Source organism: Conger conger, chromosome 9, assembly GCF_963514075.1.
Source record: "Conger conger chromosome 9, fConCon1.1, whole genome shotgun sequence".
Lineage (NCBI taxonomy): Eukaryota > Metazoa > Chordata > Actinopteri > Anguilliformes > Congridae > Conger > Conger conger.
In genome coordinates, this window is record NC_083768.1 from 49,584,157 (window position 1) to 49,728,335 (window position 144,179).

General features: G+C 41.7%; 5 protein-coding genes across 16 annotated transcripts; 3 read left to right on the plus strand and 2 right to left on the minus strand.

Annotated features, from left to right (window-relative positions):
- Nucleotides 1-1,906: 1,906 nt before the first annotated feature.
- spire1a (spire-type actin nucleation factor 1a) lies at nt 1,907-52,211 on the plus strand. 6 transcript variants are annotated; one of them, XM_061255683.1, is made up of 18 exons: nt 1,907-2,499; nt 8,906-8,937; nt 26,885-27,130; nt 30,638-30,763; nt 36,832-36,906; nt 37,012-37,176; nt 39,104-39,190; nt 39,454-39,583; nt 40,776-40,817; nt 43,070-43,239; nt 43,383-43,473; nt 43,607-43,749; nt 44,944-44,970; nt 46,343-46,480; nt 47,021-47,091; nt 47,240-47,267; nt 47,791-47,933; nt 48,213-52,211. In XM_061255683.1, exons 1-18 carry the CDS (start codon nt 2,154-2,156, stop codon nt 48,451-48,453), a joined length of 2,301 nt encoding a protein of 766 aa, XP_061111667.1. In that variant the 5' UTR covers nt 1,907-2,153; the 3' UTR covers nt 48,454-52,211. The 6 variants fall into 6 exon arrangements, with proteins under 6 accessions (XP_061111667.1, XP_061111668.1, XP_061111671.1 ...); XM_061255684.1 differs by having other exon boundaries at nt 43,073-43,239; XM_061255687.1 differs by lacking the exon at nt 40,776-40,817 and having other exon boundaries at nt 1,908-2,499; nt 43,073-43,239.
- Nucleotides 52,212-52,596: 385 nt separating this feature from the next.
- LOC133137006 (F-box only protein 32-like) lies at nt 52,597-61,505 on the minus strand. 7 transcript variants are annotated; one of them, XR_009709581.1, is made up of 10 exons: nt 61,275-61,505; nt 60,153-60,265; nt 60,016-60,065; nt 59,839-59,931; nt 57,726-57,819; nt 57,108-57,292; nt 56,224-56,406; nt 55,662-55,805; nt 54,692-54,874; nt 52,597-52,756 (listed from the first exon to the last, which is right to left on the minus strand). XR_009709581.1 is itself a non-coding variant. In XM_061254953.1 (9 exons), the coding sequence occupies exons 1-9, from the start codon at nt 61,385-61,387 to the stop codon at nt 54,755-54,757; spliced, it is 1,095 nt and encodes a 364-aa protein (XP_061110937.1). In that variant the 5' UTR covers nt 61,388-61,505; the 3' UTR covers nt 54,098-54,754. The 7 variants fall into 7 exon arrangements, 4 of the variants coding, with proteins under 4 accessions (XP_061110937.1, XP_061110938.1, XP_061110939.1 ...); XR_009709582.1 differs by lacking the exon at nt 52,597-52,756 and having other exon boundaries at nt 54,098-54,874; nt 55,662-55,776; XM_061254953.1 differs by lacking the exon at nt 52,597-52,756 and having other exon boundaries at nt 54,098-54,874.
- Nucleotides 61,506-65,670: 4,165 nt separating this feature from the next.
- On the minus strand, nt 65,671-71,914 carry klhl38a (kelch-like family member 38a). Its single transcript, XM_061253594.1, has 4 exons — nt 71,561-71,914; nt 68,922-70,272; nt 68,736-68,841; nt 65,671-68,396 (listed from the first exon to the last, which is right to left on the minus strand). The coding sequence occupies exons 1-4, from the start codon at nt 71,578-71,580 to the stop codon at nt 68,107-68,109; spliced, it is 1,767 nt and encodes a 588-aa protein (XP_061109578.1). The 5' UTR covers nt 71,581-71,914; the 3' UTR covers nt 65,671-68,106.
- Nucleotides 71,915-75,942: 4,028 nt separating this feature from the next.
- Nucleotides 75,943-102,619, plus strand: fam91a1 (family with sequence similarity 91 member A1). The gene is made up of 24 exons (XM_061256135.1): nt 75,943-76,230; nt 76,806-76,890; nt 78,069-78,220; nt 81,865-81,922; nt 83,554-83,621; nt 83,999-84,112; nt 84,838-84,928; nt 87,468-87,530; nt 87,943-88,049; nt 88,187-88,225; nt 90,152-90,264; nt 91,147-91,256; nt 92,269-92,378; nt 92,771-92,857; nt 93,194-93,317; nt 93,662-93,810; nt 95,498-95,632; nt 95,753-95,866; nt 96,587-96,659; nt 96,829-96,975; nt 99,634-99,741; nt 99,987-100,110; nt 100,289-100,358; nt 100,818-102,619. Exons 1-24 carry the CDS (start codon nt 76,159-76,161, stop codon nt 101,007-101,009), a joined length of 2,505 nt encoding a protein of 834 aa, XP_061112119.1. The 5' UTR covers nt 75,943-76,158; the 3' UTR covers nt 101,010-102,619.
- A 4,015-nt stretch (nt 102,620-106,634) lies between these two features.
- On the plus strand, nt 106,635-108,537 carry lratd2a (LRAT domain containing 2a). Its single transcript, XM_061255186.1, has 2 exons — nt 106,635-106,781; nt 107,102-108,537. The coding sequence occupies exons 1-2, from the start codon at nt 106,778-106,780 to the stop codon at nt 107,947-107,949; spliced, it is 852 nt and encodes a 283-aa protein (XP_061111170.1). The 5' UTR covers nt 106,635-106,777; the 3' UTR covers nt 107,950-108,537.
- The last annotated feature ends 35,642 nt before the right edge of the window (nt 108,538-144,179 follow it).

Sequence of the window (144,179 nt, forward strand, 5' to 3'; positions counted from 1 at the left end):
AGTGCTGCCTATTGACCAAATTAAGTAAAACTGTGCATGCTTCCTTGGTTTTCCATGCCGAAGCCATGTCTCAATTTTCTGCATGATCCTGCATTTCTAGGAGAAGAAGCATTTTTAGTGTTTTTCAAAAAGATTACCAGAAAATCTACCCAGACTGGTAGAGGCTTTTTTTCTGGAACAAATAATATTCCATCTCTACCAAACGGTACAGAAGTTATTGACCAAAATGCATTTTGGCTTGGTACAGCACCACCATCTGGCCAATCTCTGTAATTTATCTTAAGAATATTCGTGGAAGTGGGAACCTACCTGCAAAATTACGTTGCTCTACGATGCACAGTTTTTACTTTGCAAACACTTTTAAGGCTGAAAAAATCCAAACAAAAGCAATAGGGTTCCGGGAGCTTCACTGCTTGGACTCCTAAAAAAAAACTATCCAGATAATGTAATTTTACTTTCCAACAGATGGCGCCAGCACAAGACACTGTCGTAATGTCAAATTTCCCATTGGGATTTATCACATAAAGGTATATGGTTATTTAATCTCATTAGGCCTGATCTCGACTTTAGATCTAGGACTTTGTATAACATTTTCTGAAAAGGAAATTCTCAACCTGTGGATGGAGTTTGGGAGGTAACTGTGCTAAACTTCAGAGCTGCCCCTAATACGATCGTCATTTTGGCGGGGGCACCCATTTCAGAAATGTTGTGCTATATTAATTCTTGAATTGAATTTTTCAGGGAGTTCTTGTGGACCACTGAAGGTCTGTGGGTAATTGTGTGAAATACCTACTTTTGGGTTCCAATTTTGTGCGTTAACAATGTAGGTTTTTCCTAATCTGCTACTCATGTACATTCTGTAAGAATATAACCATTAAAGGTGGTCTTTCTATATTATTTCCTATAGCATGATCAATACAAAGTCATCCTTTCCAATATGCCCTAAGTATATACTGGAAAGGATGAGTGTGTATTGTCTAGGTCAGTGACTTTCAAACTCGGTCCTCGGGCCCCCCTGGTTTTTGTTCCAACCATAATTACAACCCCCGATTTTTAACAAACTGTTAATATTTTTTAGGTACTTGTCATGATTTGTGGGATGATATACCCTCTTAGGCCACAATAGGCTATGTATGCAAATGATGAATAAAAGGTCCACATTCATATTGTGCGTATTGTGCTATATTGCAAACAATTACATAAAATGTGGTAACATATTTGTTTAACTGATCAAATTAAAGACTGATGTGAATAGATAAGCTCCTAATTAGGTTGCTGAACGCAGGTATTTAAGTTCTTTCATAATTTTGTCCCGTCAACTTATTGACATAATGAAGGTTTGGCATTTTCTTAGTACTTGAACACTTCCTATATGATCTACCAAATGGTTAGTTTTAATGACCAGGTGTCTGCACTTCCATCCTGTTGATTCACCTGGGGTCTTTCATTTGTTCAGTTGTGTTCCTTATGTAATTGCTTGCAATATAGCACAATGTGAGTAAGGGACTTTTATTCTTCATTACATGCATACATATTTCAGATTTAAGAGGGTAAATAATCCCTCTAAACATGACAAGTACCTGATTTAGAAAAATTACCATTTTAAATTATGGGATTGTGATTGTGGTTGGAATGAAAACCAGCATACACAGGGACTGAATTTGGGAACCACTGGTCTAGCTCAGTGTTTCTCAGCTCCAGTCCACACTTGGCAAAAGGTTTTTGCTGTGACCAGGAATTCACACGCCTGATTTAATGACTGAACCAACCATCTACAATACCCATGATTAGTGAAATCAGGTGTGTGAGTTCCTGGTTACAACAAAAACCTTCTGGCAAGTGGGTCCCGAGGACTGGAGTTGAGAAACACTGGTCTAGGTGATGTAGACCTAAAATAAGAAAACAATTTACGCACACCAAGATCGACTAATTCGACGCTTCAAAGTTGCAACCAACTGGCTTTAAGACCATGCAAATCCATCATATGACTGAAACGCATAAGAAACCGCTGGAAGGCGGAGAAGCCGTCAGTGACTGGAGTAGCTACATGCCGGGGTAGGGAGCAGCACTCCTCTTAATGACTTAAACTAGTGATCTTGGCTAGTGAAACTTCTTTTTGTCAACGGCAACTCTCATGTCGTTATAATGAGAGGATGGCTAAGAGGCGTGACGCGGACGAAGGAAAGCTGATCGCCCCCGTGGTTCAGCTTGACCATATTGTTGATCCGATTCCCGAAGGCGTAGACATGGATTGTGGTGATGGAGAAAATGAACTGTGTTTGGAGGAGATTCTAAAACTATATGGACAGCCGATTAACGAGGAACAGGCGTGGGCAGTTTGTTACCAGTGTTGCCGGTCCTTGGCGAAGGGGCACCAGCGAAGACGCACCAAATCTGCCAAGGCACCAGTGGTGGATTATGCGGGAAGAATCGAGGGACCAGGGGATGTCCGAATTCGCAAGGACGGAACGGTTAGACTACAATATCAGGGTGATCAAGGTAAAGTCGGAAGTTCGACGTTAATTATTTTTTTTTACCATGTGCTGTCACCTCCCATGGACCATTTCAAAGAGCGTATCTATGCTACATATTTTGCTTCATGGACAGCAAGGCTGGATATCGCTACGTTTCAGTGTTGTAAGATTGTTATAAACTAGGAACAACTGTGCGGAGATTTTGCTTCTTTGCTTCAATTTTTGAAAAGACGAGCCAAATGGATTTAATATGGCCTATGCGATTAGCAATATACCATACCGCACGGTACAGAGCGTAGTTAAAATATTTCCATAAATTAATTTGCCACGCACAACCGTCAGTCCGTCCATTTGGGTATCTGAATCGTTTTAGTGGCCATATTTGCCATGTTGTACGCAAAAAAGGTGCTGGATTTGTTGATTCTGTCCCTGAACCTATTTATAGCAAGCTGTTAGACTGCTAGTTACAGCCTCATCCAAGGGATTCTGTATCTGGGCTAAACCGTCAAAAATAATTAACCTAAATAATTATGTAACAACTGTGATGCGGGGGTTTGCGAACCATTTAAGCTGTAGCCTACGCGAGATCAATGAATGCGTTTAATTCATCAAATGTTTTACGAATTGTAAATCGTAACAAAATGTAGCCAACATAACGTATGTATGAAGAACATATGCTAATAGATTAGCATATTCGTCATATGTTAGCTCACTTGCCAGTTCTTTGAAATGGTTGGTGTAAAGGTGTTGCGGCCGTCACTGTAAACAATGCAACCATGTGATTGATTCCATCAGAAACACCTTGTCCGCTGGAACAAAAGGATGCCGAATTCATCTATATCGACAGTACAATAATTGTTGAAACACATTCGTGTATTCATAGAGCATCAGTTGGACCTAAAAGCATACGGGGTTATGTTTTGAATTGGGATGGTTTTGGTGATTTGTTTCAGCATTTGGCGTGACGATCGTTATAGGTAGCTTGCAATGCATAATGCAACAAAACACGTTTCGCTGTTTTACTGATTAGGCCACGCGTAATTAAACATTCAGCCCTGTTTAACCTTACTTAAAATAATAACAAAGATAATACCAGTTACGTATTTCATTACGTTATATTCACACAGTGCTTTCCTTTGATAGGGTTAGCAGATCTAATATTTGTGTTCACATCCATGGGACAAATTGCTGCACATTTTCTCGTATGTAGTTGTAATACTTATTGCTTTAATACTGGTATTCGATATATTTTATATTTACTCAATAGGCCGAGAATGAAACTAAAATACACTGCAATAACAATGAATGAAAGCATGAATAAAGCAACTGAAATTGGATTTTAAAATCATGTAAGATCGATTAGATGATTTTGCAGGTGCTCAACCGAATAGCTGCAATAACACTTTTTTAGGTAACAATTACCTAACCCTTTTCCATGTTTTGCACATGCATTTCTCTTGGCTTTTGTTGGTGTGGAGAAGTAGTGTGTGGATGAACACTTTCCTTCATTCCTTTCAAAATGTTTGGTTCCTGGTCTTTTTCTCTGGCCATTTGACATCGTCCTCCCCCTTTATGTGTAAAAATTGCCCCACCCCCCCTCCAAAAGTCATGTAGGCCTGAGCTTGGCCATCTTCCTTCCTGATAAGGGGCTTTCAGCCAATAAATGGTGATTGTGCCTGGGATGAGGCAGTGGCACTGTGGGCTGAATGGGGGTCTTACTGTAGCTGCTACAGCGGTGCTGTGTAAATGGGATGGTTTGTTAAATAATGGTACTAGTTAGTGGATGCCATAGTTGGATGTGTCCATTTTTGTGACCGTATTATTAAAGTGAAAGCTTGAATTACGGTACCTACTGAAATGTAGTTAAGTGGTCAAGTTGAAGATCTTCACAGGAAAAGCTTTACCAGGTCTCTAAACCCCTGTGTGTCTGGTTCAGGGGTACATTGCAGTGTCTCTGTGCTGCTCTGGATCTGCACCTTCTCCTCCTCCCTGTGTCACTGTGTAGCCGTCCTCAGACCAAGCTGCTCTACCACTCCCAACATAGAACAAGCAAGTTTGCCGAGAGCAGGCCTGTTGCTGGTGCACTTTAGATTCCTCCTGTTTAGATGTCTTCTGATTTCATTACACACTGGAGGAGCCCACGGCGAGGGATGAAGGTCTCCTTTGAGGGTTGATGCATAAACAGAAACAACAGTCAGCCCGGAGTGTGGTAGAGCACATTACAAAATGGCAGTCAGGAGAAATCCATGATTCACAGTCAAAGTGACATGTGCTCTCATTCTGTTTGGATGTTTCTGTGGCAGGAGAGTTGAGCAGTTAGCATTTTCATTACTCAGATGAAGAAGATGTGAAGATTGTTATTCAAATTGTTCAGGGTTTTTAAGAGGTAGGCTAATTGCCTGGGATATGCAAGAGGCTGTGTATCACTATACTCCTGTTCCGTTTATTTACTTAAACCTGAAAAAATCTCGTCTAAGTATTAGTAACTCTACATCAAAATAAGAACATAAATTCTGCTCTCTCACCATAAATATTTTTGGACAGCATTTCTTAGAAAAATTATCAGAGTTCTCCTTGGAATTGTTCTACTTATAATAGTCTGACCATTTTATGATGCCAAAGAAACAATGTAGGTCTACATATTCTTTGTAATATAATGTTACACTAGAAGAAGCTTTACTATTTTGGCTGTATGGGGCAAGAACATTTGACAGCTGTGCCAAAATGGGCCTTAAGAATTCAGTGATGTAATGCATGACCACACTGAATCTATCAGCGCAGCTGGGCTTCTCTCCAGACCATTTAGGTTCATTTGAATTAAGGCTTGAAATTGATTTAAAAAAAGGCTCAGTTTAACTGTACACAAACTTGGCTGGTCCTGTGTGAACGGCACCAAGGGTATGACATCACAGTTGATGAGGTATGGCCTTTTGTCCCTCAGTGCTGTGCGAGTGTATAGTTCTGTTGACTGGAGCCAGACTGATGGCATTTTGCAGCCAGACATAGCTGTGGTGATGTCCTGTGCTAGTCCAAGAATGTGGCCCGCGATTTGAAGCAAGAGGAGCAATTCTCCACACAGCTTTATTTCACTCTTGGCCTGAGTCAAAACAGCGAGGCTGGGCGCAGGAAATGAGAGAACGGTTTCGGCACAAAGCCTTCAAAGAAAGCTTGCCTGATGTTTACGGCGAGGACAAAGCCCTGGACAAAAGCCCAGAGATGACTTTGCACTATGACCTTAAGGCGACCACAAAAAGCTATGCCGAGACGTTATGAGCCAAAGGAAATGGTTCTGTTACGGTTGTGGCTTAAAGCATCCTCCAAAGTCAGAAGTGTGAGGGGAAATAATTGCTTCGAAGAGTTCACAGGAATAAGAAACGCCTTCTTAGTTCAGGTGCACAGTGTGATGAGCTCAGTACAGTGATATGTCATGCCATGCCATGGCTAAGTTGAGTACAGGAATGTTTGTAATGCTGTAAATAAGACACACCTCATAAAGACTGTAAAATCTTTGCATGTGTTTTGTTGGATTGTTTGCTTGTCATATTATATAATTATAATATGCCACCGGAATTATTTGAAACATGTTGCTTGTATTCCTGTGTTTTTGTTTGCAACAGATTAGGCACAGCTAGTGGCATTTGAAAGGTTAGTTATGGCAGATTTTTATTCTGTTGATGGAAGGTATTTTTATTACAGTACAGAGACTATAATTATTGTTGCGTGACCAGCTTTTGTTTGAGAAACATGACCGTCTGATTCTGTCTGAGGGAGAAAGGCTCCCTTCCCCACATTGTTTGTGTTGCAGGAATGTCAGCTATCATGTCCAACCTCCGACCAGCAGAGAGAGGAAATAAGTCGGGTGGCAACAGAGACCAGAGGCCAGTGGAATATTGGGACATGCTACTTGCATTCTCTTCTCCATCCATGAATGTTGTTTTTGAGTAAAGCAAGGCAGGGACTATTTAAAAGCAACATATCATTTTGGGCGGTATCGGGGGCATTTTCTCTAGTGTATACCTGTCCTAGTTGTGGGCTGCGTCCCTGCATTCATGTTCTTTTAATACCTGAACAAGCAGATATGTCAAATGTCTTATTGATTGAACCTGATGCTAAGTGCAACTAAAAATGTAAATATCTATAAAAAAGCAACATATCTTTTCAGCAATAATGGTGCTGTGAATTGCACATAGCCTTCTAAAATTGTCCTATCCATGAAGATTTAAGGTCCGTGGTTACCTCAGTTGTGGAATGTTAGCAGGTCAGGTCTTCAGTTCAGAAGGCTGAAATGTGACTCTGTCCCACACTCCATTACTCTCATGTCGATTTAGCCACCGCCGTGCTTTGACCCCAACTGAGGGACAAATGGACCATTTTGCCTGGAAACAAGGGGAACACTGTATTGGCTGCAGTAGAGGCATATGTTTGTCTTGTCTATTTTCTGATGGTAAATATTACATTGGGGCAAATTGGGTGCATTTTAAACTGCACTATTTTGAATGTCCATTTTAACCGAAAAGTATCCATTTTAAATGATTCATCTGCTTTACTTTTTATTGTGTCTTTTATTATATACGAAAAAGGCACACTAAATGGTTTTCCCAGGTTTAACTGTTTAAAAACAAAAAAGAAATCTGGCACAACCGTACACTTCTTTGCTCCTGAATTAGTGCTGTGTATTGTGATTCCAGTTTCACAATAATGGGCAGTTGTAAGTGTTATTTGAAGACCATGTTGTATTGTGCTGCAGGTCTTCTGTAAGGTACAGTGTGTAATGTGGGATGCATACACAGTCCTTTATGGATTGAGCTCGTTCTGCAAAATTATTATTTTTAATTTTTAATTTTTAATTTTTTGCTTTATGGATGGTTAGTACTTCTTGAAAAATGGTTAATAAAGGGGTATCGGAAGGCATATACAATATTTATTTATTTTCAAAAATGCTAATTTTATAAAAAGAGCATGAAATTATCTTGTCCGAAAGGTACCTATGTACCATAACCCTTGATGAAACTGTTTTTTAATTTGTAGACTGTAGCACTGATCTAAATCTAAAGGATCTGCATTATATTTAAAATGTCATAAAAGCTATAAGGCAATTTGCAGATGGGGGTGAAGCTTTCAGGAGCTTAACGACTTCAGCCTGGTGTGGTGCTTGCCTGGTTTGCGACCTTTTTACTACCCCCGAAATGTCATCTGAGCTGGTAGAGCGTTCCTATAGCAACCGTAGGCACCGCGTGAGGGATCAACGTGGGGATGCCAAGACCTCAACATCTCCACCACACCGTCTGTTCTGAAGTGCAGATGGAACTGAAGAACTGCCAACGGAAGAGAGCCAGCTCCGCTAACGTTCTGCGCTGTGCCAACACGCTCGGAGAAATGCGCTTAAATGCGGTTTAAGGAGGCCTTTAGCCTGTTTTATTAGCCGTGCTAGATTCTCCCTTCTGCTGTAACTCCAAAGCTGTGTGGGCGTGATCATTAATTTGGTGTGAAAAACATGCTAATCAATGTGTGGTTACATTTACATATTGTAGACTTATTCCGAAATATATAACTGTATGTGGCCTTTCCTTTAGATGCCCTGAAGACTTCCACTGACTCAAAATGCAAGTGGTTTGAATACTGGATAAGCCACCCCTGTCTGCCTCTGTAAATTTGATATCAATATTTAATAGTCATTGAAGTCAAGCCCAGGGGTCCTCCTCTGTGTGTGGAGGATGCAGATGGGGCCTCGCTGTTGGGTTTCTGTCCTCATTTATTCTTGTCAAACTAAGCTGTGGTGTGCGGTGTGAAAAGGGCCTGTCTGCGGATGAGTGGGAGATGGAGGGAGAGACTAGCAGACAGTGCTCTAAGCTAACATTAGCACACATCAGTTTTCCGGAGCAAATGCTCCTAAAATGGAAGCAATGTAGAACTGTAGCACCTGGCAAAAAAGAATCAAAATGGCCAAAGGTCTCTGATGGGTTTCTGCGGGTTTTGAATAGATGCTTTAATAAGTAGACGACTGCAAGAGAAGGTCTTCTGTCCATGTGTGCATTTCATTTTCAGTGCTTTCTTGCGAATATAAGAGGGATGAACAGAGCCAGAGGTGTTTGAAAGCTTGCATCGCTGTAACGGCTCAATGATTTTTCAAAACCGTAAAGAGAATGTATATAGGATCTCATTTGAGGTTCATTGTCGTATAGAGGTACATGACGAGGTGAAATGGGCATATTTAATAAGATCAGTGTAAGATATTTAGCATAAGTTATGCTGCATGTATTAACAAACTCCACATCTCTGACCATTACTGCATGCAGCCTACATATTTTTAGGATAAAGTCTGCTACATTTTATGTAGTGATAAGCTCAACTATTATTTCTCTCTGCATTTTAATTAAAAATTGTGCTTTTTGTTTTAATATTCTAATTAGATTTTTCTTTTTTCTCTGCAGATAAATACAGATCGTCATGCACACCGGTGGAGGTGAGTGACTTGACGTAATGAATCTTTTGAATGGCCTATTTCCATACAGTGACTCACCATGGTTCTGTAACGGCTATGTACAGTGCTGTAAAGACGCTGTGGCTGTTGGGACTGTGAGGGAATCGAGCTGCACCAGGTGGATGTGAGGTGTGAATTCAGTCTCTCCTCTTATACGCAGAGACGTCGGTCTCTTCTACAGGCAGGTGATGGAGCGATAATGAGTCACACAAACAAGTAAAAATCCTACCGGTCTTGGTTTGTACTGAAGCAGACTAAAAATAAAATGATCACCTCTGGTACGAGGAGTTTAGCTGCTTGAAATTGATTTTTGCCTGTGCCTGGACGAGGCCAATTAATGGTTTGTTTTGAAGAGGGCGTTGTCAAAGATGACACAGTGGTGATTGACTGGTCTTGTCCACGTTTCTGTTGTAAGTAACTTCCCTGGGTGATGTGGCTAATGCAGGGAACACAGGCCTGGGGCAGGAGGGAGGCGTTCCCAGGTGTCATGATTCATTGAAGCGTGACAATCCCAAAAATGCAACTCAGCCAGACTTTTTTTCTTTTTTAAATCCACACGTGCTCCATTACTGAAGGCGCATCTCTACTGTAGTATGAACACAGTACATGTTTACAGTACAGGTGTAAGTACAGGATCATTTTTGTAGTGGTTCTCTTCTTTCGGCTCTTTAATCCAACACATTGGATTTAAAGTTAAACCATAAATGTGGGCCAGACCTTTAATTTGAGGCTATTTACATCCATATTGGGTGATGCGTGTAGGAATTGCATCCTTTTTTTTGACATGGTCCCAACTATCCCACACATGTGCACACACACACACATGCACGCACACACACAGCATTTATCGTGGGTCTAAGCACATGGCTAAATATGTACAACAGACAAGTTTTTGGTCTGGCCTGCCATAGAGCTGCCAGTGAATAACAGGTCGGTCAGGGTGCCTGAAGTGCTGTTATGAGGAGGGGAAGCCCAGCTCATACTACACTCTTTCCCAGTAGACCCAAACTGTTCTCACCGTTCAGTGAGCTTTGCATACTTGCGGAACAGTCTGGAAGGTCACATGCGCTGTGTAGGGAAAGCAATGAAGCAGAACAAGCAGTTTCCATAATCCGGCTCCTTTGATATTTCTGTGAGTGCTGGGACTTTTTGTGACATCACAGCTGCTCTTCCATTTGATTGGCTGGTATTTGTAAGCACCTCTCACTCCAACATGATTGAAAGGTTTCCGTTCCAACTCCACATTCAGGGGCCCATGGGCTTTTTTTTCAGTGTATAATGCTGACTGACTTTTCCAGCACACAGTTATTGACTTGTCTGCATCAGAATGATTTATTAACGGAAGCTTTTTCAAAGGTCTTTGGTTTCACTCGCGTTTTGCCTTGAATACTTACTCCATTGTGGGAGGTTTAACTGCAGTACGAAGCCTGCGGTGCTTACGAGATGGGTAATGGGTAATGGCCCATGGGGGACGTTGTGTTGGCTGCTGCCTGGGATTTTCCCTAACTGCAGTGCATGCTGGTCAGAGTGGGCTTCCTGTTGTAGAAATCCATTTCCTATGCTGGGATTTTACTGTAGCATGCTAAGCTTTGTGGTTTATGCAGTCATCCAGTTTTTCCATAATGTTGAAAGCCAATTTAGTGTGAGCATGTTTTTTTAAAAATTTTTATATGTACGGAAGCTTTACATTTACATTATATTCTAGTCATTTAGTGATGCAGGAAGCCACAGAAATGAGTGTAAAAATGTGTACAGTAATTAAGAAAAAAGCAATGCTTGTTAAATTTGATAGTCAAAACGTTTAGGTTATGCTGCAATCTGGGATGGTTTCATCCTGGCCCCACAAATCCAGCCGAAATTGCTCCTCCTCTTCAGTCCACCATATCCTACACACTGTCCCTTCCCTGTCATCACTGAGGGATATGGAGGATTAACTCGGAATTCCCAGCCGTGGAATTAAAGTGGGATTATGACGCATGGGGGTCTGCTGAGGGTTTTCCTGTCAACCATATGCTTAGTTGTAGTTAAGGGTGTGGCCATTGAGAGGCCAAATTATAATGACCACATGCATTATGTAAAGATAATAATGTACTTACAGTTTGTCTCAAATTCAGTGTATGGTTGTTCTATAAATGCATGGATGTTTTGTAGACTGTGTGTAACATTTTATCCTGTTGTCTACGTGGCTCTTATTATTTGAATCAGATACTTGCCATTCTATCTGTCACATCCTTCTGTCTGACTCTGAAAATAAAGCATCAGTTCTACGTACTTCCTGGTTTGTCGGTTTGCCAGCCTGACACTATCATGATTTCTTTGGAAAGGGAAGAATTGGTGTTCTGTTTTGGATCAAACCCTGTCTGTGCCAGGTCCATTTGTGGCCAGCAGCTGTCTGAGGCTTAAGCAGCTGGAGTGTCCCCCCATGGAGCTGCCGTTTCAGGGTCAGACAATATCATCGTACAGTTATGACGCCTCTGGTTAATCGGACACCTTCAATCTGTCAGTTCTTGTTTCTTCTTGTTTTGGGTATGGACTTGTTGGTCTAGGCTCTCCCAAACCGACAGAGAAGAAGCCATTTGTGGAATGTTGCTGTGAGACATTTCAAATTTTTGTGTATAAAAACCTTTAAAAGCGACTGGCTCCATATGAACCAGCAACTGATGAAGAGGGTGTATTTTCTAGGAACACTGCCTACCATTTATCTGCTTCTGCTATTGCCATAGCAACACTGGATGGACGTAACTAGATTTGTCAAAATGTGTGGGCTGGGGGTAAGAGAAATGGTAAGTGTGTAAAACATTCACAACACTTTTTTTCTTGCAAAATTAAGTTAATGGTGGTAGTCACAAATATTAGTCTTTTGTAATACTAACATTTCTACAGCAAACTGTTTATATAATTAAGCTTCTGTGAATGTAGGCCTCATTTTCTTTGCTTCTGAAGAGTTTGTTTGAGGCTCCTGTATATATTTGGCTTTCTCTCCAAATGGAGTGCTGTACAAATACAAATGGCAGTCATTTCCCATGGAGGTTCAGCTCTGACTCTCTGGTTATATAAAAGCAGGGATTTTTTGCATACTGCTGCTGACATTTGCTTCTGCTGGTAACAATAGAGAGTTTGGTGCATGTGGGCGTATGGAGAGCCACTTGTGCATCTTACGGATGCAGTCTGTGGTCTGAAAGAGCAGCAGGTCCACTGTGTTCCGAGGACTGGGCCTGACGCTGGGGTTCTATTACCTGCCCACATCATGGGTCAGTTCAGTTTATACGGCTACCATTGGCTGCTGATGATAATACAGCTCCTCGCATTTTTAACAAGATTCAGGAGAACAGTTTGCAGGAATGGGTCATGGTTTTACAGCTGCAATAACTAAAGTACTGCATTAGCCCAAATGTATTGCAAAGCTCAGCTGGATGTAATGAAAATTAGTTTCATTTGGCGGTACCTTTGGCTGGTACCTCCTCTCTGAAGTTGGAGTGGAAAGCCGGTGCTTCTCATCAGAGCAGGACTTGTCAGTTGATGCATGGAGTGTGCTTTCTAAGGTGGGAGTATTCTCTGTGTTAATGAAGTTGACATTTCCCTACTTCTGAGATCGCGATGGTCTTGACATGAAGGATCATGTTAACGGGGATAATGATTGTGCATTAGAAGTGGCTCCAGCCTCAATTTTTCCTTTGAAGCGCTGTGTGCATGTGCATGAGGGGAACTAATGGCAGATTTGGCGAGCAGCCTGTCAGCTGAAGACTGAAGTAGAAATGAACTTTGGTTGAGTTTGAATCTCCTGATTAAGTGGTAAAGTGTCTGGTGCAATCTGTAGGGCAGCTAATTGGCAAGCAATATACAAATCCTCCCATGTTGTTGGGGGCTTAATCCCCTGCCAAAGTGCTTCACGCCGGTTACGCTCTCTATCTGTGTTTTTTCAGAAAATTCAAAAGTGCCCACACATGCTGGACAATGACCAGTGTTTCATATAAAGAAAGAGGGTGAACAAAGTCAAGCGGTCTGCGTGACCACAGATGGGGTCATTAAAATGGAATATTGGGGAAAGAAATGCACAAATGCTGCAGTGAGACCTTGATTACCGCTTGTTTATTCTAGGTTATTCACGGTTACTAATTCTAGTACTAATGCTTAAACTAACTGCAAAATGAGAGAACCCCATTTAAAAATACTTTAAGTATGACTATATTTGTTCAACAGTTTTTTCAACAAATGGGTGTTTTTTTTGTTTTTGTTTTTTTTTACATCATTTTCTTAATAAACATTTCGAAACAACTTTGACACCATGGGGGTTCAGATGAACTATTGTGTGGCCTTCAAAGATCAAGACATTCTGTTGTTGTCAAAGTCAACTTAGTTCAATGATCACATTTCACATCCTTTTGAGAAAGTTCCCAAGGACGGGAGTATCAGGAACTTATCTAACTCGTTTTGTTTCCGAAAGTGCCCTGTGGGGCTGTCTGGTTGATTGCCTTTGCTTGGGTGATGGTCCTATCAAATGTCTTGAAGGGCATTTTGATCCTGTTTGCCAAGTGCAGTGGATTTTGGTTGTTATGGTGACATGTTGCTATGGAAGACCTCCTTACCCCTTCCCTTTACAATGCTGAGAAGCGGTGCCAATGTCCCACTGATGAGTCCAGACAACAGTGAAAGCACCGGAAAGGCTTAAGACATTGGTGCACAACTTGTTCCAACCAGTTATCTTAGTTATGCTGGTTCACTCCTGTACTTGAACACAGCAATGTCTTTCGGACACATTTTCCGTCTGTGGCTGTAGCTGGTGCTTATGCAGGTGTCAGACCAAGATATGATTGAACTAATTAAAAAATGTGGAGCTGAAGTTGACACAAAATCCTGAAAGGGATTGGCCCTTGTTGTGCACCCCTGGCTTAACCACCAGTTTAATTCACTCTGAGCTGTAAATGACCTGACTCTGATCACAGAGACTGCTGTGGTTATCAGGTCCAGGGCCATGTGTCTATGTCCACCACTTCAAGAAAATTACTCTTGATATAGCTACATCCTACTGAGAACATTGAGATATTGAGAGCCGTTTCATGAGGAAAGTTCTCCAGAAGTAGGAGAGAGACCGGCATTCTGTGGAACAGGAAATCTATGTACAGCAACGCTGATGGGCAGATCTGGTTGTCTTCAGGTAGTGCTTGACTGCACACACAATAGCCATTGTTTGCTCCTGTCAGTTTGAAGTGCTATCCATCCATTAGTATCACGCCAAGCACCATATAACAATAAGTAGACAAACTCTTTCACCCCACACAGGTGTCTTGGCTCTTTTCTTTACAGTGTTTGCCATGGTGCTGTCTTGTCAGGCAGCCCACACCTTCTCCACTGCTTTGTGCTTTCCCTTCAGGATGGGGCAAGTGCTAACACGCATGCCCTTTGAAACGCATGATGTCGGTCATCATCAGAGGCGTAGCTGTCGAGCGTTGAGGGCCCAATTTGGCGGTGGCACGGTCTGGATTCAGTTGCATCGCAGTCTGGATTCAGTTGCATCGCACACGTGCCTAAATGGGTAATGCCACTCGGGAGTATATTGAGAAAGTATTTAGAGGTTGGATTGAAGCCTTGGGCACATCTGCACTGTGACTCATCTGTTGAAATGCCTATTGCAATATTTACTCCTGTGTGAAACGCAATTTTACTCCTGGCAAACACAAAATTGACAAGGGTCCGTATCACAGCAGGCCCTGGTCTTTTCTCGGCCCTCTCCCGGTGCTGTGTCCCCCTTCAGCTGGCCAGGCTGCTCTCCTCTGAGGTAGAGTGCTGAGGCCTACTTCATTTCGGACACAGACACTGAACAGTTAGTGTTCTGTCGGACCAGCTGGTGGAGGTGTAGGTGGGCAGGAGGTATGAAGCTCTGGCTCTGGGTACTGTGTTATATAATGGTAGCAGATGCGGGGGAATGCTAGTTTCGTGCACTGCCCGTTTTCTTCAGAAGCGCAGCCTACGTCTCTTCACAATTGTCCCTCTATGACTACTGATGCTGTAGCCGAGTGAACTACAGGGGGTGAAGATCTGTTTCTCGGGTGCTGCCTCCCAGTTCAGCATGAGTCCCATAGCAGGGGCTGTTCTCACTGGGGAATAGTCAGTGGCTTGAGTCCTGACTCCTTTGGAAAGATCCCCAAATGTGACACAGCATTAATGCCTCCATTTCATCTGAGTCACTCACGGTCAAACAGGCCTTTCCAGAACAAAACGGCATTATGTTGCACACATTCATTTGCATTATTTAGCTGAAATTACTTCCACAGATTAATCTTGAATTATCGATTAAATTACCCCTTAAAACCATTTAATTCTTATAGCTTTGTCTTTGAGACAAATATTGGTGTGCTATGTTGAGTAATGTAGGCTACTGTGAAAAGGAAGTATCAGTCATATTTATAAAAATTCTTTCATAGATGGTCACATAAGCTTACTGCCATGCAGGTATGCTGTCTGCAATGCATGGAACGTTGTGATGGGCCTATTGGATCATGCTATTACCTTGCCTGTGCAGTTGTTTTGCTGTGAACATAGTCTAGGGCTGCGCAATATAGCTATCGCGGTACATCACATAGTTCTTATTGCGCTAAAAAAATATCTTTTTTCCCCCAGAAGCATTTCACTTTGGCTCAGAAACGTGGAGGTGTGCTACCGCATTAAATACCATTTCAATAATAAAAAAACTGTGAAAGAAATCTCACACCGCATGCTGGAGATAGTTGTTACTGTGCATACAAAAAAAAATGTTGTATCTCGATGGCTACATCGCCCAGCCTTAATATAGTCGAAATGTGGGTGCTGAATTGATATTACCTAAATATTCAACATCGAGGGGCACAGAACTTGCATAAGGATAACCTTACAAAATTGATTTACTCTCCCATAGATAGAGCCATGTGTGCAATTACAAATTACGCATATAAATGCCCCAAAAAATGGAACAGTGCCCTAAAAGGTTCTTTTTTTTATGAGTAATGTTTCATGAGTAATTGTTCAAATCTCAATGAGGCCAGCATCAAGCTTGTCACACATCGCATAATTTTGAAATCAATTCAGCATCTGTAAAGGAATCAAGTGGATGAATGTCATCCCTCCAAAGGTTGATCCTCTTTGTATAAGCAAGGCAGGTTTGCAGTAAATTGAAGTTGAAAATTTGGTGAAACGAATGTAAAGTTTAAATTCTATGCAAGTAGAAGTACAGTAGTCAAGTATGTCCTTGGTGGAATAGAGAAAATATGGATTCTATCCACTTTCCATAATCTCTAGTCTAAATCTGCCCCTCCTGTGCCATTACTGAGGCACGTAATCATTTCTCTCCTCGGTAGACCGACGATTAACAACAGACTGGCATTTAATCTCTTGTCACTTACACCGCTTTGCTTGAGTCATTGTCTGCATGTTTCAAAAATGGGTTCGCTTTTAATCTGTTTCAAGGTAATCTGTATGCTAATTGGCGATTGGCCTTGCTGTTTCTTTGTCTACATTGATTAACGATATCTCCAGTCATAAGCCAACAGTTGATTTTCCTGGTCTTGTGAATTGAACAGACCATGGAAGTGCTATCTGAGATGTCTTTGAGATTATTTATTAAATGGAGGTTCTGGCTGCCTGCTAGTTGGCAGGCTGCTGCTTGTTGGCTTGGAGTCATTATTTGGTCTTGAGGCCCAGGTTAAGAGATTGCCAGATTTTGTTTGCAGTTTTGTGCAAAGCTACCTTTCCCAAGCAATGACTGTGTAAAAAGCAAGTATTATCTGCCTACATGGCCCTTGGCAATTCTCACAGTTTGTGTATTAGTCTTTTGGTCACAAGTGAGAGACTTATTTTAGAAGACATTTGATTCTCTTCTCAAGTATTTATGTGGGTATGTGTAGAGCTAACCTAATTGTCTAATCAGAGCAGCTAGCATGAAGAGAGGTAGCCTTTCCGTTGCCTCTCACAGTTGGCCTTTCTCTTTGGCTGAGGCGGTGTGTTGAAAATGCTGAACTTGCTGATCTAATTTTTTCTCAAGAGAAAGTAGGGGTGTGCTTTTGTCAACATTTGCCCTTAAATTTGACTAGCTGTTAAAAGCAATATTTTATTTTTCTTCAAACAGTTTGAGTTCAGCGATCACTTTACGACATGCAGGTTAGGATACTTAGGTGTTGCTGTAAAGGAGCATGCATTCTCTGCCAACCGACCCTGTATAAATAATGGTTAATTTTAGAATTACTTCCAAGTCATTGATCAGGACATATGCCGATTGAACACAGGCTTCAATCTCACAAAGTATAGGCCTATTACAATAAATACAACAGATTGTATCTGCATGAAGGACAAAAGCTCCTTTCACTTTCACCACCCGCAGCCCTGTTTATTTGTTTTTGTGTTTTGTATGGTTGGAGGTATAAAGAAAAGAAGGACTTTTAACAAGTTGATCCCGCCCTTTGCCCATCAGATCTGACAGCAGATGGAAACAAAATACATGTAAATATTTAATTGTGTTGAACAATTAGTGCACTGTGTTTCTGCTGATAGACCGTGGGGAGCAGTTTCAGGTATTCAATTGGTTTCCTGTGTGAAAGTAATTACATGGTCTAAGGTGATTGTATGCCACAGTGGGACTGAGAGAGAGTGTGAAAGCAGCTCCATTAGAACACCTGTACCTTCGCTGCACATCGGTTTGCCAAGCTTGCAGAATAAATTTGCAGCGTTCTCTTTACTTGTGGAGTGGCTATAATTCAATGACAGGCTGAGAAAACAGCAGCTGAGTCAGCAGGGGTGGGGCCAGACTTGGTCACCATGGTGACTAGCTCATTGGTAGATGGGGGATAGACATATTCTGTGTTCTTCATCAGGTGGCACTGGTTGGTCGTCTGTACTGTGTACAGATTAACACACATCTGCCTGACACATTGTTCCATTGGATACAGTGCATCGATGCATAAGGCAATCGATGCATATGCCACTACATAAATGTCTCAGATCTCCTTCTCCTTTAAGTAGAGACTGATTTATGTTGCTTGGATATTTTGTTACGGGGCAGATATCAAGTGACCCCTGAAGAATGTTTGGTTGGGTGTGGGGTAAGACTGTCTGTCTGCATTTCTCAGTGGAAGAAGAGCCTCTATTGTGCAGACGATAGGAAGTTACTTTGGTTCTGATGGAGCTCAGAGGGCAGCATCTGGGTATTACTGATTTATCATTACTTTTTACTCCTGTTCAGTTTTTTTTTTTTTTACCAGCGGTGTGATTGCTTGACATCTGCTTAGGCCTCCCATTACTGAGCGGTAGAAGTACTGGATTCTGTTGAAATGATGCTTTTATTAGATGTAAACAGCTGACCAGGGAGATTCAATGTAGACTGCCTGGTCTGCGACCCAAAGTAGCTACAGAAATATCTATCAACACGCATGCACATGCATCTTTTCAAGTTTTAGAATGGATGCTAAGCTTTTTGTCTTTGAATTAAATTTACCATTTAATACTACAGTTGAAATTGAATATTTCCTTAGAATGGATGTGTCATTTTTTCAGCAAAGGGAAATGTCAAAACCACAGTTTTGAAAGGTATACAGTGGTGTGAAAGTGTTTGCCCCCTTCCTGATTGCTTATTTTTTTGCATGTTTGTCACACTTAAATGTTTTAGATCAAACAAATTTAAATATTAGTCAAAGACAACACAAGTAAACACGAAATGCAGTTTTGAAATGAAGGTTTTTATTATTAAGGGAGAAAAAAAATCCAAACCTACATGGCCCTGTGTGAAAAAGTGATTGCCCCCTAAACGTAATAACTGGTTGGGCCACCCTTAGCAGCAACAACTGCAATGAAGCGTTTCGACAACTTGCAATGAGTCTCTTACAGGGCTGTGGAGGAATTTTGGCCCACTCATCTTTGCAGAATTGTTGTAATTCAGCCACATTGGAGGGTTTTCGTGCATGAACCGCCTTTTTAGGGTCATGCCACAGCATCTCAGTAGGATTCAGGTCAGGACTTTGACTAGGCCACTCCAAAGTCTTCATTTTGTTTTTCTTCAGCCATTCAGAGGTGGACTTGCTGGTGTGTTTTGGATCATTGTCCTGCTGCAGAACCCAAGTTCGTTTCAGCTTGAGGTCACGAACAGATGGCCGGACATTCTCCTTCAGGATTTTTTGGTAGAATTCATGGTTCCATTTATCACAGGAAGTCTTCCAGGTCCTGAAGCAGCAGAACAGCCCCAGAGCATTACACTACCGCCACCATATTTTACTGTTGGTATGATGTTCTTTTTCTGAAATGCGGTGTTACTTTTACACCAGATGTAATGGGACACACACCTTCCAAAAACATTTGTCTCGTCAGACCACAGAGTATTTTCCCATTTTCAACATCATCAAGATGTTTTCTGGCAAAATTGAGACGAGCCTTAATGTTCTTTTTGCTCAGCAGTGGTTTTCGTCTTGGAACTCTGCCATGCAGGCCATTTTTGCCCAGTCTCTTTCTTATGGTGGAGTCATGAACACTGACCTTAACTGAGGCAAGTGAGGCCTGCAGTTCTTTGGATGTTGTTGTGGGGTCTTTTATGACCTCTTGGATGAGTCGTCGCTGCGCTCTTGGGGTAATTTTGGTCGGCCGGCCACTCCTGGGAAGGTTCACCACTGTTCCATGTTTTCGCCATTTGTGGATAATGGCTCTCACTGTGTGAGAGTCCCAAAGCTTTAGAAATGGCTTTATAACCTTTTCCAGACTGATAGATCTCAATTACTTTCTTTCTCATTTGTTCCTGAATTTTTTTAGCTCTCAGCATGATGTCTAGTTTTTGAGGATGATTTGGTCTACTTTGTCAGGCAGGTCTTATTTAAGTGATTTCTTGATTGAGAACAGGTGTGTCAGTAATCAGTAGAGAAATTGAACTCAGGTTTGATAAACCACAGTTAAGCTATGTTTTAACAGGGGGGGGGCAATCACTTTTTGACACAGGGCCATGTAGGTTTGGATTTTTTTTCTCGCTTAATAATAAAAACCTTCATTTAAAAACTGCATTTTGTGTTTACTTGTGTTGTCTTTGACTAATATTTAAATTTGTTTGATGATCTGAAACATTTAAGTGTGACACATGCAAAAAAATAAGAAATCAGGAAGGGGGCAAACACTTTTTCACACCACTGTATTTATGTATTTTACTGGAAGGAAGGTGGAACAGAAAGGTGAATTCTAGATAAAATATTGTGATTCATCCCTGGGCTCCAGAAACTGTTCTTGTGCAGGGCCGCGTACGCAACATCTACGATTACGTAACCACGGCAACGGGGAGGTGTGTCTTCTGACAGGGAACATATGTACAGTACTTGTGGGAATGAGGCTTGGTTAAAATTACAAGACGATCTTGTGTAAACCTTGGAATGAGGTGTTGCATATTGCTCCAGTTAAAAATGTCCCATGATTCTACAGAATTCGTGTGTAAGATGTGAGTTAGAGTTGGGTGATATGGATCACAATATTTATGGTCCCCAAAGGGTAATGACAATATGTAGCAAGATGTTTTATTGTGAATTGGTTGTTATATTATCTACTTAAATTGCTTTTTCAAGTTGACAATGCCAATCACTGGTGTTAGTAGTGACTTGGTTATCAAAGCGTTTACTGTACCTTCTCTCTAATACTAATGAAAACACTCATGATTTCCATGTTGTGAGTAGGTGTGATAAGAGCATTTATGCGGCAATAATGTAATGTAATATAATTTTTCCTCATGTAACATTACATCAAATGACATGACTGACATTTAAAGGGATCAATAAAATGAATTGCATAAACACCACAACTGCTACAGTAAATGAAATTGGCCATCACTGATCAGAATAGCACTGGGTGAAGAGGAACATGACAAGTTCCAACATTCATTCTACCTGCATTTTAGATGTCCTAAGCTATATATTGTAACTGTGCACTGTGAAACTGCTACACTGAGCAAATACAAACAATATTTGCAGACCTCTAGCTAGAACCTTGTTGAGGGGCTAGGATGATTTAGCTGGGTATGCCAGTACTGGAGTTAAAGCTGCAGAATGCAGTTGCAGCACTTCTGCTGCTGGCCGAGTGAGATTGATAGTTAGTCTCCCTCCATTTTGCTCTTTTTCAGCATGACTGAGGTCATATCCCCTCCCACCCATTACCACAAGCCTGTAAAGTTTTTGCGATGTATAATTGGGGTTGTGGGGTCGGTGGGGGTAATGTTTTTGGCAGCTTTCCCTCAGTCGGTGGGGTAACGGTTGTGTTTGTTAGGTCAGCCCAGCCCAGCCAAGCACACCTATGAACTAGCAGCAGTAGTCAAGAGTGAGGACTGCGGAGAGTGGTCTGTTAGACAGTGTTCAAAATGGCTGTCTGTGTGAGGGGATATTTCTGCTTTCTGCTCTGTACCTAGTGCTATCACTAGGCCATACAAACAGTCACCTTATGAAGGAAAAAAAGGCCAAAAGGCAATGTACAATGTTAAAGTAAATCTGTTCTGATGCAAACGATGACTGTGTATGCAGCAGGCTGTGCTATACCACAACGGCAATGGCAAAGTTGGTCAGTGGTACCTCGGTTGGTGTGTGGTACCTTTTATCTCTGTTGCTGTAGTTTAATGTCTTCTTTTCCTTTTTTTAAGGATAAGCCCAAGATAACCAGAAACATTATCATTATTGCTGAACACAGTGATGTTATATAAAATGGTAACTTGATTTGTGAAGCATAATGCTATAGATATCACACACTTGAAATGTGTAACAATTATATGTGAAGTCACTTTCCCCCCTAATCTATCTTTTTTTCAACCTCTGGTTAATGTTGTACAGATTATTTTTTAAGTGGACTCTAACCTGGTCCAGCTGAAGCTGTGATCCTTTTGCTTTCTGTTTCCTGTTCCTGTTTTCTAATTGGAAATGTAGGCTATTGAGTAGAAAACTACATGTTTCTGGGGTCTAGACATTTGGTCTAGACACTGTCAAGCATAGTAAATATATCAGAGTGCTCAGTTTGTTGTGTCACTCTGGCTAGTGTTGCAATGAGATACAGAGGTGGATTATATTACATACTGTGGAGACCCCATACAGTATCTTTATTTACTCTGTGGAGTAGCTTCTACAGAGCGAATAACTGCAATTTCCTGTCCTACTGAGAAAGGTCATATCAGCTCTACTCTTGGAATCACAATGTGATTCTGAAGTGGAGACTTTCAGCTTTAATTTCAGGGTTCTAACATCCATATTAGGTGAACTGTGTAGGGATTGCAGGCCTTTATATATACATAGCCCCCCCCCCCATTTTTAGGGGAACAGAAGTAATTGGACAAACTGAAAAATCATTCTCAATTGGTTTGCAGTCAGGTGATTGACTTGCACAGTCAAGAGCATTCAACTTTTTGGCCTAAAAAAACTTTGGATGTACACTATGTTTTGGATCGAATCAGTTTTGCTTAATTTGCTTGGATCTGAGCAGACAATATGTGTTTGTATACTTTGGCATTCATCTTGCTGATGCCATCAACACCAGTGAACACAAGTGAGCCAGTTCCAGTGGCAGCCATGCATGCCCCAGCCGTAACGGTACATCCACCATGTTTCACAGTTGACGGGGGTTCTTTTGATCCTGAGCTCTTTTTTTTTTATTTATTTTTTTTATTTTTTATTTTTTTTATTTCTTGAGGCTTGCCTGGCGTTTGCATCTTGTGGTGAACCCTCTGAGGTTATGCTGGCGTAGTCTTCTCCTGATGGTCGTCTTTGACATCTAGGCCTACATCCTGAAGAGTGTTTTTGGTCTGTTGAACAATTTCTTCACCATTCAAAGGATTCTTCTGTCATCCACTTCTCTGGTCTTCCATTTTCTACCAGATTGTTTGCTATTGCTGAGCTCACCAGTGTGTTCTTCCGTTTTAATAATGTACCAAACAGCTGATTTTGAAACCCCTAAATATTTGGCAATGAAAAAATTTTCTCTGCCTAATGACATTTGGGGCGAGTCCTCTGTGATGTTCACCTGGTCACACCCTAACAACTGACTAACAGGACGGGTGGGTCAGGGCAGAGCAGAAAATGGAATGACTGGTGTCGAGTTTTTTTGGTTTCACTAATATTGTAACCTTTTTCTTTTTTTTTTCTCTTTTTTTTTACCTTACATAGCCATCTGTTTTGTACAGATATTATTTTATATAAACTGGCAAGTCATGCATCTCATACAAATGGCAAATGTTTACCTCTGGCTAGAAGACTGCTAATTGGTTATATACTGTAGCTGAAGCCCTATCTGAGATCTAAGCAGGAAGAACAGTGGAGGAAATAAGGAATCCTGTTGGCTTAGTTGCTCATTTTGTAGGGCCACATGTCCTCCATGTCATGTAGCCGCTACTCAACCAGACTTCGTCTGGCTGCCCCTCATTCTTTAAACAAAGATGGTCACAGATTAAGATTCTTGAAGCCTGAGGGATATTTGTTCAACTGTCGAAGCACAGAAGAGTATTTTCTTAGATTTCTACTCTAATGCCATCTCCAGCATGTAGGCCTTTACTTTTCCTCTATATGCAAGGGATCTTGAACAGCAGGGCTGTTCTGCTGGGAACACTGACAGCATTGTAATGTGTGGCAGAACACCCAAAGCCAAGTTTGCAGAGTACAGCTAATTTTTGTTGCTTTTTATGGTTATTAAATTATATGGTTCTACTCCTTTTTGCAAAAAATACATATTTACATGGACTTAAATATGTCCTGTAATGTCATGTCTTATGTGAAGTTTTATGTATTTCTGTATGAATAACCATATGAACGGTCTGTGGATACTGAAGTCAAGCTGCTGTAGCACCACTTTCTGTAGAGAGGCAGTTGCACAACTGTAATGCGGTCTGTTTGGAGCCATTTTGATGTCACGTATAATGAGGAACAAGCAGGTTTTGTGCACACGTCTCTGTTTATTAGTTTTGTCTCTGGCTGTGGTCCAGCTCTTTGGCAGGGATTTGAAACATCTCTGTTTGGTCTGATGTCGTCTGTGAGGGCTTTTTCACAGTCACGTTTTTCAGGCATCCAAAGGGAGTGCTGGGTACAGTCTGTGCAGATGCTGCTGTGGCCTATTTAGCGTTTGCTCACTGGAGCTGAAAATCAGAAATCAAAGCAGTGTGAGCGATATTATTCCGGAACCCTCTCCCGGGGCTGGGATTCGACAGGGCTGCTCTTGGGTTGAGTGACGGCTGCTGTGCCTTCTCCTGTGACTCAACCCTACCAGGAGCGGATGAATCCCATATCGCTGTGGGAGTTAGGACTATTGGGGTGTGTGGGTGTGTGCTCTCTTCCACCTGGCCTGGTGCCGGTGTTCTGTCATACTCTGGGCCACTGTCATGTCAGAACACTCCCTTTAATAGAACAAGCGTCTCTCTTAAGAATATAAGACGCTAATTATTTGCCATACATTGAGTCAAGTAAGGGTACATTGTGTACACCCAAGTCAGTATACTCATTAGATATGCCTGTTGGCTGTGAATTACCACCATATCTTATGTTGCTTCATCTATATCTTATGTTTCTGGCCATATTTTATGTTGTGACTTTTACAATGTAAGCTACAGTTGCGCGGAAAATTTCAACCATTTCCCGCTGCTGCATGAAATCTGTTGGTTAATGTATTTTAACTGAATTTGAAACACTCCTCTGCCTTTTTTCCATTTTTTTTTTTCATTTCTATCAGCTTTGACTGTGCTTGCTCCATGCCTAGGTGATATTTTCTGTGACAAACAGCATTAATTATTGTGTCTCTGCTTAATCTGTACCGTTTGATTATTTCTTGCCCGGTGTTATTCTTGTTGCAATGATTCTCTCAGTGCATCTTCTTGACCAACAGTATACCTGTGTCTCAGTCTCTCAGTCCTTGTTTTAAAAAAAAACATTTTTATGCCTTTAGAGGCGGAGAAATCTCACCCAAAAATCGACCGTCATTGCGTCAAATTTAATGGAATGCATAACCAGCCACACTTCTATCGCCACCCATTATTTGCTCATTAAGGTGAGAAACGCACCTTGTGATGACTCGTATCCTGTGCTTCCAGTCTGGCATGCCAGTTTGATACATATGACATCATATCTGTGCCTGAAAATAGTCACAAAAGGCTTAGTAAATCTGCCCCCATGTCATTAAACCGTATTGAATAACAATGCATCTGTAACACGGACTAAGACATTCACTTTGCACTGGCCTGATCAGCAAATGTTTTATATAAAGAAATCAAATTCTGTGTGGATGTGAGAGTGTGTTTTATTGTTATTCTCACTTTAAGACAAGCCGAAAACTAAATTAACTTTTTTCTCAATTTAGTAAATTATTCATAACCATACAAATATGTTTTAAAGTATATATTCCCAGAAATTTCACACCAAAGTAAATGTATTGCATGCCTGTGTGAATGCACAGCTCTGCCTGCGTGTGCGCGCGTGTGTGCGCGTGCGCGCGCGTGGCGTGTGTGACGTCCCCTCTGCAGGTAGGCGGATCGGCGAGGGGGGTGATGCAGTTCAGGGGAACAGCCATCTGTCTCCAGATCTGGCCTCTCTGTGTCTGCTGCAGTGTGGAGCTGCCTGTTCGCAGACAGGAATAACCTGCCATAATCCTGCTTTCCACCATTTCTCTCACTCTCCCTCAAGCCCCTCGGAGGATTTGTGCAGCTCAGAAAAATCGTGCTCCGGGCATTGTGGGGTTTTTATGATTGATGGAAGCAGACAGCGAAGGCCTTTTTCCCCCGTATAGAGCACAAGGCCCTTGGTCATGTATTTCCTTAGATGAACTTCCAATGCAAAATGAATTGCGTGGCGTCTGTACCCTCTCTGTCCAGGTCTTAAAACAAATAAAATAGTTTTGATCAAAAAATACATTTCCGGATGTGAACAGAGCCAGTATTATGAAGAACAGAGGCAAAGCAGTATTTTGAAGATGTTTTATATGTTTTATGATGGCATGTATCATTCTTATTTTTGGAGTTCAGCCTCAGACATATTACAGTTGTACTGTCCTACCTATAACTGTGTGGGTGTGAGTGTGTTTGGGGGTAGGGACTTAACTTCTATTTGATTATTCGCTGTTTGCTTTCATCTGATTTGTTAGATTGCATCTTGGTGGATATTATGTCTTACTTTTCTGGTAGTAATGATTCTCATTCAGATGAAAGGTGGGGGATATTTGTATGAAAGGCTGTTAATTTCATGCAGATGTGTACAAAGTACCAGCCTTTGTATTCAAACTACTGATCAGCAGTACATATGATGGGTGTCTGTCTTGAGTTTTTCAGTTAAGATTGGGGAGTCAATCATTTGTCTTTCTAGCTTCAATTCTCAAAACGAGTCTCTAGATTTGTGTGCGTCTGTGTGCGCGTTAGTGTGTTAACAGCAAGTAGGCTGTGATAATGTCCTGCATTCTTAACATTTGGGCACAGATGCAAATGTGTGCATTTGTTTTGATTGAAGTGTTTGATGGGTATCTGCACCCTGTGTTTACCCTGTGCTCTGTATGTAGTGTGTGCTCTGTATGTAGTGTGTCCTGTGTTCATAATGTGCCCTGGGTGTAGTGCGTGTGTTTTGTGTTTAGTGTGCACTCTGTCTGTAGTGTGTGCCCTGTCTTTCGCCCTGTGTTTATAACATGCCCTGTGTGTAGAGTGTGCCCTGCGTTTATAATGTGCATTGTGTGTAGTGTGTGCTCTGTGTTTTTATAATGTGCTGTGTGTGTAGTGTGTGCCCTGTGTTTATAACATGCTTTGTGTGTAGTGTGTGCTCTGTGTTTTTATAATGTGCTGTGTGTGTAGTGTGTGCCCTGTGTTTATAACATGCTTTGTGTGTAGTGTGTGCTCTGTGTTTTTATAATGTGCTGTGTGTGTAGTGTGTCCCCTGTGTTTATACCGTGCCCTGTGTGTAGTGTGTGCCCTGTGTTCATACTGTGCCCTGTGTTTCCCCTGCAGGTGGTGGAGTCTCTGGGCATCATGATCTACAAGGCGCTGGACTACGGCCTGAAGGAGAACGAGGAGCGGGAGCTCAGCCCGCCCCTGGAGCAGCTCATCGACATCATGACCAACATGGGTGTGGCAGAGAGCGACGCCTGTCCCGACGAGGGCTACGAGGCCACCGAGGAGGAGGACGAGGGTGACGAGGGTGACGAAGATCCTGCCGGGGTGTGCAACGTCCACGGCTACCGGGATGTCCTCAAGGTAAGGCATGGGACAGGATTTTACAGACACCTGTGCTGAAGTGGAGTGGTGTTCTTTTAAAGGTCCCCTTTCAGGAAGCGGGCAAATACCCAGGGCAATGTATATAAAAGAAATTCAGAAATGTGCTCTTGTTTCATTTGTCTGTAACCATGTTCAGTTCTGTGCAACATTACTGTTCTTAATTTAAAAAAAATTGTGGAATCAAATCATCCTTAAATGAGAGAAATGAGGCCCTTTATAAATCAAGTTTATTACCGGAATGGCTTTGATCCTATTGCAGATGCACAATTGTCTCTTCATTGGGCTGGTTATATAAGGTCATTTGTATCAACCTTTAAGACCCTGTCTGTTTAGCTGAGAGTGGTCATGTTGGAATTTATATTTTTTGAGATTTTTAGATTTAAAAAAAAAATATTTTGGGCTGAAATTAGCACAACTCCTTCCTCCTTCAGATTATAAAGTCAGAAGGTAGAAGGTTTGTGGTGGTAACTACACATCCATGTGGCAAGTCCCAGTTAGCTACTGTATGTACAGTATATGCTATGAGCTCCTGTACAAACCATTGAGGTGATTAGCTATGAGCTGTTGGTATAGCATGCATCAGAAGTGACTCCTTGAGGAGATCAGCTATGAGCTCCTGTTGCAGTCTTTAATTTAGGCTCCTGGGGAGAGCTCGGATGTTAATCTGCTTAACCGTTATGATACCTGTTTCGTCTGAGAACTCGAGCAAAGCCCAAGAGACCATTGTCAATAATGCATTTCCTTCATGACCCTTAGGATTAATGCATTTTTATCTATTGCATTTAAGATTTCATTGTACCGCCCACATTTTATAGGTAATCTTCAGTAACTGATTGTTCAGGTTTATTCAGATGAAGTTATTTTGTGATGAACTCCATCAGTTGTGAGGTCTACATTTGCCTATGTCTATAAGTGAAAGAGTACAGGGCTACTATGTAGCTTAGCTTGCCATGTTAAAATAATGTTCCAGTATCTGGGCACCCCACTGTCCTTGCCTGCAGCACCACAGGATCAATTCAGATTTGTTGAATGTCTGTGTTGAACCATTTATAGACTTTATTTTCATGTTGGCAATGGCACCTTTTTTTAGAAAGTCCTAAGGATTACATTTAAATTTCTATGAAAAAGGTCGCTTGTTGATTCCTTTATTCCCTGCTGCAATCTCACACATTCATCATTGCAGCAAAAACTAATTAAGAGAAACTAGCCTGGAATTCCCATGACAGAGAGCAAGCAAGTACCTCATAGGCAAATGGTAGCAAGACAGATTAGAAATGAGCCAGTTTTCCATGGCAATATAGCAACTACAGACATGGAGAATCTAAAATGCAAGAAACCTGTGCAGCCATAATGAGTTCGCAAAACAAGATGTATGGATATTAAATGCCTGACTGTATTGCTCATTAAGAGAGCAGTTTGTGTGGTTTCTCTTTGGATTTTTGTATATTATGAGTGGATCCAATTTTATTTATTTTTCTGTATGCCATTACATTATGAAAGTTATAAGTCTAAACATCCTTGACATAACATTCCTGTATTTGCGAGCCCTTGACAGCTGCTAATGGAAATGATTTAATTGGATTTCGCAATGTGTTATTCAGTAGATTTATACTGTTCTAAAAATATTTTATGGGCTGTAGTTATTGTTATTTGAAGTGCTGAGAATACGTGTCATTTTATTTCAGGAATTGTGTTTTTGAAATTGGTCCTTATCACAGTTTACATTTGTGGGAAACTGGCTTTTTCAGATGGTTCTCAGAAGAGGAAGTAGAAGGTGTAAATGCATTCATGTATCAGTATATGCTGCTGTTTCATATGATTATATACTTTATCGAAGAATCTAAGGCATTGGAGGGAAGGCAAAATCCCTGCGCTAGCCTAACTATGAGGTGCTCTCCAGTGTAGGTTTTTCTAGCGGTAGTTCCTTGTGTTTGCGTTTATACCTCTCACAAAAAACTTCCCACCAAGAATAAGCTACAAGAAATATTTAAGCTGCTTTGGGGAAGGTATCATTCATAATAGCAATTCAATGTGGCAAATGTACAAGGGAAAAGAGGCTTAGGGAGCTAGCCCCTGTGCTAGGAAATATTGGGAGTGTAAAATGTAATGAGTTTGAGGATAAGTTGCATGTGTTCTGGAGGCCCTGGCTCGATTGGCATTACAGACTGCAGTCAATGCAACAGGCTCTTCAATGAAGACCACTGACCAATCCTTGCAATACTATGTTACTCCCTGACCTCACGGGGAGGAATCTACAAAGAAGACTGTACAAATGTAGACTAATTGAATAAAGTAGTGTCACATGGCGTATAAGTGAGGTTCACCATAGCTCAAGATTTATGTTTTTATACTGACAACTACTGAGCAGATTGGGGAAAATCTTTTTTAATGGTTTTGGCTGGAGTTACTTTTGTATTTCTAATGACAAGCAAGCTAATGAGCTTTCCAGAAGACTTTACTACAAAGTAGTATGTCTCCGCCTGGTTGCACAAGACGTGAACTTAGCCTGGCCTTTTAAATACTCCATTAACTGTGGATTCACCAATCGTGTGCTGCACAGAGAAAAATCTTAACAAGGAGGTAGCCAGGTCTCTAAAGATACACATCGCCGTGTTCGCTGTAACCGTATAATTTAATTAGCTACTACACAGGGGCTTGATTGTATGCCTGAGAGAATGAGTCCTCTGCTTGGCCTCTGCAGTCGGATGAAGGTGGACCCACTCTGTATGGAAGGCGTCAGTCAGACCCTGCACGTGACGTAGCGTTACTGTTGACGTAGCGTTACTTGAACCAAATTTGAGTTCAATAGGGTGCACTCTCTGGCTGCCTGACTAAAGGTGAAAATGCAACATTTTTGGCTGCTGTAGCACTTAAGATACCAATCTGCATACCAAGCAAGAGCACATGGAAATAAACTGATGCATTGTTTGAATGAGGATTCCGCACTCAGACTCAGACAGTTATCAGCCTTGGCTTGGCTTTTGTTTTTCTTTGAAAATATCAGACACATAGGCTGTGGGAAAAAAATAATTTTGAGGGCAGGGTAAGGATGAAAGTGTAAAAATGCCACCCAGCCAGTTTTGAGACATTGCTCATGTGGGTTGTTCAGTCGTGGAACAATGAGGAAAGAGCGTGTGGTTGTCTCTGCCAGGTTATTGCTCCTGCTACTGCCACACCCATGTTTACAAGGACATGTTCCTGTCTTGTTGCCCCCAAATTCTGATACTCTAAGAACAGATGTTGTACAACCATTTTTTCATTCAGTTTTGCTTAATTCACCTTAGTGACATTCTTAGCAAATTTATTCCATCAAAGGACACTGCAATATTTCCCCACTCCGCAGAATTGGGTGGTATCATGCTATTTTTAGCAGTAATAATGTGTGATGTGCTGTAATTATCTATTATATATGATTATTCATGTTGATGTATGTACCCTTTTCATGTCATTAACGTGTGCATCTATAATTTTCTTATTTTCGGACAGCTCTGCACCTCCCACCTCCCCAGCTCCTCAGATGCCTCCAGCCACTACCAGGCCGTGTGCCGGGCCCTGTACACTGAGACCAAGGAGCTCCACACCTTTCTGGAGAAGATCAAGAGTGCCAAAGAGGTGAGCCTGGGCTATGCCTGTCTTTGGGATTGACTTTAAACCGAGGTCCTGACTCACTGTGGCCATTAAAGATCCCATGATACTCTTCACTATGAGTAGGGGGTTCCCCAGTGTCCTGGCTAAATTCCCAACCTGGCTCTCTCAACCTGCCACCTAATCATCCCCCGATTCAATTGGCTAAGTATTGTTCACTCCCTCTCCACCTCTGCTGATGTGTGGTGGTGCAAAATGGCTGCCGTTGCATCACCCAGATGGGTGCTGCACATTGGTGGTGGTTGAGGTGAGTTTTCCCCCTCATCACTGTTGTGTGCTTTGAGTCTTTGCTATCTTAATGCATCTCTCTCTCGCATCTCTATCTATCTTGATCTCTATCAATCTATATTTATCTATTTATCATTGCCTCTACAAACAAAGCCTGGTATCATTCATTATAACTACCCAGTAAAATGCCAGTTAGGTTCAAGCTCAATATAATTTGCCTTTTAAATTATGCACAGAAAGGACATTGATATTCATAGATCCTGTTCCATCTAAAAACAAAATTCGATAGAATCATCTATTCCTGGCAGATTCAATTTGTCAAGCACGATTCAGGGACAGATGTAAACTCGGCACACACAGAAGAGGGAAACCTGCTATACCTGGACTCCATAAAACATGATTTTTTAAAGATTTATGTACAGATTTTATATGATGCATAACATATTATAGCAGTTGCTCTAGTAATAAGGCCATGTGTAGAGATTGTGAATTAATACAATAAAATAAAAACTTGGGCTAGAAAGGACACTACACAGGGCTTCCTGCAGCATATGCACAGCACTCCTCTGTTCTGTCTGGTGCAGTATGGTCTGCAGGCAATAACTGAGCTCTCAATTAGGTTTGAACTTGACTGAAGACTGAACTATTTTTGTCTCTGCATTTAATCTTGCATTAAATGTGTGGTGAGGGAAATATCCTGTTTTGATGGCTGAAAATACTCTTTCATGAACTCCATGAACTCAAACGTGTTACAACATGTAACCGCTCCCTCAGATCTAGTTTAGAGCTGGAACTAAAACACATGGTCAGTGACATTTCTATTGTGGATGAATATTTGATGGGTCATGTTATCTAGGCATGGTAGGTTCAAACCAGCAGTGTCATCTGTAATTGTTCTGCAGCGGGATATCATTTGTCTTGCCAGCTCTGTCCTGCCAGTGGTACCATTAAAAAAATATATATATCTGTCCTTTGTGTACCACTGCACTAATTTACCTATGGTGCTCACAAGACATTTACGTTACTTTACAGTTGTCTGTGAGCGTTGGGCTCATGGCTATATGTACAGCACTGAGTAGGACAAGGATCTCTATATCCTCTTATCCTGGAGTGTAACGGTGTCTGCAAGTGTTTCTTTTAGTCAACAGGCAGTTTAGGCCCCGGGAAGGGGGTGTGCCGACCTTTTCCAACCAGTGACTTAAATTAGGTGGCTTGACGGCTAACGCACCCCGGAAACAAGCTCAAACTGCAGCTGTTTGGGGGTTGAGTTGTATATCTCTGGACTTATTTAGGTCTTCTACACTAGGGAGAAAAAGGGGGAAATCTATTAGGGGGAAAAAATGATTTGCCTGAACATCTGCACAGAGGTCAGTGGAACTGATTTTTCAGGAGAGTAGACACATCGATTGACTTAAAAACATTTATTGACTTAAAAAAGGCCTTTGATACTATAAATCATGATATATTATTAGATAAATTGGAAAGGTATGGTATTAGAGGGGTAGCGCTGAACTGGATAAGAAGCTATTTGTTGGGCAGGCAGCAATTTGTAAAGTTGGGTGAGTATAAGTCAACACTTATGGACATCAAGTGTGGGGTTCCTCAGGGTTCCATTTTAGGACCCAAACTGTTTATTATTTATATAAATGACATCTGCAAAGTTTCAGACATTCTTAAATTTGTTTTATTTGCTGACGATACAAATATTTTCTGTTCTGGGGACAATTTGCAGCAGCTTTTGAAGGTGATCACTTCAGAAATGAATAAACTAAAACGGTGGTTTGACAGGAACAAACTGTCATTAAATTTGAATAAAACAAAGATAATGTTTTTTGGTAATCGTAAAATTGAAACAGAGGCAACAGTAATGATAGATAATATAAAAATAGAAAGAGTATATCAAATTAAATTTCTAGGTGTGATTCTAGACCACAAAATCAGCTGGAAACACCATATTTCATATATAAGAGCTAAACTGGCAAGAAATGTTGCTATACTGGGGAAAACAAGACACATTCTAAATCAAAGGGCTTTGTATATACTCTATTGTTCAATGGTATTGCCATATCTAAGTTATTGTGTGGAGATTTGGGGTAACACATATAAAAGTATCTTACAACCACTGGTCATACTGCCAAAGAGAGCAATAAGGATTGTGAACAATGTTGGTTTCCAGGATCACACAAACTCTCTTTTTGTACAGCTAAATACATTGAAGTTTATGGATTTGGTCAGTTTCAAAACAGCTCAAATCATATTTAAAGCAAGAAATAATTTACTTCCGGGGAATATACAGAAGATGTTTTTTGAGAGAGAGGGGGGTTATAATTTAAGAGGGGATTTTAAGTTAAAGCAACTTCTTATACATACCACTATGAGAAGTCAGTGGATTACAATCGGTGGGGTCAACCTATGGAATGGTTTGGATTTGGAACTCCAAAAGAGCACTAATATTGTACAATTTAAGAGGTTGTATAAAAACATCATTCTCAATGGTTATAGTGTGGAGGAAAGAGGATTGTATTTAATTTAGTATTATATCTTTTTTTGTGAACAATACAGTGATCAGAGAGTCTTTACGCTTGTAACATACACCAACGTGGATGCGGGTTATATGTATGTGTATGTAAATATGTATGTACAGTATATGTATGTATATGTGATGTATGTATGTATGCATGAATGTATGTTTGCATGTGTGTATGTATGTATGTATGTATGTATGTATATATAAATATATGAGATTATTCAAATAGGTGTGTATATGTAGGTATAAATAAATTATATATAGCGATCATAATATATAGTAAGTATACAGCGCATTTGGAATTGATTATTGAAATTATGATTAATGAAAAAAGGGAGTAGGAGTAAATAAGTCTTTACTTCTTCCTACTCCTTTCACCCCTACTGGACACAGGGGATGAGAAATGATCGCACTTTTTTATTTATTTTTTTATTTTTTTAAATTAAATATAGTTTGTGGCCTTCATTATGTTTTATTTTATTTTTATATGTAAGTTCAAAATAAAGATTATCAAATCAAATCGACCTTGTAATTGACACACATATTAGACACGCTCCAAAGAGAAAATCTACAGAGCAATTGGTCAATTGGCAGTATGGCTCTCCTGCTTGCTGGAAAATAGACCAAATATCAACAGTATGTCTTCTTGCTTGCTGTAAAAGAGACCAAATATCAATAGCATGGTTGTCCTGCCTGTCAGAAAAAAGGGCTAAACGGCCCTGATGTGTTTTGGGCGAAGCCTGGCAGTACCGGGAAGATGGATTACTTTTCCTTGTTCACTGTGACATACAGACATCGATCTTGTCAGAAGAAATGGTCTCTGATGTCTACTTAAGGAACGAGTGAGTTTTTCTTGTGTGCTCCAGTCACCCCAGATTGTTGGGCCTTATAGCTCTGCGTGGTATTTCTGACCCCCCAGTGTGAATGGAAGCAGTACTACAGTAATGCTCTCCTAAACAATGGAGATTATTCTGCACAACACACAGGATCCTTATTTTTAGGAACACTATAGTGTTTATGCAGGTTATGGTCTCATTCATAGAATTTGTGCCCAAAACATGAATACACTTGGTGACCACGTTTTTAGGTAGACCTCTACACCAGCATGTTAATGCAAATATCTAATCAGCCAATCATGAGTCAGCAATTCGGTGCATAAAAGCATGCAGATGTGGTCAAGAGGTTCAGTTCAGTTCAAACATCAGAATGGAGAGGAAAAGTGACTTTGTACGTGGAATGATTGTTGGTGCTAGACAAGGTGGTTTGAGTTTTTCATAAACTGCTGATTTCCTGGGATCTTCACGCACAACAGTCTCTTGTGGGCAAAAATGCCTTGTTAATGAGAGAGGTCTGAAGAGAATGGTCTGGTTCAAGCTGACAAGAAAGTGACAGTAACTCAAATAATCATGTGTTGCAACAGTCAGTGTTATGCAGAAGAGCATCTCTGAACATGCAACATGTCAAACCTTGAGGTGGATGGACTTCAGCAGCTTCCTGGTGTAACCACTTCGGAGTGCACCGGCTTGGAGTAGTAATTCAGTGAGCTAATGGAGAGTAAGCGTTCATGCGTGTTGGGTGTATAAATGGATATGGCTTAGTGCTAAGGGTCAATCCTCACTGCTGTTTTTGACCTTTCTGCATGGCCTCAGTATTAGCCTGGCTCTGGTCTTCATTCTTCTAGCTAGTTAGCTGCAGCACCGGTCAGTCTGCATTGATATTGTTAAAATAAGTGACAGCTCTGCCAATAAACTTTTTAACCACTTTAATGGTTGTTTTTTTTGCAGTCGATTGTGCTTACATAATTATTACAAAATAGTCCACAGAATGCTTTCACCTTCTAATGGGTTTGGTGAGTCCTGCCATAGAAATGAAGTCTGTATTAAATAGAAAGTATCATTAATTTATATTGTGTGAAATTATTTGAATATGCAAGCTTTTTACCAACCATGGAATTCTGTATCTTCCTGCAAGCCTTCCTGTGAATCCGTATGGAGAGCCGGTCTGTCTCATGATATCCCTCCACACTATGTCCCACTCAGCCAAGGATTAGCCCATATTAGATTATGCAATTCGCAGTCGCGGAATCCAGTAGGTCCTTTTAACAAGGAGAGTATAAGGAGATTATGCTGAGGGGGGAACCTGTTAAGCCCCATGTGGTATAGAACACTTCAGTACAATTGGTAATGTATCGTCAAACTGCATATGTTGCTCAGGGAGGCACTTCAAAGCTTGGCTCCTTCCTAATATGGTGGCTAATCTGTGGTTAATCTCTCTGTCTCTCTTTACTCTTGCTCTGTTTGTTTTCTGTTTGAAGTCCAGGACATTGGACTGTGTTGGATCCACTGAGAGTCCTGAGTTTGATTTCACTGTTTGGGACATAGAGCAGTAGATATAGGGACATAGGTTCAGTAGAGCATAAATAAGTGCAGAAACCGTCCAACTGGCCATACTTTTTTGAGGAACAAAATTCGGCACATTAACAGAAAGTCAATAAGATTAACAGTTTTTAAAATTTCTCACAAAAAAGGAAAAGGTTATCCATGTACAGTACATCAATACTGTAATTGTTTGGTTTACTGTGTGTCGAACTGAAGAAAAGGGCTTTACTAAAGTGAATGGTGCAGCTTCTATGATTAGACATGCGTTGCTGCTCGAAGCTACGATCTTCATTAGAGAGTGGCGCAAGTGAGAATGTATATGTATATTTTTGCATTTGTTTCCTTTTTTCATATGCTTTTTGTTGAACTGCAAAAACAACAAACAAATAAATGTTCACATTGTCTTCTGCCAACATTTCTTAAAACCCCTGGTTTTCTCCCTAACAATGTATGCAAAGATTTCCTCAAATGGGTCCAATGCATAAAAAAACAAAGACATACTGTACTTATGATTTACAGTGTACAGTATGTCTTTGGTATGATCAAAAATATTGTTCACATTTCAACTGAAAGCACAAAACAAATTAATGGTTTATGTGTGGTCTATGCTCCTGATTCATTCACATGTTAACGTATGGCAATGATTTGCTAAAGGTTGGCGTTTGTTGAAAATATATTATTGAACAGTGCTTGGGAACATCTGCTGCTCATTCGTTACCACTTCTGTTGGGTGTCTGGAGGAGTGAGGCTGGTCTCTAACACGCACCTAGCAGAGGGTTGGTTGTTAAGGTCATATGATGAGGGTAGTGGTCGGTGGAGGTCATTTGACGTTCTCAGTGTTGCTGGAGTGTACGGGGGTCAGAGCCGTGACCCTAATGGTGGCTCTTTGCTCTGATTGGCAGAACCTACGAAAGATGGAGGGGCAATCTACAGAAGAGCCAACACGAGACCTGAACGAGCTGCAGAATGCTGATTGGGTAAGAGAATAGAGAAATGACGTGTCCCGCAATATTGTTTGTGATTGTGTACAAAGCGAGAAGCTGATTTTGCCCTGACGGTGTGTTTATGTTGCGCTGCGTTAGGCTCGGTTCTGGGTGCAGGTGATGAGGGACCTGCGGACCGGGGTGAAGCTGCAGAAAGTGCAAGCGCGGCAGTACGACCCCCTGCCCTTCGAGTACCAGCTCACGCCCTACGAAATGCTGATGGACGACATCCGCTCCAAGCGCTACAAACTGCGCAAGGTCATGGTGAGTGCTAAGAGCAGGGTCTCATTGAAGGGACTCAAACACAAATAATGCCACTTGCAAATAATACCCCCCGCCTCCACCCACACTGGCATGCACTGACAACTGGGCTCAACCACTACAGCATATAGCATACAGTATACACATGCACATTGCACAAATGAGTAAGCAGGGTAGATCTCAATACAACATGACTTATTCCTGTGGCATGCCAAAGCATTATGGTGGTCGTGGCCCATCTTTGGATCGTAGGAAACCTCAAATTCTGGGCTTCTAGTTTTTCCATAATTTGCTGACTCACAGGCTGATGATAATACAAAAAAAAAAAATCATGGGAGCGATTTCTGTTTGAAGCTACTCATGATGAGCAAGCTGGATGCAGTGACAAATCATTTTAGACTTTTCATTCAGATTAGGTGCTTTCTCTTTGAATCTCACAATTCTGCAAATGTTAATATCAACAACGCAGATGTCAGACACCAAAAGACAATTTGCTCAAACAGAAACAGGGGTGATATTTTGTGTGTTTTGTTGTGGTCTGGGTCATACCCTTATACTGAAATCTTAAAAAATGACCAAGTGCCAAAAATGGCTGAGGTTATACACCACATATTTCAACTTCCTTTTCGTATTATATGCTATGTAATACATTTTTTAGGTAAACAAAATGCCCCCCATTTTTTTCAAAAGGACACGATGATGTTTGTATATTATATTGTATATTGTTTGTCTGCTGCAAAAAAAATCAATAACTGCACAATAGTATGGCTGTCTGCACTGAAGACCAAATCAAAATGTAGGTTGTCACAAGAAAGTAATGCTCATTTCATCTTTCTTTAGGGTCAACAAATGGTCAAAAATAGGGTTAACGGGCAAACGGATGTTTACCTTGTTTATCCTCTCCAAATTGCAATGGCCAACGGTGCCCAGTCATGTTCTATGGCAGTGAATGGACACAGTAAATGGCAACGTGCCGGCAAAGCAAATGGAGTGTATGAATAGTCCGAAGTCTTAAAACTCTAAACCGATGACAGTCTGCAAGCACTCCGGAAGTGGCATGACTAATGACAAAGGCAAGGTGATGCCTGGGGCTATTCCTGGATTCATCGATTTGTTCTTTAGATATCTTGGATATCTTAGGTGCATGACTATGAAAATACCATACGTGGGTGCATTTCTCACACAGCCATCTGCTTCCTGTTCCTTCCTACATCCCTGATTTGTGTAATCGGGCGTTGTGCAAGGTGGGAAGGCGCACACTGTCCCAAAATCTGAGAGAACTGAATAGAAATGGCTATCTATGTCTAGATATGGTATCTAGTATCAATCTGTTTTGAAAAGGAACAAGAAAGGTTTTATTGGTTTTATTAAAAAAGCTATCATATCGAGTCTTTCATTTTCACATATCATACTTTGAACATAAAGGCCTCAATGACCTTAATGAATTGCTTATACCCATTATTTCCAGAGGAAAGGTGATGGGTAAACAAAGCAAGGTGTGTGCTGTTTTATGTTGTGCTCTTGTTCCTAATTTCTGTGTGACGGACTAGCTGCATTCTCGGAATACCGGAGTTAAGCATGCGGTTGTTTTGTGTTTGTGCCAAATTATCAATGAAAATGATTATGATAATGATCAGAACCCACATTTACCACATTTGATTTGTTTTATTTATTTATTTTAACCATGTTGTATTTCATTCAGATAATCACCCATGAAATGAAACCATTAAATTTAATCTCTCTGTTCCTTGAGGTCTCTGCTGCGTGGTGCTTAGGATCTAGAATAACCAGTGTGCGCATTGCCTGTCGGGTGCGGCTTGTTGCCATGGTGAACAAGCTCTGTTTCGCAACAGGACGCTGGGTGAAGCGAGATTGGGCGTTGCGTCTGACCCCGTATTCTAACCCCCTTTTCCCGACTGCTCTTCTCCAGGTGAACGGAGACATCCCGCCCAGGTTAAAGAAGAGTGCCCATGAAGTCATCCTGGAGTTCATTCGTTCCAGACCTCCTCTCAACCCTGTGAGTGGCCAGTGTCACCCCCTGCCCCTCCCCAAACACTGCTCTCTCTAAGCAGAATAGCTGATTATGACCGCCCCCTCCTCCTACATCCTGTTCAAGTGACTATCGAACAGCTGCTATGTGTTCAGTGATAAGCGCTTCCAATCACCCTCAGAATTCTGTCTTTACTGTGGCTGTGCTGGTGTTTTGAGAGTTGTTGTGGTGAAGCCTAGACTGTCGGTAACGGACACGGAGAAGAGCTGACTGTGTCTGCACTCTCTCAGGTCGCTGCCCGCAAACTGAAGCCCCACCCTCCCAGGCTGCCCTGTCTGCACGAGCGAATCCTGGCGGGGATCAAAGCGGAGAGAAAACTGAGGCCTGTGTCTCCTGAAGAGATACGCAGGAGCCGGCTTGGTGAGGAAGAACAATACCTACAATACCTACATACATCGTACTGCATATACAGCACACACTAATGTACACAATGCAGACGTACGCGCACAGCCTTCCTGAAGTTAGTTATGGCTATAATATTTATGTCTGTTACCAGGGTTCTGGAATTAACTAAAGATACAGCACATCGCAAAATGTTTGCATTTCACTGCTTTGGGAGGCCACTGTGTGCTGATTTCACCTGCAAGTTTCTAAAAAAAAAAAAAAAAAGATTTTCTAGCATAAACAATGCAGTCAACTTCCCTTAGCTCTGAGGGACATGTCATTTCATGTTGTTCAGAAACAGAATGGCAAAATGCATATAACTAGATTCACAGAAATGTCCGATTGCAATCTTCAATAGACATGCTGTAAAAAATGCCATGTCAATTACACGGGAGGAGCCCAATTTCATGGGAAGAAGCTGGTTTGGTTTCATGGTCCCTGACACGATTGTCATGGACATGAATTTGGTAGGGCTGCACATGTACAGTAACATAGTCATCAGGTCTGTGCCATTCTCTTATACCTGGCTGGTCTGCCATTCTCATCATGAACACAGCATTCCGAGATGCTGCTTCAGATCTGGATAGCATCCAGATCCGCCTGTATCCATTTTACAACTTTCATTCATGATTCCTGTTTACTTTGTGATTTTCTGATTGTAATGTTATTTTCAAATTGGTAATCTATAAATGTAGGTTTGGAGCTCTGGGCAATGATAGTGCTAATGAACAACATAAAAATGCATGCATTTGCAGAAATATGCAATAGAAACGAGAAGAAAAATATCAAATATGTGAGCTATGATTCTGCATAATCATCACAGAATAAGAGTGCTGTAATTCATCTCTGGTCACTAAAGCCATGAAGCCCCACTGCTTGGGCCTAATTAAGAGCCCAAGGTCGATTTTATAGCGCTATTTGTGGTGCAATTTTCCAGAGGTATTGAACTGAATAGTAATAGGATCTGCAATTAAATTCCTCATTTGCAATTTCTTGCCTAATCCCCTTCTTGCTTTTGGTGTTCATGATAATGGGGATATAATGGAAATGTCCGGACGATTTCAAAGGGAGATTCCCGTGGGCTGTGAAAAAAAGGAAAGGTCCCTACTTTTCCCTGTTTTAACTCTACTTTTCCTCTCTCTCTTTAACCCCACGGTTTCTCTTGCAGTAATTCGACCGCTTAGCATGTCTCAAAGCTTTGACTTGTCAGGTAAAGTTTTTCTCTGGCTGTTGTTATCGCTCCTGTGATACGCGCTTCCTCTCATTTCACGCCTATTTGGTTTGGAGGACGGCTGTGTCACGCCAGCGTCGCCCTGCGGCTGTGGCACGGAGTCCGACACCAGTCAGGAGGGAGGGAGAGCGGTCAGGGGGCCCAGGCATGAACAATGAAATCCTTGAAGGTTTCAAAGTTAATGTCAATTAATAATTGTTCTAGCCTTGTAAACGTTACATGCACAAGCAGATGAGGCAAGGTCTTTAGTGTCAATCGTAAAAATTTCTCAAGTGCTGTGCAGAATACATTTAGCCCAAATGTCATCTGATGAATGAAAGTTTTTCCTGACTAATGCAGAGGAATAAGACTGGCATTAATTGAGACAACAATCAAAAAGAAAGAAAAATACCTTAATATTGTGAACTGTTATTTATTTTCTTTTATAAATTCAGATTTTAAATGCGAAAACCTGACCTATGCAGTTTGTCTAAGCATCTGCTCCAAGCCTGTAGGTCATATACCCTCTTCTTAGAGCCACTCAACCTCCTACAGGAAGTCTTCTGCAGAGTCCTCTTCCCCCTCTGCTCCAGACTTCTGTCCCTCTGGTACTGGTGTGTGCAGATCTCCCATCATGCCGTTCACTGGCTGGTCCTCATCAGCGGCTTATTTGTTGTGTGGCCCATGTTAAACAGACACGCTTGCCTGGAAACACACTCTCTGACCCCGATAACTTAGTGCGCTACATTCAGGACCATAACAGAGTAGAGAGCCCTGATGGCTGCAGTCCACTGTAAGAAGGCAACCAGGATGATTATAATCTCATATTCAAGGAAGTATTTTGTTTTAGGGTCTGGCAAAAGCATCAGCACTCCTCAGGATTTGATGTATGGGGCAGGTAAAGTATCATAGAGCTGTCCCTGTATTCTAACGCTTTCCTGTGGTCAGGCTACCATTTGCGCAATGCATTTTAATGCCTTGTGTGTTTATTATGTGCCTTGTGTGTATTATGTGTTTGGCATGCATGTGTGTCTCTTGTGTGCGTTTGTCTCTGCATGTATCCTGTTTTTGGTGCGTGTGTGTTTTGAGTATTTTTTACACACATGCTCTTTTGTGTGTCTCACGTGTGTGTGTGTCATTTGTTGCTCATACAGTATGATGATTGGTGTCTGTCTGTGTGTTTTGTCTGTCTCTTACATGTATCCTGTTCTTAGCAGATGGTTCATCTGTTAAAATTATAGAGGTGTAATTGTACATTTTCACACTTACATTTTAGTCATTTGGCAGACACTTTTAATCCAGAGCGATTTACAAGTGCATAGGTTCTTCTGCAAGTTAAAGCATCACATCCATAATTGTAGAATTGTAGGTACTGGAGAGGAAGTGGGTTTTGGTAATGGTACTTTATCCAGTCTGTTTACATTTACTGACCATTTGACCTCTAATTGTTTTGTCTGGTCAAAAGCAAAACATAAATTGGTGACCTTTTTATCCAGGCAGGGACTTGGACTCTATAAGGCACAGTGGTAAAGATGCTATCAGATTCTATTGGTCGTCACAGTATGAAAGAAATGTGAGATGTTTTGTACTTGCTGGGGTGGCTTTGTTAGAGCTTGGTTAAGGGATATATGGTGTGTGTGTGTGTGTGTGTGTGTGTGTGTGAAGGCATGTTCTTTACCTGATTAGAAATATGGTACAGAGAAATCTGGAATGACATCTGCGTCACTCCCTGCATGTTTGCTGTCTTTTTTAAATAAATAGTCTCCACTGCAGAAAAATCCACATTGCATTCTCTATCATGTAGGACATAAATGACACGGAAGTTTGTGATTAAGTACTGAAAGTATTGTTTAAGCAACAGGTTCTGGAAAGTATGAATGTATGAATGTATAAAGGACTTTTACATTATTACATTATTGGCATTTATCAGACGCTCTTATCCAGAGCGACGTACAGTTGATTAGGCTAAGCAGGACAATCCTCTCCTGGAGCAGTGGAGGGTTAAGGGCCTTGCTCAAGGGCCCAACGGCTGTGCAGATTTTATTGTGGCTACACCGGGATTAGAACCACCGACCTTGCGTGTCCAAGTCATTTACCTTAACCACAATCTACAATGTAGATCCTCATGTGCTGTCAACAGGGAGAACAGTAGTACACTCATTGCATGTAGTACACTCATTTTGACCTAGCCTCCCTTGCCATGACTTGCCTGCCTTCTTGTGTTTAACAGTATATTGGTGCTTTGTTCCCAGCAGTGTACACTCCCGAAACCACGAAGAGGAGACCGGTCAGCACTCTGGCTCTGGCCAATGGGACCTCTCAGGGCCAGCAGAGTATGGTGGACGGGCCCCCTGCACTCGCCCAGAGGAAGAGGCTACTGAAGGCCCCTGCCTTGTCTGAGCTGAACAGCTCTGACTCCGAGGTAAGCATGTGTTTGTATACGGATGGCTATGTGTGTGTATTTTCAGCACCCTAGGGAGTCTGTGGTGTTGTTTTGATTGGCTTCTGCGTGCGTGTGCATAGCTCTATAGAGCAGTATGCCGGTAACAGTGTACTACTTTACAGGACGAGTCCCCATGCAGGTCAGCCAGTAGTTCCAGCATGTCTACCTCGCTGATGGACGACACCTCGCCAGAGTCCGTAGTGGGCAAAAAGAGTAAGCCTTCTCCTGCCCACGGAAGTGTCAATCAAACTGGGGAAACGGTCCTACCCTCTCCAATTGTTTTGTGTAATTTTCACTCACCTTGCTATCTTTTTCTGACACTGCCTTTCTCTGTCTCTCTCTGAAGCTCCACCTATGTTCCTGCCAATCTCCTCCACGCCGCAACCGGAGAAGCGCCTGTCGTTCCAGAGGAGACACTCCATCGAGAAGGAGACCCCCACGAATGTTCGGCACTTTATGCCCCCTTCCCGGCAGAGCTCCAAATCTCTGGTACGTACAGTCGGCTACCCCACAGGGGGAACGCCACTCCATGATCGAACATGACTTTTGCCTGGTGCAAAAAAAAAGAATAAATAAATAATAAAAATAAGCAAATGAATAATTTCAATGTAACAAAGACATTCAACCAATAAATAATAACACTACTGTACTATGAATAATTATCTTTGGAAATGATGCACTCTGCTGATGCACTCGGTGTGAAACTCTGGTTTCTATCACACATTCTAGTGTGATAGGGAAGAAAATGTAAATGTGTTGTGTCATAAAACCTGTTCTCCGACAAAGGCATGCAGTATAATTTCCTACCTCAGTCTATTCCATGGACTTTAAATATCTCTCCTGCCCATTCCCAGACACATATCCTAGCCAAACAACCCCCCCCCCACCCCCCCCGAACCGGTCATCTCTCAGATGGCTGGGCGTGTTGGCTCAGGCTGTTCTCATACAGATACAGTGGCTTAATTGAATCTGTGGGAACAAGAGTGCCTCTTTGACTGGGGGGAATTATGAGTTATGTAACGGTCTTTCGTTGACTGTGACCTGGCCCATACCCCTAATCCAATTTAGCCCTGTCCTGTCTCTATTTTTGTGTAGTGGTGGCTTCTCTGTTTTGCTCAAAGTGTGGGCCCTACTTGTGCACTCGACCACTAGCCAGGGACTATTTAACACCTTTCAGGCCAGCCAGTCCTAGAAGAGTTCGCTCTTATTGGAGGAGAGAGCCATTGGGAGGCGCTAATGTAGACACTCAAAATGTTGGAACAGGCTTATAAATATGGTTGGGTGCTCAAAATTTGGAGAACATATGGGATAATAATTTGTTGGAAAATCTTTCAAATGTTCACTGTGTTGGTGCAACCTTGTGGCTTCATTATCTGCTGGTTTTTGGTGTGTTTCAGCAGTTAATTAAACAAGGTGTGTGGACTCTGGCTTGCAAATGAATTGAATTACAGTATAACGGGGAACCTCAAAATCCACAGACACTGCAGCATTTGACAACTCCCTGGTGTAATCGTTTAGAATTAATAGTATTCCAGTGTTAATGGTGGGTGTTGTTTGACTTTGGGATGCAGTGTGCCCCCTACCGTCAGAGCAGAAAGCAGTGAATCTGCTGGTGGGTTTTGGGAAAGTGTTCAGGGTCCGTGACTACACACACCTCACCCATTTTTTTCCTTCAATAATCAGGTTTCCATGGACTCCAGCCCCAAGTCGGTAGGTTCTGTATGACCATGCATCCATTTAGATGCTAACCATGGTTGAAGGTTACTCCTGGAACACTGGGCCTACCTTGCAATCTAGTTCTGGCCGATTGAGAACATATTTGCCAATGCACACCACACGTAGTGCTGGGAATTTGTGAATTGGTCACCCCAATGTCATGTATCCATCTGCAGTAATTTGATTTAATTGGCACCCCTGCAAATGGGGAATATTGGCAATTATGTCTTTGGGAGACACATTGGCGATTTAAAGGACTGTACAGCCCATGTTTTATGCTTTTTCTTTGCTAAATGTTTTATATTTTGAATGTGAATTCACCACTTTTGAAAAACCTGACCTTGTTTAAGAATATTGCTCAGTTTCATAGTGGATGTAAAGCAGGGATCATCAAATCTGGCCCTCAAATCCAAATCCAGCCCTGGATTTCTTTTCTCCCCGGTAATAAACTATTAAGGCTACTGATTGGCCTGACTGTCTTCACTTCTGACTCCCAGGTAAAGGGAGTGTGGAAAACCAGCAGGGTTCAGCCTCTGAGGACCAAGATTTGATAATCACTGATGTTAACTTTCAGTACAGATGCATGCATGTTCCTTGGCTCTTCATAAAATAGCCATGTCCGTTGTGATTGGAGCTGGTCTTGTCGTCGGGCGGATCTGACTTTGAATCCCTATGGGAGACTGTTCTATTACACTTCACAAAGACCCATGACATTTTGAAGTGCATGTAATGGTATTATGTGTGCAGTATGTTGATGAAATCCTCTGTAGAAGAATCCGAGCAATATTTGGCTCATGAAACATGGATCAGTGTTGAACACACATGGTACTGTACAGTGTGTAGTGTCTGTCAGTGTGTCTCTGTGTCTTTCAGTGTGTGGTCGTGTGTTGTGTTGTGCTTGTTAAAGTTCTTATAAATGTGTTGCATTGTGAAACAGGACCTTTTCATTGTGTTGTGTTGTCTGCGTAGTGGTAGATTGCTACCCTTAGACCTGCGAGGAAGAATGCTAAACAGATTTGCCTGAAGTCACATCTGGGAGCCTCCAGAGGTGCTGCGGACCAATCTCTCCAACCTGTAATCATATGCATTAAGCGACACAAATGGGTTGTGTCTTACAACAAAAGAAAATTCCTTTGGTTTCCTGTAATGCAATAAAAAACATTGAGGAAAAACATAATTGAGGGACCAACTGCTCTGTAATCCCTTTTATTAACTGTCTGTCCTCTGTAATGGACACATTGAGCATGCTCAGTAGCTGGATTTGGAGAGATTGCTTCTGCATCATTGTGGGGCTCTGTGATAGGTGGTGTGTTAATGGGTGGTGGTGTGCTAAGCACGTATGGTAACGGGGCAGGTGTTTTTGCAGGAGGAGTTCTGCTACCCGGTGGAGTGTCTGGCTCTGACAGTGGAAGAGGTGATGCACATCAGACAAGTGCTGGTCAAAGCCGAGCTGGAGAAGTTCCAGCAGTATAAAGATGTGTACAGCGCGCTCAAGAAAGGAAAGGTATCCTGCGAGACCAACTCTACTGGCTGTAATATGCATCACTGAAATGCTCTTAATTACTACAGTATACACTCAGGGAGCAACTTATTAGGTAGACCTGTACACCTGCTTATTAATGCAAATAGCCAATCATGTGGTAGTCTCTTGAGTTTACAAGAGTGCAAAAAAACAAAAACATCCAGTGAGCAGCAGTTCTGCAGGTGAAAACATGTTGTTAATGAGAGAGGTCAGAGGAGAAGGGCCAGACTGGTTGAAGCTTACAGGAAGGTGACAGTAATGCAAATAAGCACTTATTATAACAGTGGTGCAGAAGAGCATCTCTGAACACACAATGTATCAAACCTCTTAAGTGGATAGACTACAGCAGCAGAAGAAAGTCTAAATGCCTAATAAAGGGTTCGCTGAGTGTGTGTCTACTGTACTATTAATGCCAGTCAGACTTAAATATGTCATGATACTAAGTAGTGCATTAAGTTTATGGAGCTGCAGTGACTAGAGTAAATGGATACTGTTTGACTCCACTCTCTCTTTCCCTCTAAGCTGTGCTTCTGCTGTCGTACGAAGAGGTTCTCCTTTTTCACCTGGTCCTACACCTGCCAGTTTTGTAAAAGGTAAAGAACATGTGTGCGCGCACACACACTGTGTACAGCATTTGTAGTTGTTTTTATCACCACCAGCAGTGCTTTATTTGGTAGTGTAGTTGTGAATGAACAATGTGCCGTGTTTGACTGTGTTCCTTATTTTCTCCTCTGTGTATAGATATGTATGCTCACAGTGTTGTAAAAAGGTGAGTAACACAACCCGACTACACAAACACTGACACTGTTATTTAATTTGCATTGTATTAGTTGAGTTTTCTTTATATTATTTCTTTTTTTATTAATATATGTTTTTGATTGGTCCAGGTAATGTTCTACATAGAGTTTAGTTCTATGAAGTTTGGCTGTAACATGGCTGGTATAGGGGCATTTGGGGGTATAAAGTGAGCTTATACAGTGACTTTAGGCCCCCAGAGACCATTTCACGAAAGACAACGAGTACTGGCACGATATAGAAGCTTAGATTTATGTTTACAGTTGTGAATAAATGCTATAAGCTCTATTCATATGGGCAGATCATCAAAAACAAAACGAAAATGTACATTAAACGGTAATTATCCATTTAATGCTGATTTACTTAACTTGCCCTGTACATGCCTGCAAAGTTGAACTGTATTCCCACACAACGATTCCCATCGCTTATCATATGCATTGAGGCCAGTCTGGTTAAGGCAAGTCCATTTTCTTACCTGCTGGACCACATTGTTGCAGATGAGGCTGCCCACCATGCCCCTTGCAAGCCTACCCATCTACTCCCTGGGGTCTGGCTCCCTGTCCAGAGAGGAGGCCCCAGCCCTGCCCGAGAATGCTTCCTGCAGCCCCCAACGGCAGGGCCTGCAGCGCACTGGCTCCAGGTACAGGCCCTGTATGACCCGGTCACCCTGGAGCATTGAGTGAACATGCAACTGCAGTTCAGACACACGCACCAATATTGTGAATCTAGACTATTATCTGGGAACTGTTTAGTCTGCGAATATTGTTTGTTGTGTGTTTTGTATACAAGTTTTGTTTGTTGTATATTTTTTGTTCTGTGAAATATCTAACTTTTTTGCATGTAATTGAGACTTCCTCGGTAACAGTTTAAAAATTGAATGAGTAACATTGTTTTGGTTATGTCTGGATTTCCTCGGCAGGCTGTCGAGGCTCGGGGAGAGGTCATCCCGGGACGAGTTCCCCCTGGAGCTGGCGGGGGACTGGAGCACCATGGAGGTGTGCGTGGACTGCAAGAAGTTCATCACTGAGATCATCTCCTCCAGCAAGCGCAGCATGGCCACCAAGCGCAAGCGGCTGATGCGCAAGACCCAGTCCTTCCGCACCCCCTCCCCCAAAACCACCGACTACCGGCCGTCCGAGCACACCATCAAAGAGGCGTGAGGCTTGAGGCTCGCCCTTTCTCTCGCCCCTCTCTCGCATGCCGGCACCTGCCCCGATTCCCCCCCACGCATCCCGCACAGCCGACTCTGGGTCCCCTGAGGAGATGCGGTGCTGACGATGTTTTCCGCTGTCGTTTGGCTTTGACTGCGTTTGTGATGTCACGGGGGCCCGTGGTTGTGCTGTGATCGTCAGCCATGTTGAGTGAGGCAGCTGTAAAGGCCAGTTTCTAGTCCGGCGACAGTGTCGCTGTGACGGTGATGTGCAATGCATGTCGCCTGTTGCAGCTACATTTGGTTTATACTCTGGGCGACTGGAGTGCGTTTATATATTTATGCTACGGACAACGGCCACAGTCTATGTCGGGCGACAAAACTTACACGAATGTTCTGCAAATTTCAGTCGAGTGACACTGTCACTGGACAATAAACTGGCCTTAAGACTGAAAGTGGCCATAAAGGTAGAATGTTCAGTGTGTTTGTGCTAGTTGTTGCTGGGCACCTCTTCTTCTTCCGGACAAAAGAATGGTAATACATTGTGTTGTAAATATTGTATATAGGACATTCCCGTCACTGCACAACCACACCCCCTAGTATACAGTTCCAGGCTGAGTAAAACCTTGTGCATGGTACAGCCTGCACCCCTTTCTCAGGAAATGTAGTTTGGTCCAGCTTTTGGCCCAAGGCGCTTTCTCCTCACTGCCCGCCAACAGTATGACGAATGAATGCATTCCAATGAAGCAGTATCAACTTAATTTACTACCCCGATTTCTTTATCCCTGCTAAATCGATAAGGAACGGCAAGAAACTAAGGAATTTAATGCAACGCTTTAATAAGGTTAGCATGCTGAATTGCTAAAGCTACCAAAAAAATACTGTTCTCCACCAATCCTGAAATTGTAGATTTAGTATGGTAAAATGTTCAGTGCATAGTTATATAGCAACTGAGGAATCGGCCAAAATTTGAGCTGAGAATAAGTGACTAGCTTCCATTACCAGCCCACTCTCAGGGAGTTCTTGGGAATTATACCTTGAGACATGTACTTCTGTTCAAACCTTTTAGACCTGTTGGAGTCGAGGTGCAGACCAGGTTGTGACCACATTTTAAAAATAAATAATGGCCGCACCCCATCACCTTTGATCTTGTGATGGTTTTGAAATTGAAGAATAGAAGCATGATCTCTTATTTTTCTGTTACAGTTCAATGCACTGGACACTTTGTGTTATTGTAGTGTCTTACTTATTTTTCACCATATTTTTCATCTATGGGCCATCTGCAGGCTTTATTTTGACTCGTCTGTCATGCAGTAAGTACAGTTTTCCTAGTGCCAAAATCTTTATTTTGTATTTTTTCTTCTCTGTTTTAATGGTGTATAGTTCCAACCTGGTGTAAATACGGTTATATTTGTAATGAAGTTTCTTACGATCCCAAAGGGGGAATCTTGACTGGATCCGTGACTGGAGACATTTATAAAGTACATTTGTGTACATGCTGTATATCTAAATGGTATTTGCCCACAGTTCTGATGTATCAAGATTTATTTAAAAATAACCTTGTATAAAAATGATTCTTATTATTTTAGCAGTTTTTCTGTAATAACCACATGCTGTTGTTATAAGTTATATTAACCATCTTGGACAGACAAGCACTGGAATAGCACTTTGTTTATGTTTAACTTTATTTTGTGGTTTTGTTGCCCTTCAAAAATGACAATGTGACCTTGGTTTTGAGGTTTGCTGATGGTACACATTAGGGGAGTTCATATATTAGGTATTCAGAGATTTCTTTCTTTTTGTGAAAGTTCTAATTCAGGCCAAAAGGTGATAAATAATTAAAGCAAAACACAAAAACATGTGCTTGGAACAGAATGCTTTGTTTCCAGTCCCTTTCAAATTCAGCTCAAACAAAAAAAACCACAATCTCGAATCTTGTGCACAGACAGGGTTATTCTTTATTTATGGCTTGAAGACTCATTTTAACTGTTACATACTACTGTTCCCATACTTATACAGTCTTTCATGAAGTAGAAATGAAGGCAAACCAATCGATTACAGTTTTACACCTTTAACATGAAATTACTTTGCTCCTGAATATAATATATGTATATCATATAATGCAATTATTTATTTTCGGTCAATACCATATCTGAATTTCCGGCTGTAAAAACGTGTTTAGTCAATTAATTTGGGTTTCATTGGCACAGGAAGCGGAATCTTGGTTCGCAATCACTTAGTTTCCCCCTCAAATGAATGTCGGCCATTTTGGGTTGATCAGCCTGTTATACATTGGCATCGTTAATCCTGCATCAGGATTTGGAAGAATATGTAGGGAACTGTTTTATGTATGCATTACAGTGCAGTGAATAGTTTTTAATGTGGGCTTTTTGTATATTACTTGTTGGGCAATGGCAGCATAAGAATGGTACAGCCAAATTTTGAAAGTGACTCTGCAATTTAAAGATTTGTAAATACAGATTGAGGAGTGCTCTTCAGTTTTACGTTTTTTTCAACCCGTAGATGTTTTTTTTTTTTTTTTTGTTTTTTTTTTCTTCCTTTCTGAAAATATATATTTTTCTTCATATTTTAAAATCTCTCATATTGCCTGTGCAGATGAATGCAATCTTTTGGTTTTGTATAGCAAGGCTGCTTCAGTATTTTTTTCCTTTGCTCTATGACCACAATGTGGCTGCTTTGGCTCTTGGGTTGCTTCTGAGACAGAACAGCATGATCATGTGGTCAGAAAACAAAACAAACAAAAAAAAAAAAAAAACTGTGGAGTGCTTACATGCTGTCCAATTTGGCCAATGAAGTCAAGCCTCTGGTTGAAAAATGCCTTTTTAACGTGTACATTAGTTCAGTGGTTACTCGTTGCCTTGGTTATCTGGGTGCGCATGCGTAAAAGCCCATCGCTCGACACATTAGGGGGTGGGGTGTATTTGCTTGGGGTGTCTTCACAGTACCAGTTTGAGTGCTGTTCCCATAACAGTCACGGACAACTCATCCTTCTGCTGTTCCTGAAGTGTTCCTCTTCGTAATTCAAAGCTGTTTAAAAAGTAACTGCCAAGTCCATTTCACAAAGCTGCTCATTTTGCCTTAATGTCAGTGTCTGCCTGGGTTCTTTGGCAGATTGCATTACTTACAGTATGTGTCAATATTGGTGAGTTGCCGTTAGTTTATTTGAAATGCATTGGTGTCTCAGTTCATAAGAGGTTTCTGGCATAACAATATTGTTTCATCAATCCCCATATATTGCTGCCCATTCCTAAGGCATTGAGTATTCCAGGAATTCAATACCCAGGGATTTTCCTAATAAAAAGCCATTGCTGAGGAGATCTGGGAACAGCAGGATCGATGATTTGAGAATCTGCAAAAGCTATCTTCAATTTCCCATACATTTTTTGAATTAGTGTAGACTTATGCTGGCTTCTAGAAAATTCCTAAGAAACCTTGCAAGCTTGTTTAAAAAGCCGTTTTGTACAGTACGCTTTAGCAAGGCAGTGATTTGCTTCACCATCTGTTATGCTTTCATAAGGTGGATGTATTAGTCACTTATGCTGTACAGTACATGGACAAAATGTGTCAGTTACTGGGAAAATAAGGGTCAGAGGCACAATGATTTCCTCTCCTTACCCCCACCCCCACTCGCCCTTGTGTGGCTGCATTGTGCATGGACCACTGTGTGGCTTGTAACTTTAAACCATAGAGCTATTCATAAAGAAATGTCAATAAAATCAATAAAAATGTGATGCAACATGCTCAAAATGTCTTGAGTGTTTCTCTATCACAAATCCGAACTGGGTCATCACTTTGACCCTCCTTCTGTGCTTGGTTTACTTTACCTTCGTACATGCCCAGGTCAAAATGAGTGCACATGAAATGCATAAGTTGGCTTGCTACAATGTACTATTTAAACAAAGGGGTAAAAATGTTTTCACAAAATGTGTAATTGATCCACTTTTTGAATATATATATATATATATAAATATCATTATCATTATGTATTTATTTTAAAATATATTTTTACTGTGGAAGTTGACATACAGTATTGTATAAGCTCGTCCAGTTGTTACTCTTGTTGCTGTTCGGACCAGGTAACTATAATTTCTGGCACAACTTATGAAGTGTGCAAAGACATAACTATTATGACATGGCTGTAGGTATTATGCATGGTTAAACATCACACCTTAAAATGGAGGTTCTGTAACGTCAACAGTCGCTGTCATCACTCCTGTGGCTCTAGTGATCAGCTGAGCGGAATTGATGCGTCATTGCGTCAGAGTTCATTCTGAGCAGTGTACCAGCGACATCTAGTGGTTTAAATAAAAACAAGCCGACAGTATTTAGTGACTATACTGGGTACATAAGGTGTATGACTCAAGCTCTTCTTTTAAATTCCTTTCTCTTTTGTTTTGTTTTGACATTCCCTTTGAGTGATTCACTTTGCCTTATCTATGAATGCACTAATTGGGGATGCAGGATAATATTGGGTCATATCTGTAGTGGCTGCTAACAACTTAAAATAACTTAGAAACTAATATTATGGGCAATATGATGATTCAGCGTGTGTGCACCAGAGAGGTGATGCATTGTGTGTGCCTCTGTAAATTAAATGAAACCTCATTCACAAATCCCTTATTTGTTTAAATGTATCATTGTTACCAGCCAAACTCACAAACCCAAACTATATTATTATAGTTATAGATTCCATGCACTGGTTGCCATGACAAAGAATCTTGAATCTTAATCATTGAACCTCCAGGACCCATGTTCTGCACCCTTAGCCTCTGCTTTATCGACTTTTGGGTTATAATGCCAAAAACCTTAAATTGATCAACAATCGTAGAGCAATGGAGACTGGCAGGAAAGGCTGCTGTCGCTAATTTAGTAAAATTCATTATTTGGGTTGGTCTACCACCACTTTTCTGGCTGACCCTATTGCACTCACTGGTTACCATTAAATTGCATGCAGACAATTTTGGAAAAGGACATTAATATAAAGAAATCCTAATTAAGTCTCAATACTTTCAGAAATGCAGTTGTTGTTAGCGCAGTTTAAAAGAGAAATACAGCCTGGCGCTAGGTTTAATCTGGGTCTGAGGAACTGCCACTTAATATTTGTGAGTCATCGAGGGACTCATTTAGAGCTATTTTAATCCCCTCTTAAAAATGCTTTCCATTTTCTGTCACTGGTGCGATTACATGTGCAGCACATTTTCTCCAGTAGGCGGCGCTGACACCATTTACAATCCCTCGTGTAGGTTTTGGTGCGGGGAAGACGCGAATTTAATGCGAATATCATTCAGCCTTGCGTAGGATATTGAGTTTCTAATCAGATTAATTTCTGTGAAAATTTCCATTGTTATTTCAGAAATTAAAAGGAATTCTGCCATTAATGGTTTCCTGTTATTTTCTGTATTACAGTATCTGTTAACAGTGTGTTTCCTTTTTAACCACACTTAATGTGCTCTCTTCTTTAATTAGTCTAAATTTGCTATGGAACAGTTTTATGCTAGTCACACAGTGTGTGTCTAAACCTGTTTCAGTCTACAGAAAAGCTCTGTATGGCACTGTATGGAAAAAAAGATATTGCTTCAATATTTAATGAAACCATGTGTTCTCTTCTGGCACTTCAAAGGCTTCAATTCACTTTGACAATAACCTTTATTACAGCGGTCAGAAATAGAGAAGATACTATGAAGAAAAAAAATGTTTACAAAGCTGTTGGATAAAATAACAAATGTATATATTTGAATATAAAATTACATTGCAAGAGTTTTACATATTCATCATTGCCACTCATATTGATGACCACCCTTGATTCTTATGAATACAAAATAATTCATCAGAAAAGGATATTTTAACCAGGACCAACAAATCTACAGATAGTCATGGTCGGATGGTGGGGACAATTGATTAAATGTTTCCAATAAAAATAATTAAAAATAATGTCTAGAAACCATTTATATTATTAATCTTAATAATCCACTTTGACAAATCTGCCTTTGGATCGTTTTAATCCTCCAGCATTACTCCAGCATACTTCAAGGACCTCACTGTGTTCTTTGTCCATTAAACACAAGAGTTTAAACTGCATTAAGACAAAAACATATTTGCCACACCTCAAACTATTCTTTGCACATCAGGGTGAATCAACCTGTCGAGCCACGTTATTAGCTGTGGAATTATAATATAGGAGGAAGTGTGTTTTCGTTGCAGATGCTGAAGTGTGAGATCAGTATTACCTGTAGCACATCTCCAGCACTGACACGCATGTTCCCTTCTGCTGAATTGATTCTTGCAGGAATCTATAGCACTCTTGCCACTGGGTTTATGTACGAGACAGAAACAGTGTGCTCCTCAGTACTGGAAGAGTCTGAGAAATCCTTGTGGGGAAACGGGGATGCAGCAGCTGTCTGAGTTGTTGGCTGTACAAGGGTGGTTTGTGTCCTCGAGAGAGAGAGAGAGAGAGAGAGAGAGAAAAGAAGAACAGGATCTTGTGAATGTAAACTTAAGGGGGCTGAGATATGCCATATCTATGCTATCTCTTAACGATCACTTAATTTCCTGTATGATATTGTAGTATTAGTATATACCGCATAGTAACCAAAATAACAAGTTTATGAAAATAACTGGGTATTTTACATGCATAGTCTGAAAAAGATCAGATTTTGCTTAGCTTGGCTCCTCAGGCTCACAGCCTTACAGTACTATGACCCTGGCCAGCTTGGCTCTATTATGACAGATAGGTCAAAAAGGATGGGCTAATAAACTATTGGACAGTTACTACTTCTTATGAATCACAATCTTATATAGGTGGGGTCTACCTGGCTTGAGAAGGTGCACAGATAACTGCGCTCAACCAGCGGAAGACGGAAGAGGATACATGTGTGCTCAGCGGTCAATTATATTAATCTAACTTCTCTGAAAACAACATCTCAAATACATTTCAAATACACATGATACCTTGTGTAAATAAGACAGTTTCGGAGTTGAAGGAAGCTTTGAAGGAAGTAGGCTACTGACTCCTTTAGCCTTCAAGTCTTTATGCTAAGCTAACATGTTATGCTAACATGGAAAATCGAACATCTCGTCTGGGTGAGGTTGGAAAAAATTCTCCAAATGTTGGTATATTCCTTTAAGTCATTTTCTGCAGTGCACAGAGCCAGCTGACCGGAGTCTGGACAGCACTGTGTGCGAGCAGACGCTCCTCACCTTCCAGAAGAGGATGTAGCAGTGCGTGCAGAACTGCGGGGTGTCGCTGTACTGCTCCTCGTGGGGGAAGCAGCAGCAGAGCTTATAATACATCCTCTTCCACTCCAGTTGGCCCCTTTCAGACAGCAATAAATGCTTATGGATCTACGCGGTGGAAAACAAGCGCACATCAAGCTTTTCTTCAGTACTCCTCCTGCCGATGACAATGGTTATTATTACGAGCTGCCTGAGGGGTGGCATGCTATCCTACATGGCATTCCTTAATACACTGTAACTGCTTGCTATAAACGATTTGCGAGGCTTTGACATGTGTTCGTGACTTGCAATTGCGATTTCTGTGTCTAGCAGATGTTGAAGTGTTGTATGGGAGCTGGGGCACTATAAGGAGGAGGGGGAGTTTAGGATAATTCCAAGGACCCTGACTGACAGGGGTCCTCAAAACGTATTAGATATTAGAACATAGGATTCTCTGGGGTGTTAGGGGCCTGACTTGAGCTCTTCTCAGGGGCCCAAAATCCCTGGTGGAGCTCCTGTGTGGGAGTGATGATGCTGTGCTTGGTACCTGTCGATCTGTGTAGTGGTACTGGCACAGTTTCTTCCACAGGACGCAGTCCTCTGTGAGCGTGTGCAGGTCAGGACACACCTGACCCAGACTGAGAAGGTCCCTCTCATCAGAAAGACACTGCATGATGCGGAGCTGAAGGCAGGCTGGCAGGTCGGTCAGGGTCATTCCCTTCGACACCGGCTGTGGGCAAATCATAGGTCATGGTAACACTTTTTATCCCCCAGTTCTGTTTATTGGCCTCTGTTAATTCAAGAGAGTGTACACTACCATGTAGCCAGCCACTATTTTCACTCTACAGCCCACCGGCTGAGCTGCACAGCCAGTCCACCAGGACTGGAGCACATATGCAGGTGGTACAAGAACTGCAAGCAGCCAGAATAGCAGTCCTCTTTCAAAAATAAGATGGAGGCCACCCAGCCACCCATCTCCCTCCCAGGGCAATGCTAGTGCCCATTGTGTAAGCTGTGCTAGGCGAAATTGTAACTGAGAGGCTGGACCTCAACACTGGACCAGAGACTAGTGGCAATCCTCTTTTACTTTATGTTTGATTCATTATCCAACAGAAACCATTAAGAAACGTTCCATGTAGGTATTTCATTTTTCTAAACATGTGCAGAGAGGAGAAACTAGAAGTGTGAATTTATGTTGAGCCTGATGCAAGACATGGAAATACATCGTACATGTACTGTAAACTTCACTAACATCACTGGTTTCTCACTGTTTCAGGGTTTTCCCCCTACTAGGGAGTAGTTTTTTTTTTACCTAATATGCTATCTGGGTGCTTAGGGGCGGTATTGTATTTCTATGTCTTCTGTGAAAAACACGATACAAATAAAATTGAATTGAAATATCCCTCCCCCACCCCAGGTCCCGGCTCTCACCCTCCTGATCTGGATGCAGCGGAGCTGCTGTTGCCAGTGCTGGATGGTGTCCATGCGCTGGGTCCAGATGTTGACGTTTCCCACGAGGGCAAACCTTCCCACGCCCTGTACCAGGCCACCGACGGACACGTACAGAGTCTGGAGGAGCTCCCTGATGTTCCGTAAGCTCTGCTGGTCCTCCAGCACTGACAAAAAGGACAGATAATCACTGCCCTGACCATTTATACCTGAAGAATTGCTTCGTATTTCTGTGAGCTTTTTTATTATTGATTATTTGGTCATTCATTTTTTTTGTATTAGATTAGCCAAATGGTAAATAAACACGGGTAGCATCTGCTATTCTTCTATTGATGTAACCCACCCACCCATACTTAAGATCAATATATTTTGTAAATGCACAGTAATTTAAAATTCTCAGGAGTTAAAAGAAGTCAAACAGCCTCATGGATGTATTCGAGCACACACTGAGCACGTTTACAGGCATCATAGAATCCATCAGGGTAAGTCTCTCCTTGAACAATTTCATATTGAGGATTACCGTAGCCCGCTGGGGATTGAACCCAGGACCCTGTCCGCCCCTCGACAGAGCGGGTCATAGAAGAACGCTCATCCCCTCACCTTTCTGTAGCACTTTCTCCAGAATGTTCATGTAGTTCTCCTGAGCCACCCCGCTCAGGGAGGTCAGCTGGGTTTTGGCAATCAGTTCCAGCAGCTAGAGAAGATATAAGTAAATATAAAGGTCTTTATCCCTCCACACTCCTATCTCTGGACCAGTGGTTCTCACTCCTGGTCCTGGAGAGCCGCAGGGTGTGCTAGTTTTTAGTTTTTGCTGTAATATCAGCAACCAATTCAGACCCAGGAAACCAGGTGAGTTAACTGTGTAATTAACTGACTTTAATTGATCTATTCAGTGCTGAGTCACAACAAAAACCGGCACACCCTGCGGCTCTCCAGGACTAGGAGTGAGGACCACTGCTCTGGACAGAAGGGTTAATATCAAAATAAAAGTGCCAGTGCTGTCGCTGGCATAATTGTGCACATTGTCACCCAGATGGAGAGGGCTCAAACCAGCAGGGTTTCCCCCACACCTTTGCGCAATAGCAGCTTCTCTGGCCAAGCAGATGGCAACCTTGCAAGTTCTGCAATAACTGCATGGCTCAGCTGGCGGAGTGCAGTAAGCAGAAGGACAGAGGACACCGTGTGCTTCAGTGCAGTCTACCACATTAATAGCACATGTTGAAGCCAAGGGACTAGCCTTCAATTATAATTTGACATTCAACATTTGGGAAATTATGAAGTAAAGAACAAATGCCTATCAGAATCCGGTACAGTACGGCCAGTGCTAGTTTGAAAGGTAGTGGTCACAGCCATTATTATCCAAAAGAAAGTTTATCTTTTTCTGTTTCCTGTTTGGCCAGAGGTCCTTCGTGTCTAAATGGAGGTAACCACAGCAGTGCAGAAATGCTGACAAGGCGTGCCCGTGGACAAGGCAGAAACAGTGTGTTGTGATACAGTGCTGTGGTGGTGGCTATTCAGAGACTGGAAGCTTGGGACCCTGAGCGGTGACCTTGTGTCTCACATAGACTTCAGGGTATGCACGCCTGGCACACATCATGTTAGCCACTGGGCAATCCCTCAGTCAGCTGACACCATGGAGAAACTGCCTGTCACTCTTAACCCTGATGATGAGATGATGATTACTTTATTCATTCTGGTATGAGGTAGGGCAAAATGCATGCTACTACTCTCTGCAGAGTTATGCTGCATTAATTTCGATAGCCTCCCTCTATTTTCCATTGTCACTAATACTAGAAGAAGCCAAATATCACTCCACTTTTCAGCCAGTATTGCTTTTGTTAAAATAATATACGGTATATCTGTGTGACTATGTATGTGATCCGTGTGCCCTATGAGAACAACAGAAGTGCTACAAATGCCATTGGCTGAAGAGTGTACCAACCGACCCTCCTCACTCTCGCAGCCCCCATGGCTGCCCCCAGGACTGCAGAGAAACAGAGTGGTGATGATGTGGAGACAGAGAGGGTGATTGTGTCAGACTGTGAATCATTCCCACTCTCTCAGAACCTGGGGGCTTCTTCTCCCGGCACACGAGCCACCCTGACCCTGCCTTCCAGTGAACCTCCCCCACAGGTGCTAGATTGCCCTCCGATAATGACCTTTCCAAAAGCCTCTGTGAGGAAGTTTCCTGTGACTTGTCCATTCCTGCTCCCACACACACACAGCCTGGTCTCCTTGGCAGTGTAAGGACTCAGTACAGCAGCAAGCAGTCCAGGCAGTTAATATCTTAGTACAATATTATAGATGATATGGTCTATTATATATCATTAACAATTTTATATGGATAAAATTACAAAACTGAACAACATATTTTTCACACAAATGCATATCAGTTATCAAGGTCTACTGCTCTGCTGAAAATAAAATGTTATTATTTTCAGTGAACACAAGAGACCATTCCCATCGCTGCCACACACTCTCTTTATCTAAAGATCAGAGAAGATCGCAATGCCTTTCTGAAGGACATGGGAGAACTCAAGGGGCACTCAAGCGTCTGCATCTCCCATGGACTCCCATGGAGTGCGAGATGTTTCTACACCTTGCAGCAGAAAGGTAATCCTTGGGATCTATAAATTATTCTTTGGGAATTGGCCTCCTGATTTCTAAATGCCAAATGTAGATCACTGTGTTGCACATGCAATTGGGAGCTCACCTTCACTACATAACTGAATCGCCTGGAGTCCATGATGGCGTTTGAAAAGTCCAAGCGGTTAAAGGCCTCTCCCAACGTACAGTAACCATGGCGCTGTAGGAAGCCAAAGAGTTTGAGTTATCCCACAACTCGTGCATTTATCCAGTACTAATATAACCATAGAAGAAGAAACCATACCTCCTTCGTAGTTCCTTTGTGGACATATATCCACTTGTCTCTGTGGAAATCTGAAATAAATAAAAAATTAACTCCTGAATAGATTGAATAGATATCTTCACTTTTTAAATAAATCACTTCATATTCATCATACATACATGGGACCTTTGTGTTGTCGTTCATAAGCTCCTTGCTGCGTTTCTTTGCAGCCAATTCATGACTCACGGTGAGATGTACATTTCCATTGTGAAATTCCTCATCTTTGCAGCAGCTGGAAGAGGCCATGTGTATAACCTTAGTTACATCGCATGCTTATCACACAACTGAGCCTGAGGGCACTTATCCAATGAGCTGCATTTAAGATGGCCATTACAATGAAGCTCACATTAAACATTGACACTGGGTTGTGTTCGCACACTGGCATTATTAAATATGATTACCGACATTAAAAATAAAACTTAGGTACAAAACCTGCTCATAGGAATCTGCAGTGCAGCTAGATCTGTACAATTCTTTACATGACAAACAACTTCACACATGGGAAGGGGGAAGTGGTGAAATATGTTCCTTTATGCTGCCATTACTTGAATCACCTGGCTGTGTGCCCATGTCAGAAAAAGGAACTTGCTGGTTTGGGGGGCTGCAGAACAATGATTGGGCTGTCCTACCTTTGACAGAGTTCCCCACAGAGGCTTTAATTTTCTGCCTGGAGACAAATTCGGGAAGCTCTGCATAATCCTATCATTGTTCCTACTATTTATAGCACGGTTTTATTTTAAAGACACGTGCAAGGGGAAGGAATGCTTCATGACGAAAACATCTGAACAGTAAAAATGACCTACACGATTTTATTTCTCCTCTATAGCTGTAGCATACTGTACTCTTCTGTACTTGAACATATTTATATCTGTTGACATTTTTCTGGAGACTTCATGCAACAGAAATGTCTGTATACTGTAATACTATTGTTGTCAGCTCCACGCCGCTTAAGTCCGCACTCACTTGAAACGTACTGTGAGTGACATGATATTTGTTTCACTTAGATACTTGCAGACCTTCATTATTTTAACATTGAGTATTCCCATGCGTATGTGTCGTGCAATATTGTTGGATGGAACAGTGGCAGAAAGAAAGAGACGGAAAGAACATGTGCGCAAATACAAATAGCGACACGCATGATAGGTTGGGAACAGTTAACAGTCAATCAAACTCCTTGCAGAACAGTTAGTTACATTACGCTACAGTTACCTATTCGATTAAATGCCGACATATTCACTGACCTCTTAAATTCGGCAACAATCTTATTTTCGTAATCTGACTGTTTTTTCCAACCTTCCTTAGTTTTAACCCAGTTTTGCCCAGGCGACCTCCAGTCCTGTCCTAGAAATGGCATCTTAGAATATTCGATGGAGTTCGACAGCAAACATAGCTAATAGATAAAATATAAATAAACATTAACTGCAGGCTCAGAACATTAAAAATACAGAGTTAGTTTCATATCCCAGTCTCGGTGTCGTATGTATAATGAGCCAGACTCAGTCCTGCGCTCGTGGCTCTATTTATATCAGCGAGCAAACTTTGCTGAAAAATTTTCCTGACCCGCCCCTCGGAAAATCTGGTCCTGCACATGGCATTGTTTATCATCTTTGTCTTGGTTGCACAAATTTGCAGGTAACGGTCTTAACTCGCAGTGTTAGGAAAATAAATATTGTTCCAAATCTTAGTTATAGACTACCAACTTAAGAAGGGAATCATTTGAATCTAACATTGATTCCAAAATTAGCTTCATCTGAGTAGTCAAATTTATATTTTAGAACTATTGTACATTGCTTATTAATCTTACAAAACTGGAGTCGCTTTCCTGAAAGTCTTTAGAGGGGAATGCTTGCACTATTGTAAATGGAAATAGGCCTATATGTTTCCTTACGGTGGTGTTAAAGAGGTAAAGGCCTACCTAACTATTTAGAACCGGAAGAGTTCCCAGAATAACTCCATAGCAGATTCCAGTTTTTTGCAGTAGTGATGGTTTTTGCTCTTTTTAGCCCAATGACTATATGGAATGTGAGTAGAAACACTAATAGCAGCCATTTTGTTCTGTTCAGCAAGGCACACCTGTGCATTACTGTACATTACCAACCAGTGTTCTTGCAACATTTATGTTATATTTCCATAATGCTATCTACATTTTATAGTCACCATACAGTACATATGCAATTACTGCACTTTGACTTACTGTGTATGGGCAAAGTGATATTTGTCAGAGTTCCAAGAGTTCTGAATGCGGGGAAAGCAGTAATGCAATTGTTTGCTGTCTGTCTCTTTTTCCATAGGCTCTTAGCTTTGAGGCCCATGGCACGAGTGTGCTTAATGATGCTGCCATGCTATTCTGTTACATTGTGCTCTTCTAAGACACATGGTAACCAGAGCCCTGCAGTGTGTGCCCCCCCTGGCTCACAACCCCCCACTAAGATTACCCTCTGCTACTAAAAGGTCAAAGGGCATGCTCATCAGAGCACCATCCAAAGGGAAAGAGAGAAGACAACTTGACACTCTAGCACTCCGAAACGTTTAACATTGGAAGACTGTAATTGAAAAATGTGTATTTGTTTTCATGATAAGCTAATTGGAAATTGTTACATGAATAACAAGCCCCGGAGGGTCGGTTCTGGAAGCCATTACAGTTTTGGTCAAACCAAAGCTTGGAACCCTGTTTGTCTGATACTGCATGCAACACGACAACACGGTTTAATGTTTCCACTTAGTAGCAAGCACAAGTTTATGATGTTGATGTTGCCATTCCTTTGGCCAGCTGCATAAACCACCACTTGACTGTCTCTTGTTTCTCACAGTCACTCAGAAATTCAAGTGCAGCAAGACACATAATGTTCTTAATGATATTACTGCACATGACTGTTATGGTTTGATCAAATTTGACCAAACTAGGTTGTGTTCTACATCCTTCCACTTCATTTCCCATTAGCGATCATGACTCCTCAGAAAAACAGGCTAGAAGCCACGGTCGCCTTCTCTAAAACTGTCCTAAACCTTGCTTTGTTTCCTAGTAGATGTTTCTATAGAATTTAAGCATTGTCCCCTAGAATGAAATGAAGTGTTCTTATGGCTACATCCATGCCCTTGGATATTGGAATACAGTATGTTAGTGGCTTCAGTCCTTTTGTGAGCTAAATAATAATGTCATTAATTTGATGCACCATCCAATAAATGTACTGCCTTCATTCATATTGCCTTAATCCAGAGATTACCTCAAATGTATACCTGCTTTATGAATTCTTCCACAGTATTATCAACATCTGCCTGCATTCATCTGCATTCATTCAGCCTAATACATGATGTAACTAAAAGTTTGTAATATAAAGAATCAGAGAAGAACATGATTACCTGGCCATGACTTAGGAAGATTACCCTCTGCTACTAAAAGGTCAAAGGGCATGCTCATCAGAGCACCATCCAAAGGGAAAGAGAGAAGACAACTTGACACTCTAGCACTCCGAAACGTTTAACATTGGAAGACTGTAATTGAAAAATGTGTATTTGTTTTCATGATAAGCTAATTGGAAATTGTTACATGAATAACAAGCCCCGGAGGGTCGGTTCTGGAAGCCATTACAGTTTTGGTCAAACCAAAGCTTGGAACCCTGTTTGTCTGATACTGCATGCAACACGACAACACGGTTTAATGTTTCCACTTAGTAGCAAGCACAAGTTTATGATGTTGATGTTGCCATTCCTTTGGCCAGCTGCACCACCACTTGACTGTCTCTTGTTTCTCACAGTCACTCAGAAATTCAAGTGCAGCAAGACACATAATGTTCTTAATGATATTACTGCACATGACTGTTATGGTTTGATCAAATTTGACCAAACTAGGTTGTGTTCTACATCCTTCCACTTCATTTCCCATTAGCGATCATGACTCCTCAGAAAAACAGGCTAGAAGCCACGGTCGCCTTCTCTAAAACTGTCCTAAACCTTGCTTTGTTTCCTAGTAGATGTTTCTATAGAATTTAAGCATTGTCCCCTAGAATGAAATGAAGTGTTCTTATGGCTACATCCATGCCCTTGGATATTGGAATACAGTATGTTAGTGGCTTCAGTCCTTTTGTGAGCTAAATAATAATGTCATTAATTTGATGCACCATCCAATAAATGTACTGCCTTCATTCATATTGCCTTAATCCAGAGATTACCTCAAATGTATACCTGCTTTATGAATTCTTCCACAGTATTATCAACATCTGCCTGCATTCATCTGCATTCATTCAGCCTAATACATGATGTAACTAAAAGTTTGTAATATAAAGAATCAGAGAAGAACATGATTACCTGGCCATGACTTAGGAAATTTGGATAAAAAGAGTCCGCCATTGCTCTACTTGCAGAGTGTACATTTTCCCGCCTTACACAGAGCATTTAAGTAATATGAGAGAGAACGTAAGGGCCAGTTTCACAGCTGCAGTTAAAGCCTGTGTCTGTGAAACTAGCCATATAAATATATAAGCTTTGCATTATTTATGTATTATTTATTTATTTATTTGTTGACTGATTGTTTTTTTAACAACATTGAACTTCATTGTCACAATGTGGTGTTCACCATGTCAATCAAAACATTTGAAAATGATACTTCAAGTCTGTGTCATAGACTGACTTGAGGTCTGGCACTGTACATAGAATGGAGGTGACATTTCTGGCACAGCTCTGGGTGAGACCAATGTCAGCAGCTTATCATGGCAACAGAACATTAGCAGAGTGTTCCTTCTCTAAAGCCAGGGAGGGGATTGTTTTGGATGCTGTCCTGGTTCCCATAGTTTTGTAAACGCTCTATCTTCTTGAAAAGATATCAATAGAAGGTATTCTTATAAGTCCACTGAATTCTTTGTGGATGCATGGGAACTTGCTAGGATATTTCAGCTGCAATATTGTCACAGTCTCTTTGTCAAAAGTAGTATACACAAACATAACTACAAATGATGAATTAATATGCTAGAATTAGATTTTTAACTCACTTTGGGGTGGGTCTGTTTATTTCTGGTCTGTGCAAAAGTTTGTTGCCCATACACTCAGCAGATTAGTTCAAGTCTCCATCATAAAACTGTACATTGGTCTCATTTGAATAGCATGTGATGTTTGTCCAGCATGTCCCAAAATATCTTTTCCCAAACTATGCTTGGAGCCTGGCACAGAATGTGGTCTGCCTCAATGTCATTTGGTGGGGGGAGGGTTTCCTGAACATGCAATATCCCTGACATGAAATGTGTGAAACAACAAAACAAGACAAATAATGGATATTTTTTGAGCATATGGGAAGATAGGAAAGAATTAATGCAAATGTATTTCTGGCTTCTAAAGATATGTCTTTAAGCACAAGCTTCTTTGTGTTTGTGTTAGTTGTTCATTCAGCAGTGCAATTAGTTTATTGTTGTCTGTATTTATGGTTTATCATTAATCACTAAATGTATCATCCCCAGTAAGTCTTATTGAAAAGACAAGTTGGTGAATCATATAACGAACACAAGGTTTGTTGTTTTCTCTCTAATATTTCCTTAAGACAGATAGGCTCTTGGAAAAATATATAAACACTCACACAAGGTTTGTTGTTTTCTCTCTAATATTTCCTTAAGACAGATAGGCTCTTGGAAAAATATATAAACACTTACACAAAGGTTTTTTGTGACGAGCAGAATTTTTACTTAGAATAAATTCGAAAATTAATCTTTTTTCTTGAAGGAACATCACATTTTAACATCATTTGCTTCAGGAAATGCTTGATTTGATATCGCAATTACATTTTCAAAGGGGCCCTTTTAAAGACAACCACAAGTTCCAGAATAATATACAAGCTGTTTGATATACATGGTCTATCACAAGGAACACAAATATCAAAACGAAACCCTTCTCAACCCTTTGGTCTAAGGATAAGTGTCGCTGCAACAATTTACCCAACGGTTAGCTGATCGAATGTTTTGATTTTAATTTTCTTTCAGTTTTATTCTCTCCTCTTCTGCTTTACCATTAAGTGCCATTTTTTTCAAAACAGACAACATACATATGATGAATTTCATTAAGAAAACTGACTATGTTCATTTCAGTGGTTTGCCAATAATGTTTTGTTTAAATTAGAACAATGGGCTAGGCTCATTCCCTGCTGCAAGCAAGTCTTTCTGTTAAATTTGGCTTTAGTTTAGTACAGTGATTCCATGTTCTGAAACATACTTTTGACCCTGACATCATAATCCAGACTTCAACTCTATCTTGCATAGATCTAATGTCATCTGAGTTCTGAAAATGCAACACAGTCTATCCACAAAATACTCAACTCAGCTTAAATTCACTGAGATTCCCTTTTTAATTAAGCTTCAAAGTGAATGGCATTCACCCATCATCAGCTCATTTATTTTTTAATTGCATCCACGATTAAATCAGTATCTTTATGCACATAACATTGAATACATTTTTATTAAACAGTAACAAAGAGATCAGATCATTAAATAAACATTTCACAAAATTCATTTTGTTAAGTGTGCCATAAAATGGAATCCAATGTTGCTTGAATTGGCACACTTGTTATTCAAAACAATAAAAAGATCAGAACCTGATAATTGTAAAAATTTAAAAAACACTTTTTTCTTCTACAACTTTATCATTTATGTATAAATATACTGTTTTCCCAAATATTTATAAAACTCAAGACATTAAATAGAAATAAATAAATAAGAGTACAAATTAGAAGAAAATAAAGATAATTTTATTTCCAGTGAGAAAGCAATTAGGCAGAATTTTATAATAATTCTGAAGAAGAAGCCACTGTGCACAGAACCATGTAGGAACAAGTGGGTCCTGCATGTTCTCATGCCCCATGCTGACAGCATTAGCAGTGGTCTCCCGGAGTCAAATGAAACCATAACGTCCAAAACTGGTTTCATTTTAGCCAGTATTATGTCTTAAGTTGTTGCTACTGTAGTAGCAAGCAGTAAACCATGATAAATAGTGTGGTGACAGGTCTAATAAAAGAGACAAACTAATATTGGTTTTTAACCAGGATAATTCTGGGTGGCCTCCTTTACAACAGAAAATGATAGGTAGTTGATATGCATCCATGCAGCTCGTATTAGTATAAAGAAATCCAGGGCTGCTGACAATGAAAGCACAAAGAACAGGAGGTACTATAAATGGCTCTGAATTTCCTCATTACATTCCATTAGGCTTTATGCCTTCTGTACAAATGATACTGAAATTGATACTGAACATTTCCTGGAGACAGAATGTACAGTATGATCTGTGAGAGAATTTCTTTTGCCAGGGCAGGTTGAATGCTGTCCTGTTGAACATGACAGAATAGTTCTGCTTAAATAAAATGGACAAAGAACACCCCAAAAAGTAAACACCAAGGCTATTCTGTATTTTTTTTTTTTAAACAGCCTCAATCACGCAAGATTTTGTTCATCGAATATATCCTCAACAACAGATAAACAAATGTGGAAAAATCATTTTGTTGTACAGGGTGATTGGACAGAAGCTAAACAAAGAACTCTGACCACTGGTTAAAAGACACTTAGCAAGTGTACCATTTCAAGAATGTCAGCTTGAGGGGAATGCATTTCAACAGAGCCTTACATGTGAAAATATCATCGATGACAAATGCCTCTACCATACTGTCAGAATGCTCTCTATTGAACAGTGCACACATTTGAAGGACAAGATAAAACAATGTTTCTACATTCATTGTGACATGGTATGTAGGTTTAAAGTATACCATCACTGATGACATATCATCCATACCTCAGGGGTGGGTAAGTGCCTCTTTTTTTGGGGGAGGACATAGAGATCTGTCAGTAAAGCGTTTAGATCAGACTTATGGCAGAACAGCTGTACACAAGTCTGTATTTACTGTACTGTCTTCAGCATGCTCCTGTGGTCGGTACTATACCTCAGCTCGCTAGCTGAAATCTCTTTTGATTTAAGACTGCAGGTGCTACCATATAGTCAAACATGTTCCTTTATGCAGCCCCAAAGGACGTTTTCCGATAACAGCCGCATAACTCTGCGTAGCATTGGCACAAGCGAATTCACCGACGTGCGAAGCGTGGAGGCTCCTCAGGGAGGGTTCGGCTTGTTTGAGACGCAGATCAGAGGGAGAGAGCCGTGATCAAACAGTTTGTACGGTAGCGTCCCCTTGGAGGACCATACGTCCGTCTTCGGGTCGTAACATTCGAAGCAGTCCGAGTCCTCTATCACGTCGTGACCGTTTAGGTAGCGGCCCCCGGTGACGTACAGCTTGTTGTCGATCACGGTGGCGGAGTGGTGCATTCTCCTCTCCCTCATGTTTTCACATTTCACGAATTTGTTCGCTTTGGTGTCATAGGCGATCATTCTTCTCGTATACCCTTTTGAAAAAAGAGTTAATTAATTCAAAAGGCACGACAGGAATTAAATGTGAAATGTCAGCTACTGTGCAGGTACATTTCTCAGCATCTCTTGCCTTCACTTAATTTTTCCTCAAACTTTGTGACAACATTGACTGTGAGTTTTTGGGCAGTGTTGTGGATTAGTGAGTGAGTGAATAGGGGTTCTGTAGTCATATAAAGCTTATACTACTCATCGGACATAATTGCAAATAAATGATCTGATTCAGAATAAACAGAGCGATAGCCTGTGTGCTATTGTATTGATATTTATTATTATTGTATTGATAACCATGCCCAGTAGTTGAAGCAGTGGCTCACCTCCAATGATGTAGATCTTATCTTCGATGACGGCGGCAGGTGCGCATACATTCTTCACGGTCCTGGTCTCCAGTCTGGACCACAGATTCCGCGAGATGTGATACACCTGTGGAGAACCAGGAGAGACTGTGTCCAACACTGACCTGACCGCATTACCCAGACCCCTCACGCTTTCACAAATTATACCTGTATCATCCTGACGGGGTTCTGCATAATGTCCTCCCCGCCGAACACATAGATCCTTTGGTCGTTTGCAGCCACAGCTGGGTGGAGAACGGCGGTGGGCATGGGGGCCATGGGCTCCCACATGTTAAACATGCTGTTATACCTCTCCACCGAGCTGGAAATCTGTTTGTCAGACCCGATGCCGCCCAGGGCAAAGATAAAGTGCAAATAGGAGACACACTGGTGCGCGTAGCGCTGCTCCAGCATGGGCTCAGCAGTCCTCCACTGATTGGTCTTGAGGGACAGCGTGTAGACGGTGGCGCTGACCACGTTGTCCCCGGAGCTCATGGTGAGCCCCCCCACCACGTACAGGATGCTGTGGATGCAGACGTACGAGGCCTTGTAGAGCCGCAGGGGCAGCTTTGCCAGCCACTGCCAGCGCTGGGTCCGCTCGTCGTAGAGCAAGGCCTCGCGTGACGTCTGCTCGTTGTTCTTGCGCCCGCCCACCACCACCAGCGTCTCGTGGCAGGTGTAGCGGCGCGGCGTCACCCACAGGGGCTTCAGCTCCTGGGTGCACTTGGCGCTGACGGAGAACATGAGCCGGCGGACCGACTCGATGATCTCCGTGCAGAGGGTGGAGGACTGGATGAGCGGGTCGTTGGCGATGAACTGGAAGAGGTAGGTGGGGTGGATGTAGCGCAGCCGCACCTTCTTGAAGAGGTCGTGGATGGCGCCCCGGCGGGAGAAGGGGTCGTGGTGGATCCAGGCCAGGAGGGTCTCGAAGACCTGCTCCTCCTCGGCGCAAAGGCGGTCGTCCTCCAGGTAGCACATGAGCTCCGGCAGGGAGAGCTCACAGAAGTCCTCGGAGGCCGCCACGTCTGAGAAGCTGCGCACGGCCATCTCCCGGGCCTTCTCCCGGAGGCTCCCGCAGTGAAGGATCTCCGACAGCCGAATCATGCTCAGGCAGTTGTCCGGGTTGAGCTGCTCCTGCAGGAAGGCTGAGCAGGCCTCGAAGAGGCGGGGGTACTGCAGCATGGATGCGGCCTGCATCAGGGGCAGCACTATCTCCATGGTGATGGTGATGGCGCCCGTGTACACATAGTTGACGATGCCACTGAGGACACCGGAGGCGATGCCCTTCAGGTCGATCTTAGCCTGGCTGCTCTCCTTGAAGCTGCTGCAGAACATGGCCCTGAAGTAGGGGCTGCTGGACACCAGGACATTCCTGTGGCAGGGGATCTCCTGGTCGTCCGAGCACAGGAGCACGTCCGTGAAGATCCTGTCCTGCCTCAAGAAGTTGAGCTGTGTGAGGAGGTGGGATGAGAGCTCTTCATCTTTGAAATGATAGACCTCACGTGATGCACTGGCCATTCTGGACAGAAAAAGAAAAAGAAAAAAACACTAAGTTTGTGCAGGTTTCCCCCTACATTTGTTATGACTGCAGCTGAAAACAAAGTTAAGGTTTGTTTTGAGGTTAGTGGTTTGTATTGGCCTTTTGTTTGTCTTTCTGCAGAGGGGCGTTGGAGTCAAACCCTCAGACAACCTTTCCCCTAAATTGGCTTGGTTCCATGAGGTTGTAAGGTTGTTCTTGATGTAAGACCATTGACACAGTGCTGTCTATCCTGTCACTCTTAAATCATGTTAATGCATTCGTACAGCATTTGACTTTGTCTCCTCATCAAAGCTAACTTTATCAAGCCAGTTATATCATATCCCAGCTGTTACTCTCTCCTCTGTGGGTTTGTCCTTGACAGTACAGTGTTTAAAAACGGACATTTCACAGGGCTATTATCGACACTAAGCTGGCTCTGTCTAATCACCCTAGAGACAGCTACCGATTTAATTTCAGAGTGGATGACAACAAAGCTACCTTTGCTATTATTATGTAACTAACTGTTGATAACAATTATAGCGATATTGCAGCATTTATAATATATGCCATACTTTCAACATTGTTTCTTCTTATTGCTCTATAAAACGGGAACACAGATAAACAACATTTTCTGAAAATAATTATTGTGACAATTACTTTGTACAGTATTTGACCTTTTTACACAATATTAATTTTAAATTGTATTCTGTAAACAAAGACTTTGGTAATTATGTTCTTTCCAAGGAGAGAAATATTTAAAGATACAAAATTAGAACTCAATGAGAAAAAAATACTTTCATTGTATTTGAAGATTTAGCCATTGAACAAAAGGAGGGTTATATATTATTCTCTGAATGAAGAGATAAAATTAATATATTTATGACATCTGAGTTTTAGAATTTATTGCTTAAATAACACAAACACAGATACATTTATCAGTATATTATAAGATGAACAATTAGGCATTTACAGGCAAAAGTTTTAATTCAATAATTCAATATTTGAAATTATATTTAAAATATAACAAGCTTTTACTATGATTGGTTCTGTGAGCCTCCCACCATAAGGACTTTGATCAGGTTGATTAAACTCATCTGAACCAATGTAACAAATCACCCAAGCCAGAAATTAATTTTTCATATAAATAACCAAATAACAACAAAATATATGTTCATATGCGGCAAAGCAATAAAAGATATTGCTGCGTGTTATATTTATTTATACACCTCTACCCTCTCACATTTAGCCTCATCGACATGGATCAGTAACCTCCTGAGTGTCTCCTTACCTTCTCCGGGTCTCTTGCATCCGACGGCGCCAGATGGTCAGCTTTCAATCAGGAAAGATTTTGCCGGAACTTTAGCATTTTCCCCCCCTCTCTCTGAACTACGCTACAGGTGAGAGGAAAGGGGAGCGCTCACGAAGAGGGACACTGCGACGTACGTTGTGAGGGTCTCCGATCTTGCCATGAGGCCCGCTGTGTACAGTCCAGCTCTAATAATAGCCCTCCCGTCCACCCCCTACAGTGCAGCAGGATCCCGCGTGACTCTGCCCTTGATTCCACCACAGGAGCGGGGCCTATCTCGTTGCATGGGGCGTCAGCGTTGTTCCTACTCCCTCTTCTGTGTTTACTGTGGCAGGGACAGACAGCCCAGCACTGGCAGTTATTTGGAAGGGGCTAGCACGGTGCTTGGAAACCGCGCCCAGTTTTTTGCTGGCTTCTGTAACCTAGGAAGCTGGTAAATATAGCACGCTTCTGATGGCTGGGATGAGCAGGCGGAACAGCTGGGCTCACAGGCTTGGTTACCTTGGGTTGCCTCAGGGAGGTGTGCAGAGAGGTGCATTGTGGGCTTTCGTGGGCAGCCATCCACCTGCTGCAAATAAGCATGTTGCCAAGGCGTTGACCAGGGGTCATTGACAAATCACTAAATGTCACACTTATCCTCCCCCTACTCCCACCCATTAAATAATATATTTTCTCCATGACTTAAGGGTGTCGGCTTATCTAATGAAAACTTCCATCCATCCATTATCTTAACCCGCTTATCCTGAACAGGGTCACAGGGGGGCTGGAGCCTATCCCAGCATACATTGGGCAAAAGGCAGGAATACACCCTGGACAGGTCACCAGTCCATCACAGGGCACACACACCATTCACTCACACACACACTCATACCTACGGGCAATTTAGACTCTCCAATCAGCCTAACCTGCATGTCTTTGGACTGTGGGAGGAAACCGGAGTACCCGGAGGAAACCCACGCAGACACGGGGAGAACATGCAAACTCCGCACAGAGAGGCCCCGGCCGACGGGGATTCGAACCCAGGACCTCCTTGCTGTGAGGCGGCAGTGCTACCCACTGCACCATCTGTGCCGCCTTAATGAATGAAAACTTAGCAACTGTTATATAAAGTGAAAACATGGAACTGTATGCATCCTGCTGGGAAGAACTACATAGGCCTAGATCAATGGTTATCATTTATTAAATACAAAATCTCAATGTTCAGTTTCACTGTGCTTCCATTTGCTTTTCTCACATTGAAAGTAATGTTGAAAATGTGTTTGTCATCAGATAAAGTGCAGTGGTCCTCTCAAAAGGGAGTTGGGCTGCTATGTTTTTCTGATGTTATCAAGGCTACAGTAATGCTGGGATCACAATCACACAAACAGAAAATGGTTAGGGGGAATACTAATACAGTGAGATCACAAAAACAATATAGAGTTAGACTTGTGTACACAGAAAACAACAGGTTTGGTTCACTGTTTTGGCAGTGCCTGTGTTTTTCCTCGTGTCCTCAAGTCATTGTTTACTTATTCATCATTTGTTACTTGTAAGAGGCCAGGGATGTGTGGAAATAGAAATTCCATGTAAACATACTGACAAAAGAAAGTCCTGTAAAAAAGGCTTCTGGGCCAAGCCTTTAGGGCATGTCTATCCCAGTGCAAGTTACTAATGCGCTGGGGAGGACAAGGGTCCATTTATTTTTGCTGGATTTTTTGCTGACCTGGGCAAATCAAATCACTACTACTATCCGTATCGCCGTTGCACACTTTTACAAAAGTACTTGTACATAGGAATGCGACTACATTTTGTATAGGCTCTCTAGAACAGGATAAGCCCATGTATCAGTAATCCAGTTGAACAGTAAAGGCGTGATCCCCATCCGTGAGCAGAAAATACAGTAGAACCGGCTAGTTGTATAGAATTGACATAACAACTGAGAAGCATTTTAGCTAATGACTTTACGTTTCCAATAGTATTGTTTGTTAGGCTTGCATAAAGCAATACAGAATTTGTGTGCCTGTGTAACGAAACAGTAGCTTTTTCAGTAAGCACTCTGAGACTGTTACGCTTCTGCAAAAACAGTTCTTGAGATTTAATGGCCAAAAAGGTCTAAATAGAGAACTTCCTTTGGAGGACTTCTCTTTAGCCTCTGAAGCATTCTCGAGTGAATATTTCTGAGGAAAATACCTTTGGCTTCAATGTAGAGGGCATTTTCATTGATGTGACCATTTCATATCAGCGAGCATCTGAATATATTCTCAAAATATGTTCTTATTATTCAGTATGCTTATGAATAAAGAACAAGCTTGCTTTTGAATAATAAATAGCATGTGAAATTGTAGAATGTGTTTGACTTGTTGATGGAGGTAGCATATTTGACAAAAACTCAATGGACCTCAATCAATATATCAGTATACAAGATGTTATTATTGTGATTATTGAACTTATTGTGCTTATATTTACAATCTTCTAGACCTGTTGCTGTCTGAGGAAAGTACCAGGAGAGGACGAGGTAGGGGGAGGATGACAGGTGGGCTGAAGTGCAAACACTTTTTTCTGTCAGGATAGAAAGTTGTATACTTTAGTAAGAAAAATACAGTAATTTACTAATATTTTACCCATAATATCATTTTGTCTCTGTGTGTCCTTTTGGAGTCTCCAAATGTCATTTTTGGAAAAACAATACAGAATCCTCATTTTTGGAGACATCAAATTTGAAAGGGGATTTGTCCAGTGTTTTGGCGCATTGTATTTTAAGCACATCAGGCACTGCCACAATAATCCACTCAAAAACAGAAAATCTTTTCAGTGAGAAAAAAAATCTTCCACTGAGTTTGAACTTCTGTAACTTTGTTTTAGCAATACCTTTTTTGTATCTTTTTAAAAATTTATACAGAAAATACAGAAAGACTGTTTTTTTTGTAGCACCACCTACTGGTCTAAGGTATATAGCACGTAATAGCACAGGATAGTACCCCCCTGTCCACCCAACATGTTCCCAGGGGTACACCCCTGGCTGTATCACACGGTCATTTGTCTCTTGAAATAATAAAATAAAAATACAATACATTGTCATTCCTGGCCAAGCAACAGAGTACTTGCAGTACCATTTACCCTTCACATAGGTACAGTATATAATTGCTGAAGCTAAGGAGATGGACTTAGTTAAAAGTACAATAGGTAATTTTGGACTTCTAATGGTCAGGAGAGGAATTGCAGCAACAAATACACTCAAACCACTGTTTATCCTACCCCTTCTCTGTGCATGCACTGAAGTTGAAATGTCATTGGCTGTGGCAATTAGAACCAATTTTCAACCAATGAGCTTGAATTATTGTACAGCTATATAATGTTCTGGTAGAGTGTCGGCCCGTCAACTGCATATTTTTAAACCCAAATTTAAGGACTATAAACACAGGTAGAGGGTGAGGCAACATGCCAGTGAGCCTTTTTCAATGATAGGAAGGGATTTACAATGGTTTTGTAACAATATTTCAACACAAAAATCTTACCTATTTTACCTTTAATACTTGGATGGGAGAAAACCTGGGAAAACCTGGTTGTTACTGGAAGTGTTTGTGGACCAGGAGGGGACACTGTTCCCTCTGAACCAAACAAAAATTCTAAGTCTCAGCACAAAAACTTGCTCACTATGTAACTCAGCCTATCTGACTAGTTATACAATCCCTTGCATTCCTACCCACATTTATTCCCATGGTTGTCACTGAGAAGAGATGAGATCCTCTGAAAGATAATTGATTTTTCACTTGACCTACCATTTTGACATGGTAAGCACTTTGTTCACAAATTTAAGAAGTATATTAATTTTTTTTAAAACTGGATGCGACCTCTGCTGATAAATCACCTCAAACATTTAGTGGAACATGGAATTAAAATGTTTATAAACTGTTGTCTATACATGTCCTTGGTGGAACAGACGCATTATTCATTGAAAACACCTCAAAATTTCACCTCAAAAAAATAAAAGTAATCACTAATCATACATTATGGTAGTCTTTGGGTATGTTGTGTATATACTAATAATAATAATAATAATAATAGAAGAAGAAGAAGAAGAAGAAGAAGAAGAAGAAGAGGAAGAAGAGGAAGAAGAAGAATCATCATCATCTTCATCATAAGCGTGCGTTAATTTTGAAATCTATTAAGAAACGTTTAATGCAAGCTATATGAGAAACGTAATCGGTGCTGCATTAATTTCATATATACTGCAAAGCCTATCAACAATATTGTCGTTTTGGTGGTGGTTAAAATATATATTTTTACTGTATTTCCGAGCCCCCTCCAGTCACATTTTTCTCCGTGTCCCCATTCACGGATAAACGACTGCTTACGCCTCGAACGGAAGTGACGAACATAGCAGCGTGACGAACGGGTGCTTGAAAATGTAATAAGGAAGTGGACATTTTTTGGGAAAAACGAAAAACATATCTTCAGACGGGACAGATTTGGAACTTTTAAAATTAATTAGCTAGTGATCGTTTAATGTTCCGGGGGGTATAGTCACCGTGGACATACCCACGAGCCCGTAATTAGTCTTCACCAAACCGTGGTTACTAAGGCTAGCTTGCTAGTTAGCTATGAATACAGACGTGGAATTTCACATCAGACAGAATTACCCGTGGAACAAGCTACCAGCAAATGTCAAACAGGTACTGTGTGTGTGACCGATCAGCCAGAGGTTAAATGTGATTATGTCCCCTGACAATGCTGTTCATGCGGTCGTGTAACATCACGCACAGCTGTCTTCTCCCAGTGACTTATCCGAAATATAGCTAATAATGTCAAGTGATTAGCTATCTAGCTTTGTTATTCATCGAAAGCTTCAATGCCGAATTCCTTTGCATTGCAGTGTGGCCCATAACATGCTGCATTTTACTGCAGTGCTCCTGGTGCATAAAGCTATTTAGCGAACTTAACATTGACTGTTAACTTCATTGTTAACAGCATACAAACTACAATTAGCTTAGCTAGCTAGTTAACTGGTTACTAAAACCCGAAATCCTGATCTATACTGAGGAGGTAGCTAGTTATACCGCAAATCACATTTATTTTTATTCCAGTGTCAACTATGTGAATTAGCTTGCAGACAGCCTTAGTCAATGTTTATTTGTTGTTTACTAGATATCTAGCACAGTAACGTTTTACCAGCTTTCCCAATCACAGTACGTCACATAGCGTTGTGATTGAGCTAATACTCACTGTATTTAAATGTTTGCTGTTTCAGAGTCTTGGAAACTCTCAGCGCGAATATGAGAAGCATGTGTTACTGTACAGTATCAGGAATCAGTTGCGATTCCGGAATAACCTAGGTAAGTTCCGTGCAGTTGCTTGTCACTTGTCACTTCCATACCTTTAAACTGTTAATGGTTGATCCGCTTCGTTTAATTAATACCAGTGATTCAGATAAAACACGCACAGCCGCTGACTGGGATTGAGGACAATATGTAGTAATATTCCATGCTCCTAGATGCTGATAAGAATGTTTTGGGTCAATTGTCTTAGACGATTTGTCACGTTAGGATGTGTTGTGAGGGTGTGTTTTTTTCTTGGCTTCGCGTGTCATATATTTCACGTATCTTTTAAAGTATTTTTTCACAATGCAGATTGAATGGGGGTGGCTGAAACATGTAAATGGTTGATAAATTGGCTGTTGAAAAAAATACAAAATGTCTTAATGCTGTTTTTTCTGGGTACTGGGAAAAACAAAACAAACACTGTTGAGTTGGAAATAAAGGTTGCTGGAAATAATGTGACATTGGATAGCTTGTATGTGGGGTTCTTTGTGTGGTCTAGATTGGGATTTAGTGAGAATGTTGGTCCTGATTGGGGAGGAATGATCTTTTTGAGAAGTTGTGTTACTTACAAATCATGTCTGATCTTTGAATAATTGCAACTTGCAGCCATGGGACAAGATTGATGGTTTTCATCTTGTGTAAACCATTAGGCCATCAATTTCCATACCATACTAAGGAATAGACAATGACGGCGTAAAGTGTAGAAATAAAAATGGATTGCATGTTAGGGTGCTCAAAGTACAGTAGGAATACTGATCAGCAGCTTTTACATAATGTACATGGTGTGGGTTCATGTAGCCTGATGTATAGACACAATTATTTTAAGGAGAATAGACCCCCCCCCTCACAATGATGTTAAAGACTGACATCAAATTATAGGAAGGGTTTGGTTTGACTTTTTTTTTTTGCTAGAAGTGGTGCCGCCAGTTGCAGTTAAGATGACAACTTTATTTTTTCACAAGGGTGATTTTGCTGTCGGACAACTGCTCCATAAGCATAAATTAGTATCAGTCAGTCATGGTGCAATTAATCATGGCCCGTGTAATATCCGTGCTGAAATACTGGGGAAGTGACTCTGCTGAGGTGGGAGCTGAACCTCCGGTCGCACGCTTCCGTCCTCCGCTGGCCCTCACCAGGCCTCCCTTCCTCCCTCTGGCCCTCACCGGGCCTCCCTTCCCCCTCCGTCTCCCCAGTGAGGCACGTGAAGAAGGACGAGCGCAAGTACTACGAGGAGCTGTTGAAGTACAGCCGGGACCACCTCATGCTGTACCCCTACCACCTCTCCGACATCATGGTGAAGGGTCTGCGGGTCACCCCCTTCTCCTACTACATAGGGATCATGGAGGTACGTCTCCTCGGCTCTTCCTACAAGGAAAAATATCCTGCCATAAAGTATACTTTTTTCCTGATAGTGGAGAATACAGGTGTCGAGTTTTCATTGGGATGTCCGCTATCCTGAGTAGTCTGCAATGAGGGTGGGCGTTTATTCTCAAATGTCAAATCAGACTTGCCGAAACGAAGAGTTCATGTTTTCTGTACATGAGGGGTCTCATATAAACCGCGTTTATGGTATCACTGTGCACGTTGGTAAGGGTGCATTGAATTCCTCATTCCTTCCTCATCACTCACCTGTAAGTGGCAACGTGGATTTTAGCAACCTTTTGTTCTGTGATTCTTTAGTGTGCAGGGGAAAACATGTTCGAACAGACTCGGTTGTGTTACATCACTCAGATTGCACAGTGATGTAAGAGACAGACTGCGGTGGTAACAGGCTCTTGTTGCACCATTGGTCAGTCCAGCTGGCTGCATCCCAAATTAGATCCTTAGCCGTCAATTTACAGTGTACACAGGACTGAAGCCAGCCGCCAGGAGCAACTTTCTTTATAGAGGTCCACTAGTACCCCCCAAGTACATTTTCAGAATGTGTTTCTCTGATGTGTCTGGGTAAGCATAGTGTAGGGGCATAGAAACAAAAATAAACTTTTCGCCTCTTTTCTAATTAAACGTAGAATAGGTCATTTCGGACTTCTAACGGTCAAGAGAGGAATTGCAGCAACAAATACACTCACAACACTGTTTATCCCACCCCTTCTCGTTGAACGTGCTGAAGTTGAAGAGCCTTTGGCTGTGGAAATTAGAACCAATTTTCAACCAATGACCTTGAATTATTGTTCAGCTATAGGTGTTTTGGTGCAGAGACCCAAATTTAAGGACTATAAACACAGGTAGAGGGTGAGTTAACATGTCAGCGAGCCTTTTTCAACGATCAGAAGGGATTTACAATGGTCTTGTAACAATATTTTAACTCAAAAATCTTAGCTCTTACCTTTAATGTTTGGGATACATAATAGATTATCAGCAGAAGATCTGAGGGCATGTTTCGGCTGATGTATTCAACTGGTCAATGCTTTAAAACCAAGTAAAAAGCTATTTAGAATGTCAGAGGCGGCTAATGCAGAGGTGCCAGTGCTGTTTTCTTGATTTGTGTCAATATTCTAGCAGCTGCATTTTCTACAAGTTGGAGCTGCTATATTTTTGGAAGAGTAAACCATTATAGTAATCTAATCTACTTGTAACAAAGGCGTGTTTTAACCTATCGGCATCAGCTTGCCAGCAGAATGGCCTTACCTTTGTAATGTTTCTCAAATGAAAACCCTTGTAACCTTTCTTATATGAGGCTAAAAGCTTAAGATACCCTCTAAGATTACACTGAGATACTTAACATCAGGTTTATTTTTTGACACAAGAGGCCTTCTTGGATATTCTTTCCCTCTGGGCCTTAGATCCAATGATAAGGGCCTTGGTCTTATCCTGATTAATTTGAAGAAAATTCTGAGACTTTTAAAATCATTCAGACAAAAATTCTAAAGAACTGATTAAGCTTTCATCATTAGGCAATGCAGATATGTACAGCTGTGTGTCTTCAGCATAGCTATGAAAATTAGCCCCGTGAGTGCTCATGAATTTCACTAGGGGAAGCACATATAAGGAGAAGAGTAATGGGCCAATAACAGATCCCTGTGGTATCCCACAGTTTATAGCAGCTGTGTCTGAGTCAGAATCCCCCAGGGCAACACAACAATTTGTACCAGCCAGGTATGAGTCAAGCCTTCAAAGAACTGCTCCTGAGAGACAAAGCCATTTTTCAAGAGGATGTATCAAAATTCAGCCATCCATAGTGTGAAATGCAGCACTGGGATTATAACGTAGAAAGAACGGACAAAACACCAGCATTTATCCACAGACGTATCATTGATAACCTTGATTAGGGAAGTTCTAGTACTGTCCGGAAACCTGATTGAACTTTCTCAAGAATAGTATTACTGCGAAAGTAATTCCGCAGTCCAATATCCAGTTTTTCAATAATCTTGCTGAAGAAAGGGATTTTTGATCTAAAATGTGTAAGAACTGAAGAATCCAAGTCACTTTTCTTTAGCAAGGGCTTTACAGTGGCTCACGATGAAAAATTAAATATACTTAAAATATACTTCAGAGCGAATATCTATAGGAACACCTGTTTGTCTGCTGTTCTATTATGTATTTTCCCAATTGTTCTGTCGGTAGGCGGTGTCGTGTCAAAGGTGTTAAATTCAATTGTTGAACTGCTGTTTTTCACAGAATCATTTAATTACAAGGCCGATATGTTTGCCACATTTACGAGGCTGCATGTGTAAACTGCCTGAAGGTGTATTGGCTCAGTGCTGCTTGTTGTGTTATGTGCGGTGTGTCAGCCTCTGTTACGTTTTAGGGCCTACTTACAACGTGATGCACACAATGGAAGCAAGCAGGACGCTCTGCATTCTAGAGCTGCTGCTGTCATTTATAGAAAATGTCCGGGCCATTGTGGCATCTAGGTGCCTCAGGCGGTTTTGGATGGGGGAGTACATTGAGCACCGTAAACTGTGCAGTTTACTCCCTTTAGTTTCGCCACAACTGCGCATGTGTGGGCATGCAGACCCTGCCTGTTAGCATCGCAGCCCTCTTGGATATCATTGTGTTTCTTTGTCAGCCATAATTATTGTGTAGCATAATTAGAAGCAAACGTTGCTACTTCATGTGGTGTGTTAGAAATGGAAACATTGACTGAGATTATATATGGTGCGCACACCCACTTCTGGAGAAATATGGCGGACAAAATGAATTTGTGATACTGTATAATTCATGTTTCCTCTGTGTGTGAGAGAGTGGCAATGTCCGTGTGTGCTTGCATCTGTGTGTCTGAGTGTGTTTCATGTTTGATTTCATTAATTAAAATAAATCTTAGCCTCTTAAATTGTAGAATGTACTGTATACTTACTGACCCTTATGAAATTATGAGTTCTAACATTATCACCCCATTTAATTCAATGCAAGTACTGAACATGTTTTGAGATTTACAGATAGGATATTAGGTGCGATCATTTCTATGTGTACATTGCTCTAGTTACTTTCATTTGTGCTGTTGGTATGTGAATAGCTTTAGAATGGGCCTTTTCCATTCAGTATCAGCTTTAGATTAGACTTTATGAAAACAGTATTATACACACCTGTGGAGATTTGTCTTTGGCTACACATGGCTTATAAAACACATTACAGACATAAAACTCATAAACACTGGTCCATCTAATACATGACATTACATTACATTAATGGCATTTGGCAAACGCTCTTATCCAAAGCGACGTACAGTTGATTAGACTAAGAAGGAGACAATCCTCCCCTGGAGCAATGCAGGGTTACGGGGGTTCCGTCATGTACCTTAACCACTACTCTACAGGCCACCCTATACACAAACCATGCAGTGTATTGTATGGTTGTGTGTTTGGTCTGAACTTGTAGTGCAGAGTGCTCTATCGAGCGCCTGAAGATGTGTGTCTGTCGGTCTCGCCTGCGCAGTGGTGAATTCTCCTCCGGCACGTTTGGGGTTTTTGTAATGAGCTGTAGGTGCACAGCTTGGGTTTGTGGATGAGAGGATGGATCTGGTGAGTGACGTCTCGCTTTCCGTTGTAGGACATCATGAACAGCGAGAAGAGCTATGACTCCTTGCCGAACTTCACCGCTGCAGACTGTAAGTGTGTCCCTCCCTCCCCAGAGAAACGTGATGTGTCCTCTTGTCTCACCCCTGCTGAACTGCTGGGTGGAAATAAAGACTATATTTATATCTGTACAAAAAGCCTTGTATGTTTAAAGTGTTTTTATCTGATATGTGAGGAAGAAAGGGGATACATTGATATTTAATACAAAGTGTTTTCTTTGAAATACCTTGTAGGGAGTGTTCTTGCCCTGTCGTTTCAAAAGCATTGAAAGTCTTCCAGCAAGACTTCAAAAGTCCTGCGGAATGGTGTTCCATGCTCCTTGTAGGAAGAAATTCTCTTTCTTAAAATTCCCATATGGTTTCACTTTTTCCACAGAGTTTATGTTGGGTTTTAGCCTCAGGGAAGAAACATACCGAATAAGAAATTTATTGAAGGATAGCCCCTTGAGATGAATCATTCGTTTTCAAGTCCAAAAACACACATACACATACAGTAAAGTACATTACACGAAACACGAACACTTGCTGTACAACATAAAAAGAATCTCACAGTAACTACTATATACTCCAGAATAGAACACTGTGAACTTGATATGGACATGCAGGTTTCTGAATCTGTGGAAGTTATGAGTCCAGTTCTGCAACGTATTCCCCTGCATAATGTGGTCCAGACGTAAGCGCCATCTGTCAGCCTGGACGCAGGTGTCTGCCATGCAGATCATTACCTGCGTTCTCCGTGTGCGGAGGGGTGCTGGTGTTGCCCGGCAAAGGTTGTCAAAGAGACGGTGGGGTTAGCAGCGGGTGACATTTCCCCGGCGGCTCGCTGCCATTGAAGCAGCCGACCCTGAGCGAGCCTCGTTCCCTCTGGCCTTGCAGCGGTTCGCTGCCGGCCCCTGGGGGCCCCTCTGGCAGCGAGGGCCGGGGCCTGACAGGCCGCTGATGTCTAGGCTGGCCAGGGGGTCCCCGGGGGCCGTGGGACCGCCGTGAGTCACTGCAGTGCAAGCGACTCCCTCCCTGGCCCACAGCTGTAGTGTAGCGCTTCTGTTTATGATTTTATTTTTCACACAGTGGCAGGCTAACTGTACAGGAGTATAACTGGGGTCTTCCCCAGCTTACCTACAAAAAATCATCAGACCCTACACCCCTGCCATTGGCGGCCTGTTGTTCAGCCTCCACAGGCCGCTTGGCACCTCCCCCTCTCCGAACCTCCACCTCACGCTCACTACTGTCTGTTCTGGCTCCACGGTGGTGGAACAAACTCCTCACTGAGGTCAGAACTGTAGAATCTCTCCCCACCTTCAAGCGCAAACTGAAGACGCACCTATTCAAGCAGCACCTCTCCCCGTCCCTCCCTGTGAACCTTAATTGTTGTCTTTGTGATTTACTTTGTGTATCGATATTTTTAGTTGGCTAGGTAAGCAGTATTTGGATAGTTAAGTTTGGTATCTTTTGCTGTGTTGTTTGTTAAAAAAAAAAAGGAAAAAAAAGGCCCTGGTCCTTATCTTTGTTGTACAGGTAGCAGTTGAAATTGTACTTCCCTCTGGGGTCTTTCAGTGCACTTATCCCTGGTTATGGGTATGCACTTTGTTGTACGTCGCTCTGGATAAGAGCGTATGCCAAATGCCATTAATGTAATGTAATGTAATAACTGTGCTGTCTTGTAGGTCTCAGGCTTCTGGGCATTGGGAGGAACCAGTACATTGACCTGATGAACCAGTGCAGGTCATCCAAAGTAAGAAGCACATGAACTGTCAATTGAAGTACAAATGTGTTAAACACATTTAAATTCTCTGTGATACGTCCTCAGCGTGTTGTTTTAAATTGGTTCAGTTTTGTAGACCCACGTACAGTTTATCTGATGTTTATGCGCCTTGTAAGAAAGAATTGCCTGTCATTTAGTTTGTTTAAAGCGGTCCTTTGGATCAAACCAAAGCTTTTGTTGACTTAACCCAAGTAACAGAAAAGTTCCCAGGGCAGAGTAAAGAGGGTATGTTGTGTGGATTTCCGGGGAAACCGTAAGGGTTAGCACATTGTTAACCAGCCTGAACTGAACTCTCAAAAGAACCGAAAACGCAGATCACCACACTAAAGCAGCTGTCGTCTGGTCAGAAATTCTTCCGCAGGAAAACGGCACGGGACCTGCTCCCGGCAAAGCCAGTGGAGATTTCGGTGGAGCCTTGGTGGGTGGCACAGACTGGCTACATCACCGAGGACGACATCAGGGTGAGGGCGCCACTCTTCTTTTATTATTAGTAATTTAGCTGACGCTTTTATTCAAAGACACTTTGGATTAGACTAGACTAAGCAGGGGACAATTCCCCCTCGAGCAATGCGGGGCTAAGTTCTTGAACCACCAACCTTCTGGGTCCCAGTCATATAGCTTGGCCACTAGCCTACAGGCTGCCCCTTCTTCTTCTTCTTCTGCGCTTCATTTGCATTCATCCTTCGCTAATTTCGAGCTGTCACAAGGCAGCTTCCTTTGAGGGGAAGAAAGGCTAATTAAAGTAAGACGCGTGCGATTACAGATGCTTGACGGCTCCGCTCTCAGAAAGCCACCAACGCTCAGCGCTCCCTGTGGAGAAGCAAGTGTTTTTGGTGCTCCGCTCCATAAATTTCTGATAAAGTGTAAATTGTGTTCTAAAGGACAGATTGACTAAAGGTTTGAGCACAGGCAGAAGGTTTTGGCTCTCCGCTAACTTAACCAGGGAAATTGCTAGATATATTGGTTTTGCTGGGGCTCACACTTTTTGCAAAGCAGGGCTGTACAGTTACTTTTCTTGATGGTAGCACAGGTGCTACGAACCTAAAGATTTAGTAGCACAGTAATGCTATTTAATATTCTAAATACATGCTAATTTATTTTGGCACAATATAAAATGCTTTCAAAACGGTCTTGCTTGAATTCTTCTGGCCTTAAGTGTCTAAACAGCTCTCAACCCTGTGCCTAGATCTGCTCCTCTGCGGAGAAGAAGGCGATTGATAAGATGATCGATGCAGGTCCGCAGCTGGCCGGATCGATGGAATACAACGTGGTGCTGAGTGAGTATCTTGTCCTAACCTAAACGACCCCTCCCCCTCTTCACGTAGACCCAGTCAGCCTTCACTGCGGAGAGCAGTCTAGCGAAATGGAACATCTCCTGCAGGGGAGGCGAGAGGGGTATTGTCTTGCTGCCATTGTTGTTGCCATGGGAATGTGAAGGAACCCTATGGGGCTTTTGGAGGGTGGGGCTGAAGAGCTGTGTGTGGATATATCCCACTGTGCTGTGCTTCTGTTCTGGAGCCTGTGGGGAGGGTGGGGGTTAGGAGCTGTGTGTGGATATATCCCACTGTGCCATGCTTCTGCTCTGGAGTCTGTGGGGCGGGTGGGGGTTAGGAGCTGTGTGTGGATATATCCCTCTGTCCCCTGTGCCATGCTGGAATAAAATCATTACCTAGGCTGGGGTGGGGGGCTCCTGTATTTGGGAATATCCAGGCTTGGACCAATATGTACATATACAATAATAACTTATTATTTTCTATTTTTCTGTTCCCCAAAATTGGGAATTGCCTTGACCTGTCCAGTCAGTGAAAGGCCCTCTGTCAAAGTGCTGCTGATGCACTAATTAGATTGCATTTTTCCAACCAGCCAGAGAAGGCGCTGTTGCACAATGCTGTGGAGTGTTCCCTCCTAAATTAAAACATCAAAAAGAGAATCGATTTTTTTTTTCTGTTAATTTTCCTTGCTTTTTGCAAGTCGTTCAGTATAATTAACTACATTTCTTACGTCTTCTCTGAACCGTCCCTTAGAGGCAAATTCTCTGTAGTACAGGGGAAATAAATGACATTCATATTCAAGGGTGATCGTTTTAACAATAATAACATTAATATCCGAGGGTGAGCATTTGAATAGCAATGAAATTCATATTCAAGGTGAACGTTTTAACAAGGCTGAAGCCGGCGGCATTGAAATATTAGCGGTCAGCAGTCCTTTGTCACATGGTCAAGGTGCTTTTCAGCAGAGGTTGGGGGACAGGAAGGTGGAGAACGGGGTGGGCTCCGGGCAGTCCTCCCCTCCTCCTTCGGAGAGTGTTTAGTTGAGCTGTGTTCAGTTGGTATTCGGTGTCGTTTCACGCATTTCTGTCTCCCTTGGCTCATGTGAATGGCGGCTTTGCGGACACAGTCCTTCCCTGATTTATTCCCAGACTAATCTGCTAAAGCGCTGCCTTTCCCCGGCATTCTGCATTTCTGCCTGGCCCTTGTGTTTAACTTGCTGCGTTACGCTGATATCGCTTTAAGCCATTTTGGCCGTGAGTCACTCGCCCACAGCGGTGACTAGGGCCGCGCGATACAATAACGTTTTTTGAACATTGCGATGACGGTATGGCTTGCGATAAACAAATATTGAAGTGTGTGCAGTTCTAATGTCTTTCTGCTTTAGGTAGGGGAGAGCAGGGTCTGTTGGCACGGGGTCGATTGTTACACAATGTTTTGTGAGCAAATTGTACATCCTCTATACACTGTACAATGTAATTTACAGCAGGCTAAGTTTGTTTCTGAACGGGCAAAAACGTCACGTAACAAAGGACCCCGTGTCACAACAGACCCTGCTCTCCCCTACACTGCTAACAATGACCCTAGACAATTAGTAGTCTATGCCCATTGAATTTAAATTCCGACTTGCTTTTTTTGAACAAATTGCACGTGTTTATCTTGCTTGTTAGTATCTCGATGACGGTAAATATACAATACATCATGCAACCCTAGTGGTGACTGGGACAGTCATAAACTCAGGTGAGCTGGGTGATTTGGCTAGGTGCAGCTAACTGGGCTCAAATTTCCTTAAAATGGAAGTCTGATGGTCAGTGAGTGGGTTCAGTCTGTTTGTAACCGCAGTTGCTCGGAAACAGAAAAAGCACAGAGCCGTTATTGTGAGTTGTCTGTGTCCAGGCCTGTTCGTTGCTGTCAGCAATGGACCTCCAAAGTGCACGTTAGCATAGGAACCTCACGACAACTGCCTGCAATACTGTGTCAAAGTATGGCAGGTTATTTGTTAATTTCATATTCAATCGCTATCCTCCTGGGGGCTTGTGTACATGAAGTTTAAGGCCTGCCTTGCGCCCCCCGGTGGACAAAACAGACCCTACTCTGCTGCTCTGCGGAGCATAAATGTCTTGTCCCATGATTGAGACTTGTAATGAAGCACTATTGTATTCTGTCACTGGATATTCCCCTAAGCCGTGACCGGCTTGCAAATTGTAAGATGAATGTGCCAAGGAGCTTCCGGAATGAACCTCAAAGGTTGCCCCTCGCTCTTCGCCTGAGAAACTGATGAGTGACACATTATCTACTGTCTGCCATTTATGCCAGATTTACATAATAATAGGCTTGTGTAACTGCCCGAAGAATAACAATTTCCTGTTGCTTTGGAAATAAAGGTGATTAAGTGGGATGGTACGGTATCAGATTTACTCAATTACAAGCCGTCCCTGCATTCAAGAGGTTGGCAAATGACTGTGTTTATAATTACGAAGGTCATAATATTATGATTATTTCCCTCCTGTGTGTCTCTGCTCATAGCTACTTTCCATTATCTTCAAAGGTCTGTACAACAGAGGTTTCATATACCTAGATGTACCCATATCAGATGACAGCTGCATTTCAGGTGAGACCGACAAATACATTAGCCACAGTTGCTGTTTTGTGCTTTCTGACATTTTCGGTCTTTTATTGGGAATGTCGACTTCCATATATAGCATGTGCACGTGTGCGGCGTTAATGCTGTCTCCAATGTTACGTTTCTGTACTGTTTATTAAATTGCGCCTTCGTGAAGCCAGTTGGGTTCGCTTCAGCCGACCCTTTTGAGGGCTTTGTCTGGTCCTGCTGCTCTTGTCTTCCTGAGCTTGAAATTGAGGCTAATGGTGGAGGCTGTGTGCAGTTCATATGAGGAGGATAATGACATGATTATGAGTCCATATTGTGAAATGTGAGAAGCCCCTGATATCAGCAGGGCTGTGATTGTTTCTCCCAAAATTGGTATCGATAACTGGCCTTCTGCTTTCATCCCATTTCGCAGTTCCACCGCTGGAAGGGTTTGTGATGAACAGGGTCCAAGGAGATTATTTTGAAACGCTTCTTTATAAAATATTTGTGTCCATTGATGAGCAGACTAATGTGTCTGAGGTAGGTGCTAGAAATTCTGAATTTAGTATCATCATTCATGTAATGCTTTTTTTTTATAATTTGTTTTTTCTCAAAAATACGTTTTCCAATGCTCAAATTGACTCCATCACTCTCTCTCTCTCTGCGTTTTATTTCAGCTAGCTAATGTACTTGAGATCGACTTGGGTTTGGTGAAGGTATGTACTTATGATGGGGGTAATGGTTATCCTTTCATACAGTGTTCCTGGCATAAAATGTTCTCAATGACCGTGACATGTAGTGGTTTTGAAATGGTCCTCTTAAATTGCCACAGGCTAAATTGAGAGGCAATTTTATACTTCTGATGCAGGGTGGTATGGTTCACAATGGTCTTTCAGCATAAACTTTTAGCTTTTCATGTGCTGAGTACAATTCTGGAATACAATGCTGTTGTCTTGGTTCTGTAACTATGGCATGGGAAGATGATTAGATTCGAGATTGTGTCCTGTTCCGTCAGACATTATTCATTAATGGAGGGGAAAAAGAACAATGCCGTGGCTTCAGAAAATTGATTGAAAAGAGGCTCAGAGGTAGCGTAGTGGTTACGGTAAATGACTGGGACACACAAGGTCGATGGTTCTAATCCGAGTCTAGCCACAATAAGATCCGCACAGCCGTTGGGCCCTTGAGCAAGGCCCTTAACCCTGCATTGCTCCAGGGGAGGATTGTCTCCTGCTTAGTCTAATCAACTGTACGTCGCTCTGGATAAGTGCATCTGCCAAATGCCAATAATGTAATGTAATGTAAAAATCTAAAGGAAGTCCTAGGTGACACTTTCTTAGAACGGTTCAAAAGCCTTTTATAGGCCACTTTGCAAGGTTATTGCATTGTAATGTGGCCTTTACCATAAAGGCATTTTCACTTTTCTCCAAAGAGCATTTCTGTTGGATATCTGCTGAATTATTTTATTATTTGCAAGGATGTTAGTGGATTTGTATGCATTTGAAGACTTCTTGATCTCTGAAGTGCATATAGCTCATATACCTAATGAGGCTAACTGGGACAGCATGATAATGATCCTTTAGAGGACTATTCATTACATTACATTACATGTTATGAAGCATTATCCAGAGTGACTTCCATTCGATTAGCCTTTGCAGGGGACAATCCCACCTGGAGCAATGTGAGGTTAAGGGCCCTGCTCAAGGGACTAACAGCAATTTATGATACAGTTGTATTCTTTTCTTATTATATTGAAAACATTTGGAAAAAATGGTTTCCTCCGAGAACGCTGTTCCTGTACAGTATGTCTGATTCAGGCAAACTGAAACTGAAATGAAAGTGACAGGACTAAACAAACTGACAGAAAGTCTGGATTATGCCAGAAATAAGTCCTACTTTGATGTCCTTGATTCATAGACATGTGAAAAGGACATGATCTAACACAAATTAGCCATAACTTAGCAACTGCCTATCCAATCATCAAGAAACCTTAATTTATATTCTTTGGACCCTGCAATTGCTGCTTGTGGCTATATTTCTCTTTTTTTGTAGTACAGTGAGTACACAATTGCCCTAGAAGGATTCTGTAATGCGTTAAGTTAATTTTATGCTACTCTTAATCTAAGTGTCTTACTATATGCAGTTCCTATTAACAGCTGTTGAAATTCCCTGACTGTGCTATGAAGGTTATTTTCTAAAAAGTGGGACTCTGTATCTTTTCAAAGTTTTTATGATTTCAATAATGTTTAATGATGTAAAAGAACTCTCTTTCATAAAATATAAACATCTTGATTACTGTGTATTTTGCAAGTGACTCATTTGGCAAAATCTTTCACAGTTTCTCCATAATGTCAGAGTTTGGGTCAAGTATGAGCACAAATAATTAAATTACCTGAGGCAGCTGTCAGTTTGAAATGAATGCAAGTGAATTTAGGCAAAAATTTGAGTTTACAGTTCAATTATGTCATTAGACCTTTATTTAAACAGGATGGTCAGTTGGAAACAAATTGTCATTTACAATGACGACCTGACAAACATTGTCTAAACATTAACTGATGTGAATGTTTTCCTGGGGACCCTTGTTAAAAAAAGATGTTTTGCTTGATGGTGCCGTGAGTTGAAACTCTTCTCTTCTGGTCCAGAATGCTGTGTCCATGTACTGTCGTTTGGGGTTTGCGCTGAAGAAGGGCCAGGTGATCAGCCCAGAGCAGCTCCACCCCACCTGGAGGAGTGCCCCCTGTGTCAACAGGCTCAAGTAGGTCTTCACAGTGACCCTTCTGGTCTTTACAGTGACCCTCCTGGTCTTCACAGTGACCCTCCTGGTCTTCACAGTGACCCTCCTGGTCTTCACGGTGACCCTTCTGGTCTTTACGGTGACCCTCCTGGTCTTCACGGTGACCCTCCTGGTCTTTACGGTGATCTTGCTGGTCTTTACAGTGACCCTCCTGGTCTTTACAGTGACTCTCTTGGTCTTTATAGTGACCGTCCTTGTCTTCACAGTGACCTCTGTGATCCTCTTAACAAGTCTTAATGGTGTCCTCACAGTGTGCTGTTAGCCAGTGTGCTGGGTGCTAAATATATAATATAATACGATGTTCCGGAGTGTTCTTTACTAATACGTGTGAAGCATTATAAACCCATTCACAATGAGTCACGCTAATGCACTCATGCTGCTATATACAATATGCACAATTATAAGCACACATTATTGTTCATAATGCCCGTTTTGTATGCTCTTAATGCCATATGAGGTATTATCTCAATGACTTACATGTATATTTCATAATTAGGGTTCCAAGCACGTAGTGCGTAGGCAGCCGGCTAAAAAAAGAAGAAGCTTTCATTAAAATTAGGATAGAATTGCACACATGAAAATGCAGTTGATCCCACAGCAAAGTTGCCAGAAAAAAAGCCCTACTTTGATGTCCTTGATTCATAGATATGTGAAAAGGACATGGCCTAATACAAATTAGCCATAACTTAGCAACTGCCTATCCAATCCTCAAGAAACCTTAATTTATATTCTTTGGACCCTGCAATTGCTGCTTGTGGCTATATTTCTTTAATGTATTTTTCAATGATATCAGTTGTGATGTTTAAGTGCATTAAACATGGTGCTGTCCATGTCCTCTGACAGAAGTACAATGGACCCACAGAAGATGCTGCTGTCCTGGGAGGGTGGTAGCCCAGTGATGGAGGCAGGGTCTTCAGCCACTGATACTGACACCACCAGCCTGGAGGACCAAGGTAGAGCACCCTCATACTGTCCCTATGCATATCCCAGCACAGGACCAAACACAACCACCTCACTTCAGTTACAGGACAGACTGGATATCCTAAACACTAACTTGAAAGTAGTTTTCAGTGAAAGTCAAGGGCAAACATAATGAGTTACAAATTGAGATATTTCCAAAAATGTAAATGTAATGCCCTGTAATTGGCAGATGTGAGCATGTACTACTATTCTTAGTTCGGCATTTGCTTGAAAAGGAATAATTTTTCATTTATTTTCATTTTGGATACATGATTCTCTTCTGAAAATTCCAGGTTAAACCAGCCAAAGATGGGTTCGGTAGTTTAAACTGTGTTTTCACCGGCTGACCAGCCTATAGTCAGCTAGTCCACCAGTTTGCCACCAGCTTACTCTACCAACTTTAACCAACTACAGGCCAGCTATGACCAGTAACAGACCAGCTATGTCTAGCTAGAAGTTCAGCAGATATTACTTTAAACAAGGTTTAAAGTAAAGGACTGAAACGTTCCACTGTTTTTTACGGTGGATGGCTTAAACTGCCTGTTTGTGTGATATTAAAATGCCACAGAAGTGCTTTTGATTATTGTCATGGTAAGCATTTTTTAAGGGTTTGCTTGGTATATCATGTCTGCGCGAGTTGCCTAGCTGAGAATCCAGCACAATTTGGGACTTCAGATTTAGACGCCGCCACGACCATCAATCAACACTGCCACCAAATTCTTCCTAGTGTGCTGTTTTGAGGTCAGAAACTGCTTTAACGTCAGGGGCAATAAACTACCTGGCACTACCAGTCTTTGTTTTCTCAATGAGAGGGCCATGGCAGATTTGATCTCGGGCCTCAGCGAAATGAGGGATGGGACGTTCTCCGAAATAATTGACTTCACCTCTCCTTGTGGCGTGCGTCACCGCAGCTCCGGCAAAAGCCATTAGGTTTTCGGTGTTTGGTTGCCTAGCAACCCCGAAATGCCTGCGGTGACTGGGGGGCGTCTCCCTATCTCCGCGCAGATACGGCCAGTGTGAGCAGCCTGAGCATCCCTGCCGGACCAATCAAGAGGATAGCCTTCCTGTTCGACTCCACCCTCACCGCCTTCCTCATGATGGGAAACCTCTCACCAGTGAGTGTCCGGGCCGCCCACGCACACACACCTGTGTTGTCATCTGAGATGTGTGATGAGTTTAGCATCATTTGAACGACTTGTCATGTACAGGTGCCCTTTTTTCTGATTATGCTATCAAATTTTAAATTTTAAATTTTAAAATTTTAAATAACACGCAATGACAAATGGCGACTTGGCATTTTTTTTTTCCATAAAGGACAGCAGATGGTCTGCCCTCTGTTTTTGATTCAGACAGAGTCTTAGAGTCATAGTGAGAGGTTGACAGTACAGAAAATGCCACCGGAGTGAATCCAATAAGGGTTGAAAGTCAGCCACCCTACGGACTGAGACACACATCTTGCTGCGAAATGACTTTCCTGACAGTTAAGTAACTACTCTCTGCTTCCCAGAACTTGAAGAGTCATGCAGTCACTATGTTTGAAGTGGGGAAACTTTCTGATGAAACTCTGGACAGTTTTTTGATGGAACTTGAGAAGGTAAGATTCCACAGTATTTGGTGTGATGCAGGCTTCAGTGCATCATACTGTCTTACTGTAAAATGTAATTCTCATGCACATAGTGTCCACTCAAATCTCAAGGCTGATCAGGTTTTCAGTAGCACACACATACATGTAAGCGACACAGTGCATGCGAGTGAGTAAACGTCCATGCACAGGCGTGTGTATGCAGTGTCAACACACACACTGGACGTGTGCTTGCGTGGACACCCACGGGTGCACACCGCAGACATGTACGCCCTCAAACTCTCTCTCACACACACACACACACACACACACACAAAATATGCTGATTTGCCTCTGATTTGTCTGTAGGTGGAGAGTACGGCAGAAGGAGAGGCTCAGAGGTATTTCGACCACGCACTGACCCTCAGGAACACAATACTGTTTCTGCGTTATAATAAGGAGCTCACCTCTGATGCTGAGCCACCAAATATAGGTAAGCAAGTAAGACATTATATTAATATTACAGGCATTTGGCAGACACTCTTAGCCAGAGTGATGTACAATAAAGTGCATAACTAATAAGTGCGCTGAAATCCATTGAGGAAAGTGCTAGAAATGACCTCATAGATAAAAATGTGTGACTAACCCTTGCTCCATGCAGTCTGGGCCTACCATGGGTTATCTGTTGTCTAAGTCTTTCTGTTTGTGACTAAATGGAAACCTATATAAAGCTCCACATACTGTTCTGTAGACATCTTTAATCTGTTTGTTTGGAGTGCTGCAGTATTGTACTTAGTGGGGGCCTGGTTGTGACCATGTTTGTGTCTGTGTGTGAAGGCCTCCCTCTGGACCTGCTGCGCTGTGAAAGCCTCCTCGGCCTGGACCCCGCCACCTGCAGCCGCGTCCTCAACAAGAACTACAGACTGCTGGTCTCCATGGCGCCACTCAGCAACGAGATCCGGCCAATCAGCAGCTGCACGCCTCAGGTAATGTGTTCTGCCAGGTCCCAGGGAAGCTCTGGGCTGCCCTTGTGGACCAGACTGTTGTCGTTGCCCACGCTGTGCGAGGTGCCGCGCGCACACTGAGTATCGTTTTGTCTTTGACCGCTGAGCGTGACTACGACTAACGCTATTTTGGTTCCCAGGCGAGAGTTCCATCGTCCTGATAGAATGCGAATGGAGAATTTGAGGTTTTGAGGGGGCGCGTAACGCTTTGCTGTCAAAGGGGCTTCTTGCTGTAGAGGTTTTTGTAATGTCTCGTTCCCCCATGCGTCTTCACCTGGCCACGGCTGGGGACAGCGTGACTCAGCCTGGCACAAGTGAATTATTCAAGAGCCCCGACACTGGATAAACATCGCTGAAAGAGGAGCTGGGCGCCTGCCTCTGTGGTTTCTCTGTTTGAAAAACACTGCCTGCTTTATAGGCGCTTTGCTGCTGGGATGAAAGCTGAGCCAACAGCAGCTCCTTGCAGATCTGTAACCTGAAGGAGCTTCTTCTGAATGAGCACTGTTCGTATTGGCTCAGATTGTTCTCATAAGGCTAATCCTCTGACCTTATTGTTTAAATCATGGATGTTGCCTTTTTATTAATTTAAAACTCTCCACATTGCTGTCTCCATGACATCTTCACGAATCCCCAACAGTTGAACAAATTGTAACGGTGGTTGGCTATATATATTTGACATTTTTATGCATTTCTGTATTGTCTGGTCCTCCCTGGAAGAGAGTGTGATCTTAACGGTGTCTTCCTGGTTAAATAAAATAAATAAGGTCAACTAAAAAGTATTTTACATTTTTAAACCACTCCTAGCTAGTTCGCTAGCTTACTTGGCAATACCGTTCAGGTGTTAATCGAAATTGAGTAGCGTTAATTTTTATGTTCACTGCGGAAGCGCTAATCCCTTTTCGGAGTAAACAGCTGTTTATCACCCTTGCTAAATATAGCTATGTAGCTAGCTCATTAAAAGGGTTAGAAACTGTCATTTCACAACAGGATTTTGTAAGCCTGCCTCAAGGATTTCTTTATGGATGTTCTCCTCTTAGGTCAGCATAGCTATGCACAGCGGGCATGTGGTTGACTGGAACGCTTGAGTGTGAACATAAAAGCGGGAGGTTGGCATCCGGTTGATGGAAATGCTCTGAGAAAATGCTACAAAATGGCTGCATTGACATTCAGTGAGAAACGCTAGCAAATTATTTCCACAAGAGGGGATTGGAAACTTTTTTCCCCCCAAGGGCACCACAAGCATATAGATTATAAGACAAGGCAGTAAATGGCTGTGCAGGTAGTTATTTTAAAAGGCAAAATGCCAGACATCCACTGCAGAGGATGTATGGCCATAATTAGCAATGCAATTTGCAATTTATCTTTAATATTTCTTAAATTATTATTATTATCATCTTCAACTTTATTTATTTATTTTTTTTAATCCTTTTTTCCAATGTATTTGCATGACAGGCACTTTATTTGGACAACACTAGGACCACCTCATTTGACCTCAGAGGTCCATTTAAACTGGTATGGTCTAACACTGGAACCTCCCAGTTGGAACCTGTGTCACTGTGAAAATGTTGCATTGCTTTTACTTCACAGCAAAGCCCTTTAGGGTTAGCCGAACCAGAGTGGGTTGCGGTCACAGTCGATCTCATCTCAGTTTAATCACATTATTCTGTAGCACATTGGCCCGGCCATCCCGGAGGTCAGCTCCATCTGGTTCAAGCTCTACCTGTACCACGTGACCGGGCAAGGGCCACCGTCGCTCCTGCTGTCCAAAGGCTCCCGTCTTCGGAAGCTTCCAGACATCTTCCAGGTGGGTCTGATTCTGCAGCGACGCCGCAAAACTTCTTGGCCTCAAAGGCATCAGTCCCAAAGGATAGAATTTGACCATGGCAAGTTATGAATGTCAATTAATTCCAAAAAGCTTTTTTAGGTTTATGATCGGCTGCTGATAACCTCCTGGGGTCACGACCCCGGCGTCGTTCCAGCGTCCAATGTGCTGACCATGCTCAACGACGCCCTGACTCACTCCGCTGTGCTGATACAGGTGAGTGGTGGGGGCAGAGCTATCTGTCAGGGGGCTCACGCTACGAAAGGAGAATCTAAGGCCCGGTGAGAGGATTTTCTCGAAAAATGCTCAGTGTCTCTGCCTTTCAGTTCCAGATGCGGGAGGAGAACCCATCACACAGAATTGCAGGCATTGCAAGCCCTTAACGAGTCATTATGAGCACTTCTACCCGCCATTTTCTCCTCAGAGTGCTGTGCATTTATTTTTCTTTCAGAAAACATACGTCCATTTGCAATATATGCACGTTAGTGAAAATGACTCCTTTGCAGGAGCTAGGGTTGGGAGGTGGTGTCAGATCTTGAAATGGAAAATCACAGGGGTGTAAATACCACTCCCAGGTGCGCAAAGGTCTGGAGAATTCCAGGTCTTAGAAGCAGTTTCTGCTGTTCTGACTGCAACCCACTGGCAAGTTGTTTCCATTTGCATGCTTGCCTTCAGTAGCCTGGAGTAGCTCAAACTGCTTTTTGAGTGCCCCCTGCTTCTATCAATATTTGTTGCAAGCGAGGGCAATATTTGTCTTTAACGTTGACTTACGCAAATATTCTACTTTTTCTTCACAAAGAGCTTTCGGCGAGTGAGTATAATTGATTGACTGAACTCGCCAAACTGTCTTGTGTGGAAAAACACAACCATAGGCCTGATTGTTTCATATTGAGCTTCACAGCGATTGGCTGTTTGACCAGATGTTTGCATCCATAGGGCCATGGGCTCCATGGTCATGGGGAGACCGTTCACATCCCGTTTCCGTTCGACGAGGAGGACCTCAAAGGAGGTAAGGAAACCACCGAGTTTCCTGCTTTCTCAGTGCCTTAAACCGTGTCACTGTCACCATGTCATGTTCAAACTGTGGTGCTCCCCACTTCATTTTGAACTTCTCTGGTACTTCTTGGCCTGTGGTTGTCCTGATTACCTAGTTCGGGACACTCTTGCCCCCTTCCCAGAGTTCTCCTACAGCAACATGTGCGTACACAAGGCCCTGAGGACCCTGCAGGAGCAGGTGGACCTGGAGCACCTGTGCGGCTACATCACCATGCTGAACCCCACCAACCGGCACCGCCGCAGGCTGAGCGAGTGCTCCGACAGCCGAGGTCTGCGCCTCTCTCCTCCAATGACATGAGCTTTCTCATACACTACACCTACCTGGAGGACCTCTCTCCTCCAATGACATGAGCTTTCTCATACACTACACCTACCTGGAGGACCTCTCTCCTCCAATGACATGAGCTTTCTCATACACTACACCTACCTGGAGGACCTCTCTCCTCCAATGACATGAGCTTTCTCATACACTGCACCTACCTGGAGGACCTTTCTCCTCCAATGACATGAGCTTTCTCATACACTGCAGCTGGAGGGCCTTTGTTCATTTTGAGACTTTTCTTACAAATTTTGAGATTTGTTATAAAACAAATCACATGTGTTTAAAGTTCACATTGTCACATTTAAATTAAGGGCATTTTTATGCATTTTGGTTTGACCATGTAGAAATGACAGCAGGGTTTATACATATTCCCCCCGTTTCAGGGCACCATAATGTTCGGGACACAGCGATGTTATGTGAATGAAAATAGTCATGTTTAGTCATTTGTTGCATATCATTTGCATGCAATGACAGCTTGAAGTCTGCGATTCATGGATATCACCAGTTGCTGGGTGTCTTCTCTGGTAATGCTCTGCCAGGCCTGTATTGCAGCCATCTTTAGCTCATGCTTGTTTCGGCGACTAGTCCCCTCCAGTTTTCTCTTCAGCACATGAAAGGCATGCTCAATTGGGTTCAAATCAGACTTGGCCACTCAGGAATGAATTTTTTTTAGCTTTGAAAAACCTTTGTTGCTTTAGCGCGATATGTTGGGGGTCATTGTCTTGCTGTAGAATTAACCATCGGCCAATGAGTTTTGAGGCATTTGCTTCAACTTGAACAGACTGAAGTGTATAGACACATCCTGAATTAATTTTGCTACTACCACCAGCAGTTATATCAGCAATGAAGATAAGTGAGCCAGTAACTTCGGCAGCCATACATGCCCAGGCCATAACAGCCTCACCACGTGTTTCACAGATGAGGTCGTATGCTTTGGATCTTGGGCAGTTCCTTCTCTCCTCCATACTTTGCACTTGTCATCATTCTGATAAGTTAATCTTTGTCTCATCTCATCGGTTGTCATTTCCAAATCCACACCTGACTCCCGAACAGTGTTTCTGATCTATTGGACAGGTGTGTGGGGATTTTTCTTTATTATGGAGAGAATTATTAGCTGTGGAGGTCTTCCTTGGCCTGCCAGTCCCTTTGCGATTAGTAAGCTCACCAGTGCTCTTTCTTCTATAATTTTGTTCCAAACAGTTGATTTTGGTAAGCCTAATAATGTTTGGCTGCTGTCTCTAACCATTTTAGTCTCATAATGGCTTCTTTGACTTTCATTGGCGCAACTTTGGTCCTCATGTTGATAAACGGCTTGGAGAGTATGTTGCCAAAGGTGATCAAAAGACAAGAGGAAAGACTAGGTGCTGAGAGCTGCTGTAATTTCTACATGGTGAAACCAAAATGTATAAAAATACCCTTTAATAAAATCTGTGAATGTTTACTTTTAACACATGTTAATTGTGTGATCCCAAATGTAAAATTGTGGCAAATCAGAGGCAAATCAAGACTTTTGGGTCTTTGTCCCAAACATTGTGGAGGGCACTGTAGGTTTATAACTGTTGTCTGGGAGTACACGCTACACGCAGGGCATGCTAAGCCTGCTAAACTGGCATCAGAGGTCCCAAAAAGCATTCTCCCTTTTGTAATGTAAAAGACGACAGAGCTTCTCTTGTCAGGTTTGGTAGTTTGAGGTTTGGTAACTGATCGCATGTGGAGTGCATAAAAGTGAGTGAAAGAAAGTGAGTGACGTGTTGTGTGACTTGGGTACATATAATCTGCATTACGCACATTTCTCTTACTTTCAAAAGGGCCTGTTGATATCTTATCATCAAACGCTACGGACTGTTTCCAAGCATATTATCAAATTCCTTTTGATCAAGTTTTATACTAATTAATTAGACAAACTAATCTAACATTTGTTTCAACATGGAAACTATTCTTTTCAAGTGGGTATATTTTTATTAAACTAGATTTGACAATTCCTTTCTTACGAAACAATGGAAGGATTACAAGGACGGCACACAGCAATAGACGTTCTGTCTGTCCTACATATTGAGAAGCGTTTTAATACTATTAAAGCGAGGCTATTATGTTCCCTGAAGTAAACAAAAATGAAAAGACATTGAAAGACAATGAAAATGAAGTAGATAACAAATTTCATTTTGGCAATTAATGAATAATCCCTGTTTTAAAGGTTAGAAACAGTTTTTTGGTGCTTTGCCAGGCTGTAGCTCACCACAAGGTACATTTCCTCTTGTAGTTTCTTACGAATACGGTGAGCTTCAGAATTTGCTGATCAGCAGAGGTCCAATTCTCTTAGTGACACCATGGCTTAGAACGGGACAAAAACTGCTGCAGATTCTGGGTTTGAGTTGAAAAAATATCATAAATCACCTTTCTGTAGCACCAGTGCACAAAGAGCTGCCAACCCCAAGGTATAAAGGGGGTTCAACTTCTGTGTCCTCCATCAATTGCATTCAATTGCTGTTTCCTGACTGAAATCATTCCTTTATAACAAGTTAAAGCTTTACATTGTACAGTCACAGGGATAATGGTAGATTCGAAACTCTGTGACCTTAAATTAAATAGTCTTTTTTCCTCTCAGGGGACATGGAGCTTGGCGGAGGGTTTGACGCCAATGGCAGCACGGAGTCCTTCGAGCTCGTCACCGAGGAAAACAACGGCGAAGGAAACCGAAAGCAAGGAGCAGAAGGTAGGTGCACAATCCCAGTGAAGGCCTGCAAGAACAAGATTTACTAGCAAACTCAGGCCCCTAGCACCACTGGTGAGAAGGTACACCAGGTAACATTGAAGTAAACTTCTAGTCAATAGAAGGCTACAGTACAGTAGTACAGTATGTGAACCTTTTGTCGGGGAAAACTAAGGTGCTCTTACAGGAGAAAGCACTGTTGTCCCTCCGTGACGATGTTATTGTTGTGTGACTGCTCCTCGCCCAAGTGACCTCAGCAGAAGAAGAGTGGGTGCCCCTGGAGCTGTGTTTTGGAATGCCCCTCTTCAGCTCTGACTTGAACCGCAAAGTCTGTCAGAAGATCGCCACGCATCAACTGTGCAGCAAAGACAGGCGAGTGTTTAACCAGCAGTTCTGTCCTCTAGTAATTTTTTGTGTTTTTGTGTTTCATCTTTAATTTTTTGTGTTTCATCTTCGTCTTTACCAAACGCTGCGGTAGAGCAAACAGAAAATATTTTTGTTATGTTTTTTGTTGGATATAATAACAGATCATTACTTTTCCCCAATTTAGCCTTCAGAAACTATTACATTCCAGCCGAAAACTATCCTTGAAGGTGCTAAGCTTTGTGCAGTCATTCCAGGTAAGTACGTTCCTCTCTCAAACAATCCAATTTTCTATAATGGCAACTAAAAAGTCAAAGGCTTCTGCTGCAAGCATGTCTTTGATTTCAGGTTCTTTTTTCTCACAAAGAAAGAACGGCCAGCACTTGACCCTGATGTAAAGTCTTAAATGAATTCCCGATGCTTGACTTTTCAAATGCCATGTCAGACCCTGTTGCTAGCGTAACATTCCGTTCCAAGTGTTGCATTCATAGGTTTGGCTCCCGAGTCCTGCCATTTTGGCTCCATCTGTATTCATGTTTCAGCAGCGTTTCTGTTTATTTAATTACTGTCTGTGTTCCCGGGTTTTTGGCTCTGTTTATGTTATGAAAATCTCTGGAGAATGAAGAATCCTAATTGAGAATGAAGTTAAGGATGATGAAAAGCTTTTCGCTGGCGGGGGGGTCATGTGATTTCCCTTCTCGTTGTGGCGCGTGCAGGAGGGCGGCCAGCCCGCAGACCTGGACAGCGGCGTCTCGTCCCCCCTGAGCCAGCCGTCGGCCGAGTCGGGCGTGCCCCTGCCCGCTCGCAACCTGCTGTTCAAGGACGGCCATCTTAGCGAGTGGAGCGGCCGGACCCCGCCCTCCCTCCACATCTCCACCATGCAGGTGCAGAAAGACCAGCCCACCTAATGCCCGCCCCCAGTACCCACTCTGCGACATACCCCAGTGAGAGAAACTCCACCCCCCCTCCCCCGCCCCGCCCCCCTCCTCCTGTCTGATTGGCTGCTTTCGTAAATAGGCCGTGTTACTTTGTGGTTGGCAGACGTGGGTCTGTTACAGTGGTGCTGCTGATGACAATGCAGGCATTCAGTGGCGGGGAAAAAAACTGTAAGTAATGCCAGCGCTGTTTATTGAGATGAGCACAATCAGGTTTTTAAATCTTTCAATCGGAAAATCATTTCTCTTGAATAACATTCTGCGTAAAATGTATAAAGATTAAGAAACCGCCAAATGCTGACCAACGTGTATACATGGACTACGCCTGGGAAACTTTTGACTTTAAGGACCAAGCCTGCAGCTTAATCAAGCCTCTCAGATTTCTCAGTCGAACCCTGATCTCCTTGTATTGTCTCATGTACAGTAAGTAGCCCAATGCATGATCCTATTGTACAGACGTTCAAAAGGACCCGTGGATCCACTCTGCCAGTAAAACCATGTAGATGGGATTTTAATTTGCACATCGCAATACTCCAAACTAGTAGCTTGTAATTTATTGACATGCAAAGAAAAATCTTTGGTGCACATTTTTTTATTTCACTGTGGTTTTGTGTCCATCATATTTTCTGACAGAACAGTTTGTTCCCCCGAACAGTAGGTGGCGCTCCTTGCTGTGAGCTGGTCTGTTTGATCAGACACGGAGCAGTGTAGCCAAATCCACTGTATCTCTCAAAACATCATTACTTCTGTAATGTGTGGGAACACCAAAGACTGGTTTCTTTCAGTTTATTCTTTGTTTTTAATGCTTAATTATGTTTTTTTTGCCTTTTGTTTTGTTGCCTTATACCTTTTTTTGCAGACGCCTAGTAGACTGCCAACTCCACTCTGCGTGTGCTCCAGCTGTGAGTCAGCTTACCTAGGAAACAGGATTATATACTGTTCTCACAATGAAAACTGCTGCCATCAAGAATGTACCAAAGTCTTGGCGCAAGCTCTGAAAACATTAATAAGCTGTACGAGATAAGCAGGGGCATACGCAAACACCAACACACACACTACTCCTGCACACACTCCTGGAGTTGTACTTTTTCTTCATATCTTTTGTTTGCCTTTGAAGGAGCTGGCAGTGTTTCTCGATTCTGAACCCCACGTGACTGATTATGGTGAACAACAAAAGGTCCTGGTGCAGCATGATGAGTGTTAGAAACCGTTGTGTGTGTACTGTACGCCCCTCTCTCCACATCAGAGCACCTTTACCAATTCCTCAACCTCCAAAAGACCCCCCCTCCCCCCTCTCCATACACCAGTCCTTTCAACCCCAGAGGACCCCCCTTCCCCAACCTCATTAATCCATCTCAGTGTTAGACAACTGATTACCAATAGTTTTATAACGTCAGATAACATTTTAGCAATCTTTGTTGTAGCTTGTTTGATGGGACTGTGAACAATGCTCTTGTAATTAAATGGGTACAAAAAGGTGACATTCCTCCTCACACTTTCCAAAATTATATGTGTTATTATAAATTAATATGTAAAAAGTATAAGAAAATATAAATAAATCCAGAAAGAAATCTCCCCCAAAACTGTATGAATCTCTTCATTTTTCTTTTTGTTAAGAGGTGGGTCGTTATTACAAAGACTCGTTTGGGAAATGCCTTTGGCTTTGAGCGATGTGGAATCGTGCCACTTGTGCTGTAATGGTAGCCCTGCATCAGCTGAAAGAGGCTGAGTGGTTTCAGTGGCTCACTGCGTTCATGCCGACTGCTGCCCTCAGAAGAACCCGCTGCTCCAGGGGCTGGGCTGATAAATCCACTGCACCGCGACAGAGACCGGGTTCAAGTCCGGCGACGTGCTCCAGGTAGCCATTTGAAGCTGCGATTCTTTGTTTACTCTTTGTAACTGCCTCCATTTTCTTGTTTTGCCCTGTCTATGGCAGCCTGGTATCCACATGCATCTCCGGTCCAGCAATTGAATTCTTCTATTTTCCTGACCGGACCTACTTTGAATTCCTTGAATCATTGTATCGACGCCTCGGGCTCTGTCATGAGAGGAGGGCCGGTCGACGGTTTGGCCGATTGATAAAAAACGGAGTGGACTAACCGAGTAGCCTGGCGGTGTGGTTCATCCGTGTCTCCTCTGGGACTGACTGCCTGTCACTATGACTCTCAGTAGCACTGGTCTGCTGTGACCCCGGGGCATTTCGGAACTGCGCCGACATGGAATACAGTGACCCCAAAAAGTCAAACCATACAAATCTTAAAAAGAATGGGCTGGATAGGGGGGGGTGTTGTAAGTACAGGACAAAACTGACTTCCTGTCGATGCATTGTTTCTTTTGACTATCCGCTGAATGCCGGTGCTCGAACAACACAGGGTTAACAAGCCATTTGCCTTCTCGGCTTACGGCTGCCTACAGTGTGCAGAGTGCGTGTACTGGTTTGGATTTGAAAGGTTGAAGGAACAGCTTAAATCACTTAAATCACCTCTGCACATTTCCAGACGATTTTCCCCTTCTGCGTTCGGCTTGGTCTGCCTCGTTTCAGTACCTGCAGACTGACACAATCGGCACAAACAGTGAAGCCTTCCCTCCATTGCAGAAAAATCCGTTATTCCATGAAAACTGGCGCAGCGCTTGATAAATGATGAACAGGTGTGTTCTTATCTTCTGGTTCTCAGAAAATAGGCACACGGTAACCCAGAAATACAGGAACTGACTGGTATCCAAGGCCAGAGATTGGACCGTACTGTTCCCTGTCCGAGGTGTAAACGCTCATGCATAGCAGCACGTGTGTGACCGTGTGCATTCTTGTATTCCTGCCTATGTGTGTCTGTGTGCATACCTCTATATGCGGAGGTGTGTGTGTGTGTGTGTGTGTGTGTATTTGTGCGTTGTGATCTCGGAGTGCTGGTGAGTTCGCCTGGCACTCGGCTGTCCAATCTGCTGCTCCTCATTTGGCTGTACACATGGCAGCTAAACTGCAGACCTGTAGGTCCTGTTGGCAGTTAGGGAGCTTCATTATACCCTTGCCTGCAGCACAAAACCTCTGATCCTGAGGTAGTCATTTCCCCTGTTTACCTCGCCTGCTGTCAGTGTTGCCTGGGTTCATTTCTGCAGTGTGAAAAAGAACTCATCAACTGCCTGAGAAGTTCAGTCCAACCAGAGACCGGTTTACCTGTGAACGTATACTTTTCTGGGGGGGGGGGGGCCATAACGTCATCGCCGCCTGCTCTCGTTGCCAGCGGCGACCTGATGAATGTGACTGGGCTGGACAGGAACGGCAAGACAAATAGAACTGAGGCTCCTTGCATTCCAAGCACGTTAAGGACGTGTAGGTGTTGAGAGCTCTATTGGAACATGAGAGATGAATTGTAGCGCGGATCTGCTCCAGACATGAAGCCGAGGATAATGACACGGGCGGACGATATGTAGTGCATGGCAGAGCATCAGTCAGGCTGCTTGACACCACTTTTCCCAAGCGGAGGAACATGCTCACACTGAGACCTTGGCAATGTGTATCAGGTAGTCAATTAAAGCGGGAGCAGTTTCCCATGAGCAGCACATATGGGGTGTATAGGCACGGAACACCATAGCCTGCAACTGTTAGTACAGGGTGTCATTTACAATCTGTTCGTCAATATGGGGAAAAAAACGAATCGCATGAAAACAGCTCTGCAGTGCTAGTAACTTGCATACAGTATATTCACACTGACCAACACTCACAGAAAATTGTATTTGTAACATGCAGTAGGTGTTGCTGCCTCAATAATATTTATAAAATGCTTTCCAGGAATTATTTCACTGAAATAAAATTGTGAAAAGCAGGTCTCCCTTGATGTCTTTTAATATATTTTTTATGGGGACTACATATCCACTGGCAGAAGTCCAATGGTTCTGGTCTGAGCAAAATCTTTGAAGTCATATTTAAATGTTTACTTTTTGAAATCTCATCACAATGCAAGCACAAGGTTAGAAATATTCTCTGACATTTCTGTACCAATGATACAATCAATTCTGTCAAGCTCTGCAAAGAGGCTTTATACGCACATTTTCTCAGATGAGCATGGGTAGATATTCAAGGCTTTTTGACTCAATATGCCATGAGATAATGCTGGGAATTCATTGATTCTGATAGGTTAACTGCCATCTGTCATTCACCTCAGGCAAGTAATTGGTTGTTTAGGGTTGTCCCTGCAAGATGAGGACCAACATTGGATATGGACAGCTTTGCATTTTTCTTCAGAGCTCTTGCGTATTGAATGATGGAATAAAATGTTGGTGAAACCAGATGATTAAAATGTTCATCACGTCACAATATAATTTTAAGGATGACCGTATGTTATCGTGATTAGTTACCCCTAAGTTACAGGTTGTAATGTCCTAATGAGGAGACCACTGCTTTATACTATAAGGGTCTTTTGTGGGAAAGGGTCTTATATGTGGGGAAATAAGTGTGCTGCAGCTTCTTCTAGAAAATACCATCTGGAAAGCAACATATTCGTACAGGCAGGGGGGCGGGGCAACCGGTCTGTTTATCCTGGGCCCTGGAGGATGTCTGTGAACTTGCGGCAAATATTATTTTCCCGGGCCCAGGAAGTATATAATGATAATTTTGTCCGTGGTCCGGGAATTTCAACCGGTAGCCATGTATGCAGTAAAACGAGTTCTGTGTAAATTGGCTGTGAATGGCTCTTTGCAGACTACATATAAAACGTAACTACGAATATCAACGAGTGTACGTGCCTGGCCGAGATAAGTTTGTGAAGCCTTCGATGTCTGCGGCTGCATGTGTGCCACAATGGGTGGATTCGTGTTTACCCTATCTTACATATCTCTGTTACAGTTGCAAAAAAGAAGAAACATTGAGAAAAGGCTGTTTCTTAATGTGCCAATGCTCGCATAATGTATTCGAGGCTCAACGGCCCTGAGGGTACTAAACGCCTGGTAACCTTGGAGAAGTTATACAGTAGACTCAATACGTTCACGTTTGCGAGTTGACACTGCTCATTGCTAAATCTACTCTTACAGTACCAACTTTGTCAGAGTTGATTGGGAATTTTACTGCGTAGTGAACTTTACAATGTGCACTTAATGGCAAATTCGGATACAATACGTAGATGGATAAATAAATAACTTGTTACACACTTTGTCGGAGCATTATTTTCTCACAGAGACGTAATCCTTCCTCAAACTATTCCTCAAGGTGGTATTAAAAATCTGAAATCAGAACACCTGCTTGCTCTGTCCTGTCGGATTCATTCAGTTTGATTGTAGTAATGCATCTTCATATGAAATTCATGAACGCATACCGGTATCGAATAACAAATGTTTTGCTGGTTAAATTTGGTATTGTGGGTACAAAAACAAAACGTTATGGAAAATTATTGCCACTCCAAATCGGATTTGCACGACAATGTGCACCTTTGCGCAACGCTAGCCGTCAGATGGTGTTTATAATATCATATCAAATGTGTTTTTTGAAAGAAACGCCAGAGCAACATTGTGAATCCTGAGCAATAAAATGTGCTCTGTGTCTTTAAGTGACAAGACTTGTGTAATTGTTCCTGTGTTAAGTTGCGCTCAGATCTGCCTCGAGATCGGCACTTGCACAGTAGGACCGCTTGGTGTATTGCACCTCGCAACATACCTGGCTCTTGGATTTACAAAGAGCCAGACACGGTGATAATAGGGTTCTTCGTCATCGTAAAACTATTATTGCCGACTCGGACGCAGCAATGTAATTTATGGGTAAGTTGAAAAGCTCTTTTGGTAGGTTCTAACTATGGATAGGAATGTATCAGGAGTGCCGTACCTGTTTGGAATGTACCTATAAAATGTACCAACTTTGAACAAATTGAAACGCAATAGGAACTAGGCTTTACTGGTCATAACGACTCGTATTTCGGTACATGGGCTACCCTCTTTCTTGGATAGTGTATCTGCCACTTTAGCTATAGGCTACTACCATCCCCACGACTGTTTATGGGTTGGAACCCTGCTGCACCGTGAAATTAGTTTTACAACGGTACTACATGTTGCATTGTCTATCATTCCTCTATCTTTAACAGGTGGAGTTGCATGGTATTTCACCCATATTGCGCACTACTGGAGAAGAGGAATGGGTAATCAAGTTGAAAAATTGACTCATTTAAGTTACGCGGAAGTTCCAACTGCGGATCCGAACGGCTTGGATACCGAGGACGACGGTCCACGAATCGGAGTCTCATATATTTTCTCTTCCGACGATGGCGAGTTGGAGGATAACGGAGGTATAGACAAGGACCAGGAAGAGAAGCATTATGACAAGCGCAACGAGCTGGAATGTGCAGTGTTCAGACGAGACGAATGTATTTACGAGAGAAGCTCAAAAACGGTTGATATGGGTACATACTCTCCTGAGAATTTGTTGAATAAGTGCAAACCAGGTGATTTGGTGGAGTTCGTGGCAACAGGCCAATACCCCCACTGGGTTGTTTACGTGGGGGACTTCCAGGTCGTTCATTTGCATCGAGCAGAGATAAAGAACACTTTCTTAACCGATGCCAGTCGGGGCAGAAGAGGTAGGATTGTGAGTGATCTTTATAAATTAAAATCACTAAGTCCTGAGGTTGTTGTACAAAACGCAATGGAACAGGTCGGACTGAAGGATAGAGAGCTGAGTTGGAGGAACTCTGAATGTTTTGCTGCTTGGTGCAAATTTGGTAAGCGCGAGTTTAAAATCGGTGGCGAAATACGGATCGGAAAGCAGCCTTACAGGCTTAAAATTCAACTGTCTGAGAAAAAGGCCCATATCCTGGAATTTCAGAGTTTGGAAGACTTGATCATGGAGAAAAGAAGAAACGACCAGACTGGCAGGGCTGTCGTTATCCAGGAGCTTGCAAACCATATGAATTGCATCGCGGAAACCAGGAGTTAGCATATTACCAATTGATGGCAATCATTGCTCAAATCAAAGTGTTGGTGGGTCCCTTGGATACCAGATCATTCTTCGGAGGCAGGACAATATCTATATCGACAAATAATTAGACATTTGCTTAAACGGTGCATTAAGCTTCATACACAATAATGATATATGCAGCGGGACACAAAAAGGGTACTGGCTGATTTTGACATGAAATGTATGTGTCAGTAACACCATATGACATAATTACATAAGCAGATGTGAAACATTATGAAATCTATCAAAGATGTTAGTTTTGATGTTTTTTTTCCAAAGGTGCCATTTTTGGTACTTGGGGTAATTCATTACCAAAGCCTGCCCTTGAAATTACTGCAGGTATAAATGTTTATCATATGACATTTGACATACAGACTTCAAAATGCAACTTTCTAACATATGAGCATATCAACTAATAAATAATTTGATTTTTGTACCACATTTATTTGTACAGTATCCGTCAGAACTTACATTAAACACTGAGCAAGCCTACATGTGGCACTTTATGATCATGCATTCTCTACCACAAATTCCTGACAGGTAAACAAAATAAATTGAGTTAAATGATCTGGATGTAATAAGGGCATTCTTTTTATATGGGTGTTTTTTGAAGGTACTGAAGGAAAAGGTTATTCTCGCTTCAGAGTACCCCAGCATGGGTTAAAAGTAAATACTCTTAAGAATGTGAGTAGAGCCTCCACGTGCAGCCTAACTGCATTTTTACCTACTGCTAAATATTCTTACCCAGAAAATGTTGTAATTTAGGATGACCTGACCTGCTATCAGAGTGGATTGCTTCCATGATGACAGTGATTGCATAAAGTATAGTACACAGGAACAGGCTGCACTTAAAATCAATTTCCGATCCAAAGCAGCAAATTGAGAAAGGCATGTATTTTCTGTCAAGCACTGGCTGCAGTCCTAATGCACTGACCTGATGGGTTTCTTTGAAGATCATTTTTTTAAGAGTGAAAACATAAACACGGTAATTTTCAAGGCTGTAGGCAATAATAACAAACCCAAAAGCCGAATTAAAAAAGATAAAACTGCAGCTCACTGTTTATTTAGCCTGTTCTCCTTTCAGCAGTTTTGGCAAACAACATTTAATCTTCGTACCTGTGTTGAGTCCATGCATTTCTAATGAATGGAGATTAATTTGATGATTAACATGCCATATGTTCTTACATAAAGTTTGAAATTTGTCATTAATGGGGACTGAAGGTCAATTCTATCCATTCAATCAAAACAAAAATCATAGCTCTATGCCTTGAGTGAAATATTACCTAATAGGTTCAACAAAGAATGAGATAAATGAAACAAACATGCTGTGCATCTTCTTCTATGAACTGTATGGCTAGCCCTGGAATGAAACGGGATGTATCAGGAAGTAGGCCAAGATAACGTGCAAAGGTGAAAAAATTATTGACAGTGAATCAATCTTTTTGCAAGTAATATGCCAGAGACTTGGATAAAGATGTCGTTGAATCATAGACCTACATCTTTGTTATATAAGCTTTTAAAATTAAGGGCCTGTTATGCTAAGATCTTTAGCGTAATGTGAAACCTTTTAGCGCGTACAAAACTACGAACGCAACCGATCATTGGTGCAAAGTGAAAACTATGACCTATAATATGGTTTTGCCTGTGCTGAATGGTTTTTCACATGCTAAAGGTCTTAGTAAATAAAGGTACCTTCACGTACATACATTAGATACTCAAACATTTGATACTCAAAGTCAAGGAAGCAGTATAATAGCATTAAATTTAATCTGTGAAATGCATTATGATTGGGGAGATATCATTTTATGACTAAACGCTAATATAAGTCTGAACGCTGCTGTGAAACTGGTTTTCAGACACAGAGTTACCTAAGGCAGCTGCCAAGGGAAGTGTGTAATGGCTAAAACAGGGATTGTCATTTCATTTCTGTTGTTAAATGCCAGGATATGATGTCTTTCCTTTAATGGATTGATTTGTGATCTGATGGGTAGGGGACAATTTAAGCTCCAAGTGTTACATTCAAATTGTTTTTCCTCTTTGTGACCCATTATGATTGTTTAATTGGCTTATTAATTCCAATGCCATGCATTCTAGTGCAGAATGGCTGCATGCATTACCCTGGTGGGTGGTACATATTGGTAGTCATTTAGGTAAATTTCTCCCTGGCTGAAAAGTGCTTTGAGATCCTGAGATTACATATGCTGTGTCAATCCATTATCATTACCACTGTGGATCTGCAGCTTTGTGTTTACTTTCTGTACAGTACATAGGCTCACTTTCAATTCATCCCACCTTGAGGGGTTCATAGCCATAATCTGGCTCTGTGAATGTGTCGTTGAATCATACCCATTTTAGTTGTCTAAATGGTCCCTCTAAATAGTGCAACGTTAAACATGACACATTTTAAGATAACTTTAACATTTTTTTTTATAGTTTCAAAATAATGAAAAAAGGAAAAAGGCCCTGTGCAAAAGTTTGGGAACCCTGTCAGTTAATACTTTGTAACTCCTCCTCGGGCAACTATAGCAGCTTGTAAACGCTTCCTGTAGCCAGCCATTAAGTCATTCAATCCTCGCTTCTGGAATTTTTCCCCATTCTTTCTGGCAGAACACCTCTAGCTCAGAAATATTCTTCGGCCTCCTTGCATGTATGACATGTTTGCGATCTCTCCACAGATTTTCAATAATATTCATGTCTGGGGACTGTAGTGGCCATTCCAAAACCTTCATCCATTTTTCCTGGAGGTACTGTACTTCATGGTTGTTTTTGAAGTTTTATAAAGATACTTTGGATCATTGTCTTGCTGGAATACCCAACCTCTCTTCAACTTCATTCTGAAATCCTTGGACAACTGTTTAGAGCAACCCATGGTTCTTAACATCAGACAACAGCCACTGCATTTGGATACTTTAGAAGGCATGGAGTCACTTCAGAATAAAAAGTTCAGCCCTGAAATTATACTCACTTTACTCATTGAAACCCTAACAAGTAAATCACCTGGGTCTGGGCCTTAGTAATCATCTTTTAAAAAAGTAGAAAATAATAATCCAAAAGGGTTCCCAAACTTTTACACAGGGCCCTTTTCCTTTTTAATAATTTATAAACAGTAAAAAATGAAAATAAAAAGCAATCTTGCTTTAAAATTTGTGGAAAGGTCTCATGTCTTAACTCCATTTAGAGTTCAGGTTTGCTTTCAATCACGTACAGATTCATTGTAAAAAGACATTTAAACCAGGGGTGCCAAAATTCTGGCACCCCACTGTATGTTGGTGCCAAAATGGCTGCTTTATACTGTGGGTTGCGGGTGGGGGTGGGTAAGCGCTATTGATGATGGGGAAGTTACTGTCTTTCACTGTTTTTGCAAAGTGCCTTGGGATTCTTGGAAAATGAATAGTACTACCTGAATAAAATTCATCCATCCATATATTCTTTTATTCAAGGTTTTTGAATTATTTTCTCTTTGTGAACACTGTCACCTTCAAACCAGTGACAACCACTGAACTACAATTAGAGGGAGGCAAAGAAGTTGCTTTTGTGCTAGTAAAAGAAACCGGACATTATTTGCATTAAGAAACAGTTTCACTAATGGATACCCATAACCTATTTGACTTGTCATAATTGCATCTGATATACTCTAGCAGACAGAAGTTGTTTAAACTCCACATTGGATGTTTTTTTTTGTTGTTCAATTTTAATAAAATAATTCAATGTGAACTTCAGAAGGCTACCACGTGACTAAATAGAGCAATACATTGCATATAGCAATTAACTGCTATATGGAGTGATCCTAATTACAACTGGAGTGCTTAGTATTGCAACAAAAACAGGCTCATTAGTGTTGAAGAAAAGTCTTTTAATTCAAATTGTTGAGTAAAGGACCAATGTGATAAGGCACTCTTTATTCATTCTCTGAAATAAAGCAGCATGCTCTCTCATATTCACTCAGTGAGCACATTAGGTATTTATTAGACATATTTTTTGGACTTATTAAGTCTTCTGCTGCTGTAGCCTATCCCCTTAGACATTCACATTAATGTCACCTTCCTGTCAGCTTCGACCAGTCTGGCCATTCTCCCCTGACCTCTCTCATTAATAACACGTTTCTGCCTGCAGAACTGCTGCTCACTGGATGTTTTTTGTTTTTCGCACCATTCTCTGCAAACTCAAGAGACTATTGTGCGTGAAAATCCCAGGAAATTAGTAGTTACAGAAATACTCAAACCAGCCTGTCTGGCTCCAACAATCATGCAACGGTCAAAAAACACATTTTTTCCCCATTCTGATGGTTGATGTGAAAACTGTGTTTTACGTCAAAACTATACACTTGGCACAGTGTATATTGTGACAGCCATGTCCATATTCTTTTTGTTGCTGCTGAATCAAATCTTTATCAAAACAACTTGATCTGCATGACTGCTGATAAAACAATAGGCACAAACATGCATGTTGATTGCTTAAAAGTCATCCCTGAAGTGTACATCATCTTCCATGTTTATAAACACAGTTTGTTGTATCCCAGTTTATTAGTGACAAGAGTGAAGCTTCAAAATGGTCAAGCTTTACCTATATCAGAAACTCTTGCATTGATTCAATTATTGTGTATTGATATCAGAGTCTTTTGATTGGTTCACACAGTGCATTGCGTCTCAACCTATTATTGCATTTGCAAAACCTCGCTCTCCCCTTGCGTCTTTTACCATATCTAAATACACTGGTTGAAGACATGCAGGCACTGCAGGGGTATATATGAGGTTTGCAATATTTGTAAAGATTGTTAATCTAAAGAGGTTCAGTCTTTGTTACTGTAACTGTAACTTTGTAACTGTAATGTGAAGCTATGCAAGCTTCTGTAGATTCCCACTGCTTTTAATGTGCCCGTCTGTACCACTTACTTGTCATGGTGACCATTGAAAAAGCCTTTAGAGATCTTTTACAGTTATTTCCATCCCAGTCAGTAGTGTCTTCATTCGTATTCAGTAATGTATTGTTAAGGTTAAGGATTATCATTGACTGCAACCCAGACATTTCATCTTGGACCAATTTCAGTGAGCTACAAATGATAGCAATTCACACGACACACTGAAGCGTGTCATAAGGTTTGCTATGGTTCTCTTCCAGTACTGTATTTTGTGTTGAAACTAAGCATTTACTCTTCAGTCCTGTTTTGTCCAATATTTGCTCTATATATAGAACACAATATATATCCTCTGTTGCTAGATTTGAGCATAAATGTAACTCATAGAGCTCCAGATGCACTCAAAACCACTGAGTGATCTAATGGGAAAGGTCCAATACAAAAAAAAAAGATTTTAAAAGGAAGCTTTTGGAAGTTAGAAAATGTTTGTAATCGATCTTTTTCAGGCCAGTAGTACGCATGTAATGCTTTTTCAATGAGGTCCAAAAAGGAAGTTTTGAAACTTTTCAACTATATTGCTCCTCCTTTTAATCCCTGTATGTACGTATCTAGACGCCACAGTTTACCATGGTTCTACATTTCTAGCTGAACCATGTCAGTCAGGGCTAATGCTAACATAAAACTCAATGAGCGATAAAGGCCAATAACAGATTTTTGTGTAAAAAGCCTGCACCACCATTTCGGCACTGGCACACAGAAGTGACTGTACGCTTTTGTGTTTGGATGAATTGAAAGTCTTTTATTTTGCACTGCATGCTAAAAACAGACTCTGTTGCATATAGACGTGTTGTCAGGATATGTCAACCACAGCCTAGTGGGCTAATTTCATTATGAACGTTCACCGCATGACGATGACGACCTTTGTGCTGGGGGTTGTGCAATTAGTTTGATGCCGGTGACAGACTAATCAGGGAGGCCATGTTGTGATAAGAAGCCGGTGTGGTTTTTCTGTTTGCTTCGCAGACCACCTCACTAAGTGCCATTAATAAGGCGGTCTATAATACACATTACAAAGGGTATAACATGTTTCTGTAAGTGCTGCCTAACATGGTTATTGTTACTCCTTTCAAAAACAAATCTGCAATGGAAAAGTATGACTGCCTAACATAAATCATTCATATAATAATCTTCTGATGGTGAAGTGGAACAGATAGTATACTATACATTTTGAAGATGGACAGTTATGGTTGTGTGGGTGGAACATCCCATTCAGGCCCTAAAGCCAGACAGCTGTGTGCAACGCATAACTGACACAATGCCAGAGAAAGAGAATTCCAAGCTGCAGGATATTCCCTGCCTTAGCAACAACACCATGCGATTGCTGCCATCCAAGTAACTCTGACCACAGCCTGAGCACAAAAGTGGATTCATTTTCCATTTTAACTGGTGATTCAATAACTACAGTAAATAGAGCAAAGGATGGGATTGGAGCATTTGGGGGCATCTGCAATCCCCCTGTGTTATTTTCCACTTAATGTGTGTGTCGTCGAGGGATTGGTGGATTTGGCACACGCTGGCTGGGGCCCTCCTGGCCTCCAGTCCCATGGAAACTGCCGACGCCCTTTGAGTCGAGGGATTCGATGACTCCCCGGATGGCTCATTGAGTCCCAGCTTGGGGAAGGGCACTGAGCCGGAAACTCTGAGCTCAGTTTCCGATCGGGATTCTTGGATTCCCCTTCATGTGAGGTTCCAAGGATTCCACCCCATGCACTGGCTCTGTAGTCTTTCAGGTGTTTAAAATGCCTTCTCGTGAAGGGGAGTCTGCTAGTGCACCCTTGTTTTGGACTTTGGTCAACAGCCGGGGGTTGCTATGGTAAGACTTACAGTGTGTTAAATTGAGTCATTAGGAATGTTGACATGCAGTATGTTTATCTGAAAAGGAGCCACCTTCAGCAGTAAGGGAGGTACTCTACTAGACCCCAGTGTAAATAACATAATTTAGAACTTAATTGATGTTTAAAAAAAATAATTTCATGCCATTTTAGCATGAAATGTTGAAATGCATGAAAAAATATGAAAAGCAGTAAACATGATTAACTGACTCTGAAAATGTCTTGGTAGTGAAATGAGTAAGTAATCATGACTATCTGATATAATGAATATTGATAATTAATTTCCAGCCAATATAATATGAAATGTTTTATATTGTCTGCTGTTATAATGTCTAGGGCTTTGGCAGTTAGATTTTGACAGACAAATATATGTTTTTGTCCAAGAATTCCAACACAGCAGTGTGCTATTCCCCAAACATCAGCCTTATAATTTGTTCATTTGTTGAAGCAAAATAAACGCTATAATTGGTACTTACTCTCAGTGCTCACAGCACTGTACAAAATTCAAGACCACATCAGATTTTCACAGTTTATGGGATCTGTGTAAAATCTTTTAATATTCTTCCATGAACTATTGACCGCATTTGATTTTAATTCCAAACAAAAAAACAACAAACCAAAAAAAATTGTCATAACAATGACAAACTGGTGAAATTGCTATATACTGTACCGAGTATTGTTATACATTAAATAATGCAAACCAAACAAGTTTGTACCCATAAAAAAATAATGAAAATTTGCCTTAGCAAGGGCTCAACAATCAATATTTGATGGAGTGACCCTGATTTGTCTGGATTGGTCTCATATTCGTATCTGAGCTGTATGTTTGACTGGTGAGCTGCTTTTTAATGGTAGGGTTTCCAGTTTTAGTCAACAAGTGCCATGAGTCACTCTAGACAACCGAGGAGCCTCCATAGCATTCATGGTGTCCAGTAGCGGTTTCTGCCATAAGAGGTTACCTGGCAGTACACATGTACGCGTGCACACGTCCCAATCGCTTCAATCTATATAACCTAATAACCTATAATCCTATAACCTACTGTAAGTAATCAGGGAGCTACAACATTTATCTGCTCATGTTGGACTTGGAGTCAAGGTCTCATGATTTGTGATGTGTATCATGAACAAAGAATATGGTGAACAGACATGCAGCCCCATCAGGTGATAAGTAGGGGGTAGAGACAGGATGTTGGCAATGTGTGAGATAAATAAGACCACATCGTGTTTGTGCTTACTTACCAAATGCTGTTTCAAAATGATCTTCTATAAAGCAATAGTCTGCAAAGTACGATGTGGCAATACTGCACTACTTGCAAAAGACTTTGGTCTCAATGTGCTTCCCCTGTTCAAATAAGTCTAAGAACTTGCATTATAAGTTTAAGAACATATACGTGAAGAAAATAATCCCAATTTGTGTCTTTGATTATCCAATCCAATTATAAAAAAATGTTTGTAGTGTTATTATAATTTGTATATTATGTTCCATATGTGTTGGAAAGGGAAGGCCATGCAGGTGACATCATCACACCCAATTAAAATTTAATTTAGCCTAAAAGCTCTCATGCTTTTATGGGGGGGGGTTAAAAGCCAGAACTGGCACTGAGGGTATGATACCATTCACCATTTAAATCTCCCACAAACAGTTTTGTCTGTCTTGCAGACATTCAGTGTAGTGACAGTAAAAAAAGCTGTACCCCTTTCCTCTGGACACACATTGTGCCATACACCATTTTCACTAGTGGATCAGTTGCAGGAGTAACTTTTAAGAATATGCTTGGAAGCAAGCAAGGCTCATGTGCAAGCTTAGTTCACATTTCCTTCTTTAGGAGTTTTACGAATTATTTAAAGCACAGGTGGACAAGTCCAGTGCTCAGGGGCCTTAAAGTGAACTATTTCATGTCTGGTCTCATCTCTAGTTATGTAAAGTTACTTTACATGTTGTGCTAGGCATGAGCTGATTGAAAGATAACTCAGTCCTGCATGCCCATGACCTTTCAGAGCTAACATGACCCATTCCTGCTTTGCAGTTTAAAGAGGCTCAACATGAGAGAGACTGCAGAAAGCAAATCCTCAATTGTCAGTTTATTTTCCGCTAAAGCTGCTGTTTTCCTGCCAGTTCTGTTGCTGAATCATGATGATCTCATATACTGTAGGAAAAGAAAACACTGTCTGTTTCAAAGCTGGTTACATATGTCCCTGCATTTTAACAGAATTGTAACAATGTTGATGCTGTGCAAAAGACTCAGACCGTCCCTTTATCAATGGATGAAACTGACCCTCATCATTTAACTTGTGTTACTTGTTAAATTCACCCTGTATGAGGAATTTAGCAAAGTACCTGGAGGTAGGTTTCTCCTTGTTAATTAATTTGTATTTGTCCTGTATTGAAATTAATTTCCTCTCAGGAAATCTCTGATTTGGTGTTTTTCTCTCTAGCTATCAATTGCTTGATTGGGTTTGGTCTGGTGACTGAGAAGGCCACGACAAATGGATATAGTTAAGGCCATTCTCCTGAGACCACTGGGAAACTACACTACTCATGTTTAGCCATGCTGGGGATGTGTTGTTAGCCCTTAAGCCTTCGCTATTGGAACAGTGTTACATTTAAACTACCTGTACTTCTCATCTAGTATCTCAAGTTATGCTATGGTGTCTCTCAAAACACAAAATCTTCATGACACATTATCCCCAGATGCCACAGATGTCTAATTTAGCTTATTTTACAGTATATTTAACATGACAGTAGTGTACATATTTACTTGACTGCAACTGACAATTATTTATTTTTTAAGAATGCATGAGCATGATCTTGAATTCTAGATTTTGGTTCTCAATGTGCTTTAGAGTGATGTATGATCATTTAATGTGATGATAAGCGATGCCTACTGCAAATGTCAGAAAAGTCACCTCATGTAAATTGTATTAAAGAAACCAATATCAAAAGGAATCAATTCAAGAATATTTAACAACTATTTCAATTAAAATATACAGTCATGTATATATAGTATTTCATAAATACGACAATAAAAAAAGTGTTCCTAGTTTTATTGGTAAACCTCCTAACCAGGCTAGTATTGTATTACACAATATATTTTTAATATCTTGTGGATCGGTATTCGGGTAGTACAGTATACAGTATGTAGGAGAGCTAGAGAATGCTGATATTTAGCATTTTTACATTTACATTCCTTCTTAGCATAATTCTAATTCGTTTTTGCTAATGCCTCATTTAATTCTGCAGCTCAGGGAACAGTTTAATTAAGGAAAGCCGTGTTCATGAAATAAAATTATATAAGATTCAATGGATTGGGTTTCTGTTGAAATACAAGCCGCAATAAATTACGCAAATTTAAATAGTTACATGCAGTATTTTTTCTTCATGCCTCCAATTAAATTGCGTATGGATGCATCTTAAACCAGGACCTAGGCAGGTAATACTGAAACTGAGAATTAGATAGGCTCCTTCCATCTAAAACATCAGGTCAATGGGTATTCTTTTTAATTAAAGCAATTTAGATAATTGCTTTTTTTGTTAATCTAGTGTATTAAAGACACAACCATAGGCTATGTCTTCAATACCAAATATACCAATATCAAATTTTCAGCGAAGGTCTGCATTTTCAGTCTGCAAGCGCTCTCTGCCATGTTGTCCACATTCTCTGAGTAGGCCTCTATTGGAATTCACCATCATCCTACCATCTTTGTAGCTCCAGACCGGCTGCCATGATTTATTGATATTTGAACTACTGTTAACTTATTCTGTCATGAATTCCAGGCCAGTGGGCTCAACAACAGGCGTTGAAGTCTGTATCATTTTCACTACTCAGTATTGGCCAATTGATTTCTTTATCTCACCGCTGCCAGTGGCTTGAATTTCATTTTTGTTGTAAACACAGAGAAGGAGGCATTCATATGGTACTGAAGGGGGGCACTGAGATTATTTTGTAATTGTATGAATGGCATCCCCTGATCACATGGGAATGGGATGCCTGAATCAAACCCACAGTAGAACAATAGGCACTCTGTGAGCACTTTATTAGGTGTTTTTTAAACATATTTTTTAGACAACCGCTGCTGTAGCTTATCAAGTTAAGAGTTCTCCACTGACCTCTCTCATTAACAAGGTGTCTTTTGCCTGCAGAACTACTGATCACTGGATTTCTTTTCGTTTTTCACACCATTCGCTGCAAACTCAGGAAACTGTTGTGCGTGAAGATCCCAGGAGATCAGCAGTTTCTGAAATATTCAAACCACCCTGTCTGGTGCCAGCAATCATTCCATAGTCAAAGTCACTTATTTCACATTTCTTTCCAATTCTGACTTTTGCCGTGAAAAACAGCTGAACCTCTTGACCATGTCTGCATGCATTTATGCATTTAGTGCAGTGTTTCCCAACTCCAGTCCTCGGGACCCAGGAGGAGTGTGAGTTACTGGTTACAACAAAAACCTTCTGGCATGTGGGTCCCGAGGATGGAGTTGGGAAACACTGATTTAGTGGCTGATTAAATATTTGCATTGACAAGCTGGTGTACAGGTAATAAAGTCACTACCTAATAAAGTGCTCACTGAGTGTATAAATAACTGTTATGTTGCATGCCTGAAACTGATTTTCTTATTATTTTTGGCCTCATATTTCATGATCCGAAGAGCCAAATCTAAAGGCTATTTTGATAACACAGTACGTGCAGTGGCCTGCTGTGTCAATCAAAGCTATTAAGTAAGTTAAAAGGCTAGTAATAATTGCTACAGTTACAAAAATAAAAAAATACACCACATGCAGTCACAGAATATCTAATTTTGAACTCGATTAACAAGGAATTTGATTACTGAAGGGAAGTGTAACGTGTCAGGGAATGCTAATAAGGGTCCTAGCCACAGGAATAAATTGCCTATAAATGTTGACGAGATGCACTTTTCTTTACTGATGCTGTTATAGATATTATTATAGATTCTGTAAGCCAAATATTTCATATTCACTCTTGACATGAAATACTCTCATGTGCTTTCAATACACAGGCCAACAACCACAACAACATGCAGATGGTCTTTCATAAAAATAAAAATAAAATTTTTTAATGCTTTTTTAAAGAATAAAACAATGAGCATTAGAACGATTCTCTCATTTTTACTTTTGACTATTCTTGAAGACCATAGACATTGTAACAGGTGAGAAACCGTGTACATTAACTACCCGCTCAAATGCATATACTGTACAGTAAGCTGTGTTATGTTCCTGCTCTATTTCTTTTCATCTTTAGCTGAAAATGTACTTCCTAGGTTTTTGCCACAGGGAAGAAAAAAAAAACCTCAACACTCTGCAACACTTGAAGGTAAAACTCCACTCTAACCCTAATCTCCTTAAACGAATAGAAAAGAAAAAGTCGTCCCAAGCTAAACATCTTCCTTCATAATGGCATGCTTTTAGCTGCTTGAAGGGACCACTGCTGTTCAAGGAAGTAGAAGGCTGCTGTCAAAATGTGTCTGCTTCCAGATGTGTTGAAGGTAATTGGAGCTGTGAGCTGTGTGCTAAAAGGAAATAGTCTTTCTGAATGCTAAGACGATGGAAGAGGGTCCACGCTTGAAATGTGGACAAGAGATCCAGCCTGCTGTCCAGGTAGCTCCATTGACAACTTTATACTAGGATTATGTTAAAAGACATTGCAAGGGTAGAAGATGCTAAAAAGAACAACTAATGTATACTGTAATTGCAGACAAACCAATGAACCTATTAGACCCATTACATGAGTTGTAGTAAAAACAGGGAGGCACCCAGTGATTAATTTACATTACATTCCATTACATTACATGGCATTTAGCAGACACTCTTATCCAGAGCGACGTACAACAAAGTGCAAATCAAACACAAGAACAAGTGCAAAGAGGACCTGAGAGGACAGTACAGTCCCGAGTCCTAGTGTAAACATACAGAAAATCAGAACCCTTGAAGAGTACAATCAACTTTCAAACTAGCATACCACAGTTGGCAGCTAGAATACAACAATACAACAGCCAATAAAAACAACAATACCTATACAAGTAACAATATCTATACATAAGTGCCATTACAGTCTAAGGCTAATCATGGTGGTGAGTTGGGGAGGGAAAGGTGTAGCCTGAAGAGATGGGTCTTCAGTCTGCGCTGAATTTAGTCATTCAAATTCCTGAAAATATTTTGAATTGAAAAAATGCATTTCCAACATATCTTCAATCACACTAATCTCTTCTAAATTAAATAATGTTAATCAGGGTGTCTCGGTGGTGCAGCCTGTAGAGCACTGACTACATGCTCGTTGCGAGCTGCGATGTCGGCGGTTTGAATCCGTCTGTCTGACTTTTGTCGCATGTCTTCCCCTCTCTCTCGCTCCCATTCTCCCTGTCTCTCTATACCAGGGGTCGGCAACCCTGGTCCTGGAGAGCCGCAGGGCGTGCTGGCTTTCGTCTCCACCTTAAAATAAGCAACCGATTCAGACCCAAGAAACCAGGTGAGGTGAGTGTGCAATCAACGGCTTTCATTGATCAATTAATGCCAAGTAACAACGAAAGCCAGCACACCCTGCGGCTCTCCAGGACCAGGGTTGCCGACCCCTGCTCTATACTATACTGTCCAATAAAGCTGAAAAAAATATCTTTAAATAAAATACAAAAATGTTAATCAAAAAGTCAGATTACACTACTGGTCATGGTCTATGGTGTGAATGGGTTTAGAAGCAATATTGAAAGAAAGTCCACTGAACAAATGACTCAACTAAAGATAATTTGGCTGATTGGTATGTAATCATCATTTCATGCATTTTTATTTATAATAATTTAGCCTAAATAATATAAAACATTGCAAATTGATATTGTTTCAGTGAATGGTTGTTAATGGGGCCATTCCATGGTGCAACTCACAACCACAACACACAACACAGCACTCATTTTGCTGATACAGCCATGTAAAGTTTGCTGGGTGTTGCATCACAAAATGTGATTCTTTTGTTTAAGTTGATCAAGAATGTATGCAGTAATAGATTAAACCCGGTTTAAGAAGTGGAATAGTCCACAGTGGCTATACAGGGAATGGCAATTGAACTCTGATTATCATCATACACCTTTTGAGCAAGATTAAAAACTTCTATCATCTAGTGTGAGGGCAGCATTCTGTAAGTGAAGTTATCAGAATTATGCATTCCATTAGCTAAGAACATGTCATACAACAACACCTGCATCATTTTTTACATTACATTATTGGCATTTGGCAGATGCTCTTATCCAGAGCGACGTACAACAAAGTGCATACCCATAACCAGGAATAAGTTCGCTGAAAGACCCTAGAGTGAAGTACAATTTCAACTGCTACCTGTACAACAAAGATAAGGACGAGGGCCAATTTTAAAAAAATAATAATAATTTTGAACAAAGAAACAAACAACAGAGCAAAAGTGACCAAAGTTCACTATCCAAACACTGCTTACCTAGCTAACTAAAAATACCGATACACAAAGCAAGTCACAGAGACAACAATTAAGGATCACAGGGAGGTAGGGTGGTGTGTCTTCAGCTTGCGCTTGAAGGTGGGGAGAGATTCTTCAGTTCTGACCTCAACTGGGAGTTCATTCCACCACCGTGGAGCCAGAACAGACAGTAGTCGTGAGCGTGAGGTGGAGGTTCGGAGAGGGGGAGGTGCCAAGCGGCCTGTGGAGGCTGAACGAAGAGGTCTGGCAGGGGTGTAGGGTCTGATGATTGTTTGTAGATAAGCTGGGGAAGACCCCTTAACTGCTTGGAAGGCTAGCACCAATGTTTTGAATTTGATGCGAGCCATGACAGGCAGCCAGTCGAGGGAAGTAAGCTGGGGGGTGTCGTGTGAGTATTTGGGAAGGTTGAAGACCAGACGAGCTGCTGCATTCTGGATAAGTTGGAGGGGTCTGATGGCGGATGCTGGGAGGCCAGCCAAGAGGGAATTGCAGTAGTCCAGGTGGGATAGAACCATCGCTTGGACCAGGAGCTGGGTCGAGTAGGGGGTGAGAAAGGGGCGGATTCTCCGTATGTTGTATAGGAAGAACCTGCAAGACCGGGTCACCGCCGCAATGTTATCGGAAAGGGACAGTCTGCTGTCCATCACCACGCCGAGGTTTCTTGCACTGGGTGATGGCGTGAGTGTGGTATCCCCGAGGGAAATGGAGAGATCCAGATGAGGAGAGGTATTAGCAGGGATGAGTATCATTTCAGTCTTGCCTGGGTTGAGCTTTAGATGGTGGTTGTCCATCCAGCTCTGGATGTCCCTCAGGCAAGCAGAGATACAGGCTGAAACCTGTGTATCAGACGGCGAGAACGAGACGAAGAGTTGGGTATCGTCCGCGTAGCAGTGGTAGGATAGCCCATGTGCAGTGATCACAGGGCCAAGGGAGCGAGTGTAAAGAGAAAAAAGAAGCGGGCCTAGGACTGAGCCCTGGGGAACTCCTGTGGCGAGGGGCCGAGGTGTCGATACCGAACCAGCCCAGGCAACCTGGAAGGAGCGACCAGAGAGGTAGGACTCAATCCAGTCCAGGGCTGTGCCACAAATGCCGTTGCTGACAGGGCGGACAGGAGGATGGAGTGATCGACAGTGTCGAAGGCAGCAGAGAGATCTAGAAGAATGAGGACAGAGGAGAGGGAGGCTGCTCGTGCGGCATGGAGTGACTCACTGACGGAGAGGAGCGCAGTCTCTGTCGAGTGGCCCGATCTGAAGCCAGACTGATGGGGGTCTAGCAGGTTGTTGTTAGAAAAGAAAGAAGAAAGTTGAGTAGAAGCGGCTCGTTCTATGGTTTTAGAAAGGAAAGGAAGAAGAGATACCGGGCGGTAGTTCTGGATGATGGAGGGATCCAGAGTAGGCCGGAAAACAGCCGGAAGACAGGGAGGAGTTGACAAGGGAGGTGACAAATGGGAGAATGTCAGGTGTGATAGTTTGGAGAAGAGAAGAGGGGATAGGGTCAAGGGCACAGGTTGTAGGGCGGTGGGAGAGCAGGAGTTGAGAAACATCAGAGTCTGTAAGGGGGGAGAAAGTGGAAAATGAAGGGATGGGCCTAGAGGGGGGGAAGGGCACAGTGAGGGGGGCAGTAGTTGTAAAGGATCTGCGGATGACTGTGACCTTCTCATCGAAGAAATCAGCAAAGTCATCAGCAGCAAAGGAGGACTGAGGAGGAGGAGGCGGTGCGTTGAGGAGAGAGGAGAAAATAGAGAAAAGTTTCCGGGAGTTAGAAGCGGAGTTCTGAATTTGTTTTTGATAGTATTTTGCTTTGGCGGCAGTGACAGCAGAAGAGAATGCCGCCAGGAGAGACTGGTAAGTCGTTAGGTCTGAAGCATCTCTGGATTTCCTCCACTTCCTCTCCACTGCGCGGAGGCTGGCCCTGGAGGTACGGAGGGTGTCAGATATCCAAGAGGACGGGGGGGATGTGCGAGGCGGCTTTGAGACAGGGGGACAGAGGGAGTCAAAGGCGGAGGAGAGAGATGAAAGGAGGGTGGCAGATGCAGAGTCAGCGGGGAGTTTAGAGAAGGATTTGAGAGGGGGGAGTGAGGCGGTGACAGTGGTGGCAAAGGAAGAGGGTGAGAGGGAGCGGAGGTTACGGCGGGCTGAGGAAGGGTAGGTGGGAGGAGGGGGAGGAGGATGGGGAGGAAGAGGGAGGGAGAATGAGATGAAGTGGTGATCAGATGTATGCAGAGGGGTAACCGTGAAATCAGAGCATAAGCAGTTCCTCACAACGACAAGGTCTAGGACATTGCCTGCCTTCTGGGTTGGAGGAGAGTGTTGCAGGGAGAGGCCGAAGGAGTGGAGTAGCGGTAGGAAGGCAGCAGCCTGGGAGGCTTCAAGGTGGATGTTGAAGTCTCCAAGGAGAATCAGCGGGGTGCCACCCTCAGGGAAAGAGCTGAGAAGGGTGTCTAGCTCATCAAGGAAGCTTCCCAGGGGCCCTGGAGGGCGATAGATAACTGTAATAAAAAGGTTAGTAGGGTAGGACACTGTAACAGAATGGAATTCAAAAGTGGATATGGACAGGTCAGAGAGGGGGGGCATCACAAAGCATTAATCTAATGACGAACTAAAGCTATTGGCAGGTCGATGTCAGAGGTTTGATATAAACGTAGTGTTTCTCTGCAATTGCTCCAGTTCTGGGTTGGTATTTCATAAAGCGGGATTATTGAGTTTGATGGTTAACTGCACCGAGTAAAACCCAGAACATATTTTTTTATGTCCATGTTCCAGATTTGGGAAGGTTCTAGGTTGTAATCAATGTAGCTATCCAGATAACTCAGTAGGCTAATCCTGCTTAGTGAAACAGGCACCTGATACGTTCGCTGTGCTGTGGAAAATAAAGAAATACATAAGAGGAGCTGAGATTGGTTAACGCAGAGGTTAAAAAATCCTGACCAACACAAACATATGCTAATGTCTTGCCCCCACAAAATTAAAAGTGTGAAAGCTTCTTTTGCCATATGGAGTAGGGGCCCGTCGTCAGAATGAAGAAACCAACCATTTGAGAATTTAGCATTAGCTGGACTAACTCTAACACCAGCCTTTATTGAAGCAAAAATTCTATAAATACAAATTTCAATACATCTGGAAATACAAAGAAAAACAGTTGTGCTTCTTAGAATCCAAATGTAACTATTGTGGCAGTAGCACAAATTATTTACCCCCCACATGTTTTGCAGTTAATTGCTCCTCTGCCTGTGTCTGTGTCTAATTACATTTTTATGTCACCAAATCCTATCTCTGTTCATTCCTTTGAGGTACATTCAAAATTCTCTGAAACAGAGGGGGAAAACTGTGGTTTATCACTTAGGTATAAATGAGGTTTCATGAATTTCATCACGAGTGGAACTATTATCAATAAGCAAATAGCTTGAAGGAATCAAACTTCTTTCTGCATCACTTTTGTGACTGGTTTGCATAAGCTCCACCTACTGTGCAGTCCATAAGTATTTGGACAGTGGTACAGTTTCTGTTGTTTCTATACATCCATAGTGGGTGATCTGTGTAGGAATTACATCCCTTATCATACATAGCCTCTTAATTTTAGAGACCAAAACTAATTGGACAGTTGACTTCTTGGCTGTTTCTGTTAAGTCGGGTGTATTAAATAGCTTCCTTAGTGCAGGTCTAATAGAGCGTTCAGTATCTTGTTCTTTCCTTTGGAGTCTGTTTGTCAACTCATTAACTTGACCTACTTGACCAGACTTGTGCCAATGAAAGTCAAGGAGGCCATTATGAGGCTAACAAATAAGAAAAAAAAATCTATATATATATATATTTAGAAAAGCATTAAGAAGATTAAGAGCATTGTTTGTGAAGTCTTCTGTAGAGAGTAATCACTGACATATCCATGTATGCTGAGTGTTTCTGATCTATTGGACAAGTATTTGGGGTTTTTTCTTCATTATGACAAGTATTTGGTCATCAACTGTAGAGGTCTTCCTTGGCCCACCAGTTCCTTTGTGATTACTGAGCTCACCAATGCTTTTTTCTTCTTAATGATGTTCCAAACATATTGCTTGGCCTATGTCTGCCTGTTTTTTTGTCTTATTTCTTATTGCTTCATTGACTATAAGTGGCACAACTCTGGTCATCATGTTGACAAATGCCAATAACAGACTCAAAAGGCAATCAAAAGCCTAGAATCTACAGTACATATTAAAAGCTTTCTTATACCTGCACTAAGGAAATGATTGAAACAGTTGAGATCTGTCCAATTACTTTTGGTCCCCTAAAATGGTGGGACTATGTATAACTAGGGATGTCTCAGATCACCCAATATGAATGTAAATACTCTCAAATTAAAGGTGACAGTGTGCATTTTTACCTCATTATTCATTGCTTTATTTTAAATCTAATGTGCATGAGTATAGAGCCAAAATAACATAAATTCTACAACAGTCCAAATACGGGCTGTACTGTACTTCGGGATCGCTGTGTCCTCACTAATCTTTCACTTAATTTGCATTCACTATGATTTATTCTTCTGCCATAGTCCATACACACATGATGCTCAGATGCAGATATGCATTTCTGTGTTTATTCACAGTATGCTTGCAGCACCCCAACAAATTGTGAACACATAAATTGAGAATCCATTCCAGAACTGGAAATGACATTCAAATTAGGATGATTATTATTGTAGCTAGCAAGCAAGCTCTAAATGGAATCACATTAAATGGCTTCAATATTATTCACTTTTTAATTTGTGTGTCAACCAATTAGCTAGATGCTAGAGCCGGCAGGATTGCTCATTTTTGATGGCATCAATGTAACCAATTCTCTCTCATTGGTGGGTGATTCATCCATAACCACAGGTGGCAGATGAAATGCAAGATGAATAAATATTATTTTGGCACTACCTCACTGTGTGCCCAAGGTGCATTGCTAAAAGAACAAAGCACTGGAAAGAGGAACGACATTGAGTAACAAATTTATGACCTTCACTATTTCTTGTTCAAAAGCAGATAATCCTTCCATCCTGACATTAGTTGTATGTCATTAATTATATTTAGGCTTAAAGCTTGATGAAAAGTTAGCTTTTAATGTTCATATTGAAAATCTATTGAAAGAACCGAGGCCAACATTGGGCTTTTATTTCTTCATTTTAAAAAATCGTCCTTTTAAAGCCAGAAAGAGAATTGTGCGGGTTTAACTCAGTGAAGTTATCCAACTTGGAAGGGTTGCAGGTTCAATCCTGCCCTGGGTGTATCAACGTGCCCCTGAGCAAGACACCTAACCCCCAAATGCTCCTGAGCTGGTTGGTACCTTGCATGGCAGCCAATTGCCATTGGTGTGTCAGTGTGTGTATGAATAGGTGAATGAGAAGCATCAATTGTACAGTGCTTTGGATAAAAGCGCTATACAAATGCCAACCATTTACCATGAGCTTTTTGTGTTGGGCAGATCATCACATAGTAAACTGCTACTTATTGTACGTGGATGGCATTGGAATTGCACATATTGTTTCCTATGACTATCAATCCCTTCCATTGTGCTCTACTCTTGTTTTGTTTTACTGGTGAAAATGAAGTGGTCTGACCCCCCTTCAGTCTGTGTAAGAGTACGGTGATGTGATGCACATGGTCTCTGCTTATCTTGCTGCATTATGTTTTCTAACAGGTGCAGGCTGTCCTCACCGTTCCCTTTATATGCATCCCGAGGATGGTCTTATCTATGTCAGAGGAGAAAATGGTAGGCTATATTATATGTTATTTATTCCTAAGGCATTGTTGGGTAAACTACCTACTTAAATCTCCAGTCTTTTATCTTGTTTTACCAGCAACTACTGTGTTAGATCCACATCCTTTAATTGTACCCAGGGTGCACTCCAAGCTTGGTAAAACTGTTTTCTCTTTCTATGCACCTTGGAACATGGAAAAAGGTGCAAACATCAGAGGTACTGCCTCCTTTTTAAGCCTACAATCTATGTTGAAGGAAACTTGCTGCACATTATATTACATTAATGGCATTTGGCAGACGTTCTTATCCAGAGTGACATACAGTTGATTAGACTAAGCAGGTGACAATCCTCCCCTGGAACAATGCAGGGTTAAGGGCCTTGCTGTGCGGATCTTATTGTAGCTACACCGGGGATTGAACCACCGATCTTGCAGGTCATGTACCTTAACCACTACGCTACAGGCCGCCCACTTGCATATATCCTTGAGTCGATAATATCGACTTCATGTGGTCTGTATTATGGATATCATTGGTATCATTGTTATGTGGACTGTTACCGACTTTATGCGGAACTGTGTGGAATAGTTGTGAAACTTTTAGCTTTTTTGCTGTGACCTTGACCAGGACTCCCAGGGAGAAGAGATATTGGGATATCTCAATGGAGCTTCCAGTCTAAATAGCAGATAGCCAGACAAGCAGACATACAGACAGATTTGTATAAATTATGACAATTTCGGAATCCAGTGGTCTCGACTGCTAACAACCTTGTTTAATATTTGGCACTAGGAATACCAAACGCATGTGCATTGTTGAGGAAATATTTTTTGTCGCTTTTCCTCCTCGTCCCTTTTACATGGGTGAAGTTGTATTGGCAGCAATGATGTTGAAGAAATATTCAGAGTCAATAGTTGCTCATTACATATCTTTAGTTTAAAATAAAACAGATTCATCTGGGGAGTCTGTGTTCTCCGTGCAAGAAGCTTCCAGAGACCAGGGAATTCCAAAGTAACCTAGTAGGAAGTATCCTAGTCTTTATACATTATAGCTAACCAATCATTTGTCATACCAGCTCTTCAGGAGCATTTTGGGGTTAGGTGTCTTGCTCAGGGACACTTCGACACAGCCCGGGCTGGGGATCGAACCAGCAAACCTCCGACTGCCAGTCAACTGCTCTTACTGCCTGAGCCATGTCGCCCCAACATCCCGCTTGACAAATCGTGTGGCAGTAAGTTTTGGTTGCGGTGTGTGATAATAACGCTAAACGTATTTATTATGTATCTGGTGCTGTGTCTCCACAGCAACCAAAAGCTTTCAAAGAAGAGAAAACTCCAGGACACCCCATGGATTGTACAGAGATAATACCTCTTTTAAATGCCCCAAGGATGTTTCCTTTGATGTTTGTGGAAAGGAGAAGAGAGAGACTATATTCCTAGGTCAGGTTAAACAGAGAGCAGACCACTTCATCACAATGTGGATAATGAGCAAGTTTACCCCATCAAATTATATTGTCTCTCTCTCAAAGGCGATAATCTAAAAACTATATATATTCGACACTAGAAGATCTGTTCACTGCTTAAATGTACAGGAGAATGTCTTCCATGGTGAATCTTCTGACATGTAAATCAGGTGATCTGAAGACGCTGCAAATGGAGTTTGGTCATCTATCCATAGAGGTGCTTTAACTTTGTAATGATACAGTATTTCTAACATGAATTTTACATTTTACTATTACATTTTCCATTTTCTTTTAAATTTCCTACCTGGAAATCACTGCCAAGTCACCTTGTCTAGCTGTTATACTTTCTTTTGTTGCTGGGAGTAGAAAGAGACCTCATCAATCTGAATATAACTGCTACTGTATGGTAGCATTACCTTATAAATGAACCAAATAATAAACCAAACCCTTATAAATAAACATTGATTACTTTTCTGTTTCAGAGTGCATAATCATTTTCCTTTTACAATGATAGTAGTATTGTTGGATTTGGTTCAAGGCACAAATGAAACACTCCATACAGTACATAAGTCAGTATCTGCATAATTATGCCAGTGAATTATTAAAATGATTGCAACCTTAGATACTGTGGTAACTAAAGTGAGTGAGGAAAATAATTAAAATTACTGTCATTATTTCTATTTTTATTGTCTGCTCAAGTAAAGGATGACTGCATAGTTGAAACTGAAGAGAGATTAATCTTTTTCTTTGCTTTGGTTCTCAATGTCTGGCATAAATATGATTATACTGCAAACTGATTGCAAGGCTTTAGTTGCATTTTGTACATTAAATCATTAAATTTTACATGAAACAAACACTTGACTGCAATATGACACCAACAAAGTGTCTTCTGATTGGGCTTGTTTCAGTGTGATTTGCATTAATTAATCCCTTTATGCTTGCTTGGAAAATAGCTGACTTTTTTTTTTTTAAGATATTTTTTATGCCTTTTTCAGCTTTATTGGACAGTATAGTATACAGAGACAGGAAGAATGGGAGCAAGAGAGAGGGAAAGACATGCGACAAATGTCGGACGGTCGGATTCGAACCGCCGACGTCGCGGCTCTCAATGAGCATGCAGCCAGTGCTCTACAGGCTGCGCCACCGAGACACCCCATAGCTGAATAACTTTTGATTAACCCATTATTTGGGTTAATCAAATAAACACATTATTTGGGTTAATCTAGCATATGTAAACAATGCAAGTCCTATCAGTGCTTAGGTCTCCAGCATCTTTTTGTCAGTCCAACCTCATTAGAATCACAAAGATATTTGATAGGCTGAGGACCTGAGGACCTCATGCTGTAGGTTTGAGGACATGCATGGGCCTTGTTGCTGAATTTATTAATATCAATCTATTAATATTTCCCTAAACAAGCGACAATTACACCCTGGAAACATAACTGTCTGTATCGCAAGGGAGCAGCGGGGAAGGTTTCTCATGCATCCACCAGAGTCCTTGATTCTGAAATGCGATGTCACTGTTGGGTTAATGAAATAATATAAGAATGCTTGCTGCAGAAAACAGCAAAAGAAACAGGATGCCAACAGTTGTGCTATTTCTCTGCTGTAACTCTCAGGTCCATGAGGTTTATGCCATTGTGTGTGAGGAATTTCCACCTGCTGCAATATATTTTATTTATTACTTTTTATTGCTTTTATATTTCACCTGTTTGTCACTTCAGTCAAAAAATAGTGTAGGAATATTTGGCTCTTCACATTACCTCTCAGCTGCTGGAAAAATGTACTATTTATGCAGTAAGCAATATTTCTTAATCTGGAATTTAAAAAAAGCTCAAAGCTCTTTTGAAAAGTCTCAGTGGATAGGATCTCTCACTCACGAGTGACTGCTTGTTTGGGTGCCCACAGATTTCCTGTACTAGCTGCCCCACTAAACACTTAAACAGTATAAACAGTATTTAAACATATTGTGGGTTTCAGAGAGATAAGGGTGCAGCTAATTGTAGCTGCTCTAGTTTCAGTCAATGAGCTTGCTCATCATTTTGATGATGTGTTTGCCTTGGTTTATTCCATTTTGACAGTCATGACACATCATGTTGGCTTAGCAGAAAAAAAAGATTCACAAAGATTCATCAACATGTACAATACACTGTGGAATTTTGAAACCCTGTGATTCCATAGCTTATTCCATAACTTAACCCTATTTATCTAAAGGGTTCTTTGTCAGGCAAAACGGTTCTTTGTCTTGGAGCTTTCACACTTCAAGATAGAGGGTTCCGTAAGGAACTAAAAAGGGTTCTCTATGGAGACAAGCTTAAGCCTTTTTTCTGAGAGGTTTTGAGGTGAGCAGTATGATTACAATCTTGAAGTAAAGGTACATCGGGGAGGAGGAGGATACTGTGTTGTCTTTGGATATTAACCAGACTGATCCTGGAACCACAAATATGAAACGTGAATTGTAAATTCACAATAGACCATTTTTCATTTAAATGTATGGAACAGTGCTAACTGTTAGGAGTGTATATTAACTCTGAATATCTTATTTGAAATCAAAGTGTTAGAGCATAGAGTATTACATTTTCATAGAGTATTACATTTTTTTGCCCATAGTACCCCACCTTACAACATACTGTTGAATATTAATGTATGTATTGTAAAGAGAGACTCAATGGGGAAATCCTGGAGGTTGGCCTCAGAATGTTGTGTCCTTGGTTTCTTATTGGAATAAATGGAGCATGTTTTTTTTGGGCTAGAGTGGGCACAGGGGAACTCCATGGTGTCATTTTGGTACCAGTGCACCCTGTGGCCACCGTGGTGAAGGCATCCCAGATGGCACCGGCAATTAGGCTAATTAGGCCTTATAGTGAAAATCAGTTGCTGATTTGGACAACAGGGCAACAACTATAACTCCACTAGAGAAAGCAAGTGACCTCATTGGATTGAGGAGAGGAACACTAATAGAATTCCAATACCCAGCACCCAGCACCACACCCGTTGTGTAGAAGTGTCATGATGGTATGATGATGAATTTCTGCTTGAGAAAACCTCATGGAAGGCTGTTAAGCAGTCTTGCCGTTCTACAATGTTTTTAGTCACTCTGACAGAGAATTGAGTAGAAAGATAATTAAGGGTGATGAAAAAAGGGGATGAAGAATAATAAATAATTGGAAAAAGCAAACAAATAAGAAGAGAGTTTTGTTAGCCTGAGAGCCCAGGGAGGTACACGTGGCTAGATTTCTGTTGGGCAGCCTTGAGGTTAATCTGTTGATTAGATGTCACGAGTGGCCAGACAGGAAGGTAACCCCATTCAAGACCTGACTTCCTGAGGTCAAATGACATGACATCTATTAACTGATACCCTCAGCCTAGGCCTGCAACCACAGAGCAACCACTGAGATTAAAAGATCCACCTCGACCTGGGACACAATGCCTATCCTTACAGTGAGGTTCATATCAGTTAAAAACGATTCATCTTTCAACAGAGGCAATGACAGTAGTGCTGTCACTACTACTGTACAATCCTAAAATATTGGCGAAAAGTTATGTTATTACATGTTAGCATTTTATTTCTTCACAGAGATTTGTGGGTTTCATTACCTATGATTTGTGACTATACACCACATACTCCTGAGGGATGGAAGTTATTGAGCCACGATGTTTGATTTTGCGAGAGCGTCACACAGAGAGCTTGCGAGGACAAGAGCTTGTGCGTGTTGGTGCCAGGCGGTGGACCTGCTCTGTAGTTCAAACTGAATGCCAATGCCAAATTCTGGCTGTCAACGTCGTGATCACCCCTGCTGGAAAAAAAAACAGCTCAAGCAAGGTTTTGAAACATCTGGTTGGTAGCTGATTGACCAGTTAGATCAGCTCCATACTCCACATGGTTTCACCAGCTCAAGCTATGTTTTGAAACAGCTGGTAGCTGAAATTTCAAACTGGTCATGGCCGGATTTTACACCAGGGATCTGATACATTTCTGTAATATGGAAAGGTACTTCTCTTACATTGTGTTTTGTGGCAGTTCTGCAGTGCCATGACACAACATAGTCCAGAGAAGTTGCACCTTCACTCGGAGATATGAGGGACATTCAAAGGCTGGGAGCAGTTGTTTGAAGACCACAGGTTACACAGAGAAGTGGATTGTTGGGCGATGGTGGGGCTTCCAGGCTTCAATGGGCTCCTGGAGCTAGCACTGGTGTGGTTGTGGGTGGTGGGAAGCAGGGGCTGGGGTTGGTGGTCCCCACAAAGCAGACCACTCGGCAAGCACAAACCTATTTTACTTCAAACAACACAAAATTTACAACATTACAAAATGGTGATCTTAACCTTTGGTCAGCACTGGTTCACAGTGGATAGTGATATTAGTGAATACTTGCTGGTGTGGCTCTGCACTAAGCAACGGCAGCCTTTATCCCTTTGTGTGTTAAAACGTGCAGAGGTTTTGATGGTGTCTTTACTGACATCTTCCGTTGTTTTGAAGATACCATAACCACCTTGTGGAATAGCTCAAACTGTAACAAGGTTTCAGCACAACATAAGGAAATCTCAAAGGGTTATTGGGGTCACTTGTAAGAATATCCCCAGTCAGATCCAAAATAGACAAAATTTATTCTCAGTCATGCTTGATTCTCATTGGAAGAATTTGAGGTCTTTTTGACAATGAACTGGGCTGGTTAGCTCTGTCTTGTGGACACAACCTAAATCACAGTCACATCAGTCATATTTGATATTTTTTGCAATACTGCACAATACTGTATGTACATTTTATGAACATGGGAATGTTATTCTTCATGGCATGCACAGTTATTTCTGACATAATCTTTAGGATTAGAATTAATCCCTCTAAACAAGAAAAGAGGGATTTATTAAGAAAAAATAACATCTTGTAAAATTCTGGGGTGGCCTAGGACCGAGTTTGGGAACCATTGGTGTAGATTAACCGTGGATTATTTTTACATGCACATATGGCATTCTTACATTTGCCCACATGGCCTTATCTGTGTTGTTACTGTATAGGATGTGTCAATTCACCCATATAGCATATGGTGACATGTACGATGAACAAAACAAACGGAAACATGTACATAACTTCTTCTCTGTGTAACCCTGCTCATAGATTTTCTATCAAAACTCTCAAAAGTGAAGTTCAGGTTTTTGTACCTATGTGTTTACAATGTATCCTTGGAGTGTTTGACTTTTCAATATAATTCCTACCTGATGTGGACAATAATGAGAAGAAATCAAACCACACTGCTGCTTAATTAGAAAATAAATAAAAGCTTATACGTAAGTGCAAGTTAGTACAATCTTTTCATCTGTAATGACCACATGGTCCTTGGTCCATGATTTTAGTGATTTCAGTAAGCATCATGTGACTTTTTGGTGCTGTTGAGAAGGCAGTCATTCCCTGGCAATGCCATTGCAACGTTCCATATATAAAAAAGCTTCTTTAAAGCTGAACCCCCTTCGAGTATTCAGAGATTGCTTTTAATTTAACAATGATAATAATTGACCAAATAATCGCACAATGATCTGAAACAAAGCTTGTTTTGTAAAAGCTTTGTAATAGTAAAGCTGCCAGTTTTTAATTAAAATCACCAGGCTTTTCTACAGCAGAAGCTATTGCTGTATATTCTCCCTGATGACTTCCAATGCTATTAGTTTGCTGTCTCTGCGAGGAATTACAAATGTTTAGTCTCTAGCAAGGTAATTAAGGTGTATTGTCTTAGATTGCATTTTTTCAATTAATATTCAAACTTTTGTTTACCTCAGAACATTTTAGAAACGAGAAAAAAAATTTAATTAGAAACAAATCATAATATTGTTGTTACTCAGTTTTGAAACAGGGACCTGAGGGCTTGTCTCAATCTTTGTTGCTTTAGAGTTGGCTCTCAAAATTACAGGGTACATTTATGTAATCTGCTGCTTTCAACTCCTCCAAACTCTACGCATTGTTGCAACTTTTTTACAACGTTTTACTAAGGTTGCATAAGGTTACAACTAAATAAAAGTATAGATTTTGACCACCCCCAAACAACAACTTTCCAGCTTCATTGTAAGTACTTGTAATTAATTTTACCATTTTAGTTTTTCACTCTTTAAATTTGAAAGATATGATTGCTATAGAAATCAGAAGAACATTACAGTTTCACAACATTACCCAACCTAAATAGCATTTCGAAAAAAAAATTTCCGTCATAGCTACGCAATCAAATGGCTAGTTCTAAGTGTGTGTGTGTTTGTGTGTGTGTGCATGTGTGCGTGTGTGCAAGTGTGTGTGTGCGAGTATACGTGTGCGTGTGAGTTGGGAAAGGACTTTAGCAAGGCTATTTTCCAAATCGGTTGAAGCTGGCACCCTCAAAGAAAGGCTGTGGATTGTGTCCGCGATGCTCAGAGGACTGAGGGAGGCTCTCGGTGCTCCTGGCTGTGGGAGGGAGACTTAATCAAGTAACTCCACAGCAAGCCCGCATTCTGCATTCCACCGAGTGCTTCTCTCCTTTCATCTGTACAGAGCTGAACCCCCCCCCCCCCCAAAAAAAAAAAAAAACCTCGCCAGGATAAGGAGGCGAAGACTCCCCTGTGCGGTTATTGCCTGATGCATGAGTCTGAATCAGGGTTCAAAACGGGGAGCACAAATAAAGTTTAGGCTGTGATTGACAGTGCGAGAGAGAAGAGAGGGAGTGAGAAAGGGAGGGGAGTGTGAGGGTGGTCATTTCATTGGTACTGGAATAAGAGGTGATGCCAGTATGGAATCAAAACAAACCACCCAATGTCTAGTTTCAAATTGCTGCACAAAGGATCCTTTCCCTCTTCCTTATCTTGGTGTAATGTTCCCCTCAGGTCCTGTACATCTCAGCACTTTCATGAGACCTCCAACCCTGCGGGAGGAACAGTAAACTAAGCTGTTACCGAGACAACAGATCCCTAGATTTCAGGAGTATAATGAAAGCAATGTGTTAAGAATCTAATCTAATAACTCAAAGCTGTGTGGTTTGTTAATGCGGCTTTTCTGAAGGCGAGTTGTTAACTCATTACAATGCTTGCTGCTACGCTAGGCCCATTCAGTTAATAGCTGGTTTGGTTTTTAATAAATCTGTACGGTGGGGTGAGGGAGGAAGAGAGAGAGAGATTTTTCTCTGTTATTCTGTTTTGACCAGATGCATATGTGCATGTGAGATATTACAAGATATCAATATACATACATATCTTATAATATATTCATCAGCAATCATTCATCATCATACCATACAACGAATGCTCAACACCCTATGGGCAACTTTAAGTTACAACTTCCTACTTTCTTTCTTTACTGTTTTTCTCAGTGATTTCTCTTTCCTTGCTGTGCCATTTTCTTAGCCCCAGGGCAGTACGGTGCGGCTCTGGCCTAAATATATCGCATTATAGCCCCCTGTTTCCACTTTTATTTATGCTGCGTTTGTCTCGCTCCTGCCTGCACAAATTTACTCTTGCCTGTCATTCCTGATAACACAGTCATAGGCCCTGAGATAAGCTTTGTCCAGTGTGTTGGTCAGGCACTGAACAGGCCACCTTCCCTGAGGTGAGTTATCAGTTCTGTTGCTTTTATACTGTCTGTTACAGAGGGCTGAACACGGCCAGGGGTGTGTATGTGTGTGTGTGTGTGGCTAACAGCATTTAACCTTCCTCCCCAGCTGTTGCTTACCTGTAACTGCCACATTTGAGCCTGTGTTCATTATTTATGGTTTATGCTCAATTAGAGAGTTTAGAGGCTTTAGAGTACACGTTAAATTATGAACAATTGCTAAAGAATGCTAACATTAATTGAGGTTTCAACTAGTGGCAGACTGGCTATGCTAAGGGATGTAAGAGAATGTAAACCTACTGGGCTTCTGATGTTTCCCTTTGCTGACCACAAGCTTGTTTGATCTGGGAAGCTGCTCTCCCTTTGATCCGTTAGAGTGTGTAGAGAAACCAAAATGGCATCTTAGAAGTAAAATCGCACCTGTATGATGGCAGTGGAGTGATTGACAGCTGTGTGTCCGCTCCAAAGTGAAGAAGACTTCCCGCCTCACTGAGATGTTCGGCAAGAACGCTCCACAGACACCTCCTCAGCATTCTGTATCAAAGGAGGAGAAAAAAGTAGAAGAAGAAAAAACATCGGTAGAAACTTTGTTTTCTTGGAGTGTGTGTTGGAACATTCAGTGCTTCTTTCTTGTGTCAAAAGTGTTCCTGGGGGGGTTGGGAGCACTTTGATGAGATGGCCTTTTTCTGGCAGGGCGACTGTAAACCGTGTCATTTTGCTTGAGTGGACTGGGCTGAGCCCGAAGCAACTGGACCAGAAAAGACAGTGGGGGAATGAAAGCGTTGAAGAACACAGCGCAGTGACTCTATCACAATACCTCCGAGTCTCGGTGTGACAGACTGTGGCGCGCTGTAGCACGCTGCCTCAAAGCCCACTCTGGCAGGCAAAAAAGACTTTGCCAAACAAGTGTTCCTAAATTTGAAGTGCACAGAACAGTGTTTTTCCAGAACTTATACTCCATCCCAACCTCCCCTTCCTGAAGCTCTCTTTTGCATCGTCTTGATTTGGAATGTAGAGCGCATTCATTTGCCGGCAGAAGAACCAACATGGTAGTGAACTTTTGAATACACTCTCAACTGTACAGGCTGATACAGGCTAAACTTTGCTATCAATTTTCCTGTCCTGTATATAGGGAAATATGTGTGTGTGTGTGTGTGTGTGTGTGTGTGTATATGTGCGTGTGTGTGTGTGAGACACTTCATAAAAGGCACTTAGACCGAAATCAGTGCTGTTACTGGAAAGGTTATTAAATGCTTTCATGGCATTTCCTAATTTCTTATCACTTTCTCTTCCAGAAACAATTTCCCAAAACCTCGCAACAAACGACTGTTGGACTATCCGTGTGCAATTACGGTCTTTCGGGGGGTGTGACACAGGAAGACGAAAATTACAGCGAGCTGTTTTACCCCAGATGACAGCTCTCATTCGGGGAAACTGGATGATTTGGAAATTGGACAGTGGCTGCCCATCCTGGAGCCTGCCCTGATTCAGTGTTCAGGGCATGCTCACCATGCACCGACGTATGGGGCAATCATTTTCCGTGAGTCATCCTTTCCCTGGAACCCATCTTATCAAAAAGTACATTCCAATGTGGTGAAATGATGCTGTGCGGTCATTTCTACCCCTGCAACAGTAACAACACTTAACAGAAAAACACATTCATATCAGGTTCTGCTTTTTGCAACCTCACATTTTCAGTTGAATTGAAGTCATTCACAATATTTTGCTGGCAGAATGGTTCTGAGGGATATGTTAACATAATATCATAAACAACACTGTTCATGTGTCTCTTTGGTGCCCAGGGCCTAGTATTGATATATTCACCAAATACTAGACTGCTGTAATTCAGCAATTCCATCTGATACAATGCAGAATAGCTATTAGCCTTCATTTGTTATTAAATGATGGTTAAGATCTTCAGTTTGGGAAGAGAAACTACACCTCTGCTCCATCTCTTCACAAACAAACAAGCAAATTCATAAATAAATAAATAAATCTAGCATGCAATGAAATTATTGACTGCTTTACTTTCCTCCCACCAATCTCCCCTTCTACAAATTAAGGTAATTTAGTCTGATAGTTTGACTGCCAACCTTTCTCTGCCACCTTCAGAATCTGGAGTCCATATAGTTTTATTAACTCTTGCTGTAAGTTACATTGTTTCATTACTGCGAATGTTTTGAAAGAGCACTCTGTCTTGGCATGGTCTTCACCTCATGAATCACTGTTAGGCTCTGTGAGTACGATGCCAGCCAGGTAATATTGTACTCGTGGATCATTGTTTGGCACCACGTGAACACTATTAAACTTGTTGCCCTTATCAATCATTATTAACATGCTCTATTTACATCTAAATATAATGCAGTGTGTGTTGCTCTTCAGGATGGTTGTCTTGTGCTCTATGTTCTACGTTCTATGCAATAGAAGGATGACTGTTATATTCTACAGTTTTAGCACTGTTTTGATGCTGCTCAATCAACTGTCTCTACTTGTCCTGCTTCGAAGCATGAGTTGATGCCTGCCCTGCTGAGAAAACAGCTCAAGCTGCAGCTGCTCGTAGCTGGTTGACCAGTTAGACCAGCTCAAGTTATGTTTTGAAACAGCTGGTAGTTGGTTGACCACTTAGACCAGCTCTATACTCAATATGATTTGACCAGCTCAAGTTATGTTTTGAAACAGCTGGTAGCTGGTTGATCACTGAGACCAGCTCTATACTCAATATGATTTGACCAGCTCAAGTTATGTTTTGAAACAGCTGGTAGCTGGTTGACCAGTTAGCCTGGCTCTATATTCAACATGGTTTGACCAGCTCAAGTTATGTTTTGAAACAGCTGGTAGCTGGTTGACCACTTAGACCAGCTCTATACTCAATATGATTTGACCAGCTCACACTATGTTTTGAAACAGCTGGTAGCTGGTTGACCAGTTGCACCAGCTCTATACTCAATGTGGCTTGACCAGCTCAAGTTATGTTTTGAAACAGCTGGTAGCTGGTATTACAAGCTGGTCATAGCTGGATTTTGCACACGGGATGTTAGTATCTCTGCTTCTGTCAAACGAATACAACAGGAAAGACGTGGTGCTGCCACCACACCAACTGTGTGCAATTGTGGTTTGTCTAGGAAGGAAGTGAGACTGTACTGTACCATTTCAGCTTTTCACATTTCAATCCCCTTAAGAACCGCCAGGCACCACAATGCAGATAGGGAGGGGAGAAGTGCTCCAGGGAAGCCTAAAGACCTCGTTTAAAAACACGACAAGAAGGATACGAATTGATCATTAAGCTGAAGATGAATCTACAACATAACTAACCAATGATCTGGAGAGCTATGCATGTCTGCAGAAATGCACAAAGTCAGCTGACTTCTTGCATTTCTAGCAAGCTGACCGCAGATGTCCTGTCGAAGAGAGGATTTCCTCTTCCTCGTTTTTGCTAATTGGCCTTTAGTCCTCGGGACTCCTATGCACAGTTGGCGCTGGTAAAGTCCAGATTCACTCTGTGCCACGGGCAAAGTTAGTGGGAGTCAAAGTTGCTACATTTTAACGAAATGCAGGCAGTGCATAGGAGGATTGGAGACCGAGAACCGGGACAGTGATCAAATCGGTTGACTCACCAATGTGCAGTGTAACTAAGTTTATGAATATGATTACTTCAGAATTTTAAAAACATTTAGGGTAATGCAGTCACAAACCATGTCAGAATGCAATAAATAAGCTTATCCAGGCTTTATGAAAGCAAGGGCACTTCCGAAGAATGCAGTTAGGCAGTTATATCGCAGCATTTGCATAGAATAATTTTAAAAGCTGTACCATAAAAAAGTTATGAAATTTAATTTTAAAGAATATTTTCACATTACAAAAGCAGTGATACACTATTGAACACAAAATATTGATAATAGGTGTACCTCCTCACAATGACTGCTGGTTGGGTGCTCTATCACAAAAAAAAACAACTAAAGAAATAGAGGAAAAAGACCATGATATACAGCTATGGAAGTGGCAGCACCCAAAATTTAAATAAAAATAAAAAGACTAATACACAATATCAAATTCTCAAGACCAGTAGTGCCATTGTGGAGTTAGCCACTTATGAATCTAATGAATTGCATTACTGTACTTATATGATCCATTGATGTGTGGGTGGGGATTGGATGGTTCACCAATAAAATGCCTTCTTAAAAAGAGCAATGGAATACTAAAGGACAACAGCAAAGTGGGACTGGCATATTACTCTAATCTCACAGTAAATGGCACCCTCTTTCAAATATCGTGGTATTGGAGTTGTGTTTGGTCTGGAGGGAAGACTGCCACCTCCTGGCTCTCCGATGACACTTCTTGCAGCAACCCAGATTTCTATGGAGCTCTTGCATCCAAAATCAAACCAAATACCAACCACACACACATGGCTTCAGACATTTGTCTAGCCAAGCCTACAGTGTTCGATGACCTGCAAGCATGTACTATAATATACTGCCCAGAATCATTCATGAATTCATGAAAAAAGGATTGTGTTTTGATTTATGAAAACCCCAAGCATTCCTTGAGAGCTATGTTTCATTGCTCTCAGATTTTCTGTCAGTTGTCAGCTGAAAATGGGATTTCTCCCCTTGGCACGCTTTAAGCAGAAATAACTGAAAGGAAATTGCTCAATAATTACAGTGATGTTAATACCCTGCAGATGAATATGAAACTCGATTTTCCACTCCATGCAAATTGAGAAGCTTTTAAAATATGTTCAAAATGACTTAGATCGTAAAGATAAATAGCTAAAAATTCTTGCCAATAATTTTGTAAATCTTAAGAGGTTTTGCAGAGGGAAAACAGAATCAATTGACAACCATCTAAAATCCTATTAATGAAATTGGCGCAGTATTATTCCAATATTAGCTTTGCTTAGTTTGCAACATGCTCAGTGTTTGTGAACATAAATTTAGTGAACATAAAGATTATTGAGTGTTGCCAGAAAATATTGTACATAATTGGTAATGCACAGAGATATAGGATACTAGTACTGAAGTGGTAGCAGGTGTATCTCATTAAAGTTCCAGACTGATGCAACCCGATTCTGCAGCCATGGAAGGTGTCATGATGTCACCCCCACCTGTGTTTAGCAACAGGTTGGATTTTACCATTGACCTCTTTCTTGACTGTGCTTCTTTGCACTACATTGCAAATAAAAAGTTGGGAGACCCACTTGGTCCACATACTGCTGCCAGTTTTCTATATCCTATTGGGTTAGATATTATTCTTGGCTAGAAGCTTTTTTCCTCTGGTCTGGGGGAAGATCCACAAGTTCGACTGCTGTATTAAAATACATCCTTCTGAAACACTGCAACAGAGACAATGGGGTATGTATGTCTTATCGACTGAAAGGTATAAAACAAGGACTGTATTTTGAAATAACATGAAAAGTGCAAAACTCTCATCATTGTGTAGGTATGAAGTATTCCCTGTTTTCCACAACTGAACCAGCTATTCCAATATTTCATGTCATATTCCCCCTTTAAAGCCAGCATAGCAAACATAGCTGAGGCTTTTATTGATGCAGTTATGCTGCTGCCTGTGCCAAAGAAGGTCCAGAGCTGGTTTCCCCTGCTTAGGGTATATTTGGCTCAGAGGAATATCCAATATAAAGCAAAAACAGCCAGACATTACTGTAATAATCAGATGGTATGTTGTATATGTAGATCTCACTACCAGCAGTAGTGAGATATAGTCACTACCTATTTTGTAGGCTAACAATTTATGGGAGACCAAGACAATCCATTGGGTATTTGCTTTGACCCAGGGCTTCTTGAGATTCTGAATCCATTATAATAAGCAAGGAAGAGACTGATATCTGTTCATACATTTTCATGATGAGAGTAACTATCTCACTAAGGCAGACGCAGTTTGCCTATCATACACTACTTCCACATGGTGATGTGCAAATTTCACAATTAAAAATATGGTAGCTAATTAATCTCTAATTTTGGAGAATCCTTAACTGAGATAACTGTGAATGTCACCATTTACTGGCCAACACGGAGAATTGGAGAGGTGTCACTCAATTTAATGGAAGAGTTAACCGATTAGATTAACCAAGACATCTTTGAACACGTCATCTGGGCTTGGTTAATACTTGTATGGGAGATCTCCTGGGAAAATTAAAATAAGATACTGTGGTATTACTAGGCCAGTAGGGGGCAGTCTTCGTTAAGGTAAAATAAATCCCAATGCCCCAGTGCAGTAATGGGGACACTGTGCTGTAGGAGACGCCATCGTTCGGATTAGATGTTAAACCGATGTCCTGACTCACTTTGGTCATTAAAGACCCCATGACCACACTGTTTGCAAAGAGGCTAAATTCCAAACACGGCTCACTCAGCCTGCCACCTAATCACGGGGGCGACATGGCTCAGGCAGTAAGAGCAGTCGTCTGGCAGTCGGAGGGTTGCCGGTTCGATCCCCCGCCCGGGCTGTGTTGAAGTGTCCCTGAGCAAGACACCTGACCCCCAAATGCTCCTGACGAGCTGGTCGGTGCCTTGCATGGCAGCCAATCGCTGTTGGTGTGTGCGTGTGAGTGTGTGTATGAATGGCTGAATGAGAAGCATCAATTGTACAGCGCTTTGGATAAAGGCGCTATATAAATGCCAACCATTTACCATTTAATCATCCCCTAGATTTCATTGGCTAGAAAGATTGTTCTCTTCCTCTCAACTTCAGCTCATGTGTGGTGAGCATTCTGGTGCAAAATGGCTGCCATACATCACCCAGGTGGGTGCTACACATTGGTGGTGGTTGAGGCGAGTTTCTCCCGCATTCTCCCGCATGTAAAGCGCTTTGAGTCACTGGCTGGTGAGAAAAGCACTGAATTAATTATAGTCAATACACATTATTTTTCTTCCCTTTTTTTCTTCTGCTCTTCATTCACCAACATTAATATTTTCATCAGATGACTGCCCTCTAGTGGCAAATTTGATTACCCATATTTTCCATCCAAAGCAAATGAGGTTATATTTTTCTGCCTGTGGTTTCAGACTGGGTTGCAGAAACATGCATGAACATAATCACATGTTGATACCTTCTACACCCCAAACGAGTTCATGCTTTGATATATAGAATTTAAATATTTCAAGAAATATGTCTAAACAACTGCATGTGCACTAACCTAAACCACACATTTAATTAATGCAGTGTTTCATTTGATTGGTATGTCAGCCAGAATTCCAACACATTTTTTCACAGAAATTATTCTCTATAAATATGTAGTCTCACAGCACTCTTTCGATACAGCA

Coding starts and splice junctions, on each gene's coding strand:
- spire1a (XM_061255683.1), top strand. CDS start 2,154: ATGGCTAAGAGGCGTGACGCGGACGAAGGAAAGCTGATCGCCCCCGTG. Junction 39,191..39,453: donor CCAGACCTCCTCTCAACCCT/GTGAGTGGCCAG, acceptor GCACTCTCTCAG/GTCGCTGCCCGCAAACTGAA. Junction 47,092..47,239: donor ACCTGCCAGTTTTGTAAAAG/GTAAAGAACATG, acceptor CTCTGTGTATAG/ATATGTATGCTCACAGTGTT.
- LOC133137006 (XM_061254953.1), bottom strand. CDS start 61,387: ATGCCATTTCTAGGACAGGACTGGAGGTCGCCTGGGCAAAACTGGGTT. Junction 56,407..57,107: donor GCTGCATCCAGATCAGGAGG/GTGAGAGCCGGG, acceptor ATTTGCCCACAG/CCGGTGTCGAAGGGAATGAC. Junction 54,875..55,661: donor GCTACATCCTCTTCTGGAAG/GTGAGGAGCGTC, acceptor ACCCTTGTACAG/CCAACAACTCAGACAGCTGC.
- klhl38a (XM_061253594.1), bottom strand. CDS start 71,580: ATGCAAGAGACCCGGAGAAG. Junction 70,273..71,560: donor ATGCAAGAGACCCGGAGAAG/GTAAGGAGACAC, acceptor TTTTCTGTCCAG/AATGGCCAGTGCATCACGTG. Junction 68,842..68,921: donor ACCCCGTCAGGATGATACAG/GTATAATTTGTG, acceptor GGTTCTCCACAG/GTGTATCACATCTCGCGGAA.
- fam91a1 (XM_061256135.1), top strand. CDS start 76,159: ATGAATACAGACGTGGAATTTCACATCAGACAGAATTACCCGTGGAAC. Junction 78,221..81,864: donor ACTACATAGGGATCATGGAG/GTACGTCTCCTC, acceptor TTTCCGTTGTAG/GACATCATGAACAGCGAGAA. Junction 92,379..92,770: donor TGATGGGAAACCTCTCACCA/GTGAGTGTCCGG, acceptor TCTGCTTCCCAG/AACTTGAAGAGTCATGCAGT.